At 51.4% G+C, this 141,519-nt stretch overlaps 1 protein-coding gene and 4 long non-coding RNA genes across 7 annotated transcripts; 4 read left to right on the top strand and 1 right to left on the bottom strand.

Moving 5' to 3' along the window:
- The first annotated feature begins 37,963 nt into the window (after positions 1-37,963).
- LOC112854579 (uncharacterized) lies at positions 37,964-61,480 on the top strand. The gene is made up of 3 exons (XR_003222968.2): positions 37,964-38,339; positions 58,995-59,081; positions 61,082-61,480. It is a non-coding gene; the product is annotated as an uncharacterized LOC112854579 (long non-coding RNA).
- Positions 61,481-64,585: 3,105 nt separating this feature from the next.
- LOC147576184 (uncharacterized) lies at positions 64,586-67,693 on the top strand. Of its 2 annotated transcripts, none has more exons than XR_015241870.1 (4): positions 64,586-65,447; positions 66,123-66,215; positions 66,305-66,435; positions 67,601-67,693. It is a non-coding gene; the product is annotated as an uncharacterized LOC147576184 (long non-coding RNA). The 2 variants fall into 2 exon arrangements; XR_015241871.1 differs by lacking the exon at positions 64,586-65,447 and adding an exon at positions 65,471-65,533.
- Positions 67,694-81,320: 13,627 nt separating this feature from the next.
- On the bottom strand, positions 81,321-94,152 carry LOC147576185 (uncharacterized). Its single transcript, XR_015241872.1, has 2 exons — positions 93,284-94,152; positions 81,321-90,472 (listed from the first exon to the last, which is right to left on the bottom strand). It is a non-coding gene; the product is annotated as an uncharacterized LOC147576185 (long non-coding RNA).
- Positions 93,670-100,069, top strand: EMX2 (empty spiracles homeobox 2). Of its 2 annotated transcripts, XM_086680975.1 has the most exons (3): positions 93,683-94,985; positions 96,921-97,105; positions 99,335-100,069. In XM_086680975.1, exons 1-3 carry the CDS (start codon positions 94,577-94,579, stop codon positions 99,500-99,502), a joined length of 762 nt encoding a protein of 253 aa, XP_086537101.1. In that variant the 5' UTR covers positions 93,683-94,576; the 3' UTR covers positions 99,503-100,069. The 2 variants fall into 2 exon arrangements, with proteins under 2 accessions (XP_086537102.1, XP_086537101.1); XM_086680976.1 differs by lacking the exon at positions 96,921-97,105 and having other exon boundaries at positions 93,670-94,985.
- A 4,069-nt stretch (positions 100,070-104,138) lies between these two features.
- LOC147576186 (uncharacterized) lies at positions 104,139-115,504 on the top strand. The gene is made up of 2 exons (XR_015241873.1): positions 104,139-106,646; positions 115,112-115,504. It is a non-coding gene; the product is annotated as an uncharacterized LOC147576186 (long non-coding RNA).
- Positions 115,505-141,519: the final 26,015 nt, after the last annotated feature.

The raw sequence follows: 141,519 nt of genomic DNA on the forward strand, positions 1-141,519 counted from the left end.
TAGGGACCTGTCCCTGGGGGAATCGTATTCTCAGAAAAACCATACAGAACCCGGCAAAGGGTCGTTTCCCTGAGTTGTCGATGTTACTCACCCGAAAGCCGTGCTTACGAAGGTATAAAGATGAAATTATATGGAGCTACAACTCATCCCTTCTCAGAGAATTAAGGCCCCTCAAGAATTTCACCCACTTGGGGAAAAGCGGTGACCTTCTGTCGCCATGGCAAGGCCCACCCCTGGAGCGGCCCAGTCGCAGGCTGGAGGACAGCGCAGTGGGGCAGGAAGACCACCGGAGCGGGGGCTGGGAGGCTAGCGTCCTGGCCCCAGCTCTGATGCTAAGTGGCCACTTGAGCTTCTGAAACAGGTGTGTTGAACTGCAGACGTCCGGAGTCTTTTCCAGCACGAACATTCCATGGTAAATTACCTGAATGCAGGGGACTTTGACCCGTCGAAGGGCATTTAGTATGTGAGACTGCTTCGTCCTAGGGGCACTCTTCCACTGTGTGGGTGAAGCTGGGAGGCAGGGCCCCGGATCCTGGAGGCAGGTGGAGTGGGGCCCAGGCCTTCCTTCTGTTCTCACCTACCAGGGGGCAGCATCTAACCTGTGCTCAAGCAACTGGCTTTCTCCCCTGGGACTTGGAATCTGGAGGGCGATCCGAAGAGGTAGGTTCATGGGGCACCCGGGTGGCTCAGTCAGTTAAGCATGCGACCCTTGACTTCTGCTCAGGTCACTGTCTCGTGGTTCGAAGGATCAGGTTCCGCATCAGGGGCTTGGGATTCTCTCTCTCTGTCTCAATAAATAAACTTCAAAAAAAAAAAAAAAAAAAAAAAGTCGTGGGCTCAGGTAGAGGTGACACAGGACAGTAGAAGCTGTGTTGCCAGTCCAGTGGCCACGGTGAGGAGAGTCCGGTGGGGCCGACAGTGGGGCCTCAATCAAGATTTTTCTGTGACACGACTGTGACTGTCCTCACTGTTAACTCCCACAGTCTTGCCTCTTTGCTTCTCATTCAATTTTGTGAACAACCCAACGGCTTCAGAGGGAGTTTGGTATTTTCTCTTTAGTTTGGAATCTTGGTGAACGAGTTACCCTGCAGCTTGCTTGCTTGCTTGCTTTCTTTCTTTTTTTTTTTTTTTTAATTTTATTTTCTTTAATTATTTTGAGAGAGAGAGAGAAAGAGAGCAGGGGTGGGGGGGGCAGAGAGAGGGAGAGACGGAGAGTCCCAAGCAGGCTCCATCCACACTGTCCGCACGGGGCCCAGCGTGGGGCTTGAACCCACCAACCACGAGGTCATGACCTGAGCCGAAACCAAGAGTCGGACGCTTAACCGCCTGAGCCCCCCCAGAAGCGCCTCCTGCAGCTGTCGAACCATTTTAAGGCCTTGCTTAATCCCAAAAGGTTTCAGAGGGTTCAAAAAAGGACGCTAGCCTCAGCGATACCGCAGCCCAAGGCTCCCACGTAGACGTCGCCTCACCTACCAGCTCTGCTCAGTTGGCAGCGGCCACACGAGCCATCGTGTTGAGGAAGATTCTGAGGCTGCAACTCATTAGCGGTGTCGGCCAATGGGGAGAGGGCAGCGGGCGGCAATGCTCCCACCCAGTGGGCCTCCTCCATGCCTAAACTCAATGGGGGAGTTTCGGGGGCTCGGGGAAGTTACATTTTGTGGCAGTGGTGGTGGAGTCCCCCCGGGCGCCCTCAACACCCCTGCCTCAGTGGAAGGCAGCTCAGCTTCCTTCGTCACCATCCTTTGTTAGGACAGCCTTTGTGACAAACCAACGTGTAAAACCGAAGATCAAATCCGCATCCTCTGTGAGACCGAGCGGAGAGACGCGGTGTGATCTGCCCCAGCGACTGAGGCTGCAAAGCCCAGGGCCGGCCCGTGGACTCAGAGTGTCAGAGCTGGAAGGGCCCTTAGAGGACAGGTGCCCTAATACTCCCATTTCACAGAGGGGAAGTCTGAGGCCCAGCAAGACAAAGGGATGATTTGCCCGTGGCCCTGCAGTCAATTGAGTGGCAGTCTGGGGTCTCACACATCAGTTGGTCCTTGGCCAACGCTCTTTTCCTATCATTACCATCTCCTATCCGCTTGGCTTCTTCCCGACTTTCAGTCACCCCGTCTTTGGAAAAGCCCTCAATATTACTTTTCTATGGGCTGTTGTAACCAATTACCAAAAACTGAGTGGCTTACAACAACACAAATCTATCCTAGAAGTCCGTGGCCACAAGTCTCACTGGGTCAAAGTCAAGGTGGCAGCAGGCTGCTTTCCCTTCCGGAGGGGAGAATAATTTCCTTGTCTTTTCCGGCTTCTAGAGGCTGCTCACATTCCTTGGCTCATGGCGCCTGTTGGCCATTATCAAAGCCAGCCGTGGCCAGTTGAGTCCTCCCATCACCCTGCCATTGACTGTTCCGCCTCCTTCTACTTTTAAGGACACTTGGGATTACCTTGGGCTCACCAGATAATCCAGGATAATCTCTCTATTTTAAGGCCAGCTGACTGACAACCTTAATTCTATCTTTAACCTTATTTCTCCTTTGCCATGTAAGGTAGCACATTCACAGTTTCTAGGGATTTGGAAAGAAACATCTTCGGGCGGGGGGGGGGTGGGTATTATGTTGCCCTCCACGTTCTTAGAACCCACGTTCTAAGGCCCAGGTTTCTTATCCTGAAAGACCCACCCAGCTCTCTTGTTGGATTTCATGTCGAGCTCCTTAAAGGAGGGTCTATCCTCTCCACTTCCTTCTCGTCATCAGCTGTGCTCTTTCTTTTCATTGAGATATAATTGACATACCACAATTTTCACTCTTTTAAAGTGTAAAGTTTAGCAGCTTTTTTTTTTTTAATTTTTTTTTTCAACGTTTATTTATTTTTGGGACAGAGAGAGACAGAGCATGAACGGGGGAGGGGCAGGGAGAGAGGGAGACACAGAATCGGAAGCAGGCTCCGGGCTCCGAGCCGTCAGCCCAGAGCCCGACGCGGGGCTCGAACTCCCGGACCGCGAGATCGTGACCTGAGCTGAGCTGAAGTCGGACGCTCAACCGACTGCGCCACCCAGGCGCCCCAGGTTTAGCAGCTTTTAGTGTAGTCACTAGCTATGCAACCACCACCCCTATATAATCCCAGAACGTCATCATCCTACAATGGGAGGCCATACCGAGTAGCAGTCACTCCCCATTTCCCCCTTCCTCAGCTTCCGTCAGCCACGAAGCTACTTTCCGTCTCTATGGACTTACTGATTCGATCCTGGACATTTCATGCAAACGTAGTCACAGGACATGTGACCTTTCATGCCTGGCGTCTTTCACTCAGCGTGATATTTTCGAGGTTCACTCACGCTTAAACGCCTTGCAACCTAGCTTCTGGGGACCTGTCCCATGCCTCATTTGCTGAGCTCCCCCAGGCTGCCACTGTGAGGTCCCCAAATTCCATAGCCTTTCCCGACCCTCCATGCGTCACTAGTGGTATCTTCCTCCTCAGAACATTTCGTTCTTGGTTTCCGTCATGATGCCTCTTCTCGGTTCTTCTTCTGCCCCTGTGCACTTGCTTCTTTTCCTCTGGCCCCCGTCTCTCCTTGTCTTCTGAAAAGATCTGCACTCCAATGTCCAGTCCTAAGCTCTCTGCTATTTCCTGTATCCCAGGGGTTCTAGCAGCTCATGGGCAGGCTTTTGGGTGCGCCCTCCCTAAGACCGTACACGACGCCTCATATGCATCATAACTTTTGTCAGCTTGGCAAACAGGTCCGTGAATGGTAAAGTGTTAAAAGTCATAGCTACGTAAACTTTCTGTCTTCGAGAGCCAAGTCAGCCAAGGCTCTTTGTGTTGCAAGAGGCAGAAACCCAGCTTCAGGTGAGTTGAACGAACGGGAAATTGAACAACGTACATGCCTGGAGTAGCCGAGAGAACCAAAGGCAGCATAGCAGCTTTGCAGGTTCTGGGGACTGGAATCCGGAACACATCGCTGTCGGGATTTTCCCTCTCTCCGTTTCTCAATTCTGGTGACAAAGCTCTTCTCCTCCAGTTCCAAATTAAAAGTCTCGAGGCAGGACTTTGAGCACCCTGTGTTGGGTTGTACGCTCACCGTTGGCACAATCATGGGGCGAAGGGGGATGTGTGCTAGGATCAAATGGCCTAGGCCTGTTGTCTGCTCTTGTACTTTATGGGACAGGATGCAGTGACGGCGGTCCTGCCAGATGCTCATGGTGGGAGAGGAGGAAGAGCAATTCTTCAAGGTGGTGTGTGTGTGTGTGTGTGTGCGTGCGCTCGATAGTGAAAAATGGCAGATGACTCCTACAGTTCTCAGCTGTCAGATGCCTACTGATATCTACCTGGTTGGCCCAATGGCACCCTCAAACTAAGCTTCTCTGGCATCCCAGTCTTTGTCAATGGCACCACCCCCAGCAAGTCTCCCAAGCTCCCCCCAGTTCCTTGCCCTCCTGAATGGTTGTTACTGCCCTATCTGGGTCCTTACCAAGTCCCACCAATCTTAGCACTCCATTGTCTTTCCAGACATCGTTCCCATCCCTAGTGCCCTCGCTCTAGGTCAGACCCTCAGTGTCTCTGGCCCAAGCCCCTTCCCAGTGTCTTCGTGGCTCTTCCTGCCTCAAGGTAGGTTCAGTCACCATCTGTGGAGCCCCTACTCTATGCCAGAAATGTGCCGAGCATCAGGGTTGGTTTTTAGTTTTGAATCCTCATAACAAGTCCATGAGTGGAACAGTCTTATCACTAGGAAAAGGAGGTTCAGTAAATAAAGGGCTGGCCAGTAGGGGGCAGGGGTGGTGGAAGGAGGATTTGAATTTGGGTCTCTAATTCCAAGTATAGTGTCTATTCTGGTTCCCCTCTGCTGTCTTTTCAAATATTTTCCAAATGAATTTATGAAAGATTGAATCATGCTGATTTCTTTTGGCTCAACAGCTGTTCTGAAACCTTCCGAGTTTGCAAATAAGAGCTATTTTTCCCTAGGTTTATCTGTGTATTTTGAGACAGGTGGGGAAGGGCAGAAGGGGAGAGAGAGAGAGAAAGAGAAAGAGAGAGAGAGAGAGAGAGAGAATCTTAAGCAGGCTGTGTACTGTCAGCTCAGATCCTGACGCAGGGATCGAACTCATGAACCTGAACCATGAGGTCATGACTGGAGCCCAGCCCAAATCAAGAGTCAGATGCTTAACTGTCTAAGCCCCACAAATGAGAGTCTTTAAGCAGCCCCGGGCCTTGCCCATCACTCACAAAGGGAAGTGCTGCTGGGTGCCCTGTGATATCTGGACTTCCCTGAGAGCTTGTGAGGATCCTCCCTCCCACTGGGGGCCTGGGGCTTGAGGGAGGGAAGAAAGCCTGTTTCCGGAAAGAGTCAAGCAAAATAAGCCAGTGGCAAGCACTTAACACCGGGCACTTGACAGCGGGCAAACACCTGATAAATTGGGGGTGGCGGTGGGGGGTGGGGGGAGCGGGGACAGCGCAGCCTCCTCTGGGCGGCTCCGGGGGCCCCGTCTTCATCTAGTTGTTTACCTGTTTTGTTTCCAGTCTCTCCCCACTCCCCCAAAACAAGCCCCCGGCAGGAGCCTTGCCTGTGTTCCTCTGAGCCGGCTGTAGACGCGTGAGTAGGTGCTCAATAAATATTTGTTGGATGGGTGGATGGAAGGAGGGATCAGATGGAGGGATGAAGAAAAGAGTTTCCAGTTCAAGTCCTAGAATGAGATGTTTTGAATTGCTTTCACATCTGGTTATTCCACTCAAGTGTGCCCAAATGGCAAATCAGCAACGACAGGGCCTCTAAACAGTTACTTCATGGGCTCCACGCGAAACGCCCTCCCTCCCAGTCCTCCCACAGTTAGCTTCCTGCTGTAGAATGCTGGGTCGACCTTGAATGAGGCGGTGTTTACAATCGCAACTTCACAGCCATTGATCTTGAATTGATTAAGCCAGCATTTTGAAAAGGGAAAACTACAAGAACAGGGACAAAGGACCCTATGTATTGAGAATTTCACACCGTCCATTCACCCCCTTTGCTCCACACATCTAGTGTGGGTGTGCTTTCAAAAAAAATAAACAAACAGTTAATGAATTGCTGCGGAGAGAGGAGAGGAACTAGGTCTAACTTTCTCTCAGCAGGAGGGTCGACTGGCTGCCCAGAGCCCTGAAAGGGCATTTCCAGCCCTCATTAGTTTTAACTGGAGGGTCTGTCCATCCCCCCTAGAGTGGGCCGCTCATCGGGGCTCGGTCGGTTGGGGCTTTCTGAGTGGTTGTAAACTCTTCAGATCTTTGTTATTTTTTGTGGCAGTTCCAGCACTTGGCAGAGCCCCCGGAAAGAGCAGAAAACTTGGGCTCTCCTCTTGGCTTTGCTTGGCTGAGCTTGACTGGGCAAATGACCTCACTTTTGGGGCCTCAGATCGCTCATCTGTAAAATGAGGGGGTTGGACCAGAACAGAGGTTTCCAAACCTTTTATTTTTATTTTTTTATTTTTTTTGCCCTGGAATCGGTTCTTTAAAAAAGCAAACTGGGCCACCTCTCTCCCTAATAATACGTTAAAACAAAGTTGGGGGGGGGAAAGATGGGGTAGGGAGAAGCAGCATGGTCCCATACTCCCCACGCCCAATCTCCCGTCTGAGAGGGGGCCTCCGGGGAACCCCTGGCTTCTGAGGCACACAGTTTGAAAACTACTTCAGGCTCCTATCCAGTTCTAATCGGAATCGCCCCTCATCTGAAGGAGCTCAAAGCTTGTGACACCTAGGAGTTGACATGGCTGCTAGGAATGGGAGCCTGACAAATAAGGGCTTGCGGAGATTAGGGGGCTGTTTATTTACTCATTTATTTGGTAACGAAGTCCACAGGCGGGCACCGTGGGGCTAGTGTGGTGGCTGCACAGCATCGTCTGGGAGAAGAGACCCAGGCTCCTTTTGTCTTCCTGTTCTGTCATTCTGAAATCATGGCCGCCATTCTCGAATTTGGCTCCTAGGCAAAATATGGCTGCTGAAGCGCCAGCCATCACATTCACACTCTAAACAAGAAAACAGGGAGGCGGGGGAGGGAAGGGCAGATAGGCACACGCCAGTTCTGTCTGTTCCCCTTAAAACCTTTCCTGGGATTCTAGCTGATGTCTCCTTGGCCAGAACTGGGTCACATGACTACCTCCAGCTTCAAGGGAAGCCAGAAAAACTTACCATCCCTACTTTTTAAATCGACGTATATTGGCACTCAGCATGAAACCAGGGTTCTAACAAATAATGACGACGAAGACAAGGGATACTGGGTAGGCCACAGGAAATACTGCCATGACAGCTCACATCTATTGAGCACTTATCAAGTACCGGGCGCCATGCTGAGAACTTTGCAGGCATCATCTCATTTGCTTCTCATAACTGTCCGGGGAGGTCAACACTCGTCATCCCCATTTTATAGCTGAGGATGTTGAAGCTCAGCAAAGGAAGTGACTTGGCCAAAGATCCCACAGCAAAGAGATGATGAAGGCAGGATATTAACCTAGGCACACAGATGCTAAACCCTTCATCACCAGATTATACCTCTATGCTGAAGACCAAAAAATAAATTACACCCGAGGCCTTTCAATCCTGTTTCAGCATCTTAAAAAAAAGGGTGGGAGGATTGTGGGGGGTGGGGGGGGGACACAGAGCCCTCTACACAGAGTGCCAGGGCCCCCCACCTTTTCTGCTCCTGGCAGTGTCCCTATGGTCTTCCTCCTGGGAAGGAAGGCAGGGGTAACACACTGAATTGGCTATGATACAGTTACCGGAAGGTAAGTCTTTTAGATACAGTTTGGAGGGAGTTCAGGGGAAACGTTTTCAGGGACTTGACTTGCAAGAATGATTTATGAAGCAGGGTTAAAAGAGCTAAATATATATGGGCTGGCACAGTGTGAGAAGTGAGAAGGGGAGGGAGGAAAGCAGGAAAAAAGGAAAGCACGGAGTGAGCCCGAACGTTCCAGAAATCTAGGGGAGGGCTGCGGCAACGTGGGCCGAAGCGGTCACGACTCCCCTCCGGTTGACAACAGAAACAGAGCGAGCCTTTGGTTCCATCCCCCAGATGTTGCTTCAGCTCTGCGATGGGAGGTGGTGGGGTCTCCTGGGAGCCGAGGGGCAGCGTCGGCAGTGGAGCCATGCGCCGGGGGAGAATGGTGGAGGCGGAACTCAGAGATGTGGCCTCCCAAGAGGAGTGGGCAAGGTCTGCAAGCCCAGTTTTCGATTTATGGGCCCCCTCGGCAACGTTTTCCTCTTTTGATCGTAGCAACAACGTTATCCTCGTTCTGCCGACGGGAAAGCCAAGGCAGAGCTGGTTCAAGTGACCGGCTCAGGGGACATCGCACACCTCCCGTCCAGGGCAGATCAGGAACGGCGAGGGCGGCCAACGTGGCGTCGTGACTCTGTCTAACGGCTGGCACGTGCGAGGTGTGCAATAAACGCCATCTCTCCGTGTCTAACACAGCTTAGAACCAAACGCGTGGCCGCATCCCCCTTGTCAGTCTGGACGGCTCTTCCGGGCAGTTGCACTTCCGTTCGTTCATCAGGAGAGACCCTGGAGAGAAGGAGGAATACTGCCCCGCTGAGACTGACGAGTAACGCAGACCAATTTCTCACGAGCCGATGCTGAATGCGACAGCTACAAAGCTGGGAGTTTATTTTATCATTCATTTTTGTCATGGGGGTGGGGGGTCTCCTGGGGTATCGGTGACATTCTGTATCTGGATCCATCTGTGAGATTCACTGAGCTTTATTGTTTGCATACTTTTGACCCAAGTACTAAATATATAGAAAGGCTTTTTCTTAAAGGCACCATCAACAATTTAAGGTCCTAAGTTGGCACTCTAGTAAGATTATGATATGACGGGGACCAATAGGTATCCCCTAATTTCACTCTCTTTCTTCTTAGAAGGAGACTTTTGATTTTTTTTAAGTTTATTTATTTATTTTGAAAGAGAGAGAAAGAGAGCAGTGGAGGGGGAGAGAGAGAGAGAGAGAGAATCAATCCCAAGCAGGCTCCACATGTGTCTCCGACATAAGGAGCTGAACTCACAAACCGTGATGTCATGACCTGAGCCGAAACCGAGAGTCAGACGCTTAACTGGCTGAGCCACTCAGGCACTCTAGGAGATTTTTGGTTTTCAACTGGTCCCAGAGCCAGCTAGAATAAAAACTCCACCTTCCAGCTTCTCGTGCGACTGGGTATGGCCTTGTCCGTAAGTCTGGCCAGTGGGATGTAAAGGAATTATAGCATGCAACCTTCAAGAAGTTGCTTCACGCAAACGACAGGCCCTTTTTTTCCTTCTCTTCTCCTTCCTACATCTGCTGGTTCAGATGTAGATCAGACGGTTGGAGCTTGGCAGCTATCTTAGTCTGGGAGGAAGAAACCATGCCTTGGGTGGTAGAACTCAAAATGGCTGCTCCCCGGACGTCCTGAAGCTCCCGCAGCAGCTGTGAGCTATTTTCCTCCAGATCTCTTTTTACAAAGGTGAATACACGTCTCCCTCGCTGAAGCAACTGTTTTGTGTTTTCTGTTATCTGCAGCCAGACTTAATCTCAATTGGTGTATATGATGGGCACCACATTCAGGTTACTTTGAGGGGGGGAGGAGAGATTGTGACAGACTTCAACATTATTGGTTAAACCAAGGTGTTTTATAATGGGGGGGGTATATCTGAGTATCACATGTGAAATCTTTTTAAAAGGCATCGGCAGATACAGTGTCAATGCAAGACCATGAGATGTACATAAAAGGAAATCAGTGACTGCCAACTTTTGGCTTCGTCCAGGTCTGGATTAGCTTTGGTGTTAGGTTCTGAGTGTAGGCTCTGAATAAGCTGCATGGACAGAATAAACAAGACTTGAAGGGGAAAAGGTGGGTTCAGCTTACAGGTACAAACCCAGTGTCTGGAAGCAAGAAGGGAAGGAGAAGAAGGAGAAGACTGGGCACCACTCCCTCCCCCAAGCTCCTAAGACCTCGTCTGAGTTAAGTCAACAGGAAGCTCTCCTTGCAGACAAGGCATGGGAGGGTCTCTTGACCCCATTCCACCCTCCTGTTCTCCACCAATCCCCACCTTCATTTTAAGGGAGGAAAGGAATATTTCACTGAACACATCTTTTCTTTTCTTTTCTTTTCTTTTCTTTTCTTTTCTTTTCTTTTCTTTTCTTTTCTTTTCTTTTCTTTTCTTTTCTTTTCTTTTCTTTTCTTTTCTTTTCTTTCAAGTAAGCTCTATGCCCTACCTGGGGCTCAAACTCATGACCTCAAGATCAAGAGCTGCATGCTCTATCTACTGAGCCAGCCAGGCACTCCACGGACCACCTTTTCACTGCCACAAATCCAACTCTATGTGGTTTAAGTAAAACATGAGCATACCCGCCACTTGAGATCGCATCCTACCCCTCGGAGCTAGCCACGCGGAACAGTATAGTGAGCATGTGGTTGTTGGCGAGGCCAGAGTGAAGGCTGGAACCCCAGGGAGATCAGGCAGACATCTTTGGTACCCGGGGGACCTCGGCCTGGATACCAGTCACAGACACTGTGGGCTATGGGGGCCGGGGCAAGGGCTCTGCTGTTGAGGGGGGTAGGACTGGGAACTCCTTGAACATGTAACTCTGGTGCATGCCTGGGATCAGGATGTTCCAGAAGAGGCAACCCTACTTCTTGCCTTGACTGGTCCTCAGCCTGTCAGCCACACCTCCCCAGGACAGGGCCCAGAGCCCAGGAGGCCACTTTCTCCCATGGGTGTGACTCTCGAAAAATGGCACCAGCTCTGAGCATTCCTGAGTGCCATGGTGACAGACATCACAGAAACACGTGGATCGACAGGCATCTCTGTGGGATATCTTGAACCTGCTGAATCATGTGTCAGACAACAGGCACCCTGGACTTCTGAGGATTCAAGTTTGCGGCAGCCAGAATAGCTTGTGGTGACATGGACGTCTGTGCTGTGCCCGGGTAACCGTACAAGGGATAGCCCTTGTCTCTGTTGTTAGAGGATATAGGAAGTCGTGCTTGTTCCATTCCCTGGGAAAGTCATGGAGACCACGTGGCTTGAGATAGGCATTGAGAGAGCCAGGCAAAGGCTTTCTCTTGACTTCTACAATGAGAAGCACGGAAAGGCATTTGGTTTTCCCACCGAGTTATCTTTACTGAAAAGTTGGGAATGTTCTGGTAGTTCAGACTCCCCGTGTCTGACTCAATACTGAGTAGTAACACTTACAGGCACCAATATTGTTGTTAAATGGGTTTTGGCATATATTATCTCATTAAATCCGTATGCCAAATCCAAAAATTTGGTAAATGGGTAATAGGTAAAATTATCCCCAAATCAAAGCTGAGCGAGCTGAGGCTTAGGAGGCTTACATGATTATCAGATGTCACGTAGGTAATTAATGATGGAGTACATATCCCAACTCAGACAGGTTGACTTCAGTGCCTCCTGTTCTTGGCATATGTCTGCTGTGCCATCGTCAACATATAGCAGCCCCACCCTGTCCCGGGGGGGATAATTCCAAGACCCCCAGTAGATGCCTGAAACCACAGATAGGACCGAACGTTGTACGTACCAGGTTTTCCCCTATATGCACATACTTACGATAAAGTTCATCAACTAGGCACAGGATGAGAACAACATAACTAATAATAAGAAAGAATTATAACAATGTACCGTAGTAAGAGTTACGTATGAATGCAGTCCGTCTTTCTCAAAGTATCTTATCGTACCCACCCTTCTTCTTCTCGTGATGACGTGAGACGATAAAACGCCTACCCGACGACACGAAGTAAAGGACGTAGGTAGACGTTGCGTCAGTGTTCTGACAACGTCAGGAGGAGGATCATCTGCCTCCGGACCGTGGCTAACTGTGGGTAAGCAAAGCCAGGGAAAGCAAAACCGCAGATAAGGGGGTGGCTACAGCATTGACCTTCGTAAGCCTGTGCCTCATGGTCACAAGGTGGTTGCCATCAACCGTACACAACGATGTCTAAGGGCAAGAGGTCAAAAGAAGACATATCTTTTCCTCACATCCCTCGTGAAGAATATGAAGCGGTCTGCCTTCTAGGTCTCCTTTTGTGCCTCAACCATGTCAAATGCACATTCTGAAGTCAACCACTGGCAGGGAGAATGGGATTACTACTGTGACGGGTTTGGCTCTTGACAAAGGCTACACATTAGAATCACCTGGGAAGTTAAAAAACAAAACAACAACAACAACAACAACAAAACAAAACCCTACGTCCGGGTCCCAGTTCTAGAGACTCTGTTTTAACTGATCTCACATCCATCCGTGGCTATCTTTAAAATCTCCCCAGGCACTCTGATGCTGAAAACCCTTCATGTAGACCAATCAGGATTCCTCCTGGGGGGAGGGGGGAAGGCTGAGGCTAGAGGTGGGAGGGAGCAGCCCGCCATGAAACACATGGTCACCTGATCCCTGAACAGAGCTGGGCCTTTTTTTTGGGTTTTTATTCAGAGAGAGTGCAAGCAGGGGAGGGGCAGGGAGAGAGGGAATCCCAAGCAGGCTCTGCACTGTCAGCACAGAGCCCGACGCGGAGTTCGATCTCACAAACTGAGATCATGACCCGAGCCGAAATCGGGAGTCAGGTGCTTAACCCACTGAGCCACCCAGGTGCCCCTAGCTGGGCTTCTATTTAGCGAGAAAGAAGGTGGGGCAGTGGGCCAGGGACAGGGATGGCAGCCGACATCTGCCCTCCCTGCCTTCTTGGAGGCCAGGATTCTGGGGCAGTTACAGCACACGTAGGAGATTTCGTCCTTTCTGGGCATCAGATGCTTTCACTGACACAATCGGTAGCTGAGGTCACACAAGAAAAAGAGGACATGAGAGGCTGGGGGAAAGGCTCCTCTGGTTCACTACTTTTGTGAAAAATGTGGGTGTCAGACTTCGGGTTTCGCAAAGTCTCGTCCTCGAGCCCCAGGACAGCTTAAAATGCAGGTTCCTGGGCTATACTGCTAGGCTATCTGAAGGGAGGACCGGGGGTTGGCGTGGCAACAGGTACCTCAAGAGATGCCCCGTATACTCTCAAGCTTGAGAACCATTGAATTAGACGCAGCTGAAACGGAGTACTAGCGGTCAAAGTTTTCCATTTCTCCGGGAAGGAGAAGCTTGACTATTCATTTTCTTTTGGGTCCCAGTGATTTGGGAAAATGAAAAATGCTCGTGTTCAAGTTGGCTCGTGGGGTCAAAAAGAATCAGCCCTGAAAATTAACGTGGTGACGATTGCCAGGCTGCTGGGTGGTGTCCTCCGTGGCGGGCCTGATTTTCCAGCTCGGGAAGCCACCGTGTGCTGGGAGGAGAGGCAGTGTGGAACGTCCCCTGAGGAGGCCACGGCCCATGGCCCAGAACGATCCTTCCAAATCTGCCCCCTTTAACCTCTCTAGCCAGTTGCCCCTCTGCCAGCTCCTTTGCTTACCCCCCACCGAAGCCCTGAGGGGGGGGGTCTCCCCTCTGCCCTGCCGCACTGAATCCCCTATGGTTCACCGAAGGCCTCCAGCCCATGGTTTTCACTGCCCGCCCCCCACGTCCCAGCTGGCAAACTCGCATCTTGTGTTCTAATTCATACAATGAGGAGCCGTTTACGGAAGCCAGTCCTGAAGCCCCTCCCCCCGCCAATGCAGAACACGCCTCCTCTCTCATTTGTGCCTCAGTGACTCCCCAGGAAGACTTCCTTGGAAGCACTTGTGGCCCTTTATTGCATGGGCAGGAGCATGCGTCTCTTCTGGCGCTGGACGGCCCCTTGAGCAAGGCTTTATCTCTAGAATCCCGAGCCTTCTGACCAGCAGGAGCCCATCAGGTGCTTGTTGATGGAATGGATGATGTTTGGCTCAGACATCTGTTTGGAGCCGTATCTACGACATCTTGTGTTGCTGGAGAATCTCTCCACTTTCCTGGGAGCCAAAGCCTAGGGGAAATGACTCTTGCCCCCTCACCCCTATCCTTTGACTCCAACAAGTACAAAAAGCTAAACTCTGCAGGGCAGAGCCCTCTAAAAAGCAGGAGAAGCTTCCAGAGCAGGAGCTCAGTCCGCTGGGAAGGCTGAGGGCAGGCTCTTCCTTGAGGGTCTAGAAGCCAGTGTGGAGGAGAGAGGGCAGGAAGGAGGGCAAGAGGAAAGGGGAGGAGCGGATGGTGAGGGCTTTCTCGGAGTCACATGCTTTGCCATCCACTGTCTTCTGTTTCTTCCCCATGAAAGCACTTCAAGTGGGTGTCCCTATTCTCCCAGGAACCAGTAGAGTGCGGTCAAGGGAGAACTTGCTCAAGGTTTTATAGCAGGAAAAGGAGGGCAGTCCGTTTTTAAATAAACATCAGGTTGGGCTAAGGCATGCTGGGACCTCCACTCATGGGAACCAACATGAGAGAGAGGCCTCCCACCTGTCTGGGAGATGGATCCAACCAGACCTTCCAGAACCAGGCCTCTTACATACACACCCCCTTTATATACTGATATAATAAAGCACAAAGCCCTTTAGTTGTGCCGCCAAAGGCCATAAAAGGAAACACTCTGTAAAACGCGGGAATGCCAGATAAGTCTAGAAAAGGTGTGCCCCTGGAGAGGAGAGATTTTGAAATCAGATGACCTGCCACTTCTTAGCTCAGGGACCTGGGGCAAATGACTTCACCCCCCCGAACCTCAATTTCCTCATCTGCAAAATGAAAATAACAACGCGTGTCTTGCGTAACTATTCAAAGATTAAGCGTATGAAGTACTTAGCTCAAGCCTGGGTCACAGTAAGCACCCAGTGAACGAGCCATGTTATTAATGTTGTCAGTGCTGCTATCGGGATACGTTTTTGTGTCCTCCAAGTATCTGGCAAGACTGCTAGGCCCCGAGAGGGCAGGAACTGTAGTTCGTCCTCATCTCTGTCTCTCCGGGCCCCAGACGTTGTCTGGCGTGAAGCTGGCACTTGGTAAAGGTCTGATGGGTTGAAGTCAAGACTTGTTACTCTTCAGCATCAGGTGGCACTTCGCCCTTCTTCAAACCCCCTGAATGTATTATTCCGTTTGAGCCTTGCCAGATGCCTACGGGGCAGGCAGCGCAGGTGATGACTATCGTCCCCATTTTACAGCTGAACAAAACTGAGGCTTACAGAGATGATGCTTCCTGCCCAAGCCACATGGCTGAGCTGAGCTGAGCTGAGGTCAGGCTCTTCAGACTGTGGGTTTCGTGGCCACTGTTTGCGAAAACCAGTCCACAGGATGAAGAAGAAAGAAGGTGTTGCAATGAGCTGAGTTGGAAATCCCCGGAGAGACACCCCCTTCAGGAAATCCCACGGTTTCTTGCCCATGGCTTCGGAAAGGGCTTCGGAGAATGACTGAACTGAGGTCATCTGGTCACGCTGATCTCGGCCCCTTTTCCTGCCCAGGCTCAGCCCTGATCTATATCCGAGGTGGATCCCGGCTGGACAGTCCTGGCCCGACCGGAAAGGGCCTGATGAGCTCTGTGGATCTCAGCACATTTCAGGCAGGGACTGCCCGGGGCCCTTGGAGGAACTGGAGCGAGAGGCCTTACCCAGCTGCGAAAGACACCTAAGGTCTGCATCCTGGCCTGGCTGACAGCCTCATTGACAGGTTTATCACCAGCTTTTATGACTTCCAAGCTTAGTCACTGCTGAAGTCAGCCTGCTCAGAAGCAAACACTTAGCAAAGCTGTGACCCAGATGCGTCAGGAGGGAAAGGCACACCCCGCCCCTCGTAGAACTGGCCTCCGGAGCCAAGTGTAGGGACACGGGAGGCAAGGAGGCTGTGGCCATGGTGTATTTCAGCGACCCACGTGATTGTCCTTTTTTTTCTTCAAGTCTCCATTACTGAGTTTTTAGGGCGTAGGAAGCAGATGCCTGCTCCCAGCAGGGACAGCCTAACTCAGGGCAAGGGCATCTGATCCCATCCCCAGGCCTTCCTAAAGAGCTGAGCCTGAAGGGGTGAAGCGGGAAGGGTTGGTACGTCCTCTGGCGGACAAATCAGACCCCCTCCTGGCTTCCAGTTTACATGCTGAAGACGGAAGCCTGAACTCCGACCCGAAGCAACTCTACCCCGGATTCCTATTCCTGGTGTTCCTCTACCCCCCGCCCCCAACCCAACATGGCCTCTATTCAAACCAGAAGCCTCTCCGGAACCTCTCTAGCCTCGACCCAGGCCTGTGGTCCTTTGTCTACCTGGAAACGGTACGGGCCCAGATGGAGGGGAACACACCTGGGCTCAGCCGTGCGTGGCAGAGACCTGGGGAGAATGCGGAGCCCTGACCTTGGGGCCACCCTTCCCGCTGTAAGGACACAGGCCTCTGCTGGCGGCCCCCCCTCCAGCTCATTCGGGGCCTCCTCCCCAGGCCGGAGAAGAGGTGAGGTGCCAAGTTAGCTGGAAAGTGGCTCAGACCCAGAGTTGGGCTTTGTGGCTCATAGCTTTGGCTGGGAAGAAAGAATTTGGAGCATTGCGCTGAACTTGAGCTGGCTTACTTGTCGAGTTCCTCCACAGCGTAGCTTTAGGGCACTTGGGTCATAGCGTCTGCTCTCGTTCTCCAGCTGCTCGTTTAACTCTTCCACCCCGGATCAAGTCAGCATTGCCAGTGGCCTTGAGCTTACCTGCCGGGGCCTCCGCACTGATGTCCCAGTTGGAATGACAGCTCCCTTCCAGCTTCTGGAAGAGTCATCCTTTTTAATTTTGTTTTTTCCTCTATGCGGTTTGTGTCCTCTTAAGTATGATCAATTTCCTTCCCTTCTTTCTTTCTTTCCCACACATACACTGAAGTTTTGTTCTAAAAGCCGCTCTTGATCTCTAGCTAAGGGTAACATTGCAAGACCTACTGGAATGCTGTTAAAGGAGGGGAAATTCAGATACACGGGATGCAGGGCAGTGTCACTGATAAATTTACAAAGGGACTGGGATAAGCTGTGCACTGGGCGGCTCCAGGCTCTGTTGGCCTATCGGCAACTCTATCGCATCCAAATTTAGGTCATCACGAGGGCTGTGTCACTGCACGATTCCACTGAAGCAGTCCCAATACCCACATTTTGGACTTTGGCCCCAGAAAGTCCTCGATTTGAGTCCCAACTCTGCCACTCGCTGATTTTATGGCACAGGCCAACACATAAGCCTTAATGCCAGCCTCTTCATTCATAAAACGGCAGGGAATGATCCTTATTTTCAGACAGTTGCGGTGAGGCTGAAGTGCTGTATCGGCTAGCTACTGCTGTGTAACAACCAACCATCACATCTCGGCGACAGACACAGTGAAATGTTTATTTCTCCTGTTCCCAAGGGCCGGTCAGGCCAGCTGTTGCAGCTGGGTGTACTGGGAAGCTCGGCTTGGAGGCACGTGTCTGGCTCCCTCAAGTCTTACCATGTGAATCTCCCTGTGGGCCCAGCCCAAGTGGCAGCAGCTGTCTGGGGGCGGGGGTGGGGGGGGGGGAATCTCTTCCCCTAACAATGGGAGAGACGCAAGAAAAGACTGCTCAAGCACATTTCGGGCCACGGCTTACATCTCGTCCCCTAACATCCTGGGACTAAAGTGAGTCGCAGGCTGAGCCCAGGGACAGGGATGGGAAGCAGTCTGCCCACAATTGGTCCACGGCAAGAGCGTGGGAGCAGGGAGGCGTGAAGAACGGGGCTGGTCCACCACAGACGGCAATGCCCCTTCAAAGCAGCCATTGAGCTCTGGGCATGTGGTAGGTGGTTAGTCGATGGCAGCTCTGATCACGGCAGGACTCCTTATGGTTTGCTCAGAGCAAAATGTCGCGGTCTCTTCCTTGGCTAGTAGCAAAGGCAGGAATGGAATCTGGGCCTCGAAGCATCTTGCTACCATTCAACATTTTCTAGATGGTCCCATCGCCAGCCTCCCATGTTGGACCTATCCCAACCCCTCACGCTGAAGGAGGGAGGTAGGGTAAGACGTAGGGGTGTAGCAGTGGCACCCTTGGGCCCCAGCGGCCCCAGACACGTCCAAGACGTGGAGACTGACATCAAAGGAACAAGCGATTGGCCCCATTTGCTTAGTGATGGGGAACTGGTGGGGAGGACAAGCTTAGGTTAGAAACTTGATTCTGCCACTGACTGGGTGACTGTAGGCTCCCCCAGAAGGAAGCCCTGAGTGGTCTGTCTAAATGAGGTCCCCCCCCGTCATTCTCTCTTGGGGCTCTTTTGACCCTTCCTTCATCGTGTTTTATGGGGATGTGCCGTTGTACATTTGTTTGTGGGCTCATTTCTTTAACGTCGTGGACGGTGAACTCCACGAAGGCTGGTGGGGTCAGTTATTACCCAATGCTTGTTTCTCCCAGTGTGTGTTTCTCTGCGGGATACATGAGTCGATAAATCCAAACTCCCTGAACTTTGCTATCTTCGTGGGAAATATGAGCTAATAATATGTCCTTTAAAGAGTTTTGGGGAGGTGGCTGGGTGGCTCAGTCAGGTGAGCATCCGGCTCTTAATTTCAGCTCAGGTCACGATCTCATGAACCGTGAGCTTGAGCCGCACATCTGGCTCTGTGCTGACAGTGCAGAGCCTACTTGGGATTCTTTCTCCCTCTCTCTCTGCCCCTCCCCTGCCCTCCCTCTCTCTTTCAAAATAAATAAACATTTAAAAAGAATAGAGGTGGGTTTTTTTTTTTTGAGAATTGTAAAGGAAACTACTAGGAGAATGCCTTCGACGGGGCCTGGCACGGCGTGGGGACACGGTAGGTGGTCTATATGCCCAGCACTCTACCCTTACTTCTTACCATTGGGTGGTTAAGTGTGCAGAGTCTAGAAGATTTTCAGAGCAGACCTGTACTTCTAGTTTCTCTTTCCAGCTAATTCCTCATCTCTACAGTGGACATTGGCGGCCTTTGTTCTAGATTCCTGGGCTCCCCTACTCAGCTGCTCCTGTCTAGCCAGTAGGGAAACCCCTCCTATGTGCTCCCTCTCTATCACAACCCCCTTCCTTAAAACCCGAGGTCCTTCTGACTCAGGGTGGTGATTTGGGGAGGACATACCGGTGAGGTCTCATTGTGATTAAAATATCGAAATCCTGGGGCGCCTGGGTGGCGCAGTCGGTTAAGCGTCCGACTTCAGCCAGGTCACGATCTCGCGGTCCATGAGTTCGAGCCCCGCGTCAGGCTCTGGGCTGATGGCTCGGAGCCTGGAGCCGGTTTCCGATTCTGTGTCTCCCTCTCTCTCTGCCCCTCCCCCGTTCATGCTCTGTCTCTCTCTGTCTCAAAAATAAATAAACGTTGAAAAAAAAAATTAAAAAAAAAAAATATCGAAATCCTCTCATACAAGATGGCAAAAATGGACGAGCTGCGAGACTATAAACCCACAAATGACGTTGGCCCTGGCCGTCCAGGGCGGAGGGAGGTGCTGGAGAGGAGGCCGGCAGCCTTTGGTGGCATCGAGTAAACAGAGGAAGGTGAGTGCCCTCCTGCCACCGCTGAAGAGCAGCCAACCTTGGTCAGTGCAACAGAGCGGGCGGTGGGACGGGCGGTCACTGTGGCCGAGGCCGGCTGCACCCGGGCCACGTGGCACCGGCACCAGCCAGGACGTGGGGGCAGGACGCTGTGCAACCCTGGCTGCAAAAGGACACAGGTGCCAGGGACCCGGGTTCCGTCACTCTAACGGGGAGGCCCGTGGGAGAGTTTGAGGCAGACCCCGTCGTCCACCATGGCTCAGACAGGGGCCTTTGAGCTAGCGGCCGCCAGAACAAAGGGGAGAATGACTCCCCAAACGAGTTGGAATTGTCAGAAGGGTTGAGTGAATGGTTTGTAATGCAGTATTTATCTCTAAAGAGAACTTGCAGCATAAATAGTTTTGTTTAGAGAATGGAAGGTAGTTGAATGTACGTATTGATTAATTAGTTGATTCACTACGGCCAGGGTTGTACCTGTTTTGTACACGCCCTTCCCCTGGGGATGGTCCCCTGGCGGGGTGGGGGGGGGGGGGTCCACGGTCACTCAGCGTCACTTGGTTTTGCATGTGCTCTGGAGCAATGGGAGGACAGTTTGGCCTCTTCCTGGGTCAAAGGTGACTTCTTGCGTAGCACTTCTGTATTTCTTTTTTTTAAAATTTTTTTTTTTCAACGTTTATTTATTTTTGGGACAGAGAGAGACAGAGCATGAACGGGCGAGGGGCAGAGAGAGAGGGAGACACAGAATTGGAAACAGGCTCCAGGCTCTGAGCCATCAGCCCAGAGCCCGACGCGAGGCTCGAACTCACAGACCGTGAGATCATGACCTGGTTGAAGTCGGACGCTTAACCGACTGCGCCACCCAGGCGCCCCAGCACTTCTGTGTTTCTATGCTGTGTATCTTCTCTTTTTTACCTTGAGCCATGTGTTGGTGAATTTATGTGTCAGCTTGACTGGGATCGGATATTTGGTCAAACATTTGCGTCTGTGAGAATGGGTTTGGAGGAGATTAACGTCTGAAACTATAAACCGAATAAAGCAGATTGCCCTCCCTAAGGTGGGTGGGCCTCATCCAATCAGTTGAAAGCCTGAATAGAACAAAATGCTCGCCTTCTGGCAAGAAAGAGAAAACTCCCCCTGCCTTTCCCTGACCCACACTGAAACACCGGCTCTTTCTGGGTCTCGAGCCTGCTGGCTTTTGGACTGGAACTTCAACCATCAGCCCTCCTGGCTCTCAGACCTTCGGGATGATATATGCAGTAAAACCTCGGATCGCGAGTAACTTGCTCTGCGAGTGTTCCTCAAGACAAGCAAACATTTCTAGTAGATTTTAACTTCATAAACGAGCGATATCTCGCAACACGGGTAGTACATGATGCCGAATGTCACGTGATCACACCTGAGCCAATGGTTCTTGAAATTCGCTTTGATATACCAGCGCTTTGGATTACAAATTTGTTTCCAGAACTAATTATGCTCGCAAACCAAGGTCTCCTGTTGGTTCTGTTTTTCCAGAGAATCCTTACACAAGCCCCAATTCCTCAGACTCCCTTTTGCTCTTTGACGTTGGGCATACGCTGGCGTCCAGCCAGGGCCCTGAGGAGAAAAGCCTCCACTTTAGGGATCCATGGCCACGGGTATCATAGCCCTTATTTCTGCTGTGTCCTTCCCCTCCTGTGTCCTTCCCCTCCGGCGGCTTCCCCATCATCTCGCTGCGTCGTGCTCCTGGGTGGGCAGAGTGATCCGAGAAAAACGTTAAACTGGCCCGGAGGGGTCATTCCCTAAAAGCACTACCTGAGTCTAGGGAGACCCCCCACAGGGGCCAGGCTTAGTGGGTGGCAGTTCCCGTCACTTTTCCCAAAGACCCGAGGCTGAATGTCAGGGCTGCTAATCTGCTTCCCAATGGCTCCTGGCTCAACCCACATGGCATTAAATCCAGAATTAAAATTCAGGGCTTGCTCGGGACTTGCAGGGCAGACTCAGCTGTTTTCCTCCGGGAAAAAGCAAAGCCCCAGGCTGGCTCAACAAGCATCGGCGTGGTCGTTTGGAGCAGAGGGGCCGCTGCGTTGACCGACTGTGCGCTGCGTGTTGAGAGAAGACAGAGTCCCTGTCACTACAGCGTTTACAGACACAACAGGGGAACCTGGGAGGGTCGCTCAGGAGGCTCAATGACCCTTAGAGAGGAAACTGCTTCCTGCCGGGCCTGTTCCTGCGTGGCAGCGCCCCCTGCAGGCCGGGGCACCCACATTCCTGCCCTCAGAGCTGCTGCCTCTGCCCCCTGAGCCTCGCTTTGGTGACTGTTTTCTCCTCATTTTCGAGTAATATTCTTCCAGAGGCTGCCTGCGGCCACAGCAAGAGGAAGGCGGGAGCCAGAGGATCCAGGCTGGCAGGCTGCTCCGCCCGTCCTTGTCCCTCGGGAAGCCTGCTTTACCCTCCACTCAGCTGTCCCCTCAGGCGAGCACCCAGCCAGCCTTCTCGGTTTATCCCAAGGGCCCGGTGCATAACTCAAACCTGGGGGACCCCAGGTGGAGACCCCACTTATGGGAGGAAGAGGCATGGAGTAATTCTGGAGGGACCGTCCGGATTCAAATCCCAGCTCTACCCCCTCAGTAGCTGCATGACCCCGTGGGCACCTATGTGCCTCACTTACTTCATCTGTAGAATGGGAAGATAATGGTTCCTACCTTCGGGGTTATTCCAATGAATGTCACTGATGGATTAAATGAGTTAAGACCCAGGGGCACCTGGCTCAGTCGGTTAAGTGCCCGACATCGGCTCAGGTCATGACCTTGCGGTTCGTGAGTTCGAGCCCCACGTCAGGCTCCTGCTGTCAGTGCGGAGCCCGCGCGGGATCCTCTGTCTCCCTCTCTCTCTGCCCCTCCCCTGCTTGCTTTCTATATCTCTCTCTCTCAAAAATGAATAAACATTAAAATAAAAAAGAGTTAAGACCATAGACCACAGAGTCAGGCTTATCACAGGTACTCAGTTATGTTGAGGATGATATTCCCATTAATTATAGTTAATTACAGGAGGGCCACCATGACTTTTTCATCTGTTCAAGGAGATGATATTTGCCAAGTGTTGCCTGCACAGGGTTCTGAGCAGGTTCTCTGAGTTCTCATTCCTTTTCTTCTTGGTGAACGTCCTTTACGCTCACGGTTGTCTGGAGACTCGGCATTAATCAATAAAGCCATAGAGATGTAATCAAGAGTGGCGACATTTCGCTCTAAAACGTTGCCTTGTCTTGAAAGGCCTGGCAGTGGGGGGCAGGTCCTCCTCGATCCCAGGGTTAGGAGTGGCGATGGTTGCCCAGAGGTTTGGCCTTTTCATGGCCCAGGCCCCGCAGGCCCTACGAAGTTAGCCTGTCTTCGTGTCGTCACCCTCAAGGCTGCAGGACTCAGGAAAGCCCCAGCCTCTGAAACCACCACCAGCCTGGGATGGGGCACCCGGCTCTCAGCTCTCCTGTGCTTCACAGTGAGTGCCACCCTATCTCTCTTTTTCTTGGAGTGCCTCTTCTAGTTAATTTTATGTGTCAAATAGACCGGGCCACGGCGTGCCCAGATATTTGGTCAAACGTCATTCTGGGTGCTTCTATAAGGATGTATTTGGAGGAGATTAACATAGTCAAATTGGTAGCCTGAGGAAAGCTGAGTAAAGCAAAAAATTATCCTCCTGAATGTGGGTGAGCCTTGTCCAAGCAGCTGAAGGTCTGAATAGAGCCAAAAGGTCGACCTGCCCCAGAGTAAGAGAGCATTCCTCCTGCCTGGCTTCCATCAAACTGGGACATCAGTATTTCCCTGTCTTCAGACTCCAGCTGAAACATTGGCTCTTCCCGGGTCTCGGGTCTGCCAGCCTTTGGATTGGGACTTATACCAGTTGGCTCTTCCCGGGTGTCAAGCCTTCCAGCTTGGACTAGAACTCCACCATCGGCACCCCTGGGTCTCCAGCTTGCCCACTCAACCTGCACATCTTAGGACTCGTCAGTCTCCATCATCGTGTGAGCCAACTCCTTATGATAAATCTCTCTCTATACCTCCTCTTGGATCTGTTTCTGCAGAATCCTAATACAGTGCCCACTCTGCAGGGCAGGACCCCATTTTCATGCTCCACAGCCCTTCCAGAATCTCCCCCATGTGGCCCAGGAGCCCCCTCTATAAAAAGCTCCTCCAGAATCCTAGCATTCCCAAAGGGGCATGTCGCTGGATGCCCCCCACGCCTATGACCCCTCCTGACCCATAAATGCCTGGGTACTCAGGGAGCCTCACTCGACACCCACAGGGGGCACCCACTACCAGTCCCTACCCCGTCCTGGCTTCGCTTACCAGGAGGGGGCCAGAAAATCCTATGAATAAAATGCATCAGCGAGCCTTGACCTGGGTGTTGGTCAGAAGCTGGTGCGGGAAGAAGCAATGTCACAATTAAGTAAATGGATGACCTCAATTCGGAGATGGTGTTTGTCGAATTGAATCTTCGGCGAGGTAACTTTCCTCATATGAGTAAAAATGATATTTGGGATTAAGTTTTCACTGCACTGAATGCATTTACTGGATTTCTGCTTCTCGTCAGTAGAAAGAGGACGTAACCTTCACGAAGGTGGTCTGTGGGGACCGGGACAGCTGGCATAGCCTCTGAGTGCCGACTGACCACAGGGGATTAAGGTCGAACACAACTCATTTCACACGGACAATAAGCTGATTTGTTTTTGTTTTCAAATAAGCCTTATTACACTGGCTGCCGCTGGTGTTGGGTCTGCGGGAGCATCGCAGGGCAAGGCTTTGAAAGCCACTTTCAGATCACTACCCCTCGCTACTTCAAATATGGGAATAAGCTGGGGGGCCCGGCTCTGCCCGGAGCCCTGGGGAAGTTCCCGAAGGTGTACTCCCAGGAGGCAGTTGAGCGTGGACAGCCTTGCCTCCAGCTGCTAAGTTGCGGGGGACACGAAGCACAGGTCACGTGGGCCGGGCTGAGTCTGGCCTCTCTGGAGCTCGTCAGGGGTCCTTCCCCCGACGGTGCCTGACTTCCCACCGGGATGACTTCGCCTCCCCCTTTTCCCATGCTCCCCACCGGCCCCACTAAAGACCCTGCCTTAGTTCTAGAACAGATCATAAATTCTCCAAGTGTATTCTGGGAAGGTCTGTGAGTCCGCTGGACCCTTTCAGGAGATCCACAAGGTCAAAACTATTTTCATACTAGAATATGACGACAGATTTTGCCTTTTCCCCCTTCACTCCCTGCCCCCCTCCCCCCCAGTGTGCCATACAGTTTTCCAGAGGATCTATGACACGTGGTGACATCATCACGCTGGTGGCCGGTAGGATGTGTGCTTGTGTGTTCTAGTTTGTTAGATGTTTCTCAGTTTTAATTTTGAATGCGGAAAATACTGACAGATAAAAACCACATACATGTAAGTTCTTTGGAGTTCTTGCTATCTTAAGAGTGTGAAGGGGTCTTGAAACCAAGAAGTTTGAGAACCTCTTTTCTGGATCTTTCTTTTTCTCCTTCAAAGTGAGGTATTTATTTAGTATTTATGTATTTTTTTAACCATTAACGTGTAAGACTGTGCTACCATTTTTATAGGGTTCCTATTTCTTCTTTTTAAAAAAAAATTTTTTTTAACGTTTATTTATTTTTGAGACAGAGAGAGACAGAGCATGAATGGGGGGAGGGTCAGAGAGAGAGGGAGACACAGAATCGGAAGCAGGCTCCAGGCTCCGAGCGGTCAGCACAGAGCCCGACGCGGGGCTGGAACTCGTGAACCACGAGATCATGACCTGAGCCGAAGTCGGACGCTTAACCGACCGAGCCACCCAGGCGCCCCTCCTATTTCTTCTTTAAATGTGTAACTGACCAAATTTCTGTATGTTATGCCCCAACTTCATTTTTTCCCACGAACTTGGTAACTTTCATCATGTGAGCAAAAAAAAAAAAAAATTTTTTTTTTAATTGTGGTAAAATGCAGAGCACAAGATTTAACGCCTTAATTAGTTTTAAGGGTACAACACAGCGGCATTCAGGACATTCACTCCATTGGGCAGCCATCGCCACGGTCCTCCTCCAGAACTCCTTCTATCTTACGACACTGGATCTCTGACCTATGACACGCTGCCTCCCCATTCCCCCGGCTCCTAGCCCCTGGCGACCACCCTTCTCTCTGTCTCCGTGGATTCGACTCGCCTAGAGAGCTCAAACGAGTAGAATCGTACAGTATTTGTCTCTCTAGATCCTTCTTGCTTCCTTCCCGCCGGCAAAACTACCTGGCCGCAGGGTCCTGTGAGATGACACAATAAGCGGTCGACGAAGCGTCCCTGTCCTATAAAGAGGTATCCTACGCTCACGTCATTCACATCAGCTCTGGTAGCAATGGTACCGGATGGCACAGACACACTACGGGCCTTGCTTTAGAACCTGCCTCCTGGCAAACCATAAGAGACTCTTAAACACTGAGGACAAACTGAGGGTTGATGGGGGGTGGGGGGGGAGGGGAAAGTGGGCGATGGGCATTGAGGAGGGCACCTGTGGGGATGAGCACCGGGTGTTGTATGGAAACCGATCTGACAATAAATTTATATATATACACACATACCTGCCCCCTCTGCTTTTATGTATGTATGTATTTAAATTTGAGAGCGAGAGGGAGGGAGGGAAAGAGGAGGGGGGCCCAGGGCGAGCAAGAGAAAATCTTAAGCAGGCTCAACATTCAGCATGGAGCCCGATGCGGGGCTCAATCCTACAACCTTGGGAGGGGGTACTCAACTGACTGAGCTACCCAACTGCCCCGTGGCTGCTCTGCTTTTAAAACCATGTGGCCTTCGTAGGGCCTTGGTAGTGCTCCAAGCCTCAGTCTCCTCCTCTCTGAAACTAGGGTAAAGACTCCCTCCTCCCAGGGTGGTTGTGAGAATTAGAAAAGCCCAAGGGGGAAAAGGTAGGGAGTTCGGTGGGAGGTCTATGGCTGTGCAAAGGCCCAGTGGTCAAGGAATGGATGGCACAAGGAGGGCCGGGCAGGTGAGAAAGGACAGCAGTTCACTTTGCCAAATGCAGAGTGGAAGGTGAGCAGAGAGAAAGAGGCCACGAAGAGCTGCACCACGAAGGGTCTCACGGCTGCTTGGAAACATCGGGCTTCCTCCTGAGGGCAATGGGGAGCCACTGAAGGTTTTAGACAGGAAGGGGACAATCAGAGTTGCGCTTCAGACCAGTCACTCCCTCAGCGTGTGAGGAACGCGTTGGGGGGGCCCAGTGGGAGGGTCGGTGAGGACAGTGCCCCGGTCACCCAGAAAGAAGCCGAGATGTCACGATACAACAAAATGCTACAGAAATCCCCTTGAAATATCTTTGTCCTTTTCTTGAAGTTTCTCTTCCCTGCTTCACGTTTCCGCTTTTCTTTCTCATCTACAGTCTCTAGAAATGGCTTCCTTATCCCGAGCAATCCCACATCAGTGTGTGCAAAGTGTTATCCGGGTAGAAACTGCCCTCACCCCTCAGGCACGGCCCCTAGGCCCCTCCCCAGCCCTCTATCTGCAGGAACTGAACACAGTAGTCACTGGAAGGAAGCTGCCGTCCGTGAGAGCAGGTCTGCCAAGAAAATCTGAGCCCATGTCTCCATTAAAATGTTTGGTTCCCCTCGTTTCCATGGTCCTGTGCCCCTCCCCCACTCTGGGCCTCGGGACCACCATCACCTCGAGAGAGGACCAGGGCAGCACAATGCGCGGAACAAGAGTTCAGGTTTCGGCCTTGAGTTTTGAAAACCAGAGTTCAAGTACGGAACAAAAGATCTGGAAGGCGGTGATCGATCCAAGCCAGTTCGCTGCTAGCTGCTCAGAGAGGAGATCCAGTGTGCCCCAAGGAGGGCTGGGCAGAGGGGCTACTGGGAACAAGAGGCCTTACTTAGGTGGGCTCCTCTTCCCTCCCCGCCCACTTCCTGTGTCCTGAGCAGCGAGGCAGGGGTGGGGGTGGGGGAATAAGCTTGGATAGCTGAGGGCGGAACCGGCTGTGTGCACAGGACGCAGGAGAGGGTGCAGGCATGTGCCCAGGAAAGGGCTTTGGGAAGCTAGCAGGGACGGAGCAGGGCGGCGGTATAATCTGATTTTACATTTTTTTTTAATGTTTATTTATTTTTGAAACAGAGAGAGAGACAGAACACGAACGGGGGAGGGGCAGAGAGGGAGGGAGACCGAACCCCAAAGCAGGCTCCAGGCTCAGAGCTGTCAGCGCAGAGCTCGGTGTGGGGCTGGAACCCACAACCTGTGAGATCATGACCTGAGCCGAAGTTGAATATTGAACCAACCCCAGCCACCCAGGCGCCCCTGATTTACATTTTTTTAAAGAACACTCTTCTCAGGGTGGAGAGTGGATTAAAAGAGTGAACCTGTTTGGTATGGAAAAGGGTAAAAACTTTTAGCTACTCTCAGCTTGCCGCTTTCTAAGGAGGGTGGATCCTACGGTCTGAAAGTCCCTTTTGTCTGGCTGCAGCAAAATGTAGGAACAGAGGCTGGGGAGAACTGAATTTTGGCGTATTGGAAAAGGGAGGGATTTATTATTATTTGGGGCAGTTATTTTTCCGAAAGCAAGAAGAAATATGGGGAGAAAGATACGGTCAAGTGAAAATCAGAAGACCAAAAATGTTTGGGAGAAGTTTTAGCAATAGGTATATTGAATTTTGAGATGTAATTTCTATGCATCCTAAGAGGTACCTCCTTCCGGTTCTCCCAAGGTTCCGGTATTCTGTACACATATGAATAACTGTGTGTGGGTGTGGGTGTGTGAGTGTGTGTGTGTGTGTGTGTGTGTGTGCGCGCGCGCTATAGAAAAGGGCTCAGTCCCAATGTGACATCATGAAGCCTGGGACAGAACAGCATGTGTGGGAGTACAAAATGATCCCAAATAAAATCATTTCAGCGTTGCCCAGAGTAAGGAATCGGAGGTGACCCTAAAACTTCAAACTCCTCCCCCCTTCCTCCAAGAACTTCCAGAAAACTTGGCTGGGCCCCGACTTGGGAACATCGGCAGAATGGGAGTAGGGAGCACTATTACTTAGAATATAAGGAGCACGTCCTCACCAGCTGGCATCTGAGCTGTAAATATCTCAGGGTTTGCAAAGTACCTTCGAGTTTACAAAGTAGTTTCACATGTTTTACCTGAAAGTGAAATGAAATCGGAAAAAAAAAAAAAAAAGGCTTTCCCTGAGAAATGATCACCCTTTGGGTTTGGCGTTGAGGATTATTCTGAAGGAGTGTGAATTGCAAGATCTTTCTGAGACGCTCTCTGGCAGTGCCTCTTTCATTTGAACACACACTTCCTCGGGCTCAGCACCCATCCACTCCAGGACTCCATGTGCACCCCACGAGAGGTGCACGGCGATTACCACAGGGTCGTTTCTAGTAACAGCAACGTCAAACCAAAACAACCAACACCCAGAACAGCTAAGGCTCACCTTGCAAACAACCTAAATGTCCATCCACAGGAGACTGGTTAATAAGATCACGGTTACTGTGGAATGAATGGTTGCGTCCCCCAAATTCATTTGTTGACAACTAACCTCCAATGTAATGGTATTGGGGGGTGGGGGTGGGTGGGATTAGGGTTCGAGAGACGATTACGTCGTGATGGTGGGACCCTCATGAATGGTATTGGCGCTCTTATAAAAGAGACCCCAGAGAGCTCCCTTGCCCCTTCTGCCATGTGAGGACACAGTGAGAACACAGACATCGCAGAACCCCAGACACGTAACCTGCCAGCGCCTTGATCTTGGACTTCCCAGCCTCCAGAACTGTGAGAAATCAGTTCCTGTTGTTTATAAACCACCCAGTCTATGCTATTTTCGTTATAGCAGCCTGAATGCATTAAGACAATGGTACAGCCACACAGTGGGATGCAACGCAGCTGTTAAGAAAGAACTAGTCAGAGCCACATCGCACGAGCTGGAACAATACCCCGGATGTAGTGCTAAATTTTTTTTTTTTTTTTAAAGCAAGTTGAGAAATAATGTGTCCTAGTTTTGTCTGGGGGGAAAAAAAGCCAATAGGTCAATAGGGTTTTATAAGCATTAAAAAAAAATCAATGATAAATCCTCAGAAGAGAGGGATTAAGAGAGAACTCGCATATATCTTTCCCTATAATACTTTACATGTTGTATAATTTCGTTCTGTATTTACACAACAACGTAGGGGGAAAAAAATCTCTGTTTACTCTTAGGAGGACCTGTCATTTCCAGCAGTGGGGAAGGTATCCTCCCTGGATGTCTGTTTTTTTCTGGGGGGTCAAAGCAGGACATCCCAATTCCTGATTCTCTGCCCGTACCCCAAGAAGTGCCTCCTGTACAAGAGTGTATGTCTGTGGAGGGTGAATGGGGGCAGGGGAGGAAGGGCATAGCACCAGCCAGTTCCTGCAAACCCCTTATCCCACACACCTTCATCCACAGACCCTCCTGAATAACCGAAAAAAGCTGAAAAAAGCCCGTGTGGACGATGGGATTTCTAAGGTGGAGGCTCAGCTCCCACGTGCAAAGGGAGTAGGTGGAAAATTTGACGAAACCCTGGAGATGGCTGGCGGAGTCCCAGGAAAGCTTAAATTATCTCCAGGCTTGAGTTTTTCCTGGTAGAGACTTCAATTCTCCTCGTCCCCTTGCGCGGGGAGTCCAGCTGGCAAGGGAAGAGTGAGCAACATTGGCCCCTGCTGGCCACGGCCACTTCCGCCCGCCAAGTCTCTCCACTTCCGGTCTCTCTGGGCTCCGCTCTCTCTCCATTTCCTGTCTCCCCACTTCCTTTCTCGGCCTTTGCCTCCCGCCCAGTCTTCTTACCTGTGTCTTAACCCGCCACTCCCGGGCCTGGGAGCCCAGACCCCTCTTGGACTCAGCCCTTCCCAAGTTGGCCCTTTACAGGGGCCAGAGCCGTGCCCGGGAGGCCCCCTCGGGCTCCACAAAGCTGCCCTGCTTGGAGCTGTATCAGCTGGGCTCCTTTCCTGCTTTAATTTTCTCTTTTCCCTCCTTTTTAGCTCCAGGGTGAGGAGAGGCTGGAGGCAGAGGAGGCTTTGGGAAGCTGCTCCGCCAGGCCAGCTATGACTTGGCCGAGGAAGGGATCCAGGCTCTGCAGACAGACGCTCAAGTTTCTCAGACTTCCTTGACCCCCAAGGTTTGACGAGAGGTGACCGGCCTCTGGCTCCTCCAGCAGTGCCGGCCACGATGGTTCCCGAAGCACACTCCCTCAGGGCCCTGGCCAGAGCCCCAGCAGACTGGGGGCGTGGGTCGTTTGGCACAAAACCTATTCGGTGAACAATGACTCTCCCCACATAAGTGGCAACTTTCCACCGGGCAGAATTTATTTTCCACTTGAGAAGCTAATGAAAACCAGTCATGGTGAAAAACCCAGCCAGAGAAAGAATGTAGGCTTTCTTTTCTTCAATAGGAGAATCACTCCGGACTCTGGGTGGTTCTTTGTGGACTCTAGACCCAGGGAGAAGAGGGGGTCCCCAGACTCCTGTCGGGACCCGAGCCTTGGGGTCAGACAGGCAGCTGAGCGGGGTTGGCATTAGATGCGGGCGCAGGAAACGTGCGCACTCTGGTGGGGGGGTGGGCGTGTGGGGAATTCCTGGGCAGGGGAGAATTCTGGAACATCTAAATATAGTGGGAACATCAGAGCTAGAGAGCCCAAGAGAGATGGGAACTTAGCTCAATAAATAACTCACTTTCTTAGCTGTTTCTCTCAGTTCCTGTGCTGAAGTGGGTGCAGGGAAATTCTGTGCTGAGTCTCAAATGCTCCAGGTTTCATGTTCTCTCTTCATGGCTTAATTTGACCACCTCTTTTCGCATCTCGACATGCTGCCTTCGCTGGGGTGTTGGGCCTACTCGGGCCCTCTTGACCCGCAGAGTGCCCTGCCTCCTGCTCCTCCCCCCCATCACCCGGGATACGGACAGTATGACTCACTTCTACTGGCCTGTGATCTTTCAGATGCTCTCTCCCCTGCCTAACAACCTTCCGGGGCCCTTCTACCTCGAAAGCCTCTGAGATGCCGGAATTCAGCACGCGACGCACACCGCCTAACTGTACTCTTTTTCGCCCCAGGTCCTTTTTTGTACGTGCTGTTTCTGCTCCAGAAATTCCCTTTCCCTTTGGCCGTGCCTCCTGGAGATTCTCTGCGTCTTTCGAGAGGCAGCTCGGGTATTGGCCTTTCTTCACCACAACCTGCGCTGCTCCGAAAAGTCAGTCCCGAGCGCCTAAGGCAGCGTGTACAGGCTCTGGTCAGAGCACTTTGGACACCGAGCCGCGGCCGTTCAGACCTTGGCCGCATTGATCTTTCAGAGCCTCAGGTTCCTTGTCTGTAAAATGGGGTGACAGGACCTCCTGTGTGGGGCTGAAGCGGGGTTACTGATGAAGGGAGGCATACGAAGGAGATTACATTATTAGACATTATTGGACAGTTTGAGGCACTGTATTTTATTTCTTTTCGTGTCCTTGGCTCCTGAGACAGAAGCCAATTGCGGGGTTTTCTTTGTGTGTTGATGGCTGCTTTGTGGTGCGTTCTCTGTCTCTCTCTCTCTCTCTCTCTCTCTCTGCGTACACGTCCCTGTTAGGACTGAGTGCTTCATAAGGATACTGTCCTCATTCCCCCACTGTGCACAGCTTCCCAGAAGTGCTCAATTAAACATCAGCCCAGCAAACAGAGGCACGAAGGGGAAGGAGAAACCGTTCAAGCCTGCCAGTCCTGGAGGGTCGGCACTGTGGTTGCACCCATTTTACAGATAAGGAAACAGGTTCAGGAGGTGCAGACTTGCCCGAGGCCAAACAGCTCGTAACTAGAGAGGCTACGAGTTGAGCGCAGGCCCTTCTGAGTCCAGAATTTGGGTGCACAGACGCCAGGTGCAGAGTCGGAGGAAGGCACGGCTATACCAAGCGTGTATGCATTCTGTAGTTGGTGAGCACTTTCTCCCGAGTTAGCCTGTTCACTCAGCGGTAGCCCCAGGAAGGTTCTCTCCAGCTTAGAGCTGAAGAAATGGACGTTTGCACGAGGTCGGCCCACTGCATCCCGGTTCTCTCTAACGGCAGCGTCTCCCCTTGCTGGCCAGGCATGACCTCCCAGCCCCTGGTAAGCTTGTCTTCAGGAATCTGACCCCTGCTACAGTCCCAGTCACCCCCGGCGTGTCCTCAGCAGCTCCCACGTCTCCGGGCTGAGCCCAAAGAACCAAGCCTTGCGTGCAGACAGAGGGGTTTGGGAACCCTGAGGGTCTGTCAGAGTGAGCGGCCTTCCGGACTGGGGCTCCCACTGCAAGGTCGACCTCAGCCACCTGACTCCGGGCATCACCATCCTCACTAGGTATAAAGGCTCAGCTCCCTGAACAGGGGTCCGATCCTGAGCTGATTCTTCTTCAGGAGTCACTGCATCTGGGCCCTGGAGTCCCCCGGGGGATCCCTGTCCAGTGGTGAGAATCAAGCTGAGCCCTGGCTAAACAGGTACCTCCTTGGCCCCCAGATGCTATTATCAGAATGGCTGTCCCCAGATGTACCCTTCAGGTGGGATGGGGCGGGGCTCACCCGGCTGGGCGGGAGCTTTACCTGGGGCCTCCACTTGGAGGTTTGGGCGATGGGCCAAGTTTACTGCCATCAGAAAATTAACAAAAAAAAAATGTCTACGTATGTGTCAGGCAGGGAGTGGGAGGTGTTAGGGTAACAGAAGAAGACTGGCTTGTTCCAAAATGCCTGAGTATCTCTGCAGAGTTCAACATGTGCAGGAAGAAGACGGAGCGAGTTAGCCGCTCCCGTGTGGCACAGGGCACTGCGCCTGGACTCCCAGTGATGGGCAGATGGGCTGAGGCCCGGCTGGGCGGGGACCCTGCCCCTGTAGCCCTCAGCCTCCACAGCCCCCTGGAGAGCAACGCAGGGTTAGCTGGGAAGGTCCCTGTTCACATGGGAAGCCCAGGGCACGGCTCAGGTCACTTCCTCCCATCCGAGGGGCGGGAGCTGAGGCTCAGAGGCTCACTCTTCTCCTCTGGTGTCCCCATGACACACGTGTGACAGCTCGGTACTTGTCCCGCAGTCCGGGGATACTCTGTTCTGATTTGTCCAGTCTGCATTCTCCCCGATTTTCGGCTTTAGAGGTTTCTATTGACAGGTGCCCGGGCCCAGAGACTTGTTCCTCCAGCTGCATCATTTTTAACAGCTTTGTCAGGGTTAGGGGTGGCCGTGGTAGGGCTTCCTCGGATTTATTATTTTCAACAACTGGGGGCCAGGTTCTTTTCTGTCTCCGTCACCAATTCCCATCCGTCCTTCAGGCTGTGTTAACTTGCCGGGCTGCCCCAGCAAAAGACCACAAACTACCAGGCTTCAACAATGGCAATGTGTTGTCTCACATTTCTGGAAGCCAGAAGTCCAAGGTTAAGGTTAACAGGGTTGGTTCGCCCCGACGTTATTTCCTCCTTCCTGTGAGGCAGGATCTGTTCCAGCTTCTCTCCTGGCTTGTGCTGGTTTGCTGGCCATCTTCGGCCTTCCTTGGCTTGTAGACGCATCGCCCTGATCTTTGCTTCCGTCGCACCTGGCATTTTCCTGTGCTCATCTGTCTTCAAATTTCCCGTTGGCCGTGAGGATATCGGCCCTATTGATTAGGGGCCCACCCTAGTCCAGTATGACTGATTATATCTGTAATAACTCAATTTCCAAATAGGGTCCCATTCTAAGGTACCAGGGGCTAGGTCTTCAACACATGAACTCAGGTCGAGGGAGACTGCATCCAGTCTGAAACAAAGGCTCATCAGGGAATCTCACCTCCTCCAGGAAGCCTTCTGCACCCGCTTAGGCTCATGCAGTCCCTGTTCTCTGGAACCCCCACGGCACATAGTGTTAGAGGAACTCAGTGGCCTCAGCTGTGCCTGGCCTCCTTGGGTGTTTACATTTTGGTCTAAGGCTGGACTGGACTCCAGGTCGGTAACATTTCCAGTGTTGGAACACCAGCACAGCGCAGCAGAAACCCTCTGATCTAATATTATTGGGACTGGTGGTTAGGCGGTAAATTGGAAAGCCGGAAGGAATGTCAATGGAAGGCTGGCCAGCGACACGGGTGCCGCATGCAGCGGGCAGCAGATTTATGCAGGAATAGAAAGCAGAGGTTAGCTGCTGCATTGGGTGAGTGGAATTTGGCTAGGAGAGATTCCACATAAAAAACAAACAGCAGCCCTTGAACCCGAGATGAATGAAAACTGGATGCAAAGTCATCGGACCTCCCATTGAGAGTGCATTTTTTTTTTTTAAAAGGAACCATCAACACTCTGGACCATTTAAGATCTCTGCCTGCTTTGGATGTCGAGGGAAGTAGCCCTACAGAACCATCTGGGGGCTTTAGAGCGGAAAGGAATTCTGGGTCAGAGTAAGGGGCCCCCGAGGAGCCTGGATTCAGAGAAGTAAAGTGGTCTTCTGACAGTTAAGCTGCAAAACAAACATAGTAGGTCAGAGCAGAGAACAGCGAGGACATTGTTTCGCGTGACTCGCGGCCTTCTCGTGTGAGAATGTGGTCATCGGAAGCGAGTGCGTGTGAGCTCGTGTGTCTGTGCGTGTGTGTGTGTGTGTGTGTGTGCGTGTATAGTCCAGGGAGGCCCAGGAAAGAGAGAGGATACTGCCTTTGCTTAGCCAGACTAAGCCAAAGCCAAGCAGGGAGTCCTGGCTTTCACCAAGGGACAGAGGGGACCAGGGGTCTAGGAAGGTGAGTGCCCAACCCGAACCAAAGCTCTGTCCACTGGGGGGGATACAGGAACATTGCGGGTGCATTGAGGTTTTATAGTGTGATGCCTCTATGATTAATATGATTAATGTGACCTATACCCTCACCACCCACCGCCCATCCCTTCATCAGATTCCAAGCTCACCCAGCCACTGACTGGTGTTCGGAGCCCTACGCGGAAGGCACATGCTCACGAGTGCAAGTGGAGACCCAACCTGTGAGGACAGAGGCTCCGGGCCCGAACGGGGCTTAGCCCGCCTGGGCACGAAGGCCAGTTTCTCTCCTCACTGGCTGGGTGATCTTTGGACAGTGGCCTCATCTCTCCGAGCTTCAGTGTCCTCACCTTTGAAGTGAGTTTAATAACAGTACGTGCTACATAGGCTGCCGTGAGCATTCGCAAGATGATCCGTGTAAAGTGCTCGGCACAATGGCTAGCACAGGGCAGGCCTTTAAAACGTATAAGCTACCGTCATAATTACAAACATTGCAACAATTTATACATCAGCCACATGCCCTTGAGAAACGGACCAATCCCAGGGGGCTGACTGCAGCCAGCTTCTTGAAGTCACAGCATCCGTCTTCATTGTCGCACCCCAGTGCTGACGGCGGTGTCTGTGTACTAGGTATTTTTTGTGCACTAAGTATTTTTTGAGGCAGTGAATGGATGATTGGGTGAATTAGCGAGCGGCAAGTCAAGTTTCTGGTCTGGTAGGTTCAGGACTGGGGTTAAATTTGAAAAGGTAAGCTGCCTTTTTTTTTTTTAATATTTGTTTATTTTTGAAGGAGAGAGAGACAGAGCATGAGCATGGGAGGGGCAGAGAGAGAGGGGGGAGACACAGAATCCAAAGCAGGCTCCAGGCTCTGAGCTGTCAGCACAGAGCCCGACGCGGGGCTCGAACCCACGGACCGCGAGATCATGACCTGAGCCGAAGCTGGACGCTTAACCGACTGAGTCACCCAGGCGCCCCCGCAAAGGTAAGCTGTCTTATACGCCTGGTGACCAGCCCACCTCTCTCTGGGGACAGCTGACCCCAACTAACCCTAGCACACTCCTAGCTCGCTCCTGGGGGAGGTGGCAGGGGGTTGCAGACAAGGAGCTCCCCTCGCAGCCACTTGGTCACCAGCCCGGAGTTTGGGTCATTTCACCAAACTTCCCAGGCTGCTGAGTTGGGTCGCTTACACCTGCTTTTGTTTTATAGCAGTTCGGGGGAAAGCAAAATCGTCACTGAGCAAACGCACTATCCTCCGGTGCCTTGTTACTTACTCCAAGTATGTTCAATGGACCAGCGAAACTGATCTCAGCGAGGAACTTGTTAGACATGCAAACCCTTAGACCAGGCCTATGGAATCAGAACCTGCGTTTCTGACCCCCAGGGACAGTGTGTGTGTGTGTGTGTGTGTGTGTGTGTGTGTGTGTGTGTGTGTGTATCAGAGTGACAGAGCGCTGCTCCAGTGCAACTTTCATGGCGAACCCACGATCTACCTAATTGACTCTGGCAGAAAAATCCAGCATCTAGCGGTTGCCACCGCTCCCCAGCTCCAGAATTTGCATCCCAGGGGCTGCCCAACAGGACAGAGGTTTGTGCTTCTTCCTGCCTTGTGATCTCCCCTCTTCTTTCCTGAAACTCCTATACTGCTCCACAGCCCTGCCTTCCTTTATCATTTTAATGACATCCCTCTGCTATTTGCTGATTGACTCAGTATTTGTTTCCCTGAAAAGCACGTTTTTATTTCAAGGGAGTTGTCCACGTGAGCTCTACTGCTGTGCTCTGTCCCGTTGCTCCTGGCGGGTACTGCTCCAGACCTGGCATGCACCCTCCGGGGCTCAGGAGCAAATAGGATCCTTAGACTTCCAGACAATCCCTGCGCCCCTCCTCTGTGCTTTCTTCGCCTGCTCAGATGTGCAGACCTAGCACGGAGGAACGCCCTCCCTGCATTCTTTCTCCCCGTCTCTTACCTGCTCTGGAGAGAATTCAAACACAAGCCAATGACAAACAGAAAACTCCAGTGACAGCCCAAGAACTCCTAAATTTTCCAGATTGCTGGCACCACTTCCTCTACCTTTATATCCTTGCATGCCTAAGCAAGCCTGCCCCTCCGGGCCCAGCCCCAGCAGCTGCAAGCAAGTGCCTGCTCATTCCAGATGCTTTGAGAAATTTCTGGGGCTCCAGGGATCAGTCTCTTCCGATCTCTTCCCAGAATGGGGTACAGCTAAGGAGCGCGGTCCCTCGGAGTGGGGAACAGAGAATGGAGCCCAGAACTCTCTCAAATCCAACTTTTTCAAAGGCTCCCTTGGCTTCTCACATGGAATATCAACCAACCAACCAACCAACCAATCAACGAAACAACCAATAAATAAACCTGGTGAATGCGCCACAGGAATCCCAAGGCAGATAAAGAAAAGCTCCCAGTTGGCAGGGTTGTGGCAAAGAGCTCTATCTCTATCCTGGGCAGCTGTATGTGGGAACTCAAAAGAAAGGTCTCGAATTTTCCTCAGGCACCCAGAAATTACGTTTCTATCCTCAGAGTCAAGTTGAAAATAGTGGTTGGAAATCTTGTGTCACTTTGCCAGAGAAGGGGGATTGGGAGATGATGTGATTCCCAGTTGGTTCCTGTGGTCCCGCATTTGCAAAGGGCTTGGTAAGGTAGAGACTCCACACTGGCCCCCTTGTGCTCTCGATAGGTGCGAGGAGGCCAGTATTTCGCCTCCAATCCTTTTATTCTCTAGAGCAGAGTTTTTCATTTTGGGTGGGAGAAGCGAAGCCATTGAATAATTCATTTCGTAACGAAGAGTTAATCATTTCTTAAAGCCTTCCGCCTCTCACCAGCTGACCCTATAATTAGACCAAGCGTGATCATTTCCTGCTGGCTCTCCAAAGCAAGATCTATTAGTCAGGGTCTATCAGGAAACAGATGACATGCTCAGAATAGGATAATTTAACAACTCCTTTAAAAAAAGAACTATTTACGAGAGGTGTAGGGAAACCAAATGGGATAGTACAGGCTACGGGGACAATAAATGACTGTGGGACTCTTACCACCCTGGGCCTGAATGGGTAAGGGCAGAGAGCGTTACAGGAGTCTGGAAGGAGACAATCGAATGGAGAGGGTCATTTGGAGAGGAGATGGGCCCGTCGGCTGGGGGCCTTAGCCAGCCTGAGCGACCCTGCGAGAAGGGAGCCAAAGGAATGACTACTCCAGCCTCAGTCTCCTTCTTCTCTGGGATCTTGTGCTGCACCCTCACCCAACCCCCACCTCCCTCGCCGACCCAACCCCATCAGGAGCCTCTTAATGTAGTACAGGTGAGTCACTCTCGCGGGGCAGAGAGTAGGGAGGAGGAGGTAAAGAGGGCATCTGGGGCGGCCAAGAGGAGACGCACGGCATTCGTCCTGGAGACCCCATCTGATTAATTCCTTCTGCGGCTACAGCGACACAAACACCTTGTCATTTTGCTCTTGAACTATCCACTCCTGTGTCATCATCAGTATGCATGGTGTAGATATCTTATCTCCTAGACCATCGCGTTAACTTTGGGGATAGAAATTGTGTCTTGTCACACATTGCCCCTGGGTCCCTCTCTTGCACATGTAGGTGCTCAGTGTGTGTGTGTGTGTGTGTGTGTGTGTGTGTGCGCGCGCGCGCGTGTGTGCGTACGTGCGGGCATGTACATCATTGAGGACGGACTAAGTAATACTGCAGTAATGACCACCAGATCTCGGCGACCTTGCACAACAAATGCCTTCTCTTGTTCGTGCGACCTGTCCAGGGCAGGTCCGCAAGGGGCGCTCTGTATGTCATTGACTCTGGGGGCCCAGGAGAGCTTCCTCCTGACACACACACATCCACAGTCACAACAGAAGAGGGAGGAAGAGGGAGTGAGTAACATACTGGCTGAAGTGTCTGCCCAAAGTGTCACTCTGGACAAATGTCACTGGCCAGAGCGCGTCTCATGGCCATGCCTGACGTTTACAGGGGGGGAAAGCAAAATCCTTGCATTCTGAGAAAGCGGAGAGCCAGAACTATTTGGTGAACAGTCCCCACAGTGAGCAAGGATGGTGTCCATCAGGGAGCCATGGAGGGGCAATTCATGTTTTTGAATTTAATTGAACGGTAGGTGTTAATAAAAATTAAATGAATAAATAAATCAGGTGCCCAGGGACGGTGGAATTCAAATGATTTCTAATGGGCAGACTGGCTTGTATTCCAGCATCTATTTCTAGCCAGTTTTAGCAGAGCCTGTTCTATTTCATATGAACTGCTCCCGAGATATGGATTCTTTCACTCCCCCCCCCCACCGGGTTATGTCATTATTTTCCAGATTCTCATGTCCTTGGCTATTCTTGAAGACTCCAACAAATCAGAGGGGGCACCTGAGTGGCTCAGTCAGTTAAGTGTCTGACTCTTGCTTTCGGCTCAGGTCACGAACTCCTGGTTCATGAGATCGAGCCCCACGTTGGGCTCCATGATGATGGCTCAGAGCTGGCTTGGGATTCTCTCTCTCCCTCTCTTTCTGTCCTTCCCACATGCTCTCTCTCTCTCTCTCTCTCTCTGTCTCAAAATAGATAAGCAAACTTAAAAAAAAAAAGACTCCAATACATCGGCATGGCTGTGCTTATTGATCTTGACGCCTTCTTTGGCTCTGCTCCAAGGAAAAGGTAGCTGCTGGCTACTGTCCTCTCCCGCTGTATGTGGAATGTTCCCCAGGAAGGGTGCTCGGTGCCATCCACACACTTGCCCAATCCTGGGCCCCCAGGAAATCCCTGAGCCTCACAACACGTCACGTCACCTCACAAATAGGAAAGGAAGGAATAAAACTTTCCAGATCTGGGCAATCTCTCTATTGAATGAACATATTTCAAAAATGTAATCCAAGTTCTCAGCATTATTTTCAAAAGTAGAAAAGCCTATTCAATCACCTTCAGAAATTGCACCTAAGAACTGTGTGGGTGCTGCCCCTGGCCAACTTTACCATCAGTGTCTTGTCTGCTCAGCTTCTCAAAGAAATTGCCTTGAAAACACATGAAGAGGCTGTGACCAAAGGTGTGAAATAAGGTTATACACAAAAACCAAAAAAACAAAAACAAAAACAAAAAAGCCCAGACAAGGTTACAGTGTCTCTTCTCTGCTCCCTCCTATTTTTTTTTTTTCTTGTAATCTTTTGCACACCACAAGCCCTGAAAGGAAACACCTTAAAGTGAATTGTTAGAGGGATTTTGATGGCTGGACTTAGGCAGATAGATATTTTCTTTCCAATGGCAAACCAGATCTCTTGGAATGAACATTAATTCACGAGAACCGTAGGGGCCTCTGGGCGGCGAGAAGGATGAAATGGACCCTTGTCACGTGAAATGTACATGATAGAGTGATTGTAGCAGGAATCTCAGAAGCCGGCAAAAGTGATGGCTGGCAGGGTCCTTACCTGTGTCCCCGAGGGAGCGTGGGTCAGGTCAGCTCCGGAACCTTCCTGAGGGCCTTTTTAGCCCTGCCCGTCTTCTTCAGCTTTTCCAGCAATTTGAATTCTGATATAACCTGCCAGGCAGGGAATGAAAATGATCAGAAATAGTAGCTCACACTTTTCTAATGCCCTTCCTGATTAGTATAAGCTCGCTTCAGAGAATTCCAAAAGTATGAAAGATAGAAGAAAATAAAGAAAACTGTCTTTCCTCAGCCAGTGATAATCACCATCGATGTTCTGATACCTCTCTCTCCCTTTTTTTAGCTTTTAGTCTTGTCTTCATTGTTTTTCTTATTGAAGATAATTAACATACAATATTGTATTAGTTTCAGGTGTACAATGTAGTGTTTTGAAATTTATATACATTATGGAATAGTCACCACGATGAGCCCACCACCATTGTCACTGTACAAAACTGTTACAATATGATTTAATGTTTATTTATTTTTGAGAGAGAGAGAGAGAGAGAGAGAGAGCGAGCCAGAAGGGGAGGGGCAGAGAGAGGGAGACACAGAATCCGAAGCAGGCTCCAGGTTCTGAGCTGTCAGCACAGAGCCGGACGCAGGGCTCGAACCCATGAATCGTGAGATCATGACCTGAGCCGAAGTCGGACACCTGAGCCACCCAGGCGCCCCTACAATATTATTGATGACATTCCCTATACTGTACATTACATCCCCGTGTCTTATTTATTTTAAAACTGGAAGACTGTACCTCTTAATCCCCTTCACGTGACTATTTCATCCATCCCTCCACCCCTGGCCCTCTGGCAACCATCAGTTTGTTCTTCTATCTATGAGACCGTTCCTGTTGTTTTTTATTTTTTGTTTGTTTTTTAGATTCCGCATATATGTGAAATCATGTAATATTTGTCTTTCTCTGTCTGACTTATTTTACTTAGCACAATACCTTCTAGATCCATCCATGTTGTTACAAATGACAAGGTTTCATTCTTTTTTATGGCTGCCTAATATTCCAGTGTGTGTGTGTGTGTGTGTGTGTGTGTGTGTGTGTGTGTTTTATATATATATATAAAACATCTTTATCCATTCATCCAACCTATGGAAGTAGGTTGCTTCCATATCTTGACTATTGTAAATAATGCTGTGATGAACATAGGGGTGTGCATGTCTTTTCAAATTAGTGTTTTCTTTGTTGATTTTAAGGTTAAATATTTCCATCATTCATTCATCCTTATGTTTTGAACACATACTATTGTCCTGTTCTCAGCCCTAGTGATATAACAGTAGAACAAACAGACCAAGTGTGGTTCTCATGAAGGTAAAATAATATCAGAGACAGTTATTAAAATTCAGTGAGTGGAAAGACAGCAAGACAATTGCTTGCAAATTAAGCAGCGTGCTTCTAAATAACTTATGGGTCAAAGAGAAATCTCAAAGGAAATTACAAAATACATAGAACTTTAGCGGGAGTTAAAATATAACATCAACCTATGTGGGGTGCAGCTAAAGCAGAACTGAGAGGGAAATTTATAACACTGAGTTCTCCCGGTAGAAAAGAGAAAATGTCTCAAGTTAGCAACCTAAGTTCTCACTTCTAAGAAAAAGAAGACCAAACCTAAGTCAGCAGAAGGAAGGAAATAATAAAGGTAGAAGCAGAAATCATTGAAACTGTAAATGGAAAAATACAGAAAAGATCAAATGAGAAGCCGGTTCTTCAAAAACATCAATAAAACGGGTAAACTTCCAGCAAGACTGACAAAGGAAAAGAAGACACAGATAACCAGTATCAGAAATGAGACCGGGGATATTGCTATGAATCCTGCAGCCATCAAAAAGATAATAAGCAGATACTTGAAACATCTTTACGTTCATAAATGACCACTTAAAAGAAATGGAACGACTCCTCAAATACCACAAACTACCAAAACTCGGCCAACATGAAATAGACCGGCTGAAAAGGCATCTAACCATCGAAGAAACTGAGTTTATAAAATTTAAAAAGCTCCTGAAAAAGAAATCTTCAGTCTCTGCTGGTTTCCCTGCAGAATTCCTCCAACGTTTAAAGAGTTAACATCAATTTTACATCATCGTTTCCAGAAACTAGAAGAGGAGGGAACATTCCTCAACTCCCGTAGTGAAGCTAGTGCTCTCCTCATGTACCCAAACCAGGCAAAGTCGAGGGAGGAGACTTTTGGTTTCCAGTCTGGTAACGAAAGGGTTTAGAAGGTACCAATTTATTCCAACAAATAAAAAGCCGAACAGACTGAAAAATGCACCACTCTTCTTTGATCCATCAAAGTAGTGAGGTCACAGGGCAAACCACGGCGCCCCCCCCCCACACCCCCCAATTGGAGACACAGACCAGAGGATAGAGAGAACCACAGTTTGCCAGGGCCGAAACCCACCGGCAGAAACCTCTGGGGAAATCGGTGAGGGGGTTGAGGGGGAGGAACCCGGAAGTGTAACGGACAAAGGGTGGGAGGCTCAGTGCACACCAGTCTGTGAATTAAAAACTCCAGGGGGCTCCATCATGGTGGCCCTCACGGTTTTGTGAGTTTTATCTCCAGGAGCGCCACCAGGTTCTCGCGGTGAACATCCCAGAAAAATCCCCCTGTGCTTCCAGCAGGAGGGGTGGAAAAAGGGAACATTGTAAAGATAGTTCTGTTCTTAAGGAGACTTGCCCTGGAGAGAAGCTATTTCCTTGAGACTAACCTATTGGGGTTTTATCAGAGCCTAATCGCCGTGGGTGAGGAGAAATACTGAACTCCAGCCTGGTTCAGTCCTTCGTGGAAAGGAAGGGGGAACACACAACTCTAGCTCTATCCCATCCTTTCCCACCTAAATCGAGGGCGGGTGGGGACAGATGTACCTGTGAAGTTCACAGTCCAGGGGCATGGACTCATGTGGACTGCTTCTCCACAACCTACACCCCGCCCCGCCTTACCAATATATCCCTGAAGCCCTATTTATTAACAGGCAAAAAAAAAAAAAACCCCACAAGAAACCACAGTTTGAAGAGACTGAACAAGCATCAGAACCAGAGTCGGATACAGCAGGAATGTTTGAATAATCAGACCAGGAATTTTTAAGAACTGTGAGTAATACACCAAGGGCTTTCCTAGAGAAAGTTCTTCCAACAATAGCAGAATACATTCTTCTCAAGCTCACATTCACCAAGTAGACCACATTCTGGGTCATAAAACACGCTTTTAGCAAATTTAAAAGAAAAGAAAGCATTCAATGTCTGCTTTCGGACCGCAATGGAATTAAGCTAGAAATCGATAACAGACAGATAGCTGGAAAATCCCCAAACACTGGGAGACGAAACAATACGCTTGTAAATAGCGCATGGGTCAAGTGAGAAATCGCAAGAGAAATTTTAAAATATTTTCAACTAAATGAAAACGAAACTGCAGCTTACCCAAATCTGTGGGCTGCAGGGAAGGCAGTGCTTAGAAGAGAATTTATAACATTGAACACATATATTAGAAAAGAAGAAATATCTGAAGTCCATAATCTAAGCCTCCACACTAGGAAACTAGAAAGAGAAGGGCAGATGAACATAGCTGGAAACCTAGACGATCTTGGGTATGGAAGTGACATTTTAGCTACAACACCAAAGGCACCATTCATGAGAGAAGTAATTGGTAAGCTAGATGTCATTAAAATTAAAAACCTCTGCTCTGCAAATGACAATGTCAAGAGAATGAGGAAAGCAAGCTACAGACTGGGAGGAAATATTTGCATAAGACCCATGTGATAAGGGACTACTACTCAAATAACTCTAATACTCAACAATAAGAAAACAAACAGTCTGGCTTTAAAAAACCGGCAGAAGGTCTGAACCGACCTTCCCAAAGAAGATACACAGATGGCAAAAAAAAAAAAAAAAAAAAAAAAAAGAGAGAGAGAGAGAGAGAAGAAAAAAAATAGCTTATCATAAGTCATCCCATGAATGCAGACTAAAACAAGACACTACCACACATCTATTAGAATGGCCCAAATCCAAAACACTGACACCACCAAAACGCTTGCAAGGACGTGGAGCCACGGGACCTCTCGTTCGCTGCTGGTGGGAATGAAAAATGGTGTAGCTACTTTGGAAGATGGATGGACAGTTCCTTCCAAAACGAAACATACCCTTACCATACAATCCAGCAGTTGCAACCCTTGGCATTTACGCAAATGGCTTGAAAACTTACGTCCACACGCAAAAAAATCTGCATGCAGATGTTTATAGCAGCTTTGTTCCTAAGAGTCCCAAATTGGAAGCGACCACAATAAGCCCCCAGTAGCTGAATGGATGAACCAACTGTGGGGGCATCCAAACAATGGAATGCCATTCAGCACGAAAAAGAAATGAGCTACCAAGCCACGGAAAGACGTGGAGGAAACTGAAATGCATATCACCAGGTGAAAGAAGCCAGTCTGGAAAAGGTTCCGTATTGTATTCGTCCAACTATATGGCATTCTTGGAAAGGCAAAACTGTGGAACCAGTAAAAAGATCAGCGGCTGCCAGGGGTTGACGGGAGGGAGGACAAATAGGCAGAGCACAGAGGATTTTCAGGGCAGTAAAACCAGTCATTAGAATATACCACACCAAGAGTGATCCCTGATGTAAACTGTGGACTTAGGGCAATAATGATGTGTCAGCGTAGGTTCAACGAACGTACCGGCCTGGTGCAGGTTGTTGATGGTGAGGGAGGTCGTGCATGTGTTCCAGCAGGGGTTATACGGGAGCGCTCTGTACTTTCCACTCAATTTTGCTGTGAAGCTAAAACTGTTCTAAAAAATACAGTGTAATAATCAAAAAAGAAAACCACAGTCCACTATCTTTCATGAACTCAGATGCACACACGCACGCACGCACATGCACACGCACACACACATTATAACAACCGGGAGTGTACCGAACGTGCTTTTAGAAACATGAGCACCTGCTTTTGAAAGTTTGACATCCTGTTACAGCTAACATGACATCCTGCTAGAATATACACTTCCTGAGAGTTCAGTGTTGTTCCTCCAGCGCCTAGACCAGCGCCTGGCACGTTGTAGGTGCTCAGTAAAATACCAGGGACACGAGGGAAAGATCCCGTTAGTCCCCTCACCTACTCCATGAGTATTGACCTTCCCATTGGCGCAGCAGCTGGGAGACAATAAAGAATTCGCCTCCCATCCCTAAGTTGGGAAGCGGCAAGTGTGGGATTTAAAGCCACCTAATTGGCTGCCACAGCTCAAACACTTCTGACCTCTCTACGCTGGGCAACTGAGCCCACTCACGACTCTGGGGTTCTGGGAGATGGTCATCTCCTTTGGGCGGGGCTGTGGTGGGTCTTCCCCTCTGTAAGAAACCAGGGGAAGGGTGGGCTCCACTCCCGAGAAGAGGGGCGAGCAGCGGAAGTTGCAGGAGGCAAGATATCCAGGGACATTTGCAGGACTGAGGGAAGAAGTCAGCCTGCTGTATGTAAATATGCCAAGAGGACAAGAGCCTTTCCGCTCACAGGGTCTGGGGCCGAGCTGGTGGGAAAGGAGACTGAGGGGCTTGACAGAAGCCTCAACTGTCCCAGCAGACATACTGAGGAAGCAAGCTTGTGGTATAAATAAAGGAAGAATGAAGCATTCAGTCACTGAGTATTTGCTCCCTATTACACACATATACCTACACCCCCCCCCCACAAACACATCCTCCAACATTCGCTCATGCACACACTCACAGACCACACACACACACACACACACGTCACCGCGGCCCACATGGCTTGACTCTATTTTCTTGGCATTCCCAGCCTCCAGAACTGTAAGAAGTAAGCATCTGTTGAGTAAGCCACCATGATGTTTTGTGATGGTAGCCCAAGCCAGTCAACCCCACCAACGGCCCCCAAGCCCCTGCACTATCTGGCTCGTCTCCCCCTTTCTGAGCACCTCTCTGACTCCTCTTCCCTGGCTCACTCCATTCAGCTGCCCTGGCCTCCTGACTACTCCCTGAATGCACAGAGCACAGTCCTACCCCAGGGCCTTTGTACTTACATCCATTCTATGAGGAAGGCTTGTTATACTTCCAAGGCAGACGCCTTTGCTTCCTTCCATCCTTTATTCAAAAGTCACCTTCTCAATGAGGCTGGCCGGGAAAACCCTTTAGAATTGCAACTCACCTCCCCCACCCGGCACTTCCCACCTCCCTTACATGTTCTACTTTGTCCTCTTTTTGCCATGCACTCACCCCCTTCTAACTTACGGCATTCTTTATTGTTTATCATCGATTGCCTGTTACCTCCTGCAAGAACGTAAGCTCCAGAAGAATAGAAATATGTGTCAGTTCTGTTCACCGATGAACCCCAAGTGCCTAGAACCATGCCTGGAACACGGCTCCCCCTCAATACGTGTTTCCTGATTGAACGGATGGACCTCTTCACCGCTGGCGCCAGGCCTGGAGACCGTGTCATACCAGCATTGCCCAGCAGATGGCAGCCGATTCACGCCAGAGACAGCTGGGAGCCTGCACTCTTGAACTCCAGGTTCCTCCCAATTAAATCCAAAATAACAAGCCAGGAGACAAAAATCCGGTTTAATTTACTCTTAATGCAGCCTTGTATTTGTGAGAAAGAAGTTGTAGGTAGAGGGTGAGCTGCTGAGCTGATAAAGCGTTTATCTATTACGAGAGACTGTTTACCCACAATTCAAGGGTAAAAAAATGAAAACAGCTGTTGAGAAGAACCAAGCAAGGTCAGAGTCCTCCCACGGTGGGGGAAAATGGAGGCGAAGAAGGTTTGTGGCCCCGGATCTACATCCCTCCTCCAAAGGATGGAAAAGTGACGCTGGACCACTACAACCGAGGGAAAGAAGGAACGCTAGAAATTAACACGGCACCTGGGGAGTGGAAGTTTCCCGGCTTCCTCAGAAGGTGCCAGAAGACGCTCTGTTACAAGAACCTTGGGTCTTGCTCTGCAACACCGTCCTCTGGGCCCCCGCCAAGCCGCCCTCTTCCTGGGTGCTTCCGTCACTCGTGTCATCAGGGAGACGAGTTGCAGCCGTAACCAAGTCTTCAGAAGCCAAGATCAGGTGCTCCTGCCTTTGATCAGACTCAGCCTTTGAGTGAGTCAGGTTAGGGGGAGGCTCCCAGGCAGACACTGCTTGCGAATCTGCGTCTGCTGACCCAGAACTATCCAAGCCAGCTGGTCAACCCGGATGCCGCTACAGTGAGGACGAGAGCTGCATGTACTGGGTGCGCCCCGTGCGCCAGGCATGCGCGGAGGGCACCGCCTGCATGATCTCATTAGCCCTTCGAGCAGCTCTCTGAAGCCCATGCTGTCCTCGTCCCCATCTCACAGATGGCACAAGAGAGACACCGCCTGCCCAAGGACCCAGTGAGTTGCTCTCCAGCTCACTCTCAGCCACTGGGAGGGGGGCATCTGCTGAGATGCACCGTGGATCCTGACGAACTTCAGAGAACAGCTGATGCAGCCCCTTCCGTTCGCAGATGGGGAAGCTGAGGCCCAGAGATGGGGAGGGAGCCGCCCAAGTTCACTCCGAGAACTGAGAAGCCCACCCACGCTTCTATGCACCAAGAAGTATCCTGCACCTTAACATCCCTGACTCGTGTTGGGAGGCCACCCCAATAACCAAGTCGCAGGCTTTTATTTTGCGCTCGCAGATTCCAAATTGGCTTCAGTCCCTGCTGGCACTACGCACTTCCGCATAAGCTCTTGTCAAAACAACAACACATCTCAGTTTAAGAGTTTCATCAAATTTAGGAGCCTCTCCAGCCAGGCGCACTGGCCTCTCGTGATGTGAATTCTGGCTTCTGTGGCTCGTTGGCCGATGTTCTTGGTCAAGCCACTCAGCCGCTGAGCCGGTTTGTTCATCAATAAAATGGGGATAACAACATTCACAAAAGGGGGTGTTATAGGCCCGTGCTAACACAAATGTAACAGGAGCCACAAATGCAAGTCACAGCCGTAATCTGAAGTTTTCTAGTAGCCACTTAAAAAAGAAAGATAAAGGAAGGGCGCCTGGGTGGCTCAGTCAGTTGAGCGTCCGACTTCGGCTCAGGTCATGATCTCGTGTTTCACGAGTTCGAGCCCCGCATCGGGCTCTGTGTTGACAGCTCGGAGCCTGGAGCCTGCTTCGGATTCCGTGTCTCCCTCTCTCTCTGCCCCCTCCCTGCCCACGCTCTGTCTCTCTCTCTCAAAAATAAATAAAAGAGGTCAAGGGATCAGGTGAATCAAAGTACATTTATGCTCCGTTTTTCATTTTTCTATTTGGTTTCGTTTGACCCAGTATATTCAACATATTATCATTTAAATATCTAATCAATATACAATTGTTAACAAGATACTTCGTGTTTGATTTTCTCTCCAAGTTTTCACACTCTGGTGTGGATTTTGTACTTACACCTCATCGTAGTTTGGACTAGCCACATTTCAAGTGCTTAATAGCCCCGCGTGCAAGTGGCTACTGCCCTGGATGGCGCTGATCTCGGCCTTGATAAACATTGTGAGCACACGGCTCTATATTTTAAGAGCCTGTGTGTCTCCGCCTTGTCTGGGACAGACCGACTTCATGGAGCCTGAGGATAATCTGCTGGGACCCTGACAGGCCTGGAAGGTCTGCCTTTGGGCTCAGCAGTGGAGGTGATAACCCCCCAGGTCTTTCCTGCTCTGAGCAGGTCACTGGTGCCTTTGAAAACCTTCCCTCCCCAGATTCATTTCCTCCAGGGTCACACACGGGACTTCCGCACGCTCTGCAAATCTTCGTGTCCATTTTGTCCTCGGTGTCGTCGCCAGGAGTGTTCATAACAACTGCACAATAGACGAAAGCCCAATCAGGACCAAGAGCGGAGAGGAGGGTGAGGTGACAGGTGACGGGAACTGTGCCCTCCCTTCCCCCGTGAGATCTGGGCCCAGGGCTCTGGTCACCGTGGCGCCCAGATGCTGTCCTTGCTTTCCAATTTAGAACATGGCCTCACTGCCCCTGGCTCAACTCGGTGGCCTGAACCGAAACTCGGTCTTTCCAAGGGGGGGTCCCCCTCTGTTGCCAATATTTACGTTTGATAATTCTTCGGGGTCAGGGGTGCAAGTGCTCAGGGGCTGTGCTCAGAGAAACAGCCAAGGGCCCACCCACAGGGGGCTGATGTGGGAAAATGGGACCACTCTCTACCTGGATTCCCCCTGACACTGGTCCCTGGGGTTCAGGAGGGGGACCAGGTGCCTGGGCTGGGCCAAAGTGGGTGGGAGACCCAAGGTCCTGGGGCTCTGGTTTCCCATTGGTTTGGGGGTACTTTGCCACTCCTCCTTTACCTCCAGCTCCCAGACAGTTCCTTGTCTTCTTCTGGAAGGCAGTGGTTGAGGGCCAGAGCTCTGCCTTCCGACTGCCTGGGTTCAGATTCTGACCCTGCCGCTTACAGTGTGACTCCAGCACGTTCCCAAGCTCCGTTCGCAGCGGTGTCCTCATCGACAAATGGGAGAATAACTCCCTCCCTGGGTCTGCCGAGGACTGAACGAGGCAATACAGGTAAGAGGTATCATCATGGCAGGCTACTCTCAGTAGATTTTACTGGGGAGAGAGCTGACTCCCCAACACTTTGGCTGGTGCTCAGGATACGAGGGCCTTCATGATTTTCTCAGTTAACTAATTTTATGGATTCAAAACACAGCCTTCGCGTCAATCCATGCTGCTAGAGATCAGAACGATCTCTGAGATATTTTGTTAAGTGAGAAAAGCAAAGCGCGAATTCCACAGCCGCGCTGTGGAACAGACAAGCGCGGCCTGTAGTTGGAATGATACGGAAATTACTTGTAGGCGGGGATTCAGGCGGGAGCCAGGGGCAGGGGTATGAGAGGGGTTGACTTTTCATGATCCCGTCCCTCGTGAGATTCAACGTCATCGGAGTGGTACTGTCTCTTTCCTTCTCTTCGAGCATGCAGTCCTTTTTCCATGAAAAAATTGCCCACTGAAAAGCTCTCCCTCCCCCCACCCCATTACAAAGGAAAGCATGGTCATCGTAGCACATTTCCGAATTTGGGAGAAGAGCGTGAAAAGGTTCTGTCATTTCATCGCTGGACGGGTGAAGACCCAAAGGTCCTACCTGGGGAGATGGTCTGCTGCTAAATTCATTGGCCGTGTATCACCGCTTAGACATCTGTTGGGATTTAATTGGGGCGAGAGGAAGAGACCAGAGGGGTTACTAGTGCCTGTGGAATCCCAACAAACAAAGCACAGCGCACACACACATACACACACTGAAGGGAGACTACGCACTACTCTGCACCTCTCGACAACCAAAGCACTTTACACACGCACGTGCACACACACACACACACACACGCACACACACGCAGTAATCCAAAGGGCTTCACATACCCATCCAGTAATCAAAGCACTTCATATACACACACCGATGACCAAAGAGCTTCGCACACATACACGCCTGACCAACCGAAGGGTTCACACACCCACCCACACCTTCCCCAACAACCAAAGCTCTCCATACAGACACCCCCTGCAAAAGAAAAACCCAAAGCGCTTTGATGTGTTTGCCGCCACAGCAGATACTTGAACATCGAGACGTTGGGCAGCGACTTTCTTTTCAGATTAATGAGCAGAGAAAGATCGAGGCTGGGGGGGGGGTGCGGGGAGGCGGGAGAGAGCAATTACACCTAAATCTTTTCTCTGTTGATTAGGGATTCCTTCTCCAGCCCGCTTTGGCTCCTGCTAAATCTTTTTCTAATGAGATGTGGCTTATCCAGATCAGAGCGCTGAGAAAAAAGTTGCAATTAACTTTAAGAAGTAAAGGAGTGAGTGAGAAGGGGGAGGCGGGGAAGGGGCTGGGCTGGAGGGCAGGGAGAGCGGGCGCAGGGGAGAGGCTCTCCTGCAGGGCAAAGGGGCCCAGGCCCAGCGCCATCTGGTCCATCCTCCATTTTGATTCCAGAGCTCAAGGAAAGTCCCTCGTGCCCCCTATCCCTGCCGGGTCAGGCCTCTCGGCCACTCCAGGCTCCGGTCAAGGGTTGGGAGTGGTGAGGGTCCCCGGGGCCTGGGCCTTCTCCGCTCCGCACCCCCAACACCTGGTGGGGAGGGTGGGGGGCAGGACCCTCTCAGCCATCTCTCTCACACCTGAGCTCTTCCTTCTGCCCACTTACCCCTGCAAAGACATGGGCGCCCTCGACGGCGTGCCAGGAACCTCCCTGACCCCGGGTGTCAAGTCAGCACGAACTTCCAGACTTGCTGGAGTTGGCTGGCTCTCTGTTGGCAGCCAGAAGCAGCGGTGCTGTCGTGCCTACGGCACTGAGAGCCACAGCTGGGGTCTCTCTAGCTCTCGACCTTGCTCACTGCTCCCAGGGGGCAGTCGGGCCCCAGCTATTTTCAAGTGAGCCGCTTAGAAGGGCAGAGAGGGTCTGGGATTGAAAGAGACACTTCATCTAGAAATGGTGAAAAAAAAGGGGGCGCCTGGGTGGCTCAGTCGGTTGAGTCTGGCTCTAGATTTGGGCTCAGGTCACGGTCTCATGGTTTGTGGGTTCGAGCCCCACGTCGGGCTCTGCACTGGCAGTGTGGAGCCTGCTTGGGATTCTCTGTCTCCCTCTATCTTTGCCCCTCGCCTGCTCTCTCTTTCTCTCTCATAAATAGATGGATAGATAGATAGATAGATAAAATGTTGACGAAGCTTCCAGAAGCTTCCAGAAGCAACACAGAGTCACCTTCATTTGTTCCTCTATTGATACACTCAAGCTCCGCCAAGCTGCAACTGTAGGAGGCGCTCCCCCTCTCTGGCGCTCAGTTTCTCCATCTCTCGAGAAAAATAAAGACGGGGCCGTGGGCAGCGGATCTCCAGGGGGCTTTGCCAGTCCCGATGCCCGGAGATGGGCAGAAGCCCAGGCGGACTCAGGAAGTCCTGGTCGGAGGGGTGACACCGGTGCCCTGGCCCCCGGGCCCTGCCCTGTGCCCCCACAGGACACGGACCCATCCCTGCAAACTATTATCCACGCACAGACTGGTTTCTGCGCGATTTGGCGATCAGTATCCAGCAGGGCCTGAGGGCAGCTTTCGCAGATCTTGGCGTCTGTCTCTAGCCCAGTGCTTGGGGTGTGGTCTCAAATAATAACCTGGCATCTGCATGCCAGCCGAGCTGGGGACCCCACGCTTGCATCACCCGAAATTAGGAGAAGCGGGGTGGATGGAAGGCCAGGGGCGGGGCACACGCTCCACAATCTTTAGTCACACGGAGTCATATATGCTAAAAAGGGTCCAGGCAGACCGTCCGAGTGGATTCCTTCACTCTCTTATCCACACCACATCCCTTCCCCACCCCACGGACCTCCCTGTGCAAAGGAGAAGGGGTTTTTATTGCGCTGCTGGTGACTCAGGGGGAAAAAGTGAATCCAGGGCCTCTGAATCTTGGCCCACCTGATGATTTGCATGGTTCCCAAAGGGGAAGGGCCTGCGAGTGTTGGTGGCCACCCAGAAACACAGTTCCCTCAGGAGGATATTTGGGTGACCCCTTACCTCATAAGCTGTGGAGATGACACCAGGCCAGGGGACAGATAAGCTAACCCCATTTTTTTTCCCGGGTCTTGAGTTCCCGAGAGGTCAACCTATTCTACAACCTTAAGGCCCAGGAATTTCCTTAGAGTCTGGTTCCCTGGGCCCCTGGTCAGCCCTCCTTTCTGCTTCTGCCCTCCACCGTGCTAGCTGCCGGAGACAACCCTGACTTTCTCCTATCTTTCTCTGGCTCGCCAATCTAATAAGCATATGTGCTAGAAATACTAGCTGGAGTGCTAAGTTAGAAATTCTTCTTAAACGTATAGTAAGGTCAGATGAAGGGGGGGGGGGAAACCCAGAAAACAAAACACAAAACCCCGAAACAGAAATTGGACACAGGAGGGCAGATGTAGACTGAACAGGAAGTGCTGGCCCTAGGCTAAATGAAACAGCTGTCACCATTGTTCTAGACTGAAAACTGCCTTTGCAAACTCCACGCGGCCCAGGCTCAGAAAGCAGATGTTAGTAATTACAGCACATGAAACGAAGGGCACAGGATTAGGCAAGTGACGAAAAAGAAATGGTACCAGTAGATTTATAACTCGCTCAGGCAAATCTGTTTGGGCTGGTGGGGGTGGGCAGGGCGGCCCCCTTGCAGATGCCCCCACCCAATCTCCTTCCTGGCTTGGCATTTTGGCTTCCGGGGTTGTCTCCAAATCAGGGGATCGTTTAGTCTATTTTAGGGCGGTGGTCCCCGGAGGCCTTTTTCCCAGCTGCCTTTCTGGGGACCCCAGGCCTACAGGCCACAGCCCGTTGCCTCTGATGTAAAGGAAAAAGATAGACTCCCCAATACCCAACCCAAGTACCCAAAGGGGATCTTTGGGCAGACCGAATCGCGGAGTCCGGCGGCTCACCGGCGAACGGGGACGCACGGACACGAAGCCGGGCAGCCATCCCCGGGGCTCTTGCTTTACCACGTTTAAACCCAGGAGCTCAAGTTCTTTGCAGCTGAAATTGATTCACACTTTAAAGTCAGCCAGCCCCCAGCGCCTTGGAGGAGGCAACGGGGCGCTGGGAGAACGTTGGGGCCGCTGAAGGAAGTGCGCAAAGCAAGTTTCTTGGGTTAATTACATAAATAGAAAAGTCAGAGTCTTCGCATGTTTTCTGAACATTCCTTGGTGCTTTTCCATGTGCGCCTGAGTTGTAAAAGGCAAAACAAAACACACACGCACATCCACCCCCAAATCCTCCCGTCCCACCACCCCCTGGAAAGGACGTCTCCAGGAAAGGTTAGAAAGAAGGTAAAGCATGTGTTTGCCATCTTTATGCCGATATGGAAACCATATGCTTAAATACACTAGCAAACATACTTAATATAACACTCTCTTTTATTAAATGTGGTTTTATAAACGCTCTCCCCAGCCAGGGCACCTTTGCTGTGCTGGAGGCTGGAACTTGGCAAAATAATCTCCCCGCTGTTACATCTATTGATACACATTTTTGGAAAATGAGTCTCGGACCCTCGGAAAATAGACTGGTTCTGATTATTATTGCAAGTGGGAAGGGGCACACGAGGGCATCTTTTTTCCTCTGATAAATGAAAAGAAGTGTAACGGGTGCTTTCTGCAACCTGTAAAAGGGCAGAGCCATCTGTGATTCATTTAGCAGCTCCTTACAGAAGATTTATTTGATTAATTCGGTCAGAAGAGAGAGAATATGGATTTTCCCCTGCTCTGAAAGGCACATACGCACTCACACATGCACACAGGCACCCACCCATGGGTAGACATCTCAGGAATGAAAAATGACTAATCGTGTTATTGGAACTGGCCAATGCGGGGCCCCGGCAGTGAGATAGTGGGCTCCCGCCCTGCCGATGGGAGGGCTGGTTTCGGAATAGATTTAATATCCTTGGGCCCAACGCCACCGAAGAGTGACCTTAGGGAATAATCCCATGAACCCTGGATCGCTTTTATCAGGTATTGATTACTGGTGCCAGGCTCTGTGCGCAGCACTTGGCACGTGTTACCTCATTGCACCGTTGCGACAACCCCTCCGCTTCCCAGACAGGGAGACTATCCCCATTATTAGCGGTCCTTGTTCAAAATTATTTTCACTTTTTTTCGGATGGTGCTTGGCTTTCTTAGTCCTCTATGCCTAAACCATGCTGAGAGAGGCCACAAATCTACATTCGTCTCATATTGGGTAATCTTGGAACAGGTCATCCACATTGGCTGTGCTCCGTGCCCCGTGGGTTCCAGTTCGGTGTAAACAGAGAAAGACTCCACTAGGGGCTGGAGGAGAGCTGGCCTCCTCTGGCCTTGCTTGTCCCTAACTTGCATGGCCCAACCCTACCCTATAAGCAACTGTCTGTAGACCACTGTCAATTCCCAGGGAGTAGGAACGGCCCTCGAAATGGGTCCTTGAGGAAGGCAAAGAAAACGGTGACAGTCAAGAAAAAGTATAAAATCATGTGAGATTGGAGCCAAAGAAGGCTTTGGATATCAACGTCAGGAGTGGCAACATCTGACAAGGGATTGGTGCCATGACTCTCCTTCCTTAGACATTGCTAATTGGTCCCAGTTCTCGCCCTCCCCTAAACCCTCAAAATCCTTCTGGACACAGTTCTCTGGGCAGCCTCTACCAAAAGATCAGAATTAGGGCATGAGTTGAAAGCTGTTGGTAGTCCCTTCCAGCCAAGTGTTCCATTTTGTGGCAGGAGAGACGGGCTCAGAGAGAAGTCGGCTACAAAGCCAGTTGGGAAGACAGTTCCCACTTCTCTGCCCACTAGTCCACACCAGTGGGGCTGGTGGAAGCCAAGGTTCAGGGGGTCATAAACCTCTGTGTTCGGCTGAGTTTGCTCTCTCACCCCTACCCGGGCCACCCCCAAAGGATGTCACTAACACTGCTCTGTAGGCAGGATAAAAGGCATCCCCTGGAATGCTACAGAAGATTGAAATCTCTCCGTTACTTTAAAATAGTTAACTTCTTGGGACGCCTGGGTGGCTCAGTCAATTGAGTGACCAACTTCAGCTCAGGTCATGATCTCACGGTTCATGGGTTTGAGCCCCGCATCAGGTTCTGTGCTGAGAGCTGAGAGCCTGGAGCCGGCTTTGGACTCTGTGTCTCTCTCTCTCTCTCTCTCTCTCTCTCTCTCTCAGCCCCTCCCCTGCTTGCACTCTCTCTCTCTCTATTTCTCTCAAAAATCAATAAACATCATTAAATTTTTTTAATAAAAAAAATAAAATAGTTAGCTTCTAAACCAGGATAGGGTGGGGCAGCCTGAACCCACAATATCTGACAGCCTGGAGTCTAAGATTCTAGAAAGAAGTGGAAAGTTTCACTCTGGAAACACTAGGGTCAGCAGAGACTCTGCACTCTGGTCTTTCCCACCTCTCTTCACTCGCTGGACCACAGGATCCAAGGCAACTGGCACTCGGCAGGCTGAAGGCTTAGAGTGCTTGTCTCGGGGGGTGGTCACACGGTCCTCAGACTTTTCAGCTAAGTGCAATTTCTCTGTGGGAAGATGAATGGTTGTGTGAACGGAAGGAGGCATCTCTAAGTTTGGAAGTTCTCTCCAAAACTCCTTTCCCGCGGGTCCTTCCCAAGACCCATCTGAAATGCTTCTCAGCCCTGTGTGGCCCAAGAGGAACTTTGAGGCTCACTATCTTGTTCTGCTGAATCTGATTTTCCATGGAAGAAGCGAGGCTGAGGACCAGGACTGGTTTGGAGAATCAGAGTGAGTCTTATATGCCACGGATTTTAAAGGGAGGCCGTCATGGTGTGTTGAACACTGAGAGTCTCTCCACTCTCCCATTTAGCAAGGTTGTGTGTTGGATGGTTAGGGGACCTGTTTAAAGACTGGGTAGGACTTGTGTGTGGCCTGCATCTCAGCTATTGGGTCTCTGTTGGGTGTTTCCGCAATTTTTGAAGAGGTTTGAAAACACTTTGTCGAAACATGCCTCCTGCAATCTTGCTTACGCTATGAATTCGTAATTCACAACGGAGAAAAGCTTGCTAACTGAATCATACTCTAGCCCAGCAGAGCCTCTTGAAAGGATCACAAATATTGAGTGAGTGAGGTCCCAAATAATGAGGATTTTACAGTGCTCAAATGACACCCCTTGAAGGGGTTTGTTGACCAAACGTCATTTGTCGAATAAAGGGGGTTTGTCTGCCTTGAAAAGTGGTTTTCTGGAAGGTTCCTGAGTGAGGGAGTGAATTGAGCAGGCTGGAGAAGGAGCCAAGTTTGGGTGGGGGTCAGCATAGGGGTGTGGGTGAGGAGTAGGGAAGTGGCAAGGAGGGGGGGGGGCTCTTGGCACACCAATTTGGATTCCACGGAGGGATACATGAGCGGGCTGAGGTATGTGTGCGTTGCCTCGGAAGACTGATAAAGGAGGAAGCAGGTGTCACTGGGAATGACCAACTCTGTGGCCGAGCAATGGCCGAGCAGGAGTATTCACTAGCCGTGGGGACTTTGAGCAAGTTAGGCAATCTCTCCGCACTTCAATTTCCTTCTCTGTAAAACAGTGGTAATGATAACACTTTCCTCGTAGCGCTTCTATGAGGATTAAATAAGATAGAGCGCGCGTAACAGCCATCGAAAGTGTAGGATCAAGGAAACGTCTCCCAAACTGATGACTGGGTGAACAAAATGCGGTATATCCATACGATGGAATATTATTCTGTCCTAAAAAAGGGATGCGGTGCTGAGACACGCAGCTGTGCGGACGAACCCGGACAACACGATGCTAAATGGAACGAGTCAGACACAAAGGCCACACGTTACCTGGTCCCACTTACACGAAACGCCCAGAGGAGGTAAACCTATAGAGATAGAAAGTGGATCAATGACTGTTGCGGGCTGGTGGAGGGGGATAGAAAGGTCGTGAGGTGATGGTTAAAAGGGTACAGGGTTTCTTTACGAGGTGACGAAGATGTTCTAAAATGGACCGTGGTGACTGATGGTTGCACAATCAATATGTAGTAAAAACCATTGCGGATATTGTGAAAACCATTGAACCGTATGCCTTCAATGAGTGAATCGTGGGGTGTGTGCCTTTTATCTCAATAACGCTGCTAAGAAAAAGAAAACGTTCTCTTCCGTGTTTGAGCGAATGTGGTTATAGCAGAAATGCCAATGCCTGTGACAGCTGGGGAGTGCCTGCCCCACTAGAGACATTCAGGTTAAGGAAACCCAGAACATGCCTGCGGGCCGGACTTGGCCTCAGCTTCCCCATCTACTAGCAGGGACAGAAACTCTCCCTTCAAAGGGCTCTTGGAAGGAAAAGTGAGATAATCTGGGCAGAGCTCTTAGCATGGAGCCTGGCATGTCCTAGGCACGGAGGAGACAAGTGGGCATTGCCACTATTCCATTAGAGTCTAGACTTCCAGGCTGGAAGGGGCTGGCCAGACAATCCGGTTGGAAAGGGAGGGGGTGAGCAGGGGTCGTGTACTGAAGCCACAACATTCGGGTGTCACGCCTACTGCATCAGCTTTGGTCGTGTGTTATAGTTTCAAGATATTTGCAGAGTTTTCTAAAGATGCTTATATTCACACTTTCATAAGGTTGAGGACAGGTCTATACCACATGGTAACATTTTTAAATTTGAAGTGCCTTTGAGCTGGTGAAGGAGGCTGATGACGATTATAGAGGATGTACAGTCTCTCCCATTCCTGGGGCGTCGGGGTGGCTGGGTTGGTTAGACGTTCGGCTTTGGCAGAGGTTGCGATCTCGCCGTTTGTGAGTTCGAGCCCAATACGCGGCTCTGCACTCTTGGGATTCTCTCTCTCTCTCCTTCTCTCTCTGCCCCTTCCCTACTTGCGCTCTCATGTGCTCTCTCTCTCTCAAGATAAATAAATAAACTTAAAAATAAAGTCTCTCCCATTCCTGCAAGCCACCCATAGGTGACAACAGTATTGTTAGAATTAAGTATTAAAGACAAACGTCGTGTACACAGAGCACTGAAGGGAGTCCAGGGCTGGACTCTTGGGCTGACTCAACCAATCCCAACTGTTGGACTTCAGGAGCATAATTTGACTTCAGTTTTTTTTTTTTCCATTATAGACTGAGAAGATAGTGGGTGTGATTTCTCTCCTTCAAGCAAAAATCTTCAGCGTCCATAATAATGGCCCAGATCTTATTGCCGGCTAGGTAAGCCACTCCAGCCGTTCCAAAAGTGTGGACACAGGTTTCACAGACTGGAGCTTGTCCTTCTAGTCTAAGGGCCTTGAGTTCTAGAATCCCAAGATGAAGGTCACAACATGGGGGCCAGAGAAGAACCTTGCTATTATCTCCAACTTGAGTCCTCCCCGACTGAAGCATCAACCTGATTCCTTTCTTACTTTGCAGCTGTAGACACAGGGTTGACTATTGTTCCCCCTACTCCGAAACAACAACAACAACAATAACAATAACCCACACAAAACAAAACAAACCAAAAACCCACTTATATCCACCTGAACTTGTGAATGCAACCTTACTTGAAAATAGGGTCTTTGGGGGTTCCCCAGGTGGCCCAGTTGGTTAAGCATCCCACTCTTGATCTAGGCTCAGGTCATGATCTCACAGTTCATGAGTTCAGATCATGATCTCATGGTTCATGAGTTCAAGCCCCATGTTGGCTCCGCGCTGACAGTCTGGAGTCTCCTTGGGATTCTCTCTCTCTCTCTCTCTCTCTCTCTCTCTCTCTCTCTCTGCCCCTCCCCCGCTCATTTGTGCTCTCTCTCAAAATAAATAAATAAATAAATAAACGTTAAAAAAAAATAGGGTCTTTGGAGATATAATCAAGTTAAGGCAAAGTCATACCGGACTAGGGTGGCTCTAATCCAATGTCTTTATAAGGAGAAGGAAATTCGGAAACAGAGGCAGCTACAGACATAGAGGCCACGTGAAGGTAGAGGCAGACGTTGGACTTGTACGTCAGCCACCAGCCAAGGGATGCTTAGGATTTCCGGCAGGTGCCAGTGGCCAGGAGAGAAACATGGGACAGAGTCTCCCTCGGCGTCTCCAGAAGGAACCAATCCTGATGACAGCTGAGTCTTGGACTTGTAGCTTCCTAAAAAGTGAGAGAATAAACTTCTCTTGCTTTAAGCCATCCGGTCTCTGGTACTTGGTTATGGCACCCCTAGGAATCTTAGATGAGGCATGAGGTTTCTGCCCCCCTGAGTGCCAGCACCATCTGGGTGAGGGGAGGACCTCCAGCAGGTTGAGGGAGGGAGAAGGCGGTCATGTGGGTGCTAGTATGCTTCGTCCACCGTACAGGCCCGTGGGGCTGCCACAGAAGACTCTGCCTCTCCCTGGCTGTGACAATGAACGTGGAACTGGGCAGCAGAGGGCTGGAGACAGCACACCCAGGCTGTCACGGAAGGCTGCATCTGTCACCGGGGTTTCCCTCTGTAACTTTGTGGTCAACGGTCAGAAATACATTTTACATTGCCACCTAGTACGCGTACCCACAAAATGAATTTCATGAAATACTACATGTTCTTCCTTACACTTTGACATTTTCTATTCTCTATTTGTTAAATGCTGGTTGCTACCCACCAAATTGACTTAGGACCCACTAACGATCATGACCCACAGTGTGAAAAACACTGAACTGGAGGAACTAGGAAACTAGTAAGGTCTGGCCCCTAGCCTGTTCTCTTCCGGACTTTTAGACCTCCGAAAGACGGTCTTAACCATCCCCAAACTTATTCATTCAGCAAACATTTATTAGCAACTTCTTTGGCTTTGAAAGATCAGGGGCTAAGAGAGAGCAGAGATACCAAGATAATGAGTAACACTTAGAGAGCCACTCCCGCCGGCCAGGCATTGTACTAAGCACAGTGTGTGGATTTTCTCAGTTACGAAAATTAACGCTCAGATCACGGGCCCAAAGTTAGGCAGTTAACAAACCAGCAAGATCCGGATTTGGGCTCAAGGCAGCTCAACCCCAGAGTCAATGGGGTTAACCACTTGGCTATCTAGGAACACGCAGCTAGAGGAAAGGCTCATTTGTGAACGTTTGAATAAATGCAGCAAAATTACACTTTTCTTCCTAGCCTCAATCACTGTCAACAGCTTGTGAAGGGTCTATTCAGACCTTTCTCCCTGTGTTTGGAACATGGATACAGTTGCAATAGGACCCTCTCTCGTGTTTGTGCTCCTAGGAGGTGATACGTACAAGGAATCTGCGTTTCCCAGTGTCGTTTGCAGACGTATCTCTGACACGTTTTTATGGCCATGCGCACAGCAATCTCAGTGTTTCTCACCCCTGAATGTTGGATTCGTTTGTACATTTTCACTATGGGAATGAATATTTTTCTACTTGTGTCTTTGTGCACGTATGACCTCTTCTCCAGCGGGATCACTGGAAGTGAGTACTGATTTCAAGAACGGGCGCTTTATGAGAAATGCTGTCGAGTTCTTCTCCGTGAAGGCTGTGCAATCGACATGTTATCATCAGTGCGCGACAGCATGTTTCCCTGCAGCCTCGCTACAGTGGATATTATCAGTTATTGTGGTTTGTGTTATTCTCCTGGGTGCAAATATAGTATTTGTTGATTTAATTTGTGTTCCCTTGATTGCACGGAGCTGGGTACCGAATCTGCGTGACATCTATGGCATCTGTCGGGTAGCCCAATGACCACATGCCAAGCACATTCCTATGCCTGGCCCCGTGGCCCCAGGGGTGTAGAGAAGGAGGAATTGCCTCCTTAGATTTCCATAGTGGAGGGGGGAAGCAGGTCCCCCTTGCAATGGGGGACAACTTGCAATGGGGAAAAGGCCACTGTGCCCTGAAAGATCAGCCAGGCGTCAGGAGGAATGGGGTTGGGATGCTGTGTGGGACGAACAATGACAAATGCCCACAGCCAACCTTCACACATTCGATGCCCCTTTCTTCACCTGTTAGTCAATGGGTCACGCCTTTGCCCATCTTCCTCTTAGCTTGTCTTTTGTCTTATTTGTCTGTAGAGTCCTTTATCCTGCACGCTGCCTTTTCCCAGATTGCTCTGCCAATGGGGCATCTTTATTTCTGGGGGCATAGTGAGGCCACCACTCTTCCTTCCGGTTTGCCCAGGAAAGTGTCAGTTTCCCAAATATAAGTGGCTTCTATCAGGATGGCTGGCAATCATTCAGTACCTACGAGCACATTAAGAAAAGGGACCTCTTGCCCAAGACGGGTCGCTTCTGCCTGATGGAAAATGTTACAGTATGCTGATTTTACTAGAATAGACACTTTATTGCAACCCAGAGAAATGGAATAAATATACAAATCTTTGATATCCAAGATGTGGCTGCCATTCCTTTGGTGAGGCTGCCGTGGAGCAGTGCCCCGTCCGCCCAACTGTATGAGGCGACCCTGACCCTGACATCTGGCGGCCGCTTCGTGGAGCCAAGTCCCCGTTTGCGTCCCCTGGCTGAACGAAGCCTGGTGCGAGTAACCAGGCTCCGGTTCTGGCCTCTCCACCCCCATCCGGCTGGCTGGCTTCAGGTTTGTCACAGCGTCTTTCTGGGCCTCCGTGACATCTGCTGCATCACCCCCCTGAATAAGGCTTGAAGTGACACTGCCCGCGGGACGCCTTTGAAGAGTCAAAAGGCACCTTGGAGAAGTGTTAGTGATACTACGGAAGCACATTAAAGTTAACACAATCTAACAGTGGTAACCGTACTTTCTTTACAGAAAGACCTGTGCTCAGGTCTTTACAGAAAGACCAGGTGGTCCTGTGCTCATTCGGCCCTCCACCCAGAAGTGCATCGTGACCTCTGTGGCTGTCCTTAGAGGGGTACCCCCAGGTACCGGTGGCTGTCCTTAGAGGGGAACCCTGGCACCCCCAGGATTTCTTGGTATATCGTGCTATCTGGACTAGCTCTGCACAGTCGCAGAGAGGCCTCTGTGTGCAGCCAGGTTTCTGTCCTCCACGTGTTTAGGGGCCAGACAGCTCCCCAGAAGCTGTCCTTCGTCCCCTCCCTGTGTGGCATCAGTGCCGAACTTGGCCTGTGGGTCTCCTCAGGGGCCTGCAGCGGTAAGCAGGGATCGAGACGGGAGCTGGCTAGTCCCTTGGCCACCAGCAGACCTAGGCAGGAGCGAGGACGTAGAGTGCAGTGATCCCAGGGCTCCGGGGTTAGCCGAGATCATTCTGTGGACTCCTGAGCATTTCTGCAATTCCGAAGAGTCTCCGGGAACCGTGTAGTGACTCCCAGCAAGGTCACTTGGGCTGACTGACACTTCGCATTCCTTTGCAGTGATATGGAATGGCATCAGCCGGACATGATGACGCTGTGTCTCCCGTGACGGTCAGAAGGTGCCCGTGTGGCTGCAGCTAGAACGGACTTTTCAGGATAGGCAAACAATTGGTGCATAATAAGTGCATTCGTTTGGTAAACAGACAATTTTCAAAATGTGGAGCTGCAGGGAGGAGCAAAATAATTCCAAGTGCTCTTGGTGGGAGGAAAGCCTTTACTTTACGTAATAAAGATACCTTTGAACAGCGCGGCGTGCCAGGCCGTGCCCTTGGGCCTGGGGACAGTGACACATGGGGGACTTGCTCCCATGGAGCTGATGTGCTTACTTACGGCAGGAGACAGACGGTAAGGAAGAAAACGAGAGGGATTTTCTTAGGTGCTTAACAAGTGATCGTTATTGATTAGAAACAATGGAAATGTCGCACAATCAGGGATCGGTTTCATATATTGTAATACACCCACGCTGTGAACTATTTTGTATCCATTTTAAACATGGTTTTGAAGAATGCCTAATGACACCGAAAAGTGGTCATGGCTCCTTTATTCATTCAGCAAACATCAGCTGAGTCCCTACTCTGCCAGGTTCTATGCTGGGCTCTGGAGACTGAGCAGGGAGCAGCAGAGGCAAAGCTCAGACAGGCTCCCGGCTGCTCTGGAACTTATATCCTATTCAAGGAGACAGTTAATAAACAGGTGGGGAAAATATCCAGACAGGAAAAAGTCAGATGGAGACAACAAAGAGGGTGACAGAGACTGCCTGGGGCGTGGAAGGGATGCTTAGGCTGAGTAGTCAAGGAGGGCCTCTCAGAGGAGGTGACCCAAGACTAAGAACTGACCAAGAGGTGGCCAGTTGGTGAAGATGAGGAAGCCCTACATTTGACCATCTTTCAAGGGCAAGGTGAGGGTGAGGACACATTGATATTTGCCCTGGCTTGGCAGATCGGAGCTTTTGTGGAAAGTTTAGGACCGGCTAGACTTTCCTTAGTGCCACAGATAGGGAAACTGAGTTGATGTGGTTTGTTCTGGAAACTTGTGCAAAGCCAGGGTACAGCCTTGGGCATGGGCCCCCTGGACAGTGCTCTTCCCATGCTGTGGACCACCCTCGCTCTCAGTAAAGGTCCCTTCTGGGTGCTTTTACAGATCTCGGGCCACACGAAGGCGGTGTCTCTCCAGCCGCCAGCTCTCAAGGATTTCTGGAAGGTCTACAACGTGCATGGTGCTGTGCCCACAGCCACGGACAGACTGAGCCACGAGGGATCCATACCCACGCAGGAAAACGCAAGCAGCTCCCCCTGGGAGCCTGGATGTGGACCCAGCCTTCCGAGGTGCCACCCACAGGCCGCGCATTGAAGGGAGCCCCAGGACAAGGGGTCACTGCAGCCAGGCCGGGCGACTGAACTCTCACCTTTTCACAGACAACTTCTCACCCCCCATTTCATTGGTTCCCCAGTCCCCGACAAGGGATCCAGGGGGGGAGAAGGGGTCATCGCCTCGCACCCCAAGTGGGGAGGGGTGTCCCAGGTCTTCAAAGAAGCCCCAGCCAAGCGATGCAGCCACAGGAATGATATGGGACAAGCCCCACCCCTGCTCGTTCTGTTCCTCGTTGCTGGGCCAGCCCCACTAGCTTTGATCTCGGTCCCACGGAGCTTGGCCCGGCTGTGAGGTCTCCTGCTGTGCCGCCGCAGGCTGGTTCTCCAGCTCTAGGGACTCACTCTGTCTCTCAGTATCGCAGCCTGGATCTGGCCTCCTGCCTGCCAGGCTGTGGCAGCAACATCCCTCGGGACCCAGGGGGAGGTAGCAAGGGGGAAACGTAACCTTGGGCCAGACTGGGGAGGGGTTTGCGTGCCCAGGACAGCTAGGCAGACGCGCTTTGATGGGCAACCGGAGACACCCCATTCGTGACCACCTGGATGGCACGTACGACCCAGCGGAGAAGGTCGTAGGTAGTAGTCGGGAGCTCAGGCTCCGAGGGGCTCCGGGGAGAGGGGTTCACATTCCGGTCGAAGCCATTTCCTCCCTGGCTAACCGTGGCCACCTCTCTTTACCACAACTTGCCTCAGTCTGCTCATCTGTAAAATGGAGATAAGAAAATGAGCCACTTCCTGTGGTTGTTATGGGGACCAAATGACGAAATCTATGTGACAGCAGGTGGCTCGTTATAAACACTCTGCTGGCTGTCACTGATGTCCCCGTCCCAGATGACTTCGGGAGGAATCGGAGCCAGCCCTTTGGAAGCACAGCGACAGCGGTTCCTGGAGCCTCCTGTCCTGCCTTCTGCACGAGACACGTGTAACACCCCTTTCCCGAGTCCTTGTTCTCTTCTCTCCTCTGGCTCCCGGCCCGGGTTGGATGGAAGGATCTCTGGGGGATCAAAGGTTCCTCCTTCACCTTCCTGCTCTCCGCCTCCCTCTGCTCTGGCTTCCCCTGCTCCCAGCTGCCCAAAGGATTTTCCAGCCCCTGCTGGAAGGTCCCCCACTCGCTCCCCAGGAGCGACTGCCCAGGAGACAGCAGTCAGCTCAGCCCTCCTCAGCTCTTAAGACCCTTGATGGTCTGACCCTTCCTTAACTTTTCGGCCTAAGGTGGGTCTGGGAAGTTTAAGCCTGAGTTTGACTCCGGTCTCGACTGCATCTGAGCTGTGAAACCCTGGGAAGTGTGTGTCACCCCTATACATCTTGGTTTTCTTATCTACAAAATGGAAACAATTACACCTGCCTTATGGGCTTCTCAAGCATGGTTGAGGGACGAATGAACAGGGTGTGGACATCTGGAAAGCAACTCACTGTTCTGGGGCCATACTGTGGTTTCCCGTCTCTGGGTCTTCGTTCTTGCCATCCCTCCCCTGGAATGCCCCGTCGCCCTCAGTTACCATTGTCCAAATGGGTATATCTTCTTGCCCAGGGCAGACGCCGCGTCCTCTGTGAAGCTGCCATTGCCACCCTGCCTGACATGATCTCTTCCTCTCAGGTTTCCGGTATCGTGTCCCTGACACCTCTCTCCAGCACCTGGACGGCCTCACGACATACCCGTCTTCGTGTGTCTGCCTTATCTCCTGGGACTGTGAGCTCCTGGAGGGCAGGGCTACCCTTAAATCAGCTCTGGTTTTCCCATAGCACCTTGCGCCCCCTGACCCACCCCCACCCTCCCAGCCCCCGCCCAACAATAGGTGCTTGGGGTGTGCTTGCTCAAGGACACGTGACTGTATGGATGAATGCATGAATCTGGGCAGAGCCATGAAGCACCGAATCAGAGATGGGCCTGATCCCCCGTGCAGCCCATGGTATGGCCTCAGACGGTTGCGTCTCCTTGGGGCAGTCATTTCCTACCCGTGGCCCAAACCTGCATGGGCAGAATGGCCCCCGAGTGCTTATATAGGGAGGGCTTAGGGCAAAAATCTGATGGGCAGTTGGGCCGGGGTTTGTGTGGAAGCTGTGTGACACAGAGCAAATATATATCTAGATCTCCCCTTTATTGCCCAGGAGGTTAAGGGTGGGAACCGGTCGTAGACCCGGACCAGGGGGTGGGGATAAGTCAGCACAAGACATCACTCCCACCGGAGAGGTGGGGTGTCTCCAAAAGTACCTTTCTGGGAGGGAGTGGGGAAAAGCGGGGTTGCATGGGACCCGGGAAAGGGACTCCTGGTGACCTGAATTGTGTCCCCCACACAGGAGCACCTGATTTATTATCAGGGACTGAACCGCGCAAAAGAACAAAGGGCCCTGGGGACATTTGTGACCCAGCTGCTCCTTCTCCATACTGAGCCCAGGCACGGCACTTTCAGGAGTTCTCAGAGGCCCCGGCTCCTTCTTTGCCTGAGCCCCCCCCTCACCTCGCCCCCCCACTGTTACACTCTGGGGCCTCACACATTCCTCAGGCCATGCTGAATCCTAAGTATTTTAATGCCTGATATCTATCTCCGTATGGATTTTTGTTTTATCATGAGGCCACTGGAAAGGTTTTTTTTTTTTTTTTGATATCTCTTTGAAACAGATGTCAGCAGAAGCTTCCAGCACAGATCAAGGGCAGGTTAAGGCCTTTGAGACGGGTCTGAATGTCCCTTTAACATCGTTCAATCTAATACCCAAATATACCTCGAGTCATTACCCTGTTTTTATAAGAAGCTCTGAACCATATGTTCGGGAACTAATTAAGCATACAAATCAAGCCCTGGGATCAGGTGGAACTCTGTTTAAATATCTTAACCTTTTATGATTATCTTAATTTAGAGAAAATTCAAAACACATTCAGAAGTCTTAGAAAATGAACTAACTGGGAATTTACTGGCTGGTTTCTTTTTCTTGATGTTGGGATCAGATCTTTACAAGTCCAGCCCGGATTCCTGGGGAAATCCTCTGTGCTCAGGACTTTCTGGGAATGCAGACATCCATGGGCCTGGGAAGCCCGGGAGGGGCCACACCTGACTACCTTCCCCCCCCCCCCCACAGCTTCTCCCAGTCCGAAAGCCCAGCATTCACCACTGCCCAGCCCAGATGTCTCCTGGTCTCCAGAAAGAAGAGGGAGAAAAAGAATGGACGCCGAACCGGAAGTTTTTTCTTGTTTTTTAATAAAACAAATGAAGTATCAAGTTAGTTGGTGTGAAATATTCTTACGGCCCATGTTGTTTCGGGAAGAGCCCTGGAAGGGAGTTCAGAGCAGGGGCTGAGACGTAACTGCACGGATCTGGCTCTGTGTTGGCTGCAGGTGGCTGAGAGAGAAGGCCAGAGCATGCAGCCTGCCCTCCTTTTTGATTCCAGGTCTATTCTGGCAGGGGGCAGCGAGGGCTGGAGTGGCCAGTGGGTCCACCTTCTCACCCCCTTCGGGGAAAGGAGATGCTTGATCCATAAGGTGTGTTTAAAATATACATGCTTACCTTAAAAAAAGGCGGGGGCGGGGTTGCGCCCGGGTGGCTCAGTCGGTTAAGCATCTGACTTCGGCTCAGGTCATGATCATATGGTTCATGAGTTCGAGCCCCATGTCGGGCTCTGTGCTGACAGCTCAGAGCCTGGAGCCTGCTTCGGATTCTGTGTCTCCCCCTCTCTCTGCCCCTCCCCAGCTTGCACTCTGTCTGTCTGTCTCTCTCAAAAATAAATAAGCATTAAAATAAAATAAAATAAAATAAAATAAAATAAAATAAAATATACAAACTTACCAAATCTGACTTACAACAGGGTCTTACAGTCTTTCAGCTGTTCATTCAATACATCTTTATCGAGCACCTACCAGGTTCTGTAGGGGTTCAGGTAATGGGGATTCAGTGAGCAAGAAAGTCACAGTCTTGGCAAGGATATTAAACCACCTCTGATACAGGTGCTCATTTAGTGGACCAAGACTGAACCGGATCTCAAAACACTCTCTTAAGGCTCTTCGGACCCTTAAATCTCTAGAATAGGGTCTCTAGGTAAAATACAGAATGCTTAGCTAAATTTTAATCTCAGATAAACAACCAATACTTATTGACTATAAGTATGTCCCAAATATTGCCTGGGTCATGCTTTTACTAAATAATTATTGTTCCTCTGAAGTTCGAATTCAACGGGGTATCCTGTATTTTTATTTGGCAAGTCTTACAACCCCACTTTAGAAAAAAGATAGAAATCGCCGGGAGTAAAAGCATCTGAATCTTGCATGTTAAATACTCATTTTGGAGGAACACAGCAGGAACACAGTGTCGTGCCAGGCCCCTTTATCTGTTATTTCGTCTAGATCTCACCGCAACTCCATGAAATAGCTTCTATCATCGTCGCCATCTTGCCTATGGGTAGATGGAAACTCAGAGAGGTTAAGTGACTTGCTCAAGGTTGCCCAGCCTGGGCTTTTTCCATGGTATCCCAGTTCCAAGCTGATGGCAATCTTTGCAGAGTTCTTATTTTCCTAGCTTGCCCCAGCTTCTCTCAACTTCTTCCCCCTTTTCCCCCCCACAAACGCTCAAGGAGAGATTCACTCCCATCAGATCAATGTCACTGCCATAATGAAAACCACTGCCCAAGCCCATGAAGGACGAGATCTGTCGAACCCTAATGAGAATGGTTCCGATTATGCAAAAAGCAACCTCATGGTTATTCTAATGTTACAAGTAAATATAAAACATTTAGAAATAGTTGGCTTGCGCTGTTTTTTTCAAGTACAGATGTCTGACTCCCTGCCAGTTTGTTATTAAAAATGCTACGGTGGTTTGGGTACAAAGATTGCTGTAAAAATAAAAGCCGATGCACTCCGAGGGCTTGTTTTGACTTTGCAGGCAAAGTCAGCGACGGCGAGGCTAAAGCACATGGTGGCTAGCGGTGGCTCCAAAGCGGGAACCCTGTCATTCACGGCTCAGTCACTGCCCCGCTTAAAAGCCTGCGGGAACTCTCGGTGCACCTCAAATCCCAGATCGGCTCCCGCAGCCCTCCGGCCCTACCTGCTCCCTCTCCCCCCCTCGCTTAGCGGCTTCTGGCTTCGTCCAGCGCCACACATTTGCACTTGGTGCGTCCTCCGCCTGTGCAAGTTTCCCCCTGGGCTCCTCATTTAGCGGGCGCCTCCCAGCCTTCACCCTTCAGGCCGGTCTGGCCACCTTCTCTGATGTGGGTGTCGCCCCTCCCGGCTCCCGCTGCTTTCCTTTGCTTCCTTCTCACCCTGGAATGACTGTTAACTTTTCTGTCTTTCCCTCCAGAGAGTAGGTCCCTGTCTGTTTCATTTCCACACTTTGTCTCCAGCAAGTAGAGCAATGTTGAGGCACGCGGTGGTTGCCCAACGAACGTTTGGTGAACGAAGTAATGAACTTACCAAAGCACCTGAAGTCTTGCGTTGCGGAGTCCCCTCCCGGTCCGTGGGCCAGAAGGAAAGGGGCAAGTTCTGCACATTTTAATCAACTCACGCAAAGCACTGAAACTCGGGAGGGTACTGGACCTCTGTCAGCAGTGGTGGTGAGGCCAGCAAGAATTTCCAGGATGGCGCTCCCGATCTCAGCAACGGAAAGCTTTAATTTGCTATAGCTATTGCTCGTGTCTAGCAGGAGAGGTATAAAAGAGACAGAAGATTGAGGGGGTTCGAATGCACCAACACAAATATTGTCTCCCTAATAACCCTGCTATTCTGGGTAAACGCACTGATGTGATGAGAATGATTTTGGGGCACGGGAGAGGGAGAGTCCCTGGAGCCTTTGTACCTAGCTTGGCATTCAAGGCTCCTCACACACTTGCTTCAATCTCCTCCTTCAATTTCTTCTCATGCCTCTCTTCATGCAACCTGCGTCCCTTTGGTCCTGAATTATCTGTCACACATCCCATTCCCTGCATGCTTTCGCTCTGCCTGTCCCTTTACTCCCAAGGAGCCCTTGAGCTAGAATGCCCCTCCCCCACCTTACAGATCCAAAGCCCACTCCCTGGTTCAAAGATCATCTTCTTCTCGGACTTTTATCATATCCACCCCCGCCTGGCAGTGATCTCTCCCTCCGCTGAACAACCTGGGCATTTTTCCCCCTTTAAGGGGAAAGTCATGTCTGGCTTGATATCAAGCCCGACTTCATGCTCCATAAGGGGCAGGAGCTGTGCCTCATTTTTTGTGATAAGTGAGTCAATGGCACTTCCTGGGCACGTGCAGCCTTGTGTCATTAGCTCTGCTCGAGCTCGAGCATGGGGCAGTGTCAGGAAGCTGCACTGATCGGAATCCAAAACTTAACTCCCCTTCCCCAAGACATGAGAGAGAAACGGCTTATAGACTGGGTAATCTAAACCAGTGTCTATAGGACCCTACGTGTCCAGATGAAAGGTCCAGAAAACAGACTGAACTTTCCCCCTTTGCATTCAGATGTTTTCCTGTTGGGTGGCCAAGAGCCTGAAACAGCTGAATTCCTGGGCGTTCGACAAACCTCTCCCATCCCCAACTTTCCCAAATATTTTATTCCAAAATTCTGTCCAAATAAAAAAATCCCTAAAGAAACTCAAGCACTAACACCAAACACATGAGCGCAGGAACCAGAGACCCGAGTGGAAATAAACACCCTGTTTTTGCCAGGTAGACGTTGTCAAATATAGGAACATGCAAATATATTTATCTCAAGTGGGTCATAAACAAAGCAGGCATCTCCCACGGGGTCCGCGTTCACGTACAAGAAGTCGGTAACTGGTTTTGGAGAATCTTGCACGTATCAAGCTAGGGATCCTCCCTTGCTGCGTGATCCAGGAGATTTGGAAATGTTCTGCGAGCAATGTGGTTTGAAAACGAAGCCCAGTACAAGCGTTTGATCCACACAGGACAGGATGCGTGCATCTGCAGCCGTCCTGAGTCGACGGGCTAAGGGTAAGCACTCCTATCACATACGGAATCCGGATTTATTATTTTGCTTCGGGACACACACGTCTTCCGCGTTCTCTACATATAGGACACATGGAGAGGCGAGGTACGAGTCCCGTGACTAACACCCAAGTGTGGCCTTGGCAGCTTCGGGGCCACTGTCATATTTTCAACAACTGATCGCTGCTCGAGGGTGAACTAGTAAAAATGTTTCCCTGAACTCATCATGAATTGCAACAGGAGGAAACACTCCATCACTGAGAAGTGACACTAATGTATTCTATTAGATTTGCTTATCATGTTAAAGAGCATATTAAAAGGAAATGTTTGGAAAAGAGATGCCATAACGTCGTATGACGGATTGAGAATTCCTAATTTGGAAAAAATGTGCTAAGACAACATGATTGATGCGAGTGACCTACTTTATTTTATAAGAACGTATGAGTTGCCTTGGGCTCATTGGTACACATATTTGGAAAAAGTTGGTTTTTTTCCACATTAAGTTTTTATTAACATTTTCAAAAGAGCAGAAACACCATAGAAGGATATAAGTTGTGACTTGTCAATGCAGATGTGTTTGTAGTCATTTGTTGTGCAGAAAAACTTACCCCCTTGCTGGAAGGGTTTCTGAATTAGGAGGTTCTTGCCAAGGGAACACCTGATGGGGAGAAACATGACACCGTTTTCCCTGATAAAAAATGACAGGGAATGGGGCATTTTTATCGAAAGCACAAATGGGTCTTCTGCTACTTATAGCTAGTGATCTCTCAGAATGATTAACATTTCGTGGAGCCCCCTGGCCACCTTCCTGCAGCAGAAAGCAAACGAAATCGAGGCTGAGTTAACCATTTTATTTCTCCTTTGGAAACTGAAGCCCAGGGGGGCGCCTGGGTGACTTAGGCGGTTAAGCGTCCGACTTCGGCTCGGGTCATGATCTCGCAGTTGGTGAGTTCGAGCCCCGCGTCAGGCTCTGTGCTGACAGGTCGGAGCCTGGAGCCTGCTTTGGATTCTGTGTCTCCCTCTCTCTCCGCCCCTCCCCTGCTCACGCTCTGTCTGTCTCTCTCAAAAATGAACAAACATTAAAAAAATAATAATAAATAAAATAAAACGGCCCTGGAAACTGGAGCCCAAAGCTGGGGTTTCCCGTTATCAAACGAAGCCACTTGGTCTGGAAGTTGGGAACTCTTGGATTTATCCCGGAAACAGAGCTGTGGGGGCTCCGACAGAGGGCTAGTGGCAGGAAAAAACACTCTGTTCCTGTTAAAATGACGTTGCCAGTGAGTTTAAGACTTCAGAAAAGCCTATGGTATGATGTTTACTGAAGAAAGTGGGATCTGAAGAAGAAATATGTATTGAAAAGTAGAGGTCGGAGAATAAACTGGCATAAGCTTTCTGGAGGGCAATTTGTCAACTTGTCACCGAAACCTTAGATTTCTGCGTGTTTTTTTTTTTTTTATTTCTGCATGTCTTTGAACCCAGAATGCCACTTCTAGAAAGTTCTCCTAAAGAATAATAATGAATATTCACAGAGCTTTAAGTAATAAGATGTTCACTATAGATATATAATATTAAGAAATTGACTAGCTAAATGTCTGCCGTTGGGGGTTGCTTTTTCCCCACATTTAATGCAGCTATTGAAATGATGATGTAGAATAATAACACTGTAGGAAAAGGTTTGTAATAGTTAATGAAATAGGAAAAGTGGGTTAGAAAACAGTATGCAAAATATGATGCTATTTCAACAACTCCGTATACATGCATCTATTTAATTCTTAGACCTGTACATTGTATACCTCAGGAGATATATGTACAATGTCATATATATTGTGATACTATTTTAAGTATATATATGTATAAATGTATACAATATATACACTATGTATATATAATAAATCTTTTTTGGGGGGGTGGAACATTCATCAAAATGTTAAGAATAACTTTTTCTAAAGAGTAAATTTTGCAAGGGCACCTGGGTGGCTCAGTCAGTTGAGCATCTGACTTCAGCCCAGGTCATAATCTCACAGTTCATGGGTTCAAGCCCCATGTCGGGCTCTGTGCTGACAGCTCAGAGCCTGGAGCCTGCTTCAAATTCTATGTCTCCCTCTCTCTTTGCCCCCCCGCCCCGCTCATTCTCTGTCTGTCTGTCTGCCTCTCTCTCTCTTTCTTTCAAAAATAAATGTTTAAAACAATTTTTTTAAATAGTAGATTTTACAGGTACTGTTTGTCACTTTCTTTTTGTGTGTTTTCATGTTCTACAATAGACATGATTTTCTTTGGTAATAAGCAGAGCAGTTATTAAATGGAAAATCCAAGAGACTCAACTGATTAGTTAATAGAAACAATAAGAGAGTTTGCAAGGATTCCCAGACACAAACTAGTTTTCTTATACAATAGAAATAGCAAGTTGAAAATATAAAATGAAAATTATTCCTTTCACTATAGCAAAAACAAAACAAAGCGTAAATCACCCATAAACCTGAAAATACACTGACTAATTCATGCAAGAGATACCTAAGACCTGTTTGGAAGCAAATATTGAATACACTGAAGAAAGTCTAAATAAAATACATTATTGTATGTCTGCTTGGGATATCTAAACATTGCTAAGATTTCAATTCTTCCCCCAACTTAGTTTATACATTTTATGCAACTTCAATAAAATTTCTTTTTTCAAAAATTTTTATTTATCTATGTTAAAGTAAGCCCCAACTTGGGGCTTGAACTCACAACCTGAGATCAGGAGTCGCATGCTCTACCAAATGAGCCAGTCAGGCACCCCAGTAAAATTTCTGATTAAGACAATTGGCAAATTGATTCTAAATATTATCTAGGAGGCCAGATACATAAGAATAAACAATTTTTATAGAAGAAGAAAAATGAGATGGGGCTTGCCCCATTGGGTTTGAAAAGATATTATTAAAGTCAGAAGAATTAAGCACGATAATGTTGTAGAAATATCAAATAGATAAACAAAGAAAATAGAATGTAGAATAGAATGAAATAGGTTAATGGAATAAAATGTATGTTACATGATAAAGATTGTATTTCTTATTTGTAGAGAAATAGGGTTGGTGCTTCAATGGTGTTGGAATAATCAGTGATCCATTTGGAGGGGGAAAAAGTGGGTTTTCACCTCATGCCACATTCATAAAAAAAATCCCAAATGTATTAAAGAGGCATGCATTGTTTTAATTTATAAAAGCTGTAAAAGAAACTAGATAAAAAACAATTCCATAATCTTGAGAATGAGAAAAGGCTTTCTTAAAAACAGATAAGCCTCCGAATCCATAAAGGAAAAAACTAACAATTTTACCTGCATACATATTTAAGTCTTTGGTATGGGACATGAACACTATAAACACATGACAAACTAGGGAAATAACATAACTTGTAGGATAAGCAATGGATTAAGAGCTTTGCTGCATAAAGTGCTGCTTTATATAAGAAAAAGACCAGGGTGTCTGGGTGGCTCAGTCGATTAGGTGTCTGACTTCGGCTCAGGTCACAATCTCACAGTTGGTGAGTTCGAGCCCCACGTCAGGCTCTGTGCTGACAGCTCAGAGCCTGGATCCTGCTTCGGATTCTGTGTCTCCCTCTCTCTCTGCCCTTCCCCCATTCACGCTCTGTCTCTATGTGTCTCTCAAAAATGAATAAACATTTAAAAAAAATAAAAAAATAAATAAGAAAAAGACCATCATTCCAATAGAAAAATCGGAAGGCACAAGCGAGATTTTTACAGCAGAAGAAATGCATCTAGCTGCTAAACGTACAAAAAAAGATACTCAACCTCACTAACGAGCAGCTTAAAATTAGGAGAAAATAACATCCTCACTCATCGCTTTCAAACGTTTAAAATGGAAGGTAACACTCAATGTATTGAGGATGTGCCGAAATATCTTTGATCCTGTAATTCCATGACAGGGAGTTTATCCTATGGAAATGATACAAAATGGCCTGATAAGTTGCTACAAGTCTCTGCCGTTGGTTGAAGGAAGGAGACATCCTACAAACACGGTGATAGAAAGAAGGTCTGAGAGACCAGGGATCTTTGCGACCCCAATATTTATGTGTATTGTTTAAGGAGCATACATGGGGCGCCTGGGTGGCTCAGTCGGTTGAGCGTCCGACTTCAGCTCAGGTCACGATCTCGCGGTCCGTGAGTTCGAGCCCCACGTCGGGCTCTGGGCTGATGGCTCAGAGCCTGGAGCCTGCTTCCGATTCTGTGTCTCCCTCTCTCTCTGACCCTCCCCCGTTCATGCTCTGTCTCTCTCTGTCTCAAAAATAAATAAACTTAAAAAAAAATTTTAAGGAGCATACATAACTATTTGAGTATTGTGGAGTGGGGGAGGCGCCTTCCCTGACTTGCCTCTTCTGTGATATTTACATGTTTTAGGATCATGTCACTTTTAAAATAAAAAAACAACACCCATCTGACACTCGTGCCCAGAGAGGCGAGGTGACCCCAAGGCTGACAGCACACCAGGACCTGGGGCGTTGGGTCTCCTGATGCCCAGGCCTCCTCTGCCCCCAGAGTTCCTTCTTCCCGCTGAGGAAGAACCCCCTCCCCCAGGGGGCCCCTGAGGTGCCCTGAAAACGTCACTTGCTGCCACCTGTCGGGCATACACAGCATTGGTCTAATGGGTTTCAGGGTGAGGCCTCAACCCGCAGTAGTCATGGGGCCGCCCAGCCAGTGCCAGCGCCAGCTGGCCCTCTTGCCTCCTAAGGGACATCCCGTGAGGGCGTCTGTGGGTTCTAGGAGGACCAGTGGGGTGGCAGAGGTCGAGGGGGTAAAGCAGGAAGACACATGGCCTCCAAGAGTCTAACGACATCAGCTGGTATTGTAAAGTGTTTTATGATTCTTTTCCATCCATCACCTCATTTGATCTACGGAATCGCCTCCTGAGAAGAGAATCAGCGGGACTGTTACTAATCCCATTTTCCAGAAGAGACCACTGAGACTCAGGAGGCTGAGCCACAGACCTGGTCACACAGCTGGAAGGTGTGGAGAGGGAATGAGACGTTGGGTCAGCTTGTTGTTCATTCTCCGCTCCTGCCACACGGCTGCTTCTCTTCTGGGAAAGCACCCACCCACCCTCAGCCCGTGGAAGCAAGTTTCCCTTGCTGGAGATCGGCCTCGACCGAGAGCACTGTGGAGCTTTCTGCACAGTCGAGGAGGACTTCTGACTCCTAGCCCCCGACCCAGCGTCTAGGATGAACTGGGTCTCCTCTGGCAGCCTTTGGCTCCTTGGCGGCTAAGGCTGGTTGGGCTGCTTGCCTGGGGAGCCCCAAAGAAAGGCACAGATCTGAAGGTTCTCCAATGGAGGGTATCGTCCTGCCCGGGAAAAGCTTCTAATCACTAGAGCTTGATCTGGAAGCCCCAAGTGCCCCTGACTCGCACCTGTGCTCTGGCAATCTAGCACCGTGCGTGGCCTACAGCAAAATGCTCCACAAAGGTTTGCTGAGTCAGTAGATCGGCCGTGAAGGCCTGGGTTCCCACTCCAATCTGTTGGATCTCACCCTGACCTCAGGCTATCCCTGTCCCCACCCCGAGACTCTTCTTTCCCTACTGTAACACGAGTGGGGGTCAGTCTCTGGGACCTGAAGCAATCCCTCATGGCTGGGGGCGCTAACCAGCTTACTTCCAGAACAAAGGGGCTGGAGGAGCAGAGGCCAGCCTAATGCAAGAGGCTCAGAGCCAGAGGCTGGAGGGAAGGGCAGGAGAGTTCTCCCAACAGCTCTTTGGAGTCCACCTTTCTAGCTGTTTCACTGAATTCAACTTCCCCAAGAATATGACTCCGCCATGAGCAGCCCCTTAAAACCAGAGACCTTGCTCCTCTGCTTCTGCGTGTTCTCAGCACATGGCAGGTGCCTGTGAACACGGGTGGTCTATTGCAACAACTTGCCACAGTAGAAACGAGAAGCTTAGGACTGTAAATGATGTTATAGGCTATGCAGTCCATCGCCCTCCATTGGAGACCCAGAAGACTTGCCCAAGGTCCCAGAGGGAGAGAGAGAGAGAAAGAGAGAGAGGCAATGGAAGAGATTTGGCCAGCCTGAATGAGCTGGTTTTCAGAGATCAGCCAAAGCGAAGGCCAGCTCACTTGATTTGGGTTGGAAGCCAGGAGAACCTGATTGGGAACCACCCAGCACATACCAGAACCCCCACATTGGCTCCAGCCAAAGCACAATTACTGCTGGGAGAGGCACGATGCTCTCATAATGAAGTCATATCTATCGAAGAGATCCTTGAGGCTACTTACCTGTGAAATAATTACATGTGCCTCAGAACTGGGAGATCAAGGATTTTTATCCAACATCCCATGATGCTCTTAAAAAAGGTTTCACTATAAACTGCAGGTGGGGTGGGGAGAGGCAACATTTCTGAGCCAGGGCACCATGTTTTAATTCCACCTTTTATGTTTTGGCATCGTCTCATCTATGTGTCTATATCTCTCTGTAGACATATTAAAACAACATTAAAGTAGATTAAAAGAGCAACAATTGTCATCCATAATCATGTTGCCACTACTCCATTGTACCCACATGCATACACCTTGTTTAATTACACAAGCGATACACCAGTGCAGTCTCCTTGTCAGAAATGAAGCAAGAAGTATACATTGTAGTCAGAAAATGTACCCCCGCCCACATCATTCCCCCACCAGTGCCCTTTTGCTCCTTTGAGGTAACACACTTGTCACTTGTGTATTTCCGGAATTTTTCTCTAAGAGCTCATTTAAATACATACATATAACTAACTATACACTACCATGTGAACGAAACAAACAGGTGTTTACTTTTTTAAATTATTTTATTTTATTTTTAAGACAGAGCGAGCAGGGGAGGAGCAGAGAGAGAGGAGGACAGGGGATCCAAGGCAGGCTCTGCGCTCACAGCACAGAGCCTGACGAGGGGCTGGAACTCGGGACCCGAACCGTGAGATCATGACCTGAGCTGAAGTCGGATGCTCAGCCACCCAGGTGCCCCGGTAAGTGTTTATTTTAAACATTAATGGGGTTGGGGCGCCTGGGTGGCGCAGTCGGTTAAGCGTCCGACTTCAGCCAGGTCACGATCTCGAGGTCCGTGAGTTCGAGCCCCGCGTCAGGCTCTGGGCTGATGGCTCAGAGCCTGGAGCCTGTTTCCCATTCTGTGTCTCCCTCTCTCTCTGCCCCTCCCCCGTTCATGCTCTGTCTCTCTCTGTCCCAAAAATAAATAAACGTTGAAAAAAAAAAACATTAATGGGGTCATATCATGTATTGTTCTGGAACTTGCTTTATCTCCCTTTAGCAGGTCTTGGAGAACTTCCCATAATACTACATATAGACAGCTACTTCCATCTTTTTAACAGTGACACGAGTTTCTGTAGAATGAAAACAACATAATTTTTTACCAGTCCCCCATTCAGGGACACAGGGTTGTTTCCAATTTTTCAAAATTCCAAACAGTGAATATATATATATATATATTCAGTGAATATATATTTTCAGGCTTAAGCGTTCTGCCTCTCTCATGTGGCTGATGAATCTTTTAATTCATGTCAGCAGACTGTCCTACTGGGGAATGTCAGCTCCATGAGGGCAGAGATTTTGTCTGTTTTCTTTACTGCTGCGTCCCCAGGGCCCCTAACAGTGTTTGCTCAGCAGAGGTGCACCATAAATATTTGTTGAATGAAAAACTGACAAGCAAGCAATTGAAAGGCATTTTAACAATTAATGCTTTCCTAATGTCAGAACTTCACAAAGGCGTTTTTACTTCCTAATCACATCTGTCCTCAGAACAATTGTGTGATGTCAGTGGATCCTGCATTGTTATTACCCCCAACTTGCTGGTAGAATGGCATCAGGAGGAGAAAACATAGAGGATTTTATGTCTGGACACATTCAATAATAGTTATCTAGTTCCCCAACTAGTCCTTAAGAGCAAGGATCATGATCGCTAAGGCTTTAAACCTTGTTAATTGCAGGTCAGTTGCAAATTTCCTTATAAATGGTAAATGCACACTATTGCTTGAGTGAATAAATGATCCCAAAATACTATAAATATGTGAGTTTCAGTGGTGCCGTACTTCTGAGGGGATAGTCCATTAACCCACTCTGCTTTCAAGACGGCAACCAAGCCATCGTGACCCAACTTCACCATCCGGTGAATGGAATGGGGAACAGCCTTTCTTTCTTCCCCAGTGTTGGGGGCTATGCTTTTTCCTCCCTCACTACCAGGTCAAATACACCTCTGAAAATCCTTCTCCTAGGTTTACATACCTTCTAAATTCTCGTTTTTCTCTTTGGAATTATAAGTATTGCCTACCTCTACTCCCTTCAAATAATTTGAAAGTCAAAACCAACCAGCCCCAAACGTGACAGAGAAGTCGATCTTTCATGCTCTACCATGGAAAGGGGAGACATACATTTAAAAAAAAATTTTTTTTAATGTTTTTATTTATGTTTGAGAGGGAGACAGACAGACAGACAGAGAGCTGGGGAGGGGCAGAGAGAGAGGGAGACACAGAATCCAAAGCAGGCTCCAGGGTCTGAGCTGTTAGCACAGAGCCCGACATGGGGCTCAAACTCATGAACCGTGAGATCATGACCTGAGCGGAGGTCAGACACTCAACCGACTGAGTCACCCTGGACATATATATTGAAGTAGAATCAGATCTAGGACCACTGCCCTTTGAAGTGTCCCAGGACCTTAGAGTCTCTCTACAGGGCTTCCTCTAACTCCTTACCCCAACGACTCACCCTGCTTCAAAATGTGTTCTCCCCTGCCAACTGGCATTCTCTTCTATTTTTCTGTTTTCTTTAATTATGACAACCTCTATTGCTACAACTAGAAGATCTTGCTACACTTATTTATATACGAGATTGTCTTTCTTCACTGCATAGGTGAGCTGCTTGAGGGAAGATATCATGAGAGTTTTCATTTTTGAATCCCAAATGCCAGCACAGTGTCTGGCAGGTAGCAGGTATATATTTTTTCTTTTTTTGGTGGTGGTGGGGGGGAAGGATTTTGCTATTCATGGCACATAACCAGTATAATTCAACACACTTATATTCCTACCAAGCCTAAAATTCTTTATCTTACCGAGTAGACATTTACTAGATTTTGGTGGGGCGGTGGCTGGGGGGGGGGGGGGGGAGCGGGGGAGAAACTTGAAACCTTGACCATTTTTAACATTGTCACGGTGAGGGACAACATTCTGAGTCCTAGACAGTGATTAAGAAAGAAACTTTTGGAACATAACCTAGTCAAAACTTGAGGCCCTTGAGCCTCCTTCCTGACTCAGGCACAGATTCTTGGTATGCTCCAAGGGACCCCCACCCCGAGCAGGAAATGCAGGGCCGGACTACAAACATAGAGGAGTAACAGCATCAAAAGAAGAGTCTAGTAGGTGGTGGATCCCAATAGGATCTTAAGATCGCACTACCCTTTTAATGATCCAGTCTTCTCGGATTTAACTGCAGACTTGCAAAAAGGGGGTGCTGGGAGAGGCTGGTATATGGGGCCGAGCCTGGTTTCCGTCTCTGTAAATCTCTGGGTACCACGCGTGGTTTGTCTCAGCTGAGCATCGCTTGCTTTATTTTTTTTTTTTCTTCACTGCCCCCCCCCCCCCCACCCCAGCTTGGTCTTTGGCTATATTTGCCCGAGATCCTTCCTTTACTTTCTTTTTCTTTATTGAGGTATAAAAACTTATAGTAAAATCCACAGGTCTTAAGTTCAACGAGTGTTGGCAACTGTATACATGTGTTACCATTACCCTAATCACGGTAGAGGACATTTCTAGCACCCTCCCAAGTTCCCTTGCGCTCCTTTGTAGCCAACCCTCTGCCAGAGGCAACCACTGTTCTGATTTCTATGTCCTGTTATGAACGTCACATAAACAGAACTACATAGCACGTTTCTTTCCTTTCTTCATTTAATAGAACAGCGATAATGAACACAGGTAGACAGAATCCGATTTCTTTTCTTTTCCAAGGTGTCAAAAGTTAACGTGCCCAAACGTCTGACAGTGGTGGCCTCTGGCTAGGGGAAATTCAAGTGATTGTTACTTTCTTCTTTACACATTCTGGTCTAGTATGAAAATATACATATAATTTTATAGCAATGAGATAATAAAGACAAGAAGCTTTTTCATGGCATGGAAGGGCAGGGCTCTTGCGGAAAAGTAAAGAAGTGAGGTTCAGATGGGTGTAGAGGTGCAGCCCTGGCTGTCTGAGGGCTCATGCCTTTCCCTGGCAAGGCCCTTCCTGGTAGTTGGGTAATGGGTATATCACCTCCAGGTTAGAGACCCCCTTGAGCCATTTCCTGTCTGGATTCTCAATAACGCTTTGGATATGGAACCGTTCGGCCAAAGGATTCCTTCTGTCTCAGACTCTTCCCCTTGGATCTTGGCAAATAGAAAAGACTGTCTAAAGCGAGGGTTCAAAATTCCATTAAAATCATGGAAAAAAGATACACCCATTTTCAATTTTAAGCTCTTGATGACACATTTGAGTTTTAGGGACGAGCATAAAGCAAACAATTACAGAGCAAACTATACCATTGTAGATCAAATCTGCACCTTACGATCTCCGAATAGCATTTGAACACAGATAAGGGGCAGCTCCTTGTTCTGTTTCCCTGACATCCCCGTTACACAGATGGGTGCACACGTGGAGAGAGAATGAGTAAGAGAGAGGCATAAATGAAGAGAAAGTTTTGAATCCCAAAATAATATTTGCAGGAACGCTTAAAGAGAAAACAACCTAGCAATTTCACAACAGAATGCAAGGCCTGACTCTGTTGGTTAAATGGTCCCATATGTGGTGCACAGAGCTGGGAGGCTCGGAACAGGCTGGCCCGGGCCAGTGCCAGGGCTCTGCGTGAACTGGCTGGGCAGCGAACACGTTGTTCAACCCAGTCGAGCCCATTTCTGCCTCTCTAACTGGGGAATAACAGCGGTATCCACCTCCCTGGGTGTGTGGGAAGGCGGCAGAAGCAAGGTGTGAGCAGGCTGTCTGTAAGCCACGCATGCTACCCGTGTGCCAGCGCTGTCTTGTCTCTTCCGGACCTGGAATAAATGCTCTGGAGAGAATGTGGGATCTAGGCTCTGTCCACTGTGGTCGCTGACTTTTGGGGAGACTCAGAGCACAGTGTTAGCTTTTTCCTCACACTGCGGCTTCCTCAGCTTCCTCGCTGGGGCAAAGGGGGAGCATCCTGATAGATACAGGAGACGAGGAGGGAGGGCAAGTTGGAGACAGGCAGACCTGGGCCAGACTCCAGACTCCTTCATTTCCCAGCTGTGTATGTGTGTGTGTGTGTGTGTGTGTGTGTGTGTGTGAGAGAGAGAGAGAGAGAGAGAGAGAGACCTTGGGTGAGTCCTTTTATTTCAGAGTCTCGGTTTTTGCATCTGGAAGCTGGGAATAGATTGAACACTTCAGTGGATTTCTGGGAGGACTAGTTAAGATAGAGCCTTGTAATAGATGCTCAGCGCAGTATCCCCACAGGGGCCATCAGTGATAGAAGTGGCCCGCCTCTCGTGTAAGATTCCCTGGCAGCAAATGAGCAATGAAATAGACCCTATCTAGTTCCCAGCACACCGGGGCAACTGCCCCTTGAATCAGAATCAGCGGGGCTCGAAGCAAGGGGTAGAAATCTGGAACGCTCATGCTTACACAACGAGAAGAAAGTTTTCCACCGCATTGGGCAGAGGCGAAACGGATCACCTGGATGGAGAAAAACCTACAGATGTGCCAGACGGGCCAAAGCCCATCTGGGGGAGATCCACATCCAATGGTGGGCACTGTGATCCCCTCTCCTCTGGAAGGCTTGGCATCCTATGCGCGTTCAGACACCTAGCCATGTAGCCGCCCCGGAGACTGCAACCACTGGGGAAGGGGAGGGTCGGCTGCTTTATTTTTGGCAACACGAAGACTTCCTCCCACTTCCTGGCCCCCAGCTCATCCCGGGAGCCCCACCGGCATCCCGCAGCTCCTTTTGACTTGCGCAGCACAAACCTTTCCCCAAGGTTGGGGATTGGACCCAGATCCCAGGTGGCTCAGTCTAGCAGAGCTCGGGGTTCTGCTGGCAGTGGAAATCCCAAGTCTGTTGGTGAGGTGGGTTTTTTGTTTTTGTTTTTGCCAACTTCCACTGTTCTGTTCCACCAGATGGTCACCAGGTAGCCATGGGGGTGGGGGGGGGGGTGGGTGGGAGGGACGGTGTCATTTTTAAGAAACAGCCCACCGCATCCTGGCAGTGTCTGAACCTCTGCCCCCTTCCCTCGGTCTTCCTTGCTCCCCCCACCCCAGCCCCTCTTGCGGACTCCCAGGCCTCACAAGTGGACGTGGCCGTGCCTGTTCACCACGCTGTAACGTTAGGGCGTTTCTCATTTCCGATGCTGTCTTAGGCCATACCTGACTTGGGTTATCTTTTCCTTTCCCCTCCCCCTCTGTGAACTGGATCTCTTGTGCGGCTCTTCCCTTTTAGAGGGGCGAACACGTGCTGACGCGTGAGATCCCGACTTTATTTTTCTCCGGCCCGCACCGCCCCTGCCTTCTGGCGCGAGCAGGCGACTACCCGCTAATTTTAGCTCTTAACCGAGAGGAGAAGCGAACTGTAGTCGGCAACACCTGATCCGCAGGCGGTCCGAGCCCAGGACAGCTTTTCCCAGCGCGAGGCCCGGAGGGCGGCGGCCAGCGGCCGGTAGAAGCGGGGACCTGCCGAGACGGGAGACCGGAGCGCTGCGGCGCGTCCGCACCGGGCGCCGTGGCCCGAGCCCGCGGGTCTGGCGTCTGGAGCCCAGAACCCGGGAAAGGCCTCCGCTGCCCGCCCAGACGCCTCGGCTGAGCATATGCTGCACTCCCCAAATTCATTTTTAATTCATGACATCAGTTTAGGGGCCATTGGAGCCTCTAAACAGCCTCTCAAAAACCAAAACAGCCACCACAGCGCAAGTGAAAAGGGAGGAAGTCGCCTGGTCCAGAACGTTGTCTCCTCTGTCCCCAGGGAGTGGGCATTTGCAATACCACTTTCCAGAGGGGGAACCTGTTGTCCCTCACGTCAGACTTACCCCGCCTTGCCTTTCCCCGGAGCCAAAATTGGACACCAGGATATTTGTCATAACGACAGAGCTGTTGTCAAAGTGGTTTCCATCAGGACTTTATAACGTTGCATTAAACAATCAAATACATACTTTTAGGGAGATTAAAGGCTCTTCCAAATACTTTTGCACACACACGCATGTAACAAACATGTCTATATGTACACATATATCCAAACTGTATACAGCATTCAATATATAATGTATAATTAAACATAGTATCCATTACTAAGTGGTATAATAATGTAATATAGGAACTAGGTGTTAAATATATGTCAAACAGCATGTAATATGATGAAACTATACAATACATGTTATATGTTAAATTGTATAATATATAATGCACAATTATGTGTAACAAATAATATAAATAATATATAATACAAACGGACCATACATAATAGATTATAGATCACATATATTAAAAAGATTGTCCTCCTCCGAAATATCCCACGGGCTGGGTATCACCGAGCCCCAGCTCCGTACAGGGACCCTGAGAAGGAGACAGGCAGAGGACGGTTCCCAGATACCGGTGGCACTACCCTAGTCCTTGCCATCCCACGTCCCCACGCGCCCACGTGTCCTGGGGTGGACATAAAGATTCCAAACGGCTAGCTCCTTATTGGAGTAATGGAGCTAACAGATTATCTCTTACAGGGGTCAGTCTCCAATGAGGGGGGTGGGGGAGGCACAAATTTCCTAAGGAGACCCCCGGGGCATCCTTCCCCGCGTTCACTGCAAGCCCTGAGCATTTGGCGCTTGGCCCCCCCGAGCGTAAACCTAAGTGTTCGGTCTCAGACACGGAAGACAACTTCAAGTGCCATTTTCCAATGTAAGCATTTAGAGGCAATTTGGAAATTGAAGCGAATCTTTATGTGCAAGACTTGACGTGTCACAGGCCCTTTACAGCTGCGGTTAGAAAGGCAGCTAAGAACCCCGTGGACGGGCCGCAAGGAGACGATTCCAAGGAAAGCAAAAACGCACAGTTAGAAATTTGATATTAACCGCGCACTTCCAAGTCAAGCAAGCTTAATGATAATTGCCGCGAGTGTTTGCTTTGCTTATGCCGGAGAAAAAGGGGAAACGCTCGGACAGAGAAGTTACCCTAAAGAGGTACATCTTTTAAAAGGGGGGAAATATCTCTGAGGCCGACGTTGGCTCACTGGCAAGCTGAAACTGTGAATGGGCACCAGTTTCTCGCCAGTTACCTGGAAGCGGAACCTCAAGACCGATCGTCTGGGAGACGCGAGTGTGTGTTAAGCGGGGGGCTGTTTTCGATAGGAAGGCGCAGCGCCTCTCCTCAGAGCGGGCTGCGGACCCGGAGACCCTCTCCCGAACCCCGGTTCCCGGGTCGGAGGCCCGGGCGCACGCCGCGGAGAGCGCCCGGCTGCCGGTGCGGTGCCGTCCGCCGCCGCGGGGCGCGCCGCCGCGCGAGCGGCCTTTATTTGCAGTCTCTTTAACTTTCCATTTCTGGTTCCCTTCCCTTCCCTTCGAGCGCCCTGCGGCGGAGTGTTAGACAAGCTCTGTCGTCTGTGGGCTCTCACCTCAGAGTCAATATTATCTCAGATGGGCACAATAGTCTGGAATGAAAAGCTAATATTGAACCAATGAGGTCCCTGCCCGCGCCGCCGCGATGCCACCCTTTGTTGCGCTGCTCCGGGCGAGCCGCGGGCGGCCGGCTAAGCGGAGGGCGGCTGCGGTCGGGCCTCTCCGGGTCCCCGCCGGGGTGGGGGAGACGGGCAGACCCAGCGCGGAGGCCTCGGAGGCCCGACGCGGAGGTCCCTGCGGGCCCCGCTCGGCCTCTCCTCCAGCCGCCGGGGACTGGCCGCGGGGCCGGGAGGGAAGCCGGGCGCACCGCGTGTCCCCGCGCCCAGACGCGGCGGGGACGCAAACAGGGGGAGCGGGGCCTGGTGCGCCCAACCCCCGGGCTCTAGGAGCCCCGAAATGTGAGTGTGGTGGCGACGTGCAGCTGCGGGGCCCCCGCTAGAGGGGCTCCCTCGCGCTCGCCCTGGGGGCAGCCTGGCCGCCGCTGGTAATTAAAGGCCGCCGGGCCCAGGCTCCGGGAGGGGACCGGGGAGGAGGGGGGGGGCGGGAAGCCCCTCTCGGCGGGCCTCTTCGGAAGCTCCCAGCCCCCGTACACTCTTCCGTCCCGCGCTAGGTCGGCGCAGGCTGGCAGAGCTAGGGAGGCGGAGGTGGCTGGACCAGGGCGCCTCGCCGGCTGGGACCGGAGCTGGCACGGCGCTCCGACTTTTCCGTCCGCAGGCGCGGGCGCTGCGCTGCAGGTTTCAGGGCTGCTCTGGGGCGCCCACAAAAGCAGCGCCAGGGTGCGGGGTGCACGGAGTCTCGGCCGTGGCCTCCCAGCGCCCGGGCCTCCCAGCGTTGCCCTGCCAGCTCCTCAGCTCCCCGGCTGCAGAGAAGCCGCCGACGGCCCTCTCGTCCCAAACCCTGGCCTTGAATCCGCAGGAGGGGGACCAGAGCAGGAGAAAGAGGGCGCGGGGCGAGGCCTGAGGACGGAAAAGACGGTCTGCAGGACAATGGTGGGCAAGTGGCTTCCACGCAAGCGCCGGGGTCCGCTACGTGGGGCCGCCTGGACCAGCCTCGCTGCGTGAGACGGTTTGGGCGCCCCCGTCCGCCTGCGGGGGGCTCCTCGCTTCCTTTTCTCATTGGCTTGAATGTAGGTGTCTGGCAACACTGGAGGGGGCGGGGCTGTCCCAGGGTCCCTCGTGGAATGCCCACTGCATGCACGGCCAGGAGGTGAGAGCGCTTTGGGGAACCCCTCTGAGCCTCAGTTTTTTAACTCTGGAAAATGGGCGTTAGGATTCCTTCCATATCAGATTCTGAAGTTCACTTGAGATCATGAGTGTGAGCAAACTGGCTTTGAAATGCCACAACTTCGTCTACACCTTCCAGGCATCCTCTCCAGATTCCAAGGAGATCTTCAGCCTCCAAGAGATCCTCTCCACTTTCCTTCTTTCCTCGGAGGGCCAGGATCCCTTTCCAAGCCCTAGGGCAGCCCCCAGAGTCCAGAAAACAGAAAGGTATTAGAAGAAGAGACAATTAAGTTCCAAAAGAGGGGCCGACGGGGCACTAGTGTTTCAGGGTCGAAGGTTCATTGGCGCTGACAATCCCAAGGAGCTCCTTAAAGGACTGAACCTCAGTTTACAAGGTTGGTCACAGGTGGCAAAAGCAGCCTCAAACGAAAAGACAGCAGAGGGGTCTGAAGGTCCGTCTGCCACCTCCCATGCTGGTCCTGTGGCCTGCTGGACACCTTGCCCAGCCTCTGGGAGCACCTGGAGATGGTTACTGCCCTGTGGCCCAGCGGAGCTATGGTTGTGGGGGCAGATGGGGGGGGAATGTGAGCACACTGGGGGGAGCGTGTAGGACAGTGCTATCCCCACCCCTGCGGAGCAGGGGTCGCCTGAGCAAGGCCAGCGATTCCTAACTCCTGCTTGTCTGTCTGTGTCCCTCAGTCTGTCCCTCGCCTATCTTTGCTTGGCCTTAGACTCATTTGAAAGCAGCTGAGGGAGAAAGAAATCGGGGCCTCCTTTGATTCTGCCTCTTTGCTTTCAGTAGTGAGCCCAGGCAGTGTGTTGAGGGATTGATGATCTTCAACGTGATGAAGGAAGTAAAACTCTAGGGTCAGCTCCTGCGTGTGGCTCCAACGGGTCATGCCGAGTTCCGCGCTCAGAATTGCTGGATCGAAAATCGGACAGATCTCGGGAGACCCAGGAGTTCACGAGCTCCTGCTAGCGTCCAGAGAAGGGCAGCACCGGTCTCCTGCAGTCGCCTGGGAAAGCAGAGGCCGAGAACAGGGTCCGGACAGGCCTTGGCCCCCAGGTGGACGCTTTGAAGTTACCTGGAGGCTGTCGCTGGGATTTCCAGCTAACCCCGCGAGGATTATTCTCGGGAGAAGCTAGGCTGTCCCGAGACAGACGGCGTCCGCGGGCTCCAAGAGGAAGGGGCCGATGTCACCCGGGCCCACCGCGGCCACCCAATCGCCACCTCGGGAATAACCACCAGGACCCCTGTCTCCAGCTATCACTGGCCGCCCACGAGGGGGCGCAAAGCTGGGACAGCCGCACCCCGCGACCCAGCTCCTTTGACTCCACCCCACCTGGGGCCCGCGCTGGGCAACCTGGGTCCATTCTTTGAACCGCCGCGGTCCGGCAGCGGGATCTGGGACCTCAGGCATGGCGTCGTGGGTGCATTTGCGCGGTAGTTGGCCATCGCCCTGGCACGGGCGGCCACGGCCGCCCCGTCCTTTCTAGAAGCGAACCCGTTCCCCCCTTCCTTGCACACTTCCAAAAGAAGCCCAACTCCTCCTGGAGCTGGAATTCGAAGGGCTGGTGCCGATGGAGGGAGGAGGGACGCGTTTCCAAGTCTTTGTTTCTACTCTGTAGTCCGCGCGTCTGCGTAGATCCCCCTCTTCCGGCCCAGATTGCGGTCGCCGCCAGAGCTCGGCAGTGGGGCGCAACCCCAGCACCCCAGGGGCGCGCCGGGCTCGGGGGCTCCGCTGGCAGCCCGCCCGCTCCGGCCCCCGCCACTAGGCGCCGCTGCGCGCACGCGGATCCCCGCCGCTGAGCAGCCGCCGGGGAGGGCGCCAGGAAGGGAATTTGCTCTAATAACAAATGTTTTAAAAACAGGTTTTAAAGCTATGAGTTCTTCTTTGCGTTTTCCCACCCTCTCCCTACGCGTTCGGAGAGGCCAGGTGACTGGGACTCTCAGAGTGGGCTGGAGGAATTCCTAACCGAGCCCTGAGGCCTCCCCATCCCGGGTAAACTTCGCTTTGCGTTGGGCCGGGGAGAGGGCTCACCCTCCGCTCTGGTCCGCGGCGCCGGTGGGTGCCGGCTCCCAGGGACAGCCCCGGACGTGGCGGAGCGCACCCGGTGGGCGCGACCACGCCAGGCCGTGGCCTAACAACCATGTCTGATGGACGGTGGCTGTGCCAAACCTGAGCTCACCGACGCCTCTCAACAACTGTTAAGATATTGAGATTTACTTTTCACGGAGGAGAAAACTGAGAGCCAAGAAGGTGGTCACGACGATAGTGACCCCACGCAGCAACCTGACCGTCCATCCCGAATTGCAGGGAGGCTGTGAATGCACCCCAGGCAGGAAACTCAGAGCAGACAGTTATGGGGTCTGCCCTCTGTTGCCTCGCAGTAGCCAGGAATCCAGGCCTCTCTCACCCCAACACCTCCCTAAGGAAGTCCCCTACCCTTGGGGAGGAGGAGAGGGAAGCACGGAGAAGCCAGTGGCAGGAGCTTGAGACCAGCAGTAGTTTATGTTGCACAACTATATTGTTCAGTCTTGAAGCCCAGCAGCGAGCCCTGGAGGTGGGCAGGTAATAATAATAACAGCAACATCAAGGACAGGAGCTCACGATTCTAGCTCATTCTGCGCTAATCACAATAAGCCCTTTGCTTGGCTTATCTCCTTGAACAACCCCAAAGGCCAAGATACTATTATTTATCTCCAGTTCTCAGAAGAAAACGGCACAGAGAGGTCAGGTAATTTGCTCAAAGTCACCCAGACGTGACTGGCTTTTTTTCTTTTTCTTTTTTCTTTCTTTTTTTTTTTTTTTTTTTTTTTTTGCAGGGACGGGGGGGGGCGGGTGGAACGGGTTCTGTAAAACACACAGTAAAATTCACCCTGTACAGTGTACAGGTCTATGAGTTTTGAAAAACGCTCAGAGAAGTGTAATTACCACCGTCACCAAAAGTAGAAGGGTTCTGTTACGCCTCAAAACAGGCCTGACTTCTACCCTCCACTGCTCCAACTGCCTCGCAGGCAGTCTTGGCCGCATTTGCACCGGTGACAAAATGGAGGTCGGGAGACGTTGTGGGGTTTGCCCAGCCAGTAAGTGACAGATCCGAGACTCGAACCTTCATCTGTTGTCTGCTGGTCCGGCTGCCGGCGGAGCGTGGATTCCGGAATCTACAGAGCTCAGCCTGCGGCGGTTTGGGGCCTGTAGGAAAGGGAGCCCTTTGCTCTAAAATGGAGCCTCAGAAATCCCCTCACTGCGCACTGCAGGCTCCCAGTACTTAACCAATCACCCATCCCTCTAGGGCAGCTAGGGAACAAAGAGGGGCCGGATTCTGCGAGGCCCAAGCCGCGAATAAAGTGAGCGGCAGCCGGGCGGTGCGAGGGCCAGGGGTAGAGTTGGCTCAGGGTCTGGGTCCAGACCAGAATGCCCAGTGCCCTGTGGAGCCTCACCCACCAGTCTGGTTAATGAGTTACTGTCCTCGTTAATTCTCCCACACGTCGGGGTGGTTGCTTGAACCTTCCCGAGTTCCTCAGGTCCCCTCGCGCATGAATTAGCATAGATTATCCGGCTTCCAGGGCTTCTGCGACCAGCCCCAAACCCACTTATCTCTCTGGTGGGCCTGAGTGAGGCTTGGGGCGGGTAGCCCTTGGGGCAGAGGAAAAGGACCCCCGCTGCTCCCTCACCCTTGCCCACCTGCTGTCCACGAAACACCTTGGGCCCAACGTGGCCCCTCTGTGCAGTTTGCAGGAGGTTGGTGGCCTGAAGAGGATATTGCACGAAGGGAGACAAGGCTCCCAGGAGACTGGGCCCTTTGCCCTGGGCCCAACTTTCCTGCCTCTGGCAGGAGGAGGAGAGGGTCTGGGCTCCAGACCGTCGCTCACTCCCTTGGGTACCCTGAACACTCCTAGCCAAAGGTAGGAAAGGGTTTAAGGAAGTACCAACAACACCTCAGCACTAAGCCTGAGACGTTAAAAAAAAAAAGGTTAAAAGCCCTTACATTTCATACACCGTGGCGGGCCTCACCCCACCTCCCGGACACAAACTGGATCCCCTTTGCCCTCAAGGTCATCTACTCTCAGGCCCCCAGCCAAGACCCCTAATACGAACTGTGAAATTAAATGCTCATTCCCCACCCTGTGGCCAGGGCGGGGCTTTTTGGTGCTCCTCCTTTTCCACTTGGAGCCTAACTGCCAAGTTTGGAGAGCCTGGTCTGAGGACAAGCCTGACCTTCCATTCCTCCTGGAGAGCCTTCCAGGAAGGAGGACTTCTCCCTCTGGTTCCAGGATCCATGACCTACAGCCCACCTAAACTGGGCGTTTCTTCCCAGCTTTGGAAATGGAGGGCTGACCTCTAGCTCCATTCCGGGCTTGCTGGTTAGCACAGCCAGAAGACCTCCCATTTCTCGGTGGCTTCAGGCTCCCTGCTGGCCTGGGCACTGGTGGGGCTTATGTCCCTACAGCCTAACTGAGGGAGGGATTTCTGAACTGGAGACGGTATTTCTGGAGGTCGGTGGTTCAGGCCATAGGGAGGTACATCTCCAGATACACCCCACCCCCAGAAGCTGCACTGGACAACCCGTATCCTTGGGCCTTGGAAAAAGGATGGGGGGTTGGGGGTGCTTCTGCAAAGCACGACCACAAGAACCTGCTAAGGGTGAATACCCAGCCACCACCCCTGCCCAGAGCTGGCGTCAGAGGTCTGAAGCTTGAGACAGGGGCAGTCAGATTTCTCAGGGCATGAGGGGAAAGCGGAGGTCCACACCTGTCTTGGGTGTGGATGTGTGTATATGTGCCTTCTGTGGGAAAGGTGGGCGGGGGGGGGGGGGAGACAACCCAGATGATCTCTGTTAGCTAAGGTCAGGTGCCCAGACACACCCAGAAAACACAATTCTAACCTCTCTTTCCTGGAGGGTTTCCCTAAAAGGTTTCCCCTCCCCATCCCAAAGCAAATTATGCCTGGAATCAAGTTGAGAAATTGATGTGAACATAAAAATACATCAGATGAAACCACAGAGGGCCCGGGGAGAACCCAGGACAGTGAGGTGGGTAGTTGGGGAAGTGGGGAAGTGTGTCCAAAAACCCAGACCCTCAACTGATGAAGCTGCAGGCTCCTCTCGGACTTTGCTCTCCCCACCCCCCCCACCCCAATCGACTTTTCTCGGGTCTCACAGCAACCTAGTCACCAAACACAGGCATTTCTTCCTCCTTAAGAGAAATGGCATGGGCCTCTAAGTAATAGATTTAAAGGATGCCAGATTTTTTTTTTCTCATTAATTGTAAACGTGCAAAATACCTGCTGGTACTTCACTTTAGAAGAATGCAACTGGCAAGAAGGGGGAAAAAAAAAAGGAAAAAAGAAGCTGCTGATGAATAGATAATAGATCTTTAACCACCAATAAACAGAGAGCAGCGCCAGCAGCCTGGGGGATGTGATCATAATTATGCCGTTGCGCGAGCCAATGGGGACGAGGGAACTCGGCCCTAAAATCATCCCAAAACCGAAGGCGAGCTCGAAAATGCGGACACGGCCTGGGAGCGGAGACGCGATCTGCAGTCCCTAGTTGCAATCCCTGCACAGCAACCCGCCCCTGGGACGACAGATAACAGAATAATAATAGAAGTAATAATCGTAGTAATAATAATGATAAGAATAATAACAAAAAGGACAGCAATAGTCATAATGACAAAACGAACAAAAATAATAACGACAAGGGACAACGGACCGATAATAGTAACACCGCATCAGTCTTTCCCCTGACCTTGGACCCCGTGGTCCCAGATATTGCCAAAGGAACTGTTTTGGGTAAGGAGGTGAGAACGCTCCCAGAGAGAAAAAGTGAGAGCCCGCAGGGCTGGTTGGAAGCCTGGCGCCTGGGCAGGGTCGTTGACTCGTGTCTCAACTTGCAAACGAACAAACAGGGTCAACAATCCCGAGCACCGCGACCCTGAGACCTCGTTGCTACGCGTGGTTGGAGACCACCCCCCCCCCCCCCAGCCCAGGCTCCTTTCTCACCTGGGAAACCGCCGGGAGTTGTGCTGGGGGTGGGAACTGGTGTAACCGAACAGCCCCGTTAGCCTTCGCCCGGAACCCACCCCTGCCTGCTTACCCTCGCGGTGCTCCCGGGGCGATCCCCGCTTCCCCGACGCGGGGCCACGGGAGGCAGCGGCGGCCGAGAGCTAGGCGCCAGGCATCTGCGTGTCTGTCCGTCCGTCTGTCCCACCAGCTCGGGATCCGGGGGGCCGCAGCAGAGGCGGCACGGGCCGGGGACTCTGCAGGGACCCGGGTGCCCCGGAGGGAGTGGTGGTAGTGTAGGAGGAGGCGGTGGCAGAGGGGGAGGAGGTGGGGAAAGAGGAGGAGGAAGAAGAGGAGGAGGAGAAGAAGGAGGAAGAGGAGGAGGAGGAGGAGGAGGAGAAGGAGAAGACGCCGGAGGAAGAGGAGGAGGCGAAAGAGGAGGAGGAGAAGCCGCAGCGGGCGCCGCGGGAGCGAGTGAGCTGGGAGCGCGGGGCGAAGGCGCGGCGAGGCCGGCGGCCTGGCGGGCGCAGGAGGCTCGGCCGAGGCAGCGGCGCCGACTCCGTTCCACACTCGGCCGGGATCCAGGCCTCCGGGTTCCCAGGCGCTCGCCTCCCTCTGACGCACTTTAAAGAGTCTCCCCCCTTCCACCTCAGGGCGAGTAATAGCGACCAATCATCAAGCCATTTACCAGGCTTCGGAGGAAGCTGTTTATGTGATCCCCGCACTAATTAGGCTCATGAACTAACAAATCGTTTGCACAACTTGTGAAGAAGCGAACACTTCCATGGATTGTCCTTGGACTTAGGGCGCCCTGCCCGCCTTTTGCAGAGGAGAGAAAACTTTTTTTTTTTTTGCCTCCCCCGAGAAACTTTCCCCCCCTCTCCTCCCTGCCTCTAACTCCGATCCCCCCCCCACGCCATCTCGCCAAAAAAAAAAAAAAAAGAAAAGAAAAAAAAAGAAAAAAAAAGAAAAAAAAGAAAAAGAAAAAAAAAAAGAAAAAAAATTACCCCAATCCACGCCTGCAAATTCTTCTGGAAGGATTTTTTTCCCCCTCTCTCCAGGTTGGGCGCGTTTGGTGCAAGATTCTCGGGATCCTCGGCGTTGCCTCTCCCTCCCCCTCCCCCCTCCTTTCCTTTTCCTTTCCTTTCTTTCTTCCTTTCCTCCCCCCACCCCCACCCCAAACAAACAAGTCCCCAATTCTCGTCCGTCCTCGCCGCGGGCAGCGGGCGGCGGAGGCAGCGTGCCGCGGTCGCCGGGAGCCGGGAGCCTCGGGCGCTCGCTCCTCGGCGCAGCATGTTCCAGCCGGCGCCCAAGCGCTGCTTCACCATCGAGTCGCTGGTGGCCAAGGACAGTCCCCTGCCCGCTTCGCGCTCTGAGGACCCCATCCGTCCCGCGGCGCTCAGCTACGCCAACTCCAGCCCCATAAACCCGTTCCTCAACGGCTTCCACTCGGCCGCCGCCGCCGCCGCCGCCGGCAGGGGCGTCTACTCCAACCCGGACTTGGTGTTCGCCGAGGCGGTCTCGCACCCGCCCAACCCCGCGGTGCCCGTGCACCCGGTGCCGCCGCCGCACGCCCTGGCCGCCCACCCCCTGCCCTCCTCGCACTCGCCACACCCCCTCTTCGCCTCGCAGCAGCGGGACCCGTCCACCTTCTACCCCTGGCTCATCCACCGCTACCGATATCTGGGCCACCGCTTCCAAGGTACGTGCCACGTCGCGGGGCTGCAGCGCGCCGCGCGTCCTGCACTGCCCTCGGCCTGCGCCGGGTGGCCGCTTGGCAAGGCCCTGGAGGAGGTTCCCCCAGCTCGCCGGCCCGCGCGCCCCGCTCGGAAACTGGGCGACGAGGGGCCCGGCGTGGTGCTGGTCCCCAGTCTCCGAAGCTGCGGCCGCTTTGGGGGCTGGCCTGGGGCCGCTCGACTCCTTCGAGAGGGACGTACACGGAGACGTTGTCTCCGAGCGGCTCTCCGGTCGAGCCAGGCTGGGACTGCCTTCTCTGAGCGTCGGCCGCCTCAGAGTCCCGGAGCCCGCGGGGTACCCAGGCTCTCCGTCTCCCCCGCGATGCCCTTGCTGCCCTAGCTCCGAGGGGCACGGCCACGGCCGGGCCGCCAGGTTCGCCTTCGACTTCGTTAAGATCCAGCTCGCCGCCCACTCCTTGCCCCTTCAAGCCTAGACCCGTGACTTCTCAGTTTCCGACCCTCTTCGGGCGGCGAGGGGACCCTCGCGCCCCCAGGGCAAAGTCAAGGGGTTTGTTTCTTCTTTCTTTTTTTTTTTTTTTGGAGGCCTGGGGAGGGTCCTGGAACCCGCGCGGATAGTAACCTCGGTAGATCGGCACTCTCGCCAAGACCTGCTCAAACAGGGCGCCGAGCGTCCTCGGCGGGGAGGCAGGTTCGGTCTGGTTTTTGTTTGTGATTTTGTTTTTCTTTTAAAAGAAATGAACCGGATAGGGAGACGGGCTGGATGAAAAGATCTGTTTGGGTGTTTTCCTTTCTTGCTATTTTTTTTTTATTTGTTTGTTTTTTTCCTCTGGGCGGGGGTAGGAGGAAAGTTAAAACTCCAGAAAAGAGGCCGAGTAATTAGTTTAGCGGTCGGAGCCAGGGGGGAAAAGACTTACCTCCCCCGACAGCCGATCAATACTCGGTGGCTTGTCCATTCATTAACCCTTTGCGTTCCTGCCAGAGCCTAGGATCCGGTGGTTGCCCCCCCCCCCCAATAAAGAACAGAACAAAACAAAACAAAAACAACCTTTCATCCTAATTCCGGGGCCCGATTTGCCCCCATTCTCTCCTAAACTGTCGGTTTTTCTTTGTTTGGGTTTTGAGTGAATCGATTTCCCACCTTTACGAGTGAACCCGAAACTCCTCCGTCTTTGCTCACAAAGTTTAGGGCTCCCTTCCTCATTCTCTGCCAGCTACGCTCTGGGTGTCCCCACCAGGCCCGAAGTGGCCGGGATTTTCTGGGACCCCGCACCGTCCCATAGGACGCCCGCAGCTCGGCAACCCCTGGGTTTCGATCCCTTCGCTCGCGTCTGCTAGTTCTCCGGAGCGGGGCAGTGCGGAAGCCGCGTCCTTGCGAGGCAGTGACTGCGGAAACCCGCCACACCCGCCGGCGAAATTTCGGTCCCGGCCGGTCCTCTGTACGTCCCCGGAGGGGAAGAGACTTAGATAATTTAAAATGAAGTCCCCGAGAAAACTCTGGATAGCGGCCCACCGCCTCTCCACTCCGGGGTTAACATTCCCCGAGGTTAGAAAGAAGAGAAAGTTTCTCTGGGTCTTGGGCGCCAATCCCCGGGACTGGCTCTGCTGCCGCTCCTCTGCCCCCGGCGCGGGGCGCGGAGGTGGTGAGGCCCGTGGCGCCAGGGCGGCTGCGAAGCCCGCCGGGGTCAGGAGCCTGGGGACTTGTCCCGCCGGGGCAGCTGCCGGGTGGGGGCCGCGTAGGTACAGCCCTGGTGTTCCGGGCCCGGCGGCTGGGCCGGCGTCCTCTTCGCGCGCCTCCGGAGGGCCCGGGGTGTCCAGGGGCCGAGCCGCACCGGCTGCGTGAAGGCCATGAGCGCCGTGCGCCGCCAGCCCGGCTCGGGAGAAGCGCGCGGCCCCGGCCAGGACCGTCCTCTCTAACGGGACTTCTGCTCTGTCCCCGGCAGGGAACGACACAAGCCCGGAGAGCTTCCTTTTGCACAACGCGCTAGCCCGCAAGCCGAAGCGGATCCGAACCGCCTTTTCCCCGTCCCAGCTTCTGAGGCTGGAACACGCCTTCGAGAAGAACCACTACGTGGTGGGCGCCGAGAGGAAGCAGCTGGCGCACAGCCTCAGCCTCACGGAAACTCAGGTGAGCGAGGCGCGCGCCCGGCGACCCCAGCCCGCATCCCTGGCCCCACGCAGCTAGGCCACAAGTGCGGAGCTCGGGGAGGGCCTTTGGCAAAGAACCCGGGAGCTGGTTCCACGTTTGGTTCAGAATGTGTAAGTTTTGAGGTGCCTGGCTTCCCTGGGCTCCAGCAAGGGACTCTTAAGAGTGGACCCACCCCAGTCTCTGGACAGACGGGCTGAATAGCTCCTTCTGTCTGGCTCGGCAGGACTTACAGTTCCTGGCTAAGACACCTGTGCACTCTCGGTGAGGCTTTCTGTTAGAATCTGGGGACCCGGCTGGGTCCAGGAAGAAGGAGAATGCAGAAGGGTGAAGGGGAGGAGACTCTCCCGCAAGGGGCTGAAGTCTGGAGAGGTCTCGGGAGTGGGTTAAGGGCGAGTTCTGTGCCACTGCAGACCCAAGGTTCACACCGAGGGCTCCTGTTACTCTCCTCGAGGGGATCGGAGAACCGAGAGGTGGAGGCTAGACATCCTAGGTGCGTCCTTAAATGAGCGGAACTGAGCTGGAAGGCTGCAGAGAAGGGTTGCCTCCGGGGACCTAGCCCTGCGGCGCCACAGGGCCAGGAGGCGGGCCTGGCTGGGCCTGCTGGGGTCGGGGAGGGGGCTTAGGGCTACAGTAATCGCTACTGTAGGTGGAGCCCCAGGGCGGGGTCAAAGTTCCCGGCAAACAGTAACGTTTTCGGGCAGATTAAGTTGTAACACTTTTCTTGGGAGGCGCAAAGGGGTCGAGGCTTTTGTTTTAAAACGTCCCCCTGGACAAAACCGAGGAGGGCCTCGCGGGTTGGTGCGGGGCCCGGCACAAGGCGCGGCCCGGCTGATTTCTCCTGGAGAGCCGAGGCCGCGGTGGTCTTTGTCCGCCTCGCTGCCCACGCTGCCTGGGCTCTTTGTGTGCGTGTCAAGCCCCGAGCGCACCGACGCGCGCCTTGGGCGAGCGCCGGGGAGAAATGAACCGTCCTCCCCTCAATTAGCAAACTCAAAGCAAATTAAACTCAGCCTTGTTCCAGCTCGGCTTTTTCATGGGGCACTTTGGGGGACTGGGCATTGGGGAGAGCAAGCCGGGACCTGGGCCGGCCTTCTAAAGGGAGGGAGCGGAGTGGGCTTCTGGGGCCTGGGTTGCTGCTTTCCGGATGGGACAGGCCCCGGGGGCAAGGGAGGTGCTGTCGCCACCATTTCCCCTCGTGGTACCGCCCTGCTGGGAAGCTGGGACAGTGTCACTGTCTGGTCTGGTGGCTGAGTGGGGACCCACTGCCCAGCGCCCCCAGGGGTTGATGGGGTTGCTGCCCAGTCCCACATCAGCGCTACCCCCCCTCCCCCAGGACATCTAACAGCTGCTCTGGGGAGATGAGGCCGCCAGCCCCACTCTGGTGGGAAGTGATGTGACCAAGGCTGGAAACTTGGGCCTGGTGGGTCTTGGGGCTGGTCAGGATAAAGGAAGAGAGGGCACTCCGTCTCTTGTCTCCTCTTTCTCAGTTTCTCTCTTCCTCTTTATCCCAAGGTCTTTCAGAAGCTTTCACTTTTGAGTCTCTTTTCCTAGCTGGAAAGGTACAGCTGGGTTGGTCCCCAGGCCTCTGCCTCCCACCATCCCCCCTGGCCTCTTCCAGCACTAACCACCACCCCCCCCCCCCAACTTCTGCTCACCTGCAAGTGTCCTGGGCAAGGAAGAGAAGCTCAGGTCAATCCTGACCGCCTACCCAGGGCCCGGGCCTTTCAGAGGAGGTGCTACATTTAGGCAATGCTGCCCAGACAAAATACAAAGCACACTGGGTCTTGTACAAGAAAGCTGCTGCAGCCCTGGAAGGAGGCCTTCCCTGCCCTGGCTAGGTGGAGGGAGTTAGGGACCTGTCTCTTTTTATTTTTCCTCACTTATTATTGGTGTAGGGGTTTCCCATGCTTTGCAAGGCTTCTGCTCTCAGTAGGATGTGGGTGTGCCATTCAGGGCCAGGCGAGTGGGGGGCACTGCACCTTGGGCCGCCTGGCCTGAGGGAAGCGCCCTGCCAGGGCCCAGAAGAGTAGGGATCCAGGCTTCCTATCTACCAGCACCAGAAGCTCGGCTCCCAGAAGGGAGGCCTTGGGGAGGCCCGCCCTTTGGAGAGCAGCTGGGGGACAGGACTTCCGCAGTCCCACTCTGGAGGAGGAAGAGGTAGGAGGGCGCTGTGGAGGAACTAACGCGCCCCAATCTGCATCTCATCCACAGGTAAAAGTATGGTTTCAGAACCGAAGGACGAAATTCAAAAGACAGAAGCTGGAGGAAGAAGGCTCAGATTCCCAACAAAAGAAAAAAGGGACGCACCATATTAACCGGTGGAGAATCGCCACCAAGCAGGCGAGTCCCGAGGAAATAGACGTGACCTCAGATGATTAAAAACACAAACCGAAACGGACAACACGGAGCAAAACAGAGACAGGGAGAGGAGGGGTAGAAGAAAAAAACAAACCTACAAAACAAAAACAAACCGCACACACACATTCACCGAAAAAAGGAAGAGGGAGTCAGAGAGATCTTCGGTGCATCGCAGACTTTGAGCAGCGAGGGCGCAGGGTCCTGATCCCAGGCTGCGCGGATATGGCAGAGGACGGAGGCTTCTTGATCAACATGCAACCCTTGTCTAAAGAGGCAGCTGAGTGAGAGAAAGAGAGAGAGAGAGAGAGAGGGAGAGAAAGAGAGAGAGATCCAAAAGTGGCAAAGCCCAAGGCGCTCTGAACAAGGGAAGCTGTCAGTCAAACGCCAAACCAGCGAGAGAAGATGATTGGCAGGTATTCCGTTTATCACAGTCCTGATTTGTTTTTTTTTTTTTTAATAATGATAATAATGATGGTGAAAGAAAACCCCAACCAAGCACAGGACTTTTTATTTTGCACTTCACAGAGTCCCCCCTCCCACAATCTTTAAAAATAATTAGTAATAATAACAATCGAAATTCCATATCCAGCCCCATCCCACACCTGTTCAAAAACTTGAATTGCATGTAGCAGTTGTTGGGTGAATGGTATCTAAAGACAGAAAATGAATTGTAATTTTCTTTTCCTTTTAAAGACAGGTTCTGTGTGCTTTTCATTTTGATTTTTTTTTCTAAGAATGTGCAGTCTGTAAACACTTTTTTATACCTTCTGACGTCAAAGTGATTGTGAAAGGTACATGAAGTAGGCTCAGCGATAGGGGTCCTCTTACAGAGAAATGGGGAGCAGGATGGGGGGCTGGGGGTGGCGGGGGAGGGTGCCCACAAGAGGAGTCAGGACTTGTGCTGGGAAAGAAAAACCCTAAATTAATTCTATTTCTTGAACATTCCCTTTCCTAACATCCCGAAGGCTTAAAACCACGAAGTAAACTCCTTTTGGTGGTTGGAGAGATTGGCCAAATTCAACCATTCGCTGTAAAGGCCATTCCAAACTTTAAATCTATCTGTGGCAAAAACTGAAGGACTGTAGTTAGCGGGATGATGTTAAGTGTGGCCAAGGACATGGCAGCAAGTTTTCAAGCACTGAGTTTCTATTCCAAGATCATAGACTTACTAAAGAGAGTGACAAATGCTTCCTTAATGTCTTCTATACCAGAATGTAAATATTTTTGTGTTTTGTGTTAATTTGTTAGAATTCTAACACACTATATACTTCCAAGAAGTATGTCAATGTCAATATTTTGTCAATAAAGATTTATCAATATGCCCTCAGAGTAGTCGTTTTGAGAAATTGAAGTGAGTTTTTTTTTTTTTAAGTATCTATAATTTGAGTGTGGTCCTTCCCCAGCGAGGCTCAAGAAACCCAGGCTCCTCACCCACAAAAGGGCCAGACTGATGGATTCTTGGGCATTTTAAAGACAGATGAGGGTGGAGAAGGGAGAGGATTAGGAAAACTTAAGTCCTTCAGAAAAGGGATGGGAGAAAAGTTTTCCAACCAGACCTTTGCCCATTACAAGGCTCACTGAGGGAGATCAGTTTGAATTTCAGGTTAAAAATACTTACCTCTCTTAATTTTCTAGATAAAAAAAAAAAAAAACCCTGGGATATATAGTTATGCATTGAAGAATATTCCCCTAGGATTGGAGGAAACACTTAGCAGAATCACAATCTGGGACTTCTAAATTGTGCTTCTGACTTCAAACCCCAAAGTGCAAGCTCCTCCATCCCATCAGTCTTTTCCTTCCTTCCTTCCTTCCTTCCTTCCTTCCTTCCTTCCTTCCTTCCTTCCTCCCTCCCTCCCTCCCTCCCTTCCTTCCCTTCCCTTCCCCTCCCCTCCCCCTCTCCCCTCCCCTCTGTTCCCTTTCCTTCCCTCTTTCCCTTCCTCTCATCTTCCTTCCTTTCCTTCCCTTTTTCTTCCTCCCTTCCTTCTTCCCACCCTTTCTTCTTCCCTTCCTTCCTTCTCTCCTTCCTTCCTTCCTTCCTTCCTTCCTTCCTTCCTTCCTTCCTTCCTTCCTTCATCTCTCCAGCCCCAGTCTGCTGAAGGTGATGAGGCAAGCCCAAGGGCCTCAGCAGCCTTATAAGGCAAGCATTCTGAGAAACCTTCAACTCTTAATTTTAACATTAAAGAAAAAGTTGTAACCAGTCTTGGAGGAAACTTAGCTTTTTTTTTTTCTCCTCCTCCTTCCCCCTTCTGGGGGTACGAGGTTGTTTTTGCATGCTTCATTTGCTTCTTATCCTGATAGGCTGCATTAATCAGTTTTATTTCCATTGATAGAGAAACCTCGTCTGTTCTGTTCGAGCTACAAAGCGTCCTGCGAGCTTTTGTGAAAGTGCAAATCAGTTTAAGCAATTATCATACCAGGAATATGAAGGGGAAAGAGGAGGCCTTGCCCAGTGGTCTCCTTTAATCTCTTAATCCACGGATCCAGGGGGGCTGCCTGGACATAATTTAGGACAATCTCCCCACCCTTTACACTGTGATAAGGCCAAGTTACAATGCAGGGCAAAAATACAAGCTTTGTTAACATCCTGCCTTGAAAAGTTAAGATTAGACATTCCATGCACGTGTGGGGACTATAGGGCACTATGGAAATTTTTCTTTTTTTTCCTCCCCTCCTCTCTTGTAAAGTAGAATTCATTCTTGGTTTCTCTCGCTCTCTTTCTTTATCTCTGCCCCGTCCCTCCTTTTTGTCTCCATCTCTGTTCCTCTGGAGCACCCTGGCTGTCCACGGTACATTTTCATGCAGACTACCCTGGGAAGGTGTGTGTATTGTGGGGAACGTTTGGCCGCAGGGGCATGCCAGGGTGAGGCGAGCTGTTCGGAGAGACCCAGGCTTGCTTCTCAAAGGGACAGGTGCTGCCCTAGGTATCCTGGAAACTCAAGTTGGATTTCCAGCTGCTTTAACAGGGAGACCTCCCTGTCCGATGGCTGTCCCGTCCCTCGTGCCTGGCAGTCACTGCTACCCCACTCCACCCCCTTTTCTTAAACAAGTTACCTTCTCCTTTCCACACATTTCCCCAAACCCAGAATGCCTCAAACATGGAGCACATGCTAAAATTCTGACTGGCCTTTGCAGAAAAAAAAAAAAAAATCCCCCCCATCTTAATAAAAGGCTTATTTCTGCAGAAACCATCTACTTTTTTTAAGTACAAGAAAAGGGAAAGAGTGGCAAAGATTTTTTTTTTTTTTTTGGTAAACGTCCTATGTAGTGTAACAGCAATAAAATCATCAGAGAATACTATTAGCTTTGAAAAAAAAAAAACCTAAAAGCTTTATTACAAACCAAGCTTTGAAAATAGGGGGGATTAGGCGGCTGAAAGGGTCCCACAATGGTAAGAAGAAAAGGTTTCATGCTAATGAGGTTAATGCCCTTTGTATCTCGGGCCTCCATATCTTCATTACGCGCTATCTCCGGCTGCACCGAGCGGCTCAGAGAGCCGCAATCCACTCCAACGCCCCCCTTCCCGGCCCAAAGAAGGATTTGATAGCAGCTCTGTTCAAACTAGATAATTATATCTTTTCAAGTCGGAATTAAGATAAAGAAAGTGAAGCAGAGGCGGCTCGCCTTGATCCACTGCAAACAAATTTGGCGCACTTTCGAGTCCTTCCCCCGCCTCAAAAAGGCAGGACAGTCAGCTTATTAGCCGCTCGTTTGCTTTATTAATTCATCTATTTAAAGTGGCAGGATTAGAGCGTCTAATGTGGACGCGGGCTGCCGTGGCGTTGAGGAATATAAATATTTGCGAGATGCCATCCCACGATGACTATCTGGGCGCGGGGCGCGGGGCAGGGTGCGGGGCGCGTGTGCCTTGAGGCTGCGTCCTCCTCGCAGTGAGCGCATGCTGGGCTGGATGGAGCCCTTTGGCTAGGGGTACGTGGGAGCCATGTGCCCCAGGTCTGCGTCCTCCCACGTAGTATACGGGTGCCAGACCTCGATGCCCCTGGCGGGGCTCTCTGGGCATGGGGGGGGGGGGGGGAAGGTTCTGTGCTCTTCCCTGCACGTGGCGAACTGCACGCGTGGTGTGCCTAGTGTCCCGCCCGTTGCCCCGAACGGGGATGCCGGTTACATTTGATCCACGTCCTGCTCCCTTGCTGATGGCTCGTGCGCCTTCCCTGCGTGTACCCCTGTGTGCCAAGTGGATTTGGGGTGCGTTCTCAGTTGCCTTCCCCTGAGAAAGTCAAGCGCAGTGTACAATGCATTTGTGCCCCAGCTACGTTCGCCTTCCAGGGACACGTGGGCTCCGTGTGCCTTTCTTGCTAGGGGTCCTCTTCCTCTGCGCAGCCAAGGGTCCGCGCTCCGCAGGCCCGCGTCAGGAGGGGGTGGGCGGTGGCTTTTTAAGACGCCAGAAACTCCCGGGGTGGGAGCAGCCTTGGACTTCCGGGACGGTTACCCCTTTCTGGCTTTCGTTTTGGGTGTCCGGTGCCCCCAACTCCCCTCCGACTCTGCTCCTGGCAGCCGAGCCGAGCCGGAGCGGGAGCGTTGGCGGCGGCCCGGAACCTGCCGGGCCACTTTTGTGCTAGGGGCGGATTGTGACAGGCGGGCGGCCACGCCAAGTGGGCCTGGCAGAAAGGGGGCTCGGGCCTGCGCGCGGCCCTGGAAACCTCGGCTCCTCCCCGTCCCCGCCTCGGAGTCGCAGGGAACAAAGTCTCGGACTCGCAGGCTGATTGGGGAGGGACTCTGGCGGCTCGGCCCCCCCGGGCCCGCTCCGCGGTGGGGACCTCTGGGTCGGGGCCGCCCGCCTGTGGGCAGTTTTAAGTCGGAATAAGCGGGTGGATGTCGTTACAGCGAGAGCCCCGTGGCTGCGTGTTTGTCACAGGTTGAGCGTAACAGTGAGGTCTGCGAAACACTTGTGTTTGTGCGGAGATACCACTGCGCGTCTGAGCCAGGACTTGAGTCCGGATCTGTGGGTGCTAACTGTGCTAACTGCGTGTTCGAGGCCGAAGAGGCCAGTGCTGCTGGTGTGGACGGTGCGCGCGTGTCAAGGGGTCCAGCTTTCCTTGTGCGTCTAGATTACACTGAGTTAGGGGAGGACCGCGCAGCTGCGTGGCTGCAGCGGGCACCGAGGTGCACAAACGCAGTTGGAGTGCGGAGTCCGCGTGCCAGAGTCTCCCGCGGATTGTGTATCTGGGAGTCCGGCTGTAGCTGTGCATCCCCTGCAACGGGAAGGGCCCCGGGGCGTGTGTGACCCGCGGGAACGCGGCTCTGGGTGTGGGTGGAGGTCCCCGCGTGCTGGCGGCCGTGCCCGGGACCGGGACAGCAGCTGTCTGTCTCGGGGAGCAGGCTTGTGTGCGTCCGGCGACAAGCTTGGGTTCCCCGGATGGCTGCTGCAGCGCGACCGCTCGATCGATCGGGAGTTTGGTAAACAACAGCCGTTTTTGGTAACTGCGCATTTCTCTAGGCCGGCCTTTATCATTCCGGCAATCAGCCTTAGAGTGGGTGCCGCCCCTGGGCAGCCCCGAGCCGTGCCGGAGGGAGAAGGGGCCTGTGAGGTCGAGGTCCCCCGAGGCCGAGTTGCGGGGCGGCAGACAGGCCCATCGCCGGACCGCCGGATTTACCGCCCCCAACCAAAGCCGTGGCGAGGGGGAAGTGGGAGTTTTGAGAACCCGCTGACCCCAGCCGTGACCCCGCTCGGGGAGGCGGCTTCTCCCGGCGCGACCCCGTACGGGAAACCCGAGTCGGTGCCACGCTTGAAAGCGAAAGGTCCATTCATCAGCCGCGCCCCTGCGTCTAATTGGCCTTTTGTTCATTAGTGCCTATTGCCCAGCGGGAGTGGGAAGGGGGCTTGGGAGGGCCCCGGGGGCCGAAAGTAGGGGTGCTCGGCGCCCCGGACTGGGTTCCGGATAGGGCAAGGCGCGTCGCACTCCTCCGAGGGGGCGCCAGAGCGCGCCAAAGCTCAGGCCCACGTGCAAGGACGCTCGGCGGAGGTTGGTCTTCTAGAGTCCGGGAGGATCCTCCGGTTTGCCGGAGGCCCACGGCCGGGTCCTGGCCCTCACCTCCGCCCGCAGACCGAGCCCACGCACCCCCGGGGTTTCAGGCCTGCCTTCCTGCCTCTCCCAAGTTCCCAGCTCAGGCCCAGGCCTTGGGGCTGGACTGGGCTCAGGTCCCGCCTTTCTTCTGGCTTCGAGTTCTTTCGCCCTGCTCTCGCCCCTTCCCGCAGAGGGACTCTGGGTTCCCTCCCCAGGCACCAACAGCGCACTCCTGTGGGGCCAGCACCCCGCTTCTCTGGGTGCGGAGTTGAGAGAAAATTTTGGCCAGGCAGGGGGGGTAGGAGTTGCCCCACTCTCCTGGGATCAGGTGGAGGAGGAAGTCAGTCCAAGTCTCCAGCCTCCAAATCCTAGCTCTCTCTCCAAATCCAACCTTACCTTCTCGCTCCCCGTCTCCTACCCAAGTGTCCACGTCCTCCGGACATTCCTCTTCTCTACCCCAAACCTACTGCCCCTCCGCACATGGCCAGAGGAGTCCAAGAGAAAGAGCAGGGTTAAGGTCTCCTCTCCCAGCAAAAAGCCTGACGTCGAGACGCACCTGAAAGGCCCGGGAGGTGCCTGGAGTGGGGATGGGGTCGCGTTTGGAAAATGGTCCAGGGCCCCCAGCCTCAAGCCCTTCCTTTCTTGCCCTGGGAGGATGGGCTTCCTGGCAGTGGTGTGGGTGCCACGTACCTCCCCGCTACCCGCCTCTGCCCGGTCCCAGGCCACCCCTGCCCCCAGCCCGCTTCAGGCCCTATATATAGCGCGGGTCTCCATAGCCCTCTGCTGGACCTGACGTCAGGGAGAACTTGATCTTGCCTGCTTCGCTCCTGCTTCTGAAACGGATCCTTGAAATGAGAGAACAGACTCTACACAATTCCCATGGCCTTGACATAAGGTACAGCGATAAATATACACCACTAATGAGCAATTACCATATAATCACCTTCCAATTAGCTCGCATAATGATGAATTAAACATTCTAGCAGGCGGGATTAGGTTTCTTACTTTGTATATTATTTACGAAGGCTATAGCTTCTGCAAAGAACCAAATATCAAATTAGATGGGGAATTTTCACTTGGGGGTAATTATGCATTCAGGCCAGCGGCTGTGTTCCGGTCACTTGTCAAATGAGGACTGCAAGGTACTGACCAGTTCGTTTGGGCATTTATTTCCCCCCTTTCCTCGTCTGTCTTTAGGTCGCAATGGCCTTTCCTTTCCTTTTTACCACCCTGGCCCTCGGGCTGGGGGGGCAGGGGGCCTGGGGGAGGGGGTGGGCGGGGTTTACGGAGGGACCTGGTCTCACCCGGGAGGAAGGGGTGCCGGCTCGAGGCCCTCTCAGTGCCTGTCCCTCGGGCCCTTCCCCCTCTGGTCCCGGATCCCATTCCTCTCCGAGGAAGGACGCCCTGGGAGCATCCCGGGGCCTCGGAGCCGCCGGAGCTTTTTCGGAGAAGAAAGCGCGTCTGCGGAGCTCGCGGCCCCGGGCGGCCGCCCTCCCAACCCCACGCGGGCGACCTGCTGCGCCCGGGGCTCCGCGGCCCGACCTCCCCCAGGCCCCACTCGGGCCCGCAGGGCGGGCTCTTCGACCTCTACCCCCACTTCACCCCTGTGGGCGGGGGCGGGGGAGAAAGTGCGTGTCTGTGGGGGCGGGGATACTGAAACAAACAACAAACCTCCACCCGCCCCGCAGCCACCTCTCTTGTTCGGAAATGAATTTTGGCAAGAGATTAGCTCCTAATCTGATCTAACGCTGCTGACATTTGGGAAGAAGATGAAAATGGCACCTCAATTTCATTCAGAAACGGGGTCACTTCGCGGGGCTTCGCTCTGCTCCCCGGAGAACGTGGGTGCTCCTCCCCCTCCCCCCTAAACTGGAGGAGCCAGCAAGGAAACGGGGGGGGGGGGAGGGTGGGTGCAGGGGGGCGGCTGGGACCACCCCCTCCCCGAAGTCAGCGGGTGTTTCTCTGGCTGGACTCCGTCCTGTCCCAGTTGAATGGTGGAGGGAGGAGGAGGAGGGTGTTGGCTGGGGCATCCTCTTCAGTTCCTCTTCCTCCCCCTGCCCCTCTTCAGGGCAACGTCCTTGGGGCAGAGGTGGGGGCTCCTGGGCCGGCGGCACCCTCTCTTTAGGCCGGAGAGTCTCTTTCTTGTAGGGAGGCCAATGGAACGTAAAGTCAGAAGTCACCACGGGGAGAGGTCATTAAAGCCAGGCGTCTCAAGGCTGGCCTCCTGTCCTTCCCCTGTGCCACCTGGGCACCTAAAAGCCCACCAAGGGGCTGGGGGCGGGGAGGGGGCGGTGAGATCCTGCAGCCCTGTCAGATGGACTGGCTTATTTAGAAATGGTGGATCTGGACATAGTCTCCCCTGGGGCTCCAAGAAGCTGCACGGACTTGGGAGATGGGAACTAGGGCATCCCGGAGACCCTGCCTCCCTTTCCCCTCGGACACGCCCACGCCCACTGCAGACTCCAGAGTGGGCACCTAGAGGGCTCCACAGCGCCCAGCCTCTTCCCTCAGCTAGGACTGTGCAGGCAGTGGCCTCATCCTGGTGCTAGGTCAGAGGGGACAGGTCGAGTCACTTGTGGGGGATCCTGCTCCTCGGATCCTGTTTTCAGGGCAGGGTCCCCGGGGGCCTAGGCATTTCTGAGACCCTGCCTGTGGGGCGCCCGGCCTGGGACGGGGTTTGAGGGCATCATCACCATCAGCCCAGGACAAGGACAAGCTGAAGGATCCGTGCTTGGGTCCCTTGGAGCGAGCATAATAAGGAGGAGAGTTTTGTGCCTGAGTTTGGCTGTGCACCTTGCGTGCTAGTGGCCGCGGCCGCACAAGTGGCTGTACCTGAATGTGCTTACACAGCATGTGGATCGCACGCATGGATGTGTCGGTGGGCACGAGGTCTTGGGGGATGGGGGCTGCTGGAGTCCAGGCTGTGTCTGCAAAGCTTAGAAAGAGGCATTCCTTCTTCTGGGTCACTGGTTGCTCTGTGCCTTGGAGACCGAGGTGTGAGCTGGGCTTCGGCGAGCTCTGCCCCCTCCTCCGGCCCTTAGTGCACCCTCTGTAGTCCGCACCCTCGACTTCCGGCCGGGATTCTATGCGTTGGCTGGGATGTTACGGAAGGTGCCTTTATTATCGAGAAACGGCTTTGCTCTGGGCAGTCTTTTCTCCACTGGCGTGCGTTTAGCTGGGAACTGCCCCTTTCCCAGCCCGGAGTTCTGGATGTCACAGCCCCAGATATCTGCCACTCTGGAGTTACCGCAGGTCACGCCATGCAGAGGGGGCGCGAACCCCCAGTACGTGTGCACCGAGGAGGGGAAGCTGAGTAACTCGGAGGGCACGCGTGCCTGTGAATGTTTGGGAGTGCGGGAATGTTTGCGAACATTTGTGTTCGTGGGAGAGAGCCTGCCCAGAGTGTGTGTAGGTGAGCATAGGTGTGGCCGTTGCAGGAGGGCGTAACTAAGTGTGTCTGTGGGAGCCGTGTAAGGGGTTGGGGTACAGCTGGCTTCCTTGCCCTGGCTCCCTGGCCTCACTGGGCCCCCTCTGGTCTGCCTTGCAAAGGGCTCGCCCCCACCCCTTCTTGTCCCCTGCTCTAAATGACTGCACTTCTGTCTTCATGAGAAACAGAAGTGATGACTAAAGCCACGTGGAAGGCCACTGCTTTGTAAGCGATGCCATGTTGATTAACATGTCCCTTTCCCTACTTGTCACCTAGGGACAGCACAGAGGGGACTTATTCAGCTCCAGGGACCTCCTGGTTGTGTGTGTGTGTGTGTGTGTGTGTGTGTGTGTGTGTGTGGTGGGGGGGGGGTAGTCAGTGCTGACGTTTATGGAAAGCCAGAGCACTTTCAAGGCCCTTCTCTCCCCACCCCCTCCACCCACACCTGCTCCCTTCTCCCCCAGTCTTGAGTTTTCCCAGCTGAAAAGGAGATTTTATTTAGAATGTGCTACAGCCCAGACCCACTGGCAGCCTCAGGAGGGCAGAGGAAGAGGAGTGGTTAGACGCCTCAAACAGCTACTATGAGCCGGCACTTTACAAGCCTTTCATTGGCCCGTGCCCTCCCTCCGCCATCGGTCAGGACCTTGCTACTGACCTCCTGCCCGTTGCTTTCTCTGGCCTCGCTTCCTGATGCAGACTGATGGGGGGACGGAGGGCAGCTGGGGCAGTGTCTTTCTTTCCCAGACCCTGGACTTGCTCTCTTCTACCAGCCAAAGAGGCTAAGCCGGGTCTGTGCTGGGGTCACCCAAAGAGATAGGAACCAACAGATCCCACCCTGACCCTAGGCCCTTTCTACCCTGTCCACTCGTGGTTTTCACCCATGTTTCCATATCTGTCTCCAGGAAGGGTGGAGAGCCATTCCCTGGAGCCCAGACGCATTGTCTAGGCACCCCTTTCCTCCCTCCTTCCCTTCTTCTTTTCTTCCTTTCACTTATGTGGATTTATTCCACAGGTATAATCGTTATGTGAGGTGATATATGTATGAGGTTAATTAGTAAGTATTGTTTGCTGTAGGGAAGTATTTGAAGCAACCTAAATATCCATCAGTAGAGGATTGGTAAAATAATTTGCCCCGGAATAGGATTTGTGCAGCAGCTAAAAAGCATGTTCTAGGGGCACCTGGGTGGCTCATTCGGTTGAGCGTCTGACTTCGGCTCAGGTCATGGTCTCATGGTTCCTGAGTTTGAGCCCCGCACCTGTCAGCACAGAGCCTGCTTTGGATCCTCCGCCCCCCTCTCTCTGCCCCTCCCTGCCTTGCGCGGTCCCCCAAATAAATAAATATTTTAAAAAATGTTCTCAAATGGCAGCAGCTCCAAGATATGTAAATGCCCACTGATAGAGCGAAAGGAGTGTGCATGGGGTACCATTAGTTTAAAAGAAATACCTAAAACGTGTGTGTATTTGTTTGCAGTTGCTTCTGATCTTTATAGGATACAAAAGAAACTGGTAAAAGCCAATTCTTCAGGCCTTTTTGAGTGTCACAGCATGCTTTCCACCTCCCTGTGCACCTGGCTGCCCCCCTCTAGGTGTAATGCTGTCGTTCTTACGTGCTTAATGTCCCCCTTGCAGTGGGGTTCCTGGAATGGAGCACCAGGGTGCCTTCAGTCCCATGTAGACCAGGACTCTCTCATCCATGTTTTGGCCACTGTTACTTCTGTCATTGTGGCCCAAGACAGCACTGGCTTTTTTTTTTTTTTTTGGCAACCAAGAGTTGGAAGCCCAGCTTCCCCCCCCCGATAAGGGACCCTACAGAAGGCCCTACTGGTGGTCACGCAGCCTGGGCTTGGATGTTTCCAGAGTCGGGAAGCTCACTACCTCCAAAGTTGCCTCGTCTCTTCTGAAACAGCTCTGCATTTTAGGATTTTCTTTGAAGTCTTATCTCCTTGGAGTTCCTCTGGTGACCTGACATGTATTTGGAGACTTACTCCCCTTGCGTGCCCCTTCCTCCCATTATTATGAAAAAAAAAAATGCAGGCTTATAGACCGTTAAGTGAATAGTATAAGGTATACACTCTCCATCTTCAACAAGTATGTTATGGGTTGAATTCTGTCCCCTCCGAGATCCTATGTGGATGCCCTCAGCCCCAGTACCTCAGGGGGGTGACCTTGTTAGAGATAGGGTCTTTACAGAGGTAATCAAGTGAAAACGAGGTCGTTGAGGTGGGCTGGCGTTCCTATAAAACCCATTATGACTGGTGTTCTTATAAAACGAGGGGATCTGGATCCAGACACACACAGAGGGAAGATGCTATGAAGGCACAGAAAGGACGTCATCTACGAGTCAAGGAGAGAAGCCTCGGAAGGAACCAACCATGTTGACATCTTGATCTTGGATTTCTAGCCTCCAGGAGTGTGAGACGATACACTTCTGTTGTTTAAGGTGCCCTGTCAGGGGTGCTTATTATAGCAGCCTAAGCAAACTCCTACAAATGATAAACTCAAGGTCCTTCTTGTTCTGGTTGCCTTTCCCAGGCACTCCCCGCCCCATTGCTAATTTGAAGCAAATTCCCGACCTCACACCTTCTCTCAAGTGACAATTTTAGGATGTATCTCTAACAGGAGCCTTGTAGCAGCTTAACCCGCAATACCATGATACCTTAATAATTCTATTCTCCATGAGGTCATGCACTGATTTCTGAGTAGACATGGACATACACCATTGCCCTGTTGGGTAGGAGCTCCCCAGGGGCATGAGCGGAGAGGCGGCCCCTCTGGGACACAGGGCAGGCCCATCTGCAGATGCTGATGCCCTCCTCCCATGTGGAGAATTTCCTTCCAAGAAGATCTCTGTGTGTATGTTTTGGGGGGGGGGGGCGGGAGACATGGCTGCTTTCGCCTTCCTTTGTGGGGACCAAAGATCTTGATGTTGCCACTCTGGCCATACTGGGCTTGAGGATCTTAGGAAGGAACTTTGTCCCTTATCTGGGGTCTGGTGCCTGTGGTCATATGCCTGTCCCCGTGGGCTGCCAGCACCTTTAGCCACCTCTTTTCTTGCTGTGCCCCAGCACGGCGTACCCCTGGGACCCAGGCTCCAACAGGGTCCACCAGGATAGCTGAGCAGTACCTGGGCAGGGCTACTGTTACGTTCTAGAGCCAGCTCCTTGGAAGGGCATCCGGGGAGGGATCCACCAGGAGGGTCAGCCCAGGGCGGGTTGCTCTCCGACCAGCTCCAGAGGGACCTTTCTGAGCCCCCCGGCAGCCAGTTTGCTTCCAGGGAGTAGCTGGGCCGGGGCTGCCTTCCTCTCTTCTGGCCTCCAGGGGTCCAGGGCCCTGGAAAGCACGGCCATGGGGCCACAGCCTCTCTGAGCAGAGCTGAGCCTGGCTTCCAATTTCCTCCGGCTGTGGCTGCGTTGCTAAGTAGTGTCCTGGCAAGCAATTACACCCACGGCTGCTCAGTTGCACCCTAAGCAAATTAGGTGCTGATCTGAAGGTGTAATTAAGCAATAGCGAGTGTGGTTTAGCAATGGCAAGAGCCCTTCCTCATTGGTGTAGCAATCAGGCTGAAAAGCTGATTCAAAGACGTGTCGGGGGCCTGTTTTGCCTCCACAACCCTCCCTATTCTAAGCCGAGGCAAAGCGATGCCTCGCAGCCAAGTTCCGTTTGATTTCTAAATATTGGGGCGAACCTTTGGATGTGTCAGGGTGCTAAACATAATTAGCATTCTTTAGGAACAAAATATACAACAAGCCTGCTATTGTTTCCTTAATTATATGTCTTCTGATAGAAAACAATCCCTTGGTGTTGGTGATGTGCTGATTAATTATCCCAAACAGTTCTTTTTGAAAGTTAGGAAATGTGTCTCTTGACCTCCTTCTCCATTTCAAGGGAGCCAACCTCTCACGTTTCCCGCAGAGCACTGTGGTTACCTGCACCGAGAAGGTGGAGAAATGGATATCTGCGCTGTGATGGGGCCAGGCTGGCCTGGGGGGCTCTCGGGGGCCTCGCAGGCCTCCGGGTGAGCACAGCTGGGGGACTCTCTAGACTGACCCTCTGGAGACGTCTGCAGGCCCTCCGAGTGCCCCACGCAGGGGGCCCGGTGGGGGAGGGACGCGAGGGGATAGAGCTGCCTGAGAAGGTCCGCAAGGCTGCAGCCAGGACAAGAGCCTCGGAGCTTTGTCAGGTGTGTGTGGATGACACTGTGGGTGTGTGTGTGTGTGTATGTATGGGTATATGGTGTGTGTGTGTGTGTGTGTGTGTGTGTGTATGGGTATATGGTGTGTGTGTGTGTGTGTGTGTGTGTGTGTGTGTATAGGAGATGGGGGATGGGTAGGGAGTTTTCCTGCTGAGGATTCCTTTAAGTTCCTCATCTCAATCTTTGCTCACAAGGGCCTAAAATGCCTCTCTCTGTCCCCTTTCTGGCCCGTCACACCTTCCTTGTGCTTTTAGGGCAGGTTCTAGTCCTTCCACCTCCAGGAAGTCTACCTGGATTCCCCAGCCAGCCCTCCGGGGTCTCTCTCCATGCAGAGTCTGCCATCATTTCTCAGTCTTGCTGTCCCAAATGCTTACCCGTCTCGAAGTGGGCAAATCCAGTCTCTGCAACGGGCTCTAAGATGCTTGGGGTAAGGGTGGGGACAGGGCCAGCCTCGCCCGACCCGGTTGCTCCTTAACGCCTGGCTCTAGCCGGACCTGCTCAGCTTTTCCCCCACTAGTCCTCCTTCTGCTCTCTCCTCCCTTTTCCCTCTCTCAGCCCTGGCCCTTTTGTGTCTCCTTTCTGGTCATTTCTGCTGGTGTCCGTGAGTCTGTGCATCTGTCTTCCCTGCCACATGATAAAAAAATATCTGAGGTGGCCCTCAGGGAATAGGATTGAGCTCAATTCACGGTACATTTGAAGTACAAACAAATTATAAGGTAAAAATAAAGCTGTAAAAAATCAATACTGCGGAAACCGTGAATTCAGAGTCAAAACGGGGGAAGTTAGAACATGGATGTGCTGTAAGATACCATTGTGGTTTCTGTGTTACCAGTGACAGTTATTAAACATACTCTGTGCTGGGCTCAGAGCTTTATGTCACTGGATCCTCTCAATAATAACCTCAGATGTGGGGATTCTCTTATCCCCATTTTACAGATGAGGACACCGGGCTCAGAGTGGTTCAGAATCTTGCCCAAGGTCACACAGCGAGACGTGACAGAGCAGGAATTTTAGCCGAGGCGCTGTCTGACCTTGAACAAGCCCATCTGCATCCTGTACAGAGGAGTGACAGGCTTGGCTTGGCGGGGAGGGGGACCTCACAGGGCAGCAGCAGTCAGGGGAGGCTTGGGGAGCAGGATGCTGGGAAGGGCGGAGGTCGCTCAACCTTGAATGACCCAGCAATGTCAGGAGGGAACTGAGAAGTGATGGGGGAAACACTGGGGTGGGGGAGGGGGAAGAGAGCAAAAGCAGATCCGGTCTGAGGGTCCTCGGAGGAGGTAAGATCCCACCTGGCAGGGCAGCCCAGGCAGCTCCGAGTGTAGGAAGCAGAACCCCTTACCCCCTCCCCACAGGGGAGGCTCCTTCCTGGAGAGGAAAAACCGCCTTGTCTTGGGGCACACCTGGCGGCCCCGCAGGGCCAGGCATTGGGTTTCAAGAGCACCCGATAACATGTCCGGGGGCAGTCCCCTAGGGAGGGGGCTGTGTTCTGCTCTCTGTCCCCTTAACTGGCTGCCCACCAAAAAACTACTTACTTTTCTGAAAGCAGGTAAGTACACAGTGCACCTGTGTGGGGTCGGGGGCGCTGGGACAAATGGCTGCTGAATTAAGTGGCTGGGCCGAGCTGAGGATGGGGGGAAGGTGGTGGAGGGCGGGGGGGGGGGGGGAGCATAGGGAAGAGCCATTCAGAAGGAAAGAGGAGAAAGTGTCTTGTCTCAAGGGGCGAGTTGCAAGGTAGGGCTTACAAGCTAGAAACACGATCTCTTCCCTCCTCCTGTCTAGGGCACGAGTCTTGGAAAATCTCTTAGTGAGGTGAGTTTTAAAAATCTTAGCTGCAGTTAATGACTTGGGCAAGAGGAGAAGTGGGTAGGAGACACAGCTGCCTTTGACTTGGAGAGAGAGGGTTTGGACCCTGGTGATTTGATTATGGCCCATCTCTTTTTAAAAAAAAAATTTTTTTTTACATGTTTTTATTTATTTTTGAGACAGAGCATGAGCAGGGGAGGGGCAGAGAGAGAGGGAGACGCAGAATCCGAAGCAGGAGCCAGGCTCTGAGCTGTCAGCACAGAGCCCGACGCGGGGCTCGAACCCACAGACTGTGAGATCATGACCTGAGCTGAAGTCGGACGCTCAACAGCTCAACCGACTGAGCCACCCAGGTGCTCTGATGATGGCCCGTCGTAACGGGTCCTCCCTCACGCCAGCCACTGAGGCCTCCGAAGAAGCGGCTCTAGAGCCCAGCTTGTTCAGCATGAGGATGCCCTCTCCCTGCCGCTGCCCGGAGTGCACGCCTCTCACCCAGCAGGCGTGTGACCTGGGGCAAGGCTCTCAGCCTCAGTTTCTTCGCCCATGAATGGGGGCAATAGTAAAACTCATGGCTTGGATTGGGGCGCCTGGGTGGCGCAGTCGGTTAAGCGTCCGACTTCAGCCAGGTCACGATCTCGCGGTCCGTGAGTTCGAGCCCCGCGTCGGGCTCTGGGCTGATGGCTCGGAGCCTGGAGCCTGTTTCCGACTCTGTGTCTCCCTCTCTCTCTGCCCCTCCCCCGTTCATGCTCTGTCTCTCTCTGTCCCAAAAAAAAATAAAATAAACATTGAAAAAAAAAAATTAAAAAAAAAAAAACTCATGGCTTGGAGTTGCTGTGTAAATTAAATGTAAATTAAACGAGCCCGGCGTGCAGCAAGAGCTGAGGGGTCCATAAATGCTAGCCACAATTACACTTATTTGGGGATCAAGTGGCTGCCATCGATTACTCAAGATCAGCTTTCTCTGGACTGTGCCCTCGTCTCAGAGAGAGTCCGTTTTGCAGCAGGATGAGTCCTGGACTCAAACCAGGGGGCCCTGATTCTAGTTCCAGCACTTTCTCTGATGGCTGTGTAACTTTGGGGGAGTCCCTTCCCCTCTCTGGGCTTCAGTTTTCTCACCTGGGCAATGAAGGAGTCGGACCAAAGGGTCTTCTCAGCCCGGTAGGTCTGTGATGTTCCTTGAAAGCACGTGTAGGGTGCCCCAGGAGGAGCCTCTGACCAGCCCTCTGGGTGGGGGGGGGGGGGGGGGGATCTGGCAGGAGGGATCCTAAGCTAAAAGGAACAATTCCAATGGCAAAGGGGATTGGAAAATCTTTCCCGTTAGCGTAACTCACCCGGACCCCCAGTGAGTCTCCCCGGTGCTACTTTATTCAGAGATGGGTGGAGACCGCCCTGGACCTGCCCACACACAGAGCACGCTTCCAGTGGGCTTGGGGCACACACAGGCACACTGGCGGGCACGCACCTACACAGAGCTGCTTAGCTGGTCTGTGTAGAAACCACCCCCTTCACCCTCACCCAGTGTGTGCTGTGGTGTGGTTAGTGGTCTCCGAAGGCCCGGCCCCAGGGAGCAGCGTGGCCAGATTCGGCAACCGAAGCTATAAGATGCCCAGGTAAACTAGCAAGAGGGCTCTGAAAGGGCTGAATGTTCGTAATGTATCGACAAAAGCTGAAGACTGGATGTGGAGGACGCCCAGCAGGTGTAAGATGTTCTGATGCAAGCCATGCTGGGCCATCCGATCCCGGAGGCCCCAAGGCTGAGATGCACTGGACTCAAATCTATGGAGGGCCTCCTGGCTTGGAGACAAGCGGCTCATCTGGAATGCTCTCTGGCTGGGGACTTGGGGGAAAAGGGAGAAAATACAGGAAAGGGTCAGGGACGGTGCTTAGGGCTCTGTTGGGGGAGGGGGGCCTGGCTGCACTGTCTTCCGAAAGCTGGTACCCCTTCCTCCGTCACTGGCCATCGCCCAGCGCCCTGCTCACCACTCTGTAGGCCTGCTGTTTCAGCGATGGCTGCTATTCCAGGGTGGAAATGACATAGAGAAAGGACAGTGGGAATGACCCAGCTGAAGTCCCATCTCAACCTCCACAGGTGCCTAAGGTAGGAACAGCTCTCTTTCCTTCCCTTCCCTCCCTCCCTCCCTCCCTTCCTTCCTCCCTTCCTTCCTCCCTCCCTCTCTCTCTCTTTTCCTTCTTTCTTTTTTCTCTTTCTTTCATTCTCCCTTTTCTTTCTTTCTTTCTTTCTTTCTTTCTTTTTCTTTCTTTCTTTCTTTCTTTCTCTCTCTCTTTCTTTCTCTTTCTCTTTCTTTCTTTCTCTCTCTTTCTTTTTCTCTTTCTTTCTTTCTTTCTTTCTTTCTTTCTCTTTCTTTCTCTCTCTCTTTCCCTTTCTTTTTTTCTTTCTTTTTCTTTCTTTCTTTCTCTCTCTCTTTCTTTCTTTCTTTCTTTCTTTCTTTCTTAGAGACAGAGAGACAGAGAGAGAGAGAGAGAGTGCATATGCATGAATGGGGTAGGGGCAGAGGGAGAGAGAGAGGGAGAGAGAGAATCTCAAGTGCTCTTGGTGAGTGGCCCTAGCTGTGTGCTCGGGGGCTGAACAGACAGACTCCCAGGAACAAAAAAAAAGGATATGAGCACGCGTGGCCGGGATGGAGTTTGAAGAGCCGGGGAGCCTCAGCTCGTCACCTGCTCAGCCACCTCCTGAGGCCCAGCAGAGAGGAGACAGGTAAGACCCAGGTATTTGCCATCAGGTACCCTGGCCGGGAGGCCGCTCTGCTGAGAAGCTGATAGGCAGCCCCTCCCGGCTCACAGGGACCCTAGGTGCCCACCTCAGGCTCTGTCCTACTGCCCAGGGATGGGGAAGACCCTTTCTTCAGCTCCCGGATTCCATCTGGTTTTTATTTTCACGTGCAGCAGTGACAAATGTTACTAAAAGACAGAAAAAGGCAAGAGAGCCATACCTCTCCCCTGAGCTGGGTGTTTCATCGCTTCCTGTCCGCACTGCCGGACTGATGGAATTTGACATTCTGAGCTCGTTAGTGCAGGAACCCCTTACAGCAAGCAGCCTGCCACGGGAATGTCCCAAAGGGGCTTTAACTTTGGTGTCATTGAGAAATTTGGCTTCCAGGGAGAAGCTGTCTGGCAAGGCTGACCTCCATCCTGAGGCTTCCCCTTCCATTCGGCAGAGGGCTGGGCGCAGACCGGGCTCTGTGTCCCCTCCTCTGGTGGGAGGTCCTTCCTGGGTCCTGGCGACCAGCCGCGGGCCACCCTCTGCCTTGCATCTCCTAGACCCTGACCCTTAGAGTTGAAAGAGATCTCCGTCAATCCTGCTCCAACAATTTACATATTGGGAAACGGAGGCCCAGGGGGTGGAGGGGTTGGTTCAAAGTCATCAGCATTTCAGGGACAGAGCAGTTGCCGATAAGAGCCTGGGGCCCCGAGGCGGAAAGATGAGGCTTCGAGCCTGCGCGGCTCCTCACAGGCTGTGTGACCTTGAACAGCAAATGCCCTCACAGGCTGGCGGAGGTGATGGAGCTAATATGTCAAAAGAGCCTGGTACTGTGCCTGGCACGAGCTGCCTACCGCTGTGCTTGTCGTTGTAGTCGTTAGGCCCGGACCTGCTGATTTGCAGCGTGGCCGGTTAGTTCCCGGTCAAGTCTTCTCTCCAGCAGCCGGGTTGAGGACCCCCCGGGGAAAGCTCTGCTCACGCTGTCCTGCGGCCTGAGCTAAAACTGGTAGAGGCCACCGGAGACCAGACCCCAGACCCCCACGAGGCAGAATTTCAGCAGGAGGGAGAATGTCATTACTGTCATCGCTCTAGCATGTTGGGCTCTAGAATGTGCCTCGCTGAACGAATGAGTGATGGAATGCTTGCCTGTTGATGTCTCCAGACCTGGGCCCTTCCAGGACTTTCCTCTAAGGCAGGAAAAGCGCGAGTTTTGGAGCCGGCTGGCCTGTCTCTTCATCTGCACAGGGGTGATGTTTATCCCGCAGGACTCACCGGGGGGACGTGTGCGGAATCTTTGGGCAGACGGTTCTGAACTGGAAGCTGCTGCTGAGCCCACGTCCACCTGCGCCGACAGGGTCCTCCTTCCTTCTGCCGCCAGGAGACGTAGCACCCGCATTGTGCGGAGGAGGAAACCGAGGCCCTGAGACGGGAGGTGCCTTGCCAAGTGGTCCACGGCAGAGCCAGAGAGGGCCTCAGTCTAAACATCTGGGCTCCCAGGCCAGTGCTCGTGCTGCTGTGGTGCTTCCGTTTCAGCAGGCTGACAGAAACGGGGACGAAATGGATCAAGTCAGCAGTTTCTTGGTCCCCTTCCCCTGCCCTGGGGGATCATGCGCTCTCCGAGTCGCGAGCGGCCCTTTGGGTACAGAGTGCATTGGGTTGCCACCCCACGGATCTGGGTCAGCTTGAGGCAGGGCTCCAGGGAAAAGGGAAGAGGTCCCCAGCGGGCAGCATGGGCAATGGGGGTGGGAGCATTGCGACCCCAGGCGGGGGGTCCTATCCGGGCTGGCTTCCAGGTCAGACGTGTGGGGTTTGCTCCCCGAGCGCCTCTCACGGGCAACCCTCACCCCCTGGCTGGGCGCCCCCCCCCCCCCCCCCGTGATCAGGATTTAATGAGCTGGCTCTAGAGAGCTCAGCGATCCGGAGGCATTCTTCACCGCTGTCCTGGTTGGAGCTCCGGGTTTTGTGTTTCAGCCCAAGCTGCTCCTCGTGTATCTATTTGGAACCAGCAAGCCCCCCCCCCCCCCCGCCTCCCCCAGAGCATTTTATCGGGTTATTTTGAATCAGGAACTTTAACAGCCTGCAGGGGGAACATAGAAGCCTTTAAGGAGAGAGAGCAAATGAAGTCAGCAAGGGGGAGGGCGCCGGGGAGAAGGGAGGAAATCCCAAGCTGCGTTTTGGAACAGGGCTTGATTATGTTGGTGACAGCAGGCTGCCTTTTGCCGGACAGGAATCTAGCCCCCGTGGTTTATAAGACACTTTGCCCCGCACAATTCTGCTTAAACCACACAACACTTCTGAGAGGTAGCCATAGTTTTTTGGCCTTACCATCTTGATTTTATAGACCGTGGCTCAGAGAGGTGCAGAGAGTTACTCCAGATCACACAGCAAGGAGCAGGGAGGGCTGAGCTTTCTGATACCGGAGTATTCTCCCAAAGTCTCTACTTTCCTCTCTTGAGTTAGATATCCGCGGTGACTCTGCAGTGGGTGCCGGGGAAACTCTGCCCAGCACCTCGGGGACTCCCCCTGCCCTTTTTGTGTGACCACCGGCCTGCTTCTGTGTGCTGTGCTTTCAACGGATCTTTGAGGTGCCGAAGCCAGTTGCCCAAGCACAGGGCTGAGAGCGCCTGAAGGTTAGCAGGTGGCTCCTAGCCAGTATTTGCCCAGAGCAGGAGTATGGAAACCCAGCTCCCTCGCAGGACAAACTCCAAAGTGTGATTTACTCTGCAGAGCTCTGTGAGATCAAGCTGGCCCTGGGACCTCATCAGGAATGGCGCCCTGGCCTCGCTGCTCTCTCTTCCCGGTCCTACATCACCCACGGCTTCCCTCCACTCTTTCCTGGGAGCGCTTCTGTCATAAATCCCTTGTCAATGAATTCTCACCTCGGGGTCTGCTCCTGAACCTCACCTCACACAGGTCTGAACGAGACTGGGGATCAAGACTGTGACAAGAAAGGGGACCAGGGAGGGAGGGGAGGTCCCTTTGCTCACGTCTGACCTTCGAGGGGAACACTTGGTGCGGCCGTGGCCAGCACAGAGGTGGGGAAGAGGTCATCTGAGAACGTGCTAGAATCTGTTGGAGAATGGAGGGTGAGCTTAGAGGGCTGAAATCTCATGCACTCTCCTGAATGGCGGAGGTGGGAAGCTGGGGAGTGCTCCTGGCAATGGGCAGGGGTGCAAACATGCCGGGTGTTGCCTTGGGGCTGAGACAGAGGGGCGCAAACAGGACGTCTACTAAGGAGACTGTAGGACAAAGCCTACGAAGCAAGGAAGAAGACAGGATTGGGCAGAGGGAGCCCGGCCTGCCACATAATTGTAGCAGGGCCTCCAGTGGATCCCCTGGGGGCCTCTGGAGCTGGGCTGGCCCTTCCCGGGTGTCGGGATCAAGGCTGAGGGTGGGGTCCTGTACTCCTGAGCACTGGCTGCCTCTGGGACGGGGGTAATCTTGGAGCAGGCAGCTTCTCCCAGCTGCGGGAAAGTTCTCGACGACTCAGCTGTGAGGGTTCTACAGACACCTATTGACTGACCATTGACCTGTTCCCACCCGGGCGTTTTCTTATCACCGGTTCATCTGATTTTGGAGGGGACACGTTGTAGGAAGGAAACCTGCCTGCTTTCGGCCCTGCTGAAGCCCCTATGATTTCCAGAAGACTTCCTACCCTTTATAGGCACTGTGGGGGACAGAGGGACGGGCCAAGCAAGGTCCCCGTCCTCATGAGACTTTCATCCAGTCGCAGAGGCAGAGGCAGAGGCAGAGCTTTTGTCCGTGACACGTGAAAGGATGGTTCAGAGGAACGGCCGTCGCCACGATTCGTGCGCTTACTGTGTGCCAGGTGCGATGCCTAGTTCTTTCCGGGCATTAGTTTACTTAGCCCCTCATGGCGGTTTTAGAGTCTTAACCTCACTTCACAGATGGACTCACTGTCCCGTGAATAGCTAGTAAGTGGTCCAATCGTAATTTTTAAAACAGTTTATTTTCACGTACGCATGTACATATGTACGTATGTTATGTATGTAATCTCTGCACCCAACGTGGGGCTCGAACTCACAACCCTGAGATCAAGGGTCACATGCTCCTCCAGCCAGGTGCCTTTCCAATTGGAATTTTTAAGTCAAGCGTTCTGACTCCAAAGCCCAATCCCTGATGAACCGCCCTCCTACTGTCCGTGTAGGAGCTGAGATGATGCTGGAAGTCCCGGTGGAGTAAGGTAAACAATATCGGAAGACTGCCTGGAGGCGGCAGCACTGGGTCTGACATCCGAGCATGTGTTTTAGGGGAGGGGGATTTGCTTCAGGGTCTCCTAGAGAGAAAGCAGTCTCTCCCTGTGTAAGTCATTTATGAAATAAATGCTCTTACCTCCAAGAAGTCTCCCTATATTAATCAGAAGTGTCGTGGGTACGGGTGCCTGGGCGGCTCAGTCGGTTAAGCGTGTGACTTTGGCTCAGGCCATCATCTCATGGTTTGTGGGTTCGAGCCCTGCCTCGGGCTCTGTGCGGAGCCTGCTTGGGATTCTCTCTCCCTTTCCCTTGCTCTCTGCCCCTCTCCCTCTCGCACGCGCGTGCTCTCTCTCAAAAGTAAATAAATACACTTTAAAAAAAAAAAAGGTTGAGTTTGTGAGTGAACGGTACCCCCAACTCCCAAGTGGAGGAGGAACTTTCCTGTCCATTCTTCAGCTTTTGCCGTGGCCTCCAGATTCCAACAGCTACATCCCACCCCTGCTGCTCCCGGGTGACGCACTGGGAAGCGTTTAGCAACTTGCCCTCTGACTTGTCGCGTTTGCCAACGACCTGTAGGGTTGCATCAGTTCTGCCGTGTGCACGTTTCCAGTGTGGCCAATTTGTGCTACTAACGTGCTATCATTGGTGGCGGAGTTGGGAAGACGTTCCCCGGGGGGCTCTCGTGAGCCACAGTGAATGCCCCAGCAGATGCTGCAAGTTACCTCTTACGTCTGTGCCGTATCCACTAGCTGGACTCTAGGGGTCCAGATCATTCTGGGAAGAGAAGTGATCCCCTGGGGTCCGTTCGGCGGTGGCCCAGTGGGTGTCCTCCGGAGAAGCCAAGGACGTGGATCGTGAAAGTCAGCTGTTCCCACAGCGCGGACCTCGTCCACCCTCGCTCTGCCCACCCCCCTTCCTCTCCGTCGGACACTTCTAGGTCTGGGATCTGCTCCGGGCCCCTCCTCTGGTGCCATGATAACCCCTCACACGTGGACAGCATTTGGGGATTTGCAAAGCAGTCCCCGCGGCCGTTTTTGCTTAGAGTCCTAACAACGAGCCCGAGCGGTAGGCTGGTTTGGCGTCACTCGATGGTCAAGTAATCTAAGGTTTGGAAGCTTTAAGGACTTGCTCAAGGCCACCCTGCCCTGTAACCGGTGGCAGAGCAGGGCCTAAACGCCTGCAGCCCAGCCTGGCACATTTCCATCTGGCTTGGGCAGCTGGAGCATCAGGAACATTACAGAGTGCATCGGTCGGTTGAGAGTTGGGTTAAAAGCCACCGGGCCGGATTTACCCTCTTAACGTAGAAACATTCATCTTAAAAGTTCTGCCAACTCATAGCCACTTTTTTTTTTTTTCCTCCATCGTTCCCCTCTTGGGTTTCAGCAGTAGGTGAAAACGGGGAGAAATCTGGGAGGACGAGGGGGAAATTACAGCGTTCGTGGGTGACTCGTTCCCTTCCCCGCTGCCCCCAAACCCCAAGGGCGCAGGAGCCCAGGTGACCGCACGGAGGCAGGCCGCGGTAACATTTCAGCCCTAGGTGTTCGAGGCAGACGGCTTCTTGGGACAAGATGACAAAGGTATTTATTACAGGAAATCCCTGGCAGGGATGATCCGTGCTTCTCAGAGGGACAGCAAGAGAGGCGCTTTTGCCTGGAGCACTGGACTTCTGAGCCCGATCTGTGGGTGTCTGGCTGAGGCGCTGACATTCCTGCGGGAGACGCGATCGGCTCTTGCGATCAGGAAGCCTTGCGCGGTACACACGCCGGGTGCGGCCGGGGAGGTTTACACCTGTGACGTCGCTTGCGAGCTGCTGTCCTCTGGACTCCAGGCAGGAAGAGCTGCGGTGTTTGACCCGACTTGCAGGAAAGATACACCTGCTGCCCGGCGGACACGCCCCCTCCCCCCCCCCCCCCCCCCCGCCCCCGTGTCAAATTTATCTTCCTTTTCCTCCAGTGTGGTGTTAAAATGTGGAAATCTGGGGGCGCCCTGGACGGGGGGGCTCAGTCAGTTAAGCGTCTGACATCGGCTCAGGTCATGATCTCACGGTCCGTGAGTTCGAGCCCCGCGTGGGGCTCTGTGCCCACAGCTCACAGCCTGGAGCCTGCTTCGGATTCTGTGTCTCCTTCTCTCTCTCTGCCCCTTCCCCGTTCGCGCTCTGTCTCGCTCTCAAAAATAAATAAACATTAAAAAAAATTTTTTTTTAAATGTTAAACTCTGGATGAATGTTTCCAAAACTTGCCTGATGGGGGCTTTGTTAAAAAATACAGATTCCCAGGACCTCTCCCAAGTAGTAGGTTAGCGGGGTGGTGTTAAGAAGCTGCAGTTTTAGGGGCGCCTGGGTTGCTTAGTCAGTTGAGCGTCTGACTCTTGATTTCAGCTCAGGTCATGATCCCAGGGTCAAGGGATCGAGCCCTGCGTCGGGCTCCGTGCTGAGCACAAGCATGGGGCCTGCTTAAGATTCTCTCTCTCTTTCCCTCCGCCCCCTCCACAGCTCATGCTCTCTCTCTCTCAAAATAAAAATAAAAACCAAAGAGGCTGTAGTTTCAACAACATCGGTAATTCTTGCGATTGGTCAAATCCCGCCGGGGTGGCCCAGTGCTTCTCAATCTATGGCAGGTGTTTGACTCAGCCCAAGGGCTCCTTGAGAACAGAGCTGCTGACCTTATCTGAGCTTGAGAATCTGCATTTCCAGCATATTCCCAGGTGTTGTGGATGCTGGGGGCAACCTGTTGAGAGCCACGGGGCGGGGGGGTATAAACAGACCCTGGGGCCAGACTTAAACTGTTTAAACCTCAGTTTCATCATCTGTATTACGGGTTTGGTCTAGGATGTAGGTGTCTATTCATGCGCTCAATAACTACTAAATGACACTTGTCCCATTGCTGGAACCATCACAAGTACAGGACCCCACGCAGGGGCGCAGCAGGCGGGCAGTCTCTTCTCACTCTGTGGGCAAGAGTGGAGGATTGCCTGGGCGTCATTTGTCTCCCCAGACCCTAGAAAGATAATAATGTGATCTACACCAGGACCCTGTCCTACTGTTCTCACACCCTGGACTTTGTCTTCCTGGCACCCATCCCGATCCCTAACCACACATCCATTTGTGCGATGGCATAACACACTGTGGCTCCCGCGTGGATGGCATGCTTGGGGGTGGGGGGGCGGGCTCTGTCTCTGTGGCTTATCCCTGCTGAGTCCTCAGCACGCAGGGTAGTGCCTGACACTTTGTAACTGCTCAATGAACTTGTTGGATGGATGGATGGACGGACAGGTGGATGGATGGTGCACAAGGATCTGCCTGGGTCCCTCACCAGCCTCTCCCAGGTGACTAGAGCAGAGAAGCTTTCCCACCTCCATTCTTGACCCCTTCGGTCCATTTCTCCCTACCATGTCTGCAAAGACGGTTCTAAAACCCAAGTCTGACCTGCTCGCTTCCCTGTTTAAAACCTGTCCCCTGGCACTCCCTTCTAATACTTTTTTTCTATGGGCCAAGTGTAGACCAAACTCTACGGCTTATGAATTAATGTGCGTCTCCATTTACAAATAATCAAAGCCACATGGCTGCCAAACGGACCTGTTGATTAGCAGGAGACAAGAAGTACCAACAAAATTTTAGCCCAAAGGAAAGAAATTCCGTGTCTTACTGACCTATGCAGATGTTTCTTGGGTAAATGCGTGGCTCCTGCTAATCTTCTAGAATTGCTGAAGAAAGCTCATAGATACCCCCTCTCCATAACTGCCCTACTCAGACTCTCAGAGATGCCTGATGGAGAAACCATGTGATTAGGGGAAAAATGCAAACTTCTTGTCCCAGAGCTTTATAAAGCTCACATATTTGGCCTGGTCCTCCCTTTGGAGTTTTGTGTCTTGTGACTCCCCATTGGCTGTCTGTTAGTGGGTGTCTCCTTGATCGGGGTGGGGGGAGGGTGCTCCTGGAGGGCCAGCGTCTAGCCTAGCACAGCACACGCTCGAAAACGGTGGAATAAATGAACTGCACTGCATATTCTTTTCAATTTTCTTTGAATTATCTTTCCAGGTGATTTTTCTCATAATTGGAGTTTTTCAAATTATAACGCACAGGTGACCTTTATGAGGACTCTCTGCCTAGTTTCCATCTCTAGGAATTCATCTGCCTATGACAGGATGCTAAAATGGTACTCCCCAGAAGTTATAAAAGGATGGAGATAAAGAGGCCAGGACAGAGGATTTCTCTGAAGGGAGTAGTTGGAATGTTGCACATTTTCCCCATTTCACCACCTTTTCTGCCTCTGTCTGCCCTCCATGGCTGGTCCCCATGTGGTATTTCCTCCTCCCTTCAAGCCAGGGGAGACAAGTTCAAGAGGGACCACTCAGAAACTTTGACATACGTCCCCTAGTATTAGGAGCCTGGGTGCACGAGTTTTCCCCATGAGATAGGGAACCTGCTGTTGGCCGGTGGAGCAATGGGACCCCGACGGTGAATATCTGAGGGAGGGAGACGTTTGAGAGCCCGGGGGATGGGATGTCCTAGGGAGCAGGCGTGAGAGAAGTTCCCAGCAGGAGAGTTTCGCCCAAACCCAGAGAAAGGACCCTTCTCCGCACTCCAAGAGAATGAGCGGGCTTTGAACATCCAGTAACATGTGATCACATCAACGAGGAAGGCCTCTTCTTCCTCCTCTCTTCCAAAACCTGATGGTCTCATGGGTGGTTAGGTGCTAGAGGAAAAGAAGCACAAGGTTAGGACGTGGAGAGGCTACCTCGTCCTCACTGCCTGTCCTCATTGTCAGCTGGCTCTACACTGGCTGAGGGTAGGGGGGTGAGTGATTACGACCCTGGGCCGGACAGTTCAATTCCTGAAATGGGATCGTGCTTGGGACTAAAAGTGACCGCGAGACTGTCATCAAAGAGTGACCAGAGTCGCAATGGGACCTGCCTTATCCCAGGGGCAGGGAAAGAATGCTCTGTGGAGCTGGTTTGAAGGGGCAGTTGGAGGTCGGAGAAAGTTGTTTAGGATAGGGGTCACGTGACCACATTCACAGAGATGCAAGAAAACATTTACCTAAATATACACATAAAGCACATATTTATATCTATATATGTGAATACAGATTTACCCATATATGCAATACATGTACCCATATATACAAACTACCATTTTTTGAGAATGAGTGCACATGCTCCAGGCCACACATTTTTACGTACGTTAGTTCAGTCCTCCAATAAGATAGATGTTGTTCCAATTCTTAGATGAGAGAACTGAAATTAAGGGCATGAAATCTTTTATCCCAAGACCATATAGCAAGTGGCGGAGATAGAATTCATCCCTTGTCCAGACTATGTCTGTGACTCCCACACTACAGGCCAGCCTTGAGCTGGGGGGGGGGGGTTGTCCCCAGCATCTATATTTTCCATGACTCAATGTGGTCTGTACATCTGTCAATTTTCGTGTCTCTCTATGGAGATCACTTTCTTTTTTCCGCACAGATAGGTTGTCATTAATTGATATGCTATTGGCCCAGGTTCAAGGATCGCCCCTTCCTCTTAGCTTGGTCAGGTCTTGGGTGGCTTCTTCCAGACAACACAAGATCACGTGTCTAAAGTACATGAAGAAGGTGACCGAGCTGGGCAAGCTTTGGGGACCAAAATAGTGCCTGGGCGGTGGGCAATGTGGGCATCGCATAGAGATCAAACTCGCAGCTTGATTATTTCATAAAATAGGTCCACTTGCCCTGGCTGAATGTCAGGGTCGGCACATCCATTTCTTGTTCCCTTACTGTCCTTCTTGCGGTGCAGCCCATTTGGCAGAAAGAAGTCCTTTATCACTGGGACTATGCCCATACAAGGTCACTTATCCTGTCTCATTTGGCACTGTTTTTGGTCTCCCTAAATCTGGTCTCCCTAAAGCAGGCTGCAACTCCATGATGCTGTGCTGGGGGAGGTGGGGAAAGAGCTCGGTGCGTGGCCATGTGACCTATGTGCTCGGTTTAGCACTCTGCTGTTGTTACTCTCTGGATAAAGTGCCCCACTTTTTCCTTTCAGCCCTGGGCCCTGAAAATTCTGTAGCCGATTCTAGAGGGGGGCACCTTTGTCTGACAAACCTGCCCAGCACCGTGCAAATTCACCCTGGTCACAGGGCGAATGATACTGTTCAGCAGCAACAGCCCTGAGCTGCCGTGTGGGGTCAGTGTGGGGGTGACGAGGACAGGGTAAAGAGGTGTGTGGGGGTTACATGGGAGGGGCCCTGGTTTCTGCCCAATGGCAAGGAAAAAAAATCCACTATTAACTGATGTCTAAATCAGGAAGTCACTCTTCTCAATGAAAAGAAAGAGATGAAAATATTCCTCCCATTCCTACACCAGAGGCGAACCCCAGAAACAAATACACAGAACCAGGTACCGGCCACCAAGCTAGAAAACAGAGAGAAGCCATCCCCTTGGGTAATAAGTAATTAGCGGCAGGTATTTTGCTGAAAGGATCGGAGGAATGCAAAGCTTCCACAGCAGAGCGATTGACTGAGGACTGGCGCTTACGGTGGACTCTGAACAAGCACACAGGCAATGACGATTAATGTTCTGCAAATCCCAAGGGTATTACATACCAGGTGACCAACCACCTGTACAGTCAGGGGCTGACGGGGACACAGAGACCGCGTCAGGTGTTTATAACAGAGGGAATGTAATACAGGGAATTTGTTACAAACAGGGTTCAGTGAAGTAACTCCGATTAGTCAGGGCTGGAAGCCACTCGCACCTGAAGCCGGAGAAACAGAAGGAAGAGACCGTGTTACTGGAGCCCAGGGTGATCTGGAATCAGGCAGGCCTGTGCAGGGAATGTTCGCTGGAGCTATTGGAAGAGCTGCTACTGGAGAAGACATCTCGGGCAGAGAGATAGAAGGAGAAATACCCTGGCTTCTTCCTTTGCCCCGCCCTCCAATCCCTCACCAGTGCCTCCCATTGGCTGACACAGGAGTCTGGGAACCGCAGCCTGTTGGGTCATCCCTGCTGTGATGCAGAACAAGGAGAGGGTGTAGATCAGACCTGAGCGCAAACAGGCCCAGTACTGGCACTGCATCCTAGCACAGAATGGTAGGGGACACTGCGCATCGGAACACCAAAAGAGTATCTCAAGGCCATGAGAAAGTCTGATAGGCTTAACAATAATAGCGACACCAGCCCTCTGTTGCTAACATCCCGTGCCAACTGCCACTTGATTTCACAGAAGCTTTCGTGACCCTCCTGTGAGGTAGGTGGTCTTATCCCCATTTTATGGATGAGGAAAACTGCGGCTCAGACACTAAACAACTTGCCTAAGGTCTCAGCCACTCAGTGATGGAATTAGAGCTGGGGGCTAGGCGTATGTCACTCAGCACTTTGCTTCTAACTGCCACCGTGTGCCCCTCACTTAGCTATTCCAGGGTCAAGTGAGAGGGCGGGATGGGTGATATCAGAAGCCCCTGCAAATGGTTCATAGTCTGTGGAGACAATTATATTCAAGGCGATTGAGTCAGAAAATGTCCAGAATTTTCACTCCTGAATTGGCGCGGCACGTTTTCCTTTTCAGAGAATTCTTTTGTTGGTATCACAGCCTCAAGTTAGTGGCCCTTCCGGGTATCATTTTGGCCATGTACCCTAAACTGGGGCAGACCCCTCCTGGAAGTCTCACTGACGCTCTGGTCCCCAAAGTGGGAACTTCTACTTGAGCACAACACCTTGAACACATCTTATTTTGCGTTGTCTTTCTTCTTTTTCTTAAATAGCAATTCTGGTGGCTGTATGGTGGAATCTCATTACACGTTTAATTTGCATTTCCCTGATAACTCATGATGTTGAGCATCTTTTCATGTACTTATCGTCCATCTGTACATCTTCTTCTGTGAGGTGTCTGTTCATACCTTTTGCCCATGTTTTTTTCATTGGGTTGTTTGTCTTCCGGGATGCAAGGGGCACCTGAGTGGCTCAGTCGGTTAAGCGTCTGGCTTTGGCCGCAGTGTGTGGGTTCGAGCCCTGCATCAGGCTCTGTGCTGAGAGCTCGGAGCCTGGAGCCTGCTTCAGATTCTGTGTCTCCCTCTCTCTCTGCCCTTCCCCTGCTCGTGCTCTGTCTCTCTGTCTCTCCTTCTCAAACGTAAATGAACATTTAAAAATGTGTATATTCTGGAGGTATATTCTTTGTACAATATATATACATATCTTGCATATATTGCACAAATAAATAAATAAAACTTAATAAAATAAAATTCTTTTCTGCTAATTCTATCATCTAGACTACCTGTGGGTCCATTTCTATTGGTTCACTTTTTTCTCCTAGATATTGGTGACCTTTCTTTGCTTCTTTGCTTGTCTAGTAATATTTGATTGGATACTCGGCATGCGATTATTACGTAGTTGAGCATGTGGATTTTGTTGTCTTTTTTTTTTTTCAACGTTTATTTATTTTTGGGACAGAGAGAGACAGAGCATGAACGGGCGAGGGGCAGAGAGAGAGGGAGATACAGAATCGGAAACAGGCTCCAGGCTCTGAGCCATCAGCCCAGAGCCCGACGCGGGGCTCGAACTCAACGGACCGCGAGATCGTGACCTGGCTGAAGTCGGACGCTTAACCGACTGCGCCACCCAGGCGCAGTTAATTCACTTGGAGAAATAGAGCAATCATTTCAAGACTTGCTTTAAAATTTGTTAGAACGTGTCTAGAATAGCCTTTAGTTTAGGACTTCTTTAGTTCTATTCTGAAGGCATTGTCTTTTGGGGGGGGGGGGTGTCTCTATGTTGCTTCTGATGCTGAAAGAATGTTCTCCAAACAAGTGCATGGTACTTGCACATCTCCAAATTCTGCGTGAGTTCCATTAGTATTTCTTACCCTGATAGTTGTTCTTTGAATAGCTTTCTGGAGTCTCTATGCATAAACCTCTTAGTATTCAAAGACTCAGGAGGTCGTGATGAAGGTTTCTGGAGACTTCTTCTGCATGGTTTTCTCTTCTTTAGAATTCTGCTCCACAAATTCCGGTTACCCTAACCTCTCTGAACTCGAATCTTTGTCTCGTTATCTCAGCAAGTCCATTATACTCTGCTTGGGAGCTTGGGCTCAGGGACCGCAGTCCTACACTGCCTATTTGTCAATGTCAGAAAACAATTATTTGGACCCGATTTTCTAATTGTTTATGAAGGGAAAAGGCTAGGTTTTCCATCACCGCCGTAGGTGGAAATACCCTCTTTGTGAAGACAACTGTGTAATATTTCAATGTGTTGTCTCATATTTTATTTAACCAGTTTCCTATTGGTAGACATTTATGTAGTTTCCAATATTCCTTCTAGAAATAATGTTGTAGTGTAAGTCATGCCTAATTAATTGCATACACATCTGAGTATATCTGTAGAATAAATTCCTAAAAATGTCAAATGGTGTGTTCATTATATATATATGTGTATATATATATATATATATACACACACACATATATATTTGTATTTGTATTTGTAATGTAGTAAACATTTTCACATTACTCTCATAAAATTTTCTATTTTTTCACCAACAACATAAAAGCATGCATCTTGCCTCTACTTTTGACAGCTTTTTGATCTCTTCGTATTTGGTGGGTAATCTTCATTTCCCTTATTGTGCATCAGAGTGGCCAACTTTTCATATATACAAGAGCCACTTCCATATAAATATATATATATAATTTATATGTAATTATAATATATGTAATTCGTGTATATAGGAATAGTATTCTTTTCTGTGAAATATCCATTCATAACTTTACTTTCTATAACTCAAAAAAAATCATTCAAAGAAAACAGAGAGAACCATAAATAAATGAGAGGGTTGGATCAGCTCTTTTAGGTCTCAGCATGCTCTCAAATTTTAAAGTAAAATCACCACGGTGCAAGGAAGATCAACAAAAAGAAAAAATAACCTCTCATCAAGGAATCAAGGAAGTTGAAGTATAACAAAGATAGGTGTAAGAGCAGTGTTTGGGTTAATCCACATGCAAGCACCTAATGAGAAACCAAGGGGGATGCGTTATTGACATGTGCAAAACAGACCTAGTTGGCTGAAAGGGAGTCCAGTATAAGCCTAAGTCTGGGAGGAAAGGCTGCTCAATTTCTATCTGTGAGGTTAGAAATGCTGTTGCTGGGAAGGGGGGAGGATTTCCCTGCTCTGGGCTGGTACCAACTTACCAGCGGCTCCCACACTTGGCTTTTAGAGCTTTGAAAGTAAAATGGAAGCCCGTCCAGAGAAGAAAGATCAAGTTGCCGAAAGGACTTGAAACCAGGTCACGTGAGACGTGAGGGGAGGAGCTGGGGGTGTCTGATAGGCAGAAGAGAAAGCTCAGGGGTCCTGTGAATCAGTTCCCCAGACGAAGAAAGACCTATCCTATGGAAGCGAAAGCCAATGGGTTCTTCTCATTTCAAACGGGGAGATCAAAGATCTACAAGGAGAGTAAGCAGGACGATAAACTTCAGCTCACTCTAAACAAGGACTTTCCAATAGAACTGTCCAAACATGATAAATGCTTTCCCAGAGAGTGAGGAGTTCTCTGTCATCAGAAGTTATTGTAGTACTGGTTACATTTCCTCCACCGTAAAGGGATTCAAGTATCTTGTGGATGGTTGGAGTAGATAACCTGCAAGATCTCTTGTAATTCTGGTATTCTCTGATTTTTACACCCTTTCTACAGGCCTTTTTAGGCCTGGTTCCAACAGAATGACTTGCCAGGGAACTCAACGACTGAAAAGTGATAAAGCCAGGTCTAGAAACTAGGTCTTGAATGTCACTGTGGAGTTCATTCTAACCCGTCTCCATCTATGTAACCTCGGACATGGCTAAGGAAGACATCCCTGGACAGTGGTCGATGAGGGAAGCCATTATGACAGAATGGACATGCCTGGAACCCAAATGCAGGAGCAGTGAGTCCTAATCCTGGTTTCCCCATCCTCACTGGACAAGCCATTTCACCTTTCTCAATCTTAGTTCCCTCCTATCTCAAGGTGCACCAGCTCTGCTCAACCAGCCCAGAGGAACCTGTTCTTCCTTAAAACTCCTAGAGGATTTGTCATTTGCATCAAATGCTGTCTCCTCTTCTTTGTGGTTGCCTCCCATGCGTGTGCTCTGTGTTGACCAGGGCCGTGACTGGTCATTGCTTGCTTGCCTGGGTCTCCTGGCACTGTTCCTAGCACTTAGCAGGTGCACCCTAAAAATCTTCGTGCTTTTTAACCTCCTCTCGACTTCAGTTCCTAGGGCCTGGGGAAGCTCTATGAGCAAATGAATAGGATCTCCCTTTACACATGTTAGGAGAAGGTAATAAATCAATAAAGGTGTTCAGCAAGATAAAAAGAAGATCAGGACATCTGCTCTGCCCAGGTGGTTGAAATCAGCATGTTTCCTGAGGAAGTTTTGCCCAGTCGCCTCAAAAGTGTTCTGCTGTTTTAACTGTTAGAAGGAGTTTTAATGATAAAAATATGTCCTGGACATGAGTCTCTGTCAGATATGGAGTTCAGCCAATAGCCCTGTTTTCAGCCTTGACTACAAGATGCTGGTGATCTTGGATACCAGAAATGATGATAAGTGTCGCAATTGGGAATGTTGGGCACTTCTACTTTGACAAAAGGTAGCTCCATGGCCTCAGGGCTTTCTCTTCAGTGGCAAGATAAAAACTTAAGCCCACGTCATGTTTCTGGCCATGTCAACCTTCTCCATATCATCTTCGGTGCACCTGAGTATCGAGAAGCTTCAAGGAAAGCGCTGGGCACCTGGTGGGGGGGGGGGGGCAAGTCTGGCTGACTTGCTTGTTACCTGCAGCTTTGAATCGACTGATCTGGAGTGGGGGAAATGGGAAGGTGAGGAGGGATGCGATGAGGAGGTTTTGGTAGATTAAAAAGTTAATTACAGTTCTGCCTTTCTCTTTAGGAGTATTCGACATCCACACCCTTATCATACTTCGTGGTGGAGAGGGGGAATATCCCTGCCCTCTGACTTTGGGCTTCGGTATGGGACTTGCATGAGCCAGTGGGATGTTCACAGATGTGACGTGAGAAAGGTTTGAAATGGGATTGTGCAGTTGGGCGCTCTCTCCGCACTTCTGCGGCTAATGTGAGACGCGTGTGCCCTGGGTAGCCACTGCCCTTTCAGTCTAAACCCCCAAAAGTCAACCGTGGGAGGGAGCAACTTTAGAAAAGTCACAGACCTGCCAACAAGGAAAATAAGTGTTTTTTGTAAGTCACTGATGTTTTGAGATTGTCCGTCATGCAGCATTTTGTGTCAACAGCTGACTAAGACGGAGGTTGCAAGCTGGCGTGTGCAGGGGAGGTGTCATGTTAGTAGGAAGTTCCAGTTCCTCTCCCAGAATTCCTGCCATGCCTGACAGCTCTCAGCCGCTTCGTGTTCTCCCTGGCTCGCCCCGTTGGTCTTCAATGTTCTGCTTCCCAGAGGAGTTTTTAGAATGTGGGCTCAGTCGAGCCCCTTTTGAGTTACTTAACGTGGTAGGTTGTTGCACTAATGACCCCCGATAAATCGAATGCCTCCTGTGACAATGCTCTTGTGTGGTCCCTTCCCAGAATGACTCTGGGCTTACCTGCGTGACCGGCTTTGGCCAGTAAACATTAGCAGATGTGATGTAAGTAGAGTCTTAAAAAGTGCATGCGCATTGGGTTTGCACCCTCTTGCTCTTGGGAGCTCATCTGCCATTTTGGTGAGAAAGCTTGGCTGGCCTTCTGAAGGATGAAATACAATGTAGAGAGAGGTCCCAGTCTGCTCAGAAGTCTCGGATGCGGGAACGAGGCTGTCCTAGACCATCTGGCTTCAGCTGAGGCACCCGAACCAGAGGAGTTGCCAGCCAACCCACAGGATCATGAGAACTATTACATGCTTGTTGTTTCAAACAACTACAGTCTTGGGTTTTTTTTTTCAATGCACCCAAAGCTAACTAACACACCTAGACAAAAGAAAGTCTGGAAAATCAATGAGGAGGCACTGTTCATGCACATGTACTTTTTTGAGCACTCGCTACGTGTAGGCATTGTACTATGGGCTGCGCTGGAGATCTTGGAGTAGGAGACAAGCTTTCTTTTTCAAATGCAGAACCAGAACGCAGACGGCATTGCAGGAGCTTTTGCAACGTACCATCAAGATGGGTTACATGCGTGGGTATCAGGGGTGAGGGCAGAAGCCTGAGCTGCAGGTCCGAGTGGGGCTGTGAGAGCGGCAGCAGGTAAAGACAACAAAAAGGGAGATGCCTGCTCCAGACAGGAAGCTCTTGCTCCTTAACGGCAATGGCAGGCTAATGAGAATACGCCCTGACACCCGTTGAATACCCTCATCCACCATTTCTCGTTTGATTCTCATGATCCTGTGAGTAGGTGGGCCAGCCGTTCTTAGCTCCATTTACCAAGTGGAACTGCGGTAGAGTGACCTGCCCCAGGCCACATGGCCACAAAAAAGGCAAAGTTGGGCTCTGCCTGAGTCTACGGCCCACTACGAATATCCAGCCACTGCACTGAAGCTCTTCGAGGACTTGGAGCTCAGCATTAGTCCCTCAACAGCCCTGGAAGATCCTGAGGATGCAGGGCCATGGGGGAAATAGCAAGCACTGGGCTAAAATGGAAAACTCTTGGTGTTGGTCAAGGCAGGGAATTAGGCTCAAGGGAGTTGGGTGGGTGCAAAGGAGCCTGAAAGGAGAGGCTGTGCAGGAAATATGTTAAGCCTACTGGTGAACAAGTCAACCTCTCTACAACCCATCCATCCATCCATCCAGCCATCAACCATAAAGCCATTCATCTACTCATCTGCCCATCCATCCATCTACCTATCTACTCCACCAGTCAACTACCTATCCACCCAAGTATTAATCAAGCACCTATCCATCCTTTCCTCCCTCCCTCCCTCCCTCTCTCCCATCAACCAACTACCCAATCAACCCAGATAACCATCCAGCCAACCAACTTACCAGTGGACAAGCAAGCATCCAACTATTTGCTAGTTCCTGTAGCGGGCCATGCGTGATGCTAGAAATATGGGACATATAAAAGTGATGCTGAGTCTCACTTGACTCTTTTTTCCCTTCATCCTCCACATTGAATCCATTAGCAAGTACTTAAAACTATCTACCCTAACAATATATTTCAAATCTGACTCTTTCTTTCCATCCCCATTGCTTCCTCCCTAGTCCCGGCCATCATCATTGCTCCTTAACTTCTTAGAATGACCTCTTCTGGTGCTCTGGTTCTGCTCCTGCCATTATACAGTGAGATGGGTCATATCCCTCTCCCGATTAAAGCCTTCCAGTGGCTTAAAGTTTATCACACTTAGAAATAAACTCAGGCTTCTTACTGGGGCCTTCAAGGCTTTCCATGATGGCACCCTGGCTGACATCTCTGATCTCATCTTCTACCACTCCTTCCCCTAATGACCCCACTCCACCCTCACTGGTCTTTTTGTTACTCACACTCATAGGTTTGTTCTTTTCTTAGGCTTCTCACTTGCTTCATACTCCGATCTGCTCTCAGCTCTCAACATGGCTGCTACCTCACAGGGAGTTTGGCCTTTGAGTGTTGCTTCATTAGAGAGGTCTTCCCTACATTCCTGCTCCAAAGGCTACTCTAGTCTCCCTCTCTCATCGTTCTGTTTCATGCTCTTAATAGCACGTATCATTCTTGAGTTTCTTTAAAATCAATATTAATTAAACTCCATAAACAAAGTGCATCTTCTGTCTCCACCTTTATCATAAGCTTGGCAAAAACACAGCCTCGCCCGTCTCATTCACCACTGAATCACTGGTGCCTGGAACAGTGCCTGGCACATGGCAGGATCTCAGGAAATGACAGTTACTGACATTATATCCACCGCCTTATTTCTCCTCACTGCCTGATTCCTTTGGCCCAGAATGTACGGGTCAGTGCTCACTTCCACAGCAAAGAGTTCTAGTTCCTGCCAGAAGGTGTGCTCCCTTCTTGGCTATCCTCCTCCACGCGGGCCCCCTGGGGGATGTCCATGCCATTAATGAGCATCCGCACATGTGCCTGTGAAGGCGTGTGTGGACTGACTTCACTTTTAGCGCCTGGTGGGATTTTGGCTTCATCCATTGCTATGCAAGGACGTCCTCCGCCTTTCTTTTCTGGGACCTTGACCCCTTGGAGCCTCCCTCACCTCCAAAGAACTCTCCTTCTGGTGTGAAGCTGAGCAGATGGATCAGAGCAGAGCCTTCCAGCGTATGACGGAGACACATTCAAGCAAACGTCCTACCTGGAGAATGTTCATCCCCTAGTGAGCAGTGGGCTAATGCTGTATTCCTTGTCAGGAGTATGGTAGTAAACATTACACGGTAGTCAGTTGTCCCAAGTAGAGAACGTTCCAGATAACCGGTTTTGTCCAAGCCCCAATTCTTCAAATACACTTTGAGTAGAATTATTTGGAAATGCATCATCAATGTTATTTTCTCATTAAGAAGAACCTAGAGAACATAGTGTTTGGCTTTCAGGCTTGGGGCTCTTATTTTGAACATAAATGATTTCTGAGCTTTAACACAGTGAACCCAACATGATCATAGTGCCAAATGGCCCCAGGCTGCAGAGGTGTGGAGATCCTTGAGTCTACTATTTCTTTTTTAAAACAGATTTTATTTTTTAGAGCAGTTTTGGGGTCATAGCAAAATTGAGTGGAAGGTGGAAGATATAGTGATTTCCATCATGCATCCTGCTCCCATGTGTGGGTAGCCTCTCCCGTTATCAACACATCCCGCCAGACTGGTATACTTATTATAGTTGATGGATCTACACATCATCATCATTCAGAGTCCACAGTTTACATTAGGGTTCACTTTTGGTGTTGGGCCTTCCAAATGGGCTTGGATAAATGTATAATGACACGTGTCCACCATTACAGTCTCATACAGAGTAGTTTCACTGCCCTAAAAATCCTGTATTCTCAATTTGTCTCTTCCCCCAACCCTTGGCAACCACCGATCTTTTTACTGACTCCGTAATTTTCTCTTTTCCAGAATGTCATACAGTTGGAGTTACACGGTAATTTACACAGTAAGCCTTTTCAGATTGTCTTCCTTTACTTACTGATACGCATTTAAGTTTCTCCATGTCTTTTCATCGTCCAATAGCTCATTTCTTTTTAAGACTGAATAATACGCCATTGTCTGGAGGGGCCGCCATTCCTTCGTCCATTTACTCACCCAAGAACCTTTCGGTTGTTTTCAAGTTTTGGCAGTTATGAGGAAAGCTGCTATAAATACCCATGTACAGGTCTCTGTGGACACATCAGCTTTCAATGCATTTGGGTAAATACCAAGGAGCATGACTGCTGGAGCGTATGGCAAGAGTATGTTTAGTTTTGTAAGAAACTGCCGAACTTCTTCCAAGGTGGCTGTGACCCTTTCATTCCCACCAGCAGGTGAATGAGAGTTCCTGTTGCTCCGCATCCTTGCCAACATTTGGTGTTGTCAGTGTTCTAGATTTGGGGTGTTTTAATAGGTGTCCCCAGGTCGCTCAACAACCCCCCCCCAACCCGCCATAGAAGATACCTGTAAGAAGAGGTAACCACTCCTCTTGATGTCTTATCCATAGTTCAGGGACCAAGACATAGATACAAGCAAATGTGACTATCGATTCTTATTTCCCCCCCTTTTACACAAAAGGAAATAAAATTATTCTCATTCTTTTTCACTTCAGAATATCTTAGAGATTTTTCTATTCCTGTTCAGAAACACCTTGCTTATTAGTTTGTTTGTTTATAGCCACATAGTATTCCACTGTATGGCAGATGAAATGCATAAATAAAAATAAAAATATATGTTAAACATGGCATGGGAAGGCTCTCCCCATTGGCCTCATCCATGGTAAGCATCTCTCTTCTGGCAGGAGGCCTGCAGGAGTGGAAGGCTAGCCACAGCCCCTAGAGAACCATTAGAGTAAACAGGACTTCGGACCAGCCTTGGGGATGATGTCCTTGCTCACAGAAGCAGTCATGAGACTCCATGAGAGGCTGGAGACTCGTGCTGTGAAGGCAAGAAAAGGGCCTGCCTTCGCGTAGGGAGGGAAGCCATGTCCTCCGTGAGTTTTGAGTCTGCGGGTGCACCTGCTGCCCATAAACTTGTAAGTGGCAATCGCGATGCTCAGGGCAGCGGCTCGCCCACACGTGTCCATTCTGCAGCCCTAAGAAGTATGTTGTGCTTGGAGGGAAATGTGGAACGGTAGACCTGAGGTCTAGGTGGCGGTGTGGTGGTGAAATCTCTGAATGCTAAAATCTCCTCTTTACTGGAGGTAGGACTGAGTCTGCCTCTGCCCTTGACACAGGGTCCTGGAGGAATCAAGTCTGTGAATCAACGTAGACCTGGCACAGTCACTTACAAGTTGTGTGGCCTTGAGCAAACAACAACAATCTCCCTACGTCTCAGTTTTTTCTCCTCTGTGACAGGATTGCTAACACGTAACTTTCCGTGTTTCATGAACATTAAGTGAGGGATGGATATGGATGCCTGGCATAGGGAGGCATTCGGTACACATAGCATCTTGCTCCCTTTCCTGCCTGCCAAGACAAAAGCCCAGCTCAATTCTTTTCTCCTCTCTTTTCTTTCTCCGTCTCCCTTGTCTTAGAGTCCCCAAGTACTCTGTGATGACGAAGCCGGGAAATGGAGCGAGAAAGCGCTGCAAATCTGTTACTGTCCTGTAGACTGAGCATGTGCATATGTGCACAACGAGAGTTTGGGCGGAGGAGAACATAGCTTCTCCAATTCTGGCCACGAGCACGCAACGGGTACCATTACCTCCGTGTGTCCTCTTTGTACTCTGAACGATTTATTTTAAGGTCTGCTGTAAAAGCAAGACGTTGCTTAATTGTCTCGCTATAAAATATGTAAAGTATTACACTATTGGGGCTCATTAGCTAAAGCAGAGCTGCTGTTTAGTAATCCATAAGGTGATACTTGCTAATGAACGCGGCAAATGATTCTCCTAACTACCTAAAGAGTAATAATAGATATGCCAGCTCGAACAAACAAGTCCCCGGTCCCCAGGGGGTGTGGAGACGCTGGATCATAATTGGACAGAGGGGCAGAGCAGACACTTACATTTTTGTGGATATGGCTCTCTGTGTGCCCTTCCATCCGCTGTGCCTTCCAGGTCTGCTAAGATGAAGGGTTACGTCCCTCTGGGTCCCGGTGCGGGTGAAGGGTGTTTTCCTGCTCACGATGGCAGTCGCCATGGGATGCCCATGAGTCAAAGTTCCATTCTCCGGAACGTGGGGCAGTCAGGATCCTTGTTTTGAGGCCTTTCTGGCAGAGCGATGTTTTCAGTGGCTCTCTCAATCCCCTGAGAGGTGGAAGCTGAAGCTTGTTATTATTATCCATTTAATGGCTCTGAGGTCCGAAACAAAACAGCAGACGTGGGGGGGTGGGGACTGTGCATGGACAACCGGTGTGTAAGAACCATTTGGCCCTTGGAAAATAATATGGCGGGTGCTCAAAAATTAAGCATAGAATTACCACGTGATCCGGCCATTCCGCTTCTGGATATACACCCCAAAGAATCAAAAGCGGCAACACCAGCCCAAAAGCCCATCAGTGGATGGATGGATAAACCGAAGGTGGTATTTCCATACGCTAGAACATTATTCAGCCTTAGAGAGAAACGAAGCTCTGATATATGCTACCTTGTGGCTGAACCTTGAAGACATCATGTTAAGTGAAATAAGCCAGACACAAAAAGACAAATTCTGAACGGTTCCACTTCTGTGAGATATCTAGAAGAGTCAAATGCGCAGAGACAGAAAGGAGGACAGAGGTTACCAAGGGCTGGGGGAGGAAGGTGCAGAGTTTCAGTTTAGGGTGACAAAAAATTCTGGAGATTGACGGTGGTGATGGCCGCACAAGGATGTGAAGGTACTTAATGCTACTATAGACTTAAAGCAGACAAATGGTAAATTTTGCTGTGTATATTTTGCCACGATAGAACAAAAAACCACTTGGTCCTAATTTAGGTCGAAGTGGGGCCCTGTGGTCCAATGTGGCTGGAAACACACCTCCTACATTGTGCCCTGACCCAGCAGCTACGAGGAAGCGTAGGCAGGTCAAAGCGGTGGGTAAGCACTGGGATGCTTTGTGGGTGATGAGCGAGGCCAGGCCAGGGAAGCTGGGGCTGAGGCAACCAGCGGTTGTTTGTGGCTCAATGTCACAGCCTTCCAACATTGCGGAAATGCCTTGGGGATCGCTGCTGCCTCTGTTCTTTGCTTTAGCTTTCACGCTGTCACTAGAACCCTTGGCCATGCTGTGGGACCCCAGACACGTGACATTCCCACTCTCCACTTATTTACCCTTTGTGTCAGGGGAGGGGGCTTGTGGGAGGATCTCAGAGGCCCCTGAACCCTAACATTCTAGGAAGCCAGGGACAGCCCTGGAGGCCTTTGAGAACTGAAAGGTCCCTACCCTCCGGGCCAGGCTTCGCAGAGCTTTTTTTTTTTATTTTACTTATTGTTTAATGTTTATTTATTTATTTGGGAAGAGAGAGAGAGAGAGGAGTGGGGGAAGGGACAGAAAGAGAGAGAGAGAGAGAGAGAGAGAGAGAGAATCCCAAGCAGGTTCCACATTCAGTACAGAGCCCGATGCGGGGCTCAATCTCAGTCACCATGAGATCCTTAGTCGAAATCCAGAGTTGGACACTTAACCAACTGAGCCACTCAGCACCTC

The sequence above is a fragment of the Puma concolor genome, chromosome D2, assembly GCF_028749965.1.
Source record: "Puma concolor isolate L17-30 chromosome D2, mPumCon1.1.hap2, whole genome shotgun sequence".
Taxonomy (NCBI): Eukaryota; Metazoa; Chordata; class Mammalia; order Carnivora; family Felidae; genus Puma; species Puma concolor.

Bases quoted from the DNA above. Each gene is read 5' to 3' on its own strand.
- EMX2 (XM_086680975.1), top strand. From the start codon at position 94,577: ATGTTCCAGCCGGCGCCCAAGCGCTGCTTCACCATCGAGTCGCTGGTG. The intron at 94,986-96,920 runs GTACGTGCCACG...TGTCCCCGGCAG, and splicing joins TCTGGGCCACCGCTTCCAAG to GGAACGACACAAGCCCGGAG. The intron at 97,106-99,334 runs GTGAGCGAGGCG...TCTCATCCACAG, and splicing joins TCAGCCTCACGGAAACTCAG to GTAAAAGTATGGTTTCAGAA.